At 51.3% G+C, this 117,072-nt stretch overlaps 6 protein-coding genes across 9 annotated transcripts; 4 read left to right on the top strand and 2 right to left on the bottom strand.

The window, feature by feature from the left end:
- Positions 1-2,206: 2,206 nt before the first annotated feature.
- Positions 2,207-18,501, top strand: EFHD2 (EF-hand domain family member D2). Its single transcript, XM_080655933.1, has 4 exons — positions 2,207-2,619; positions 14,516-14,663; positions 15,644-15,778; positions 16,924-18,501. The coding sequence occupies exons 1-4, from the start codon at positions 2,306-2,308 to the stop codon at positions 17,053-17,055; spliced, it is 729 nt and encodes a 242-aa protein (XP_080512059.1). The 5' UTR covers positions 2,207-2,305; the 3' UTR covers positions 17,056-18,501.
- A 3,334-nt stretch (positions 18,502-21,835) lies between these two features.
- CTRC (chymotrypsin C) lies at positions 21,836-28,345 on the top strand. Its single transcript, XM_080654285.1, has 8 exons — positions 21,836-21,893; positions 23,318-23,409; positions 23,503-23,600; positions 24,975-25,100; positions 25,869-26,005; positions 26,739-26,884; positions 27,504-27,656; positions 28,270-28,345. Exons 1-8 carry the CDS (start codon positions 21,854-21,856, stop codon positions 28,282-28,284), a joined length of 807 nt encoding a protein of 268 aa, XP_080510411.1. The 5' UTR covers positions 21,836-21,853; the 3' UTR covers positions 28,285-28,345.
- Positions 28,346-35,334: 6,989 nt separating this feature from the next.
- Positions 35,335-43,956, top strand: CELA2A (chymotrypsin like elastase 2A; the record flags this gene model as incomplete). Its single annotated transcript, XM_080657085.1, has 8 exons — positions 35,335-35,377; positions 35,879-35,967; positions 36,972-37,069; positions 38,366-38,494; positions 40,432-40,568; positions 42,496-42,641; positions 43,636-43,788; positions 43,849-43,956. Exons 1-8 carry the CDS (start codon positions 35,338-35,340, stop codon positions 43,954-43,956), a joined length of 900 nt encoding a protein of 299 aa, XP_080513211.1. The 5' UTR covers positions 35,335-35,337.
- A 2,253-nt stretch (positions 43,957-46,209) lies between these two features.
- On the bottom strand, positions 46,210-58,947 carry CASP9 (caspase 9). The gene is made up of 9 exons (XM_080654756.1): positions 58,750-58,947; positions 56,241-56,607; positions 55,841-55,875; positions 54,797-54,973; positions 54,059-54,148; positions 53,829-53,976; positions 49,971-50,150; positions 49,259-49,368; positions 46,210-48,382 (listed from the first exon to the last, which is right to left on the bottom strand). The coding sequence occupies exons 1-9, from the start codon at positions 58,879-58,881 to the stop codon at positions 48,290-48,292; spliced, it is 1,332 nt and encodes a 443-aa protein (XP_080510882.1). The 5' UTR covers positions 58,882-58,947; the 3' UTR covers positions 46,210-48,289.
- Positions 58,948-61,511: 2,564 nt separating this feature from the next.
- On the top strand, positions 61,512-92,046 carry DNAJC16 (DnaJ heat shock protein family (Hsp40) member C16). Of its 3 annotated transcripts, none has more exons than XM_080657897.1 (15): positions 61,512-61,641; positions 63,441-63,634; positions 69,472-69,538; positions 70,763-71,093; positions 72,992-73,176; positions 75,944-76,048; positions 76,731-76,889; positions 83,029-83,159; positions 84,000-84,183; positions 84,960-85,142; positions 85,294-85,370; positions 86,231-86,311; positions 86,415-86,513; positions 88,074-88,244; positions 88,706-92,046. In XM_080657897.1, the coding sequence occupies exons 2-15, from the start codon at positions 63,468-63,470 to the stop codon at positions 89,097-89,099; spliced, it is 2,334 nt and encodes a 777-aa protein (XP_080514023.1). In that variant the 5' UTR covers positions 61,512-61,641; positions 63,441-63,467; the 3' UTR covers positions 89,100-92,046. The 3 variants fall into 3 exon arrangements, with proteins under 3 accessions (XP_080514023.1, XP_080514022.1, XP_080514024.1); XM_080657896.1 differs by having other exon boundaries at positions 61,535-61,641; positions 63,396-63,634; XM_080657898.1 differs by having other exon boundaries at positions 61,535-61,641; positions 63,396-63,634; positions 88,077-88,244.
- On the bottom strand, positions 91,710-101,282 carry AGMAT (agmatinase (putative)). 2 transcript variants are annotated; one of them, XR_013960033.1, is made up of 8 exons: positions 100,863-101,282; positions 99,344-99,546; positions 97,442-97,490; positions 95,987-96,182; positions 95,106-95,285; positions 93,724-93,808; positions 92,843-92,986; positions 91,710-92,185 (listed from the first exon to the last, which is right to left on the bottom strand). XR_013960033.1 is itself a non-coding variant. In XM_080657899.1 (7 exons), the coding sequence occupies exons 1-7, from the start codon at positions 101,132-101,134 to the stop codon at positions 92,913-92,915; spliced, it is 1,059 nt and encodes a 352-aa protein (XP_080514025.1). In that variant the 5' UTR covers positions 101,135-101,282; the 3' UTR covers positions 92,581-92,912. The 2 variants fall into 2 exon arrangements, 1 of the variants encoding a protein (XP_080514025.1); XM_080657899.1 differs by lacking the exon at positions 91,710-92,185 and having other exon boundaries at positions 92,581-92,986.
- Positions 101,283-117,072: the final 15,790 nt, after the last annotated feature.

Here is a 117,072-nt window from a genome sequence, read left to right on the forward strand (position 1 = left end):
TTTAATTGGTTGATTGATGGGTTGATTGATTGATTAAAATAAAATGCAGCCTCCAACAGGCATCTCTGGCTTTAGAGCAGATCAACAGTTGTCTTTTATGGGCAGAGCCCAGCCCAAGGCCTGCAAATGGGGCCAAGCACTGGCAGCGCGAGCTCTCATCCTACAGCCACAGAGCCTCGGAACTCGAAAACCAGGGAACCTGTGTAGAAATCAATCCCAGGTGTTCCAAGGGCTCGCCCTTCCAGGCAGCTTTTCCTGAGCCCTGCCTGTGTATAACGGCAAGTCTGCGAGTACCACTCCCCCTGTTACAAGATGAAATAGGTAATGGTCGGAACTCCCCACCTGTGCATCATGGAGGCTGCCCTGCCTCCCGAGAGTGGTGTCCACACAAGCCAAATAGGTAATTGATCGGGGTGTTTAAGACATACAGCCCGTGGGAATAATTCAAACTAAACAGGTTTTTCACACACGTAAGTTGTTTTTTAAGAACTCAAACCCTCTTCCCTGTGAAAAGTGTGCTCCCACATCAAGCAGATGCAGAGCATTTCATAATAAAGACAGCCCTGCCTCATGCAGACCCATTACAAACCATAGGTTAAGGCAAGTCGAGGTTCATCTGATTTTTTAAAGCTATTAGCCGCTTTGTGAGGAAGGCTAAGAATTTGGCAAACCCCAGCCTCTGTAGACACACTTTTTGAAGTTTCCATCTACACCCTGTCCCTAGTCTTGTGCATTCAATATCAAGCAATCTATTGTACTTCTGTTAGGTCCTTCAAGGTCATGTGGGAGATACAGAAACCTGTCTCCTGCAAGTAGCTGGGTCAAACTGCCCAAGACCAACAGGAACTTCATGCCAAGCCTTAAAAAAACAAAATCATGTCATTTAACCTGAGCTTCTTTATTGAATCCAGAAACAATCTCAAAAATAAGTTAATGAAAATTTCATGTTTTCTCAACGCCAAAGTTTTTTCTTAATTTCGTTCTTTTTAAACTGCCTTTTAAATTAATTCAGCAATATTTTTAAACTCTGGCAAATCGACAAATATCAATCGAGAGTCTGTTTGTTCAAATCACTTTGGAACAGCTGCCCTCCAGGGTGCTGCTGTGCCTCCAGACACGGGTTTCCTAAACCCTGTCCATCTTTTCTCTGCACCTAGGCTGGTGGGCGGGGTTTCTGCATAGGGGTCTTCAGCACCACCCCCCCTAACATTTTAGAGAATAAGCACACCCCTCCTTCTAGATTAATGATTCTCTAACGTCAGAGAGCAGAACCCCCTGGGGTGCTGGTTGACATACAGAGTTCCAGGCTGTACGCCAGAGATCGTGGTTTGTCTGTCTGGATCGGAGGCGGGGACTCTGATTATTAAACATCACCCGCCTCCTACCCGCTCTGCCCCCCGTCGGTTTCTTTGGCTGGAGGTCCACAGCTTTGCAGTTTGAAGGTGACAGGCCAGACCACAGAGAGAAACCGCATCCTGCGAGCCTTTGGAGAGGACGCGTCTCCTCGGAGGCCCTCAGCGAAACAGCGGCATTAAGATCGCTGAAGCAGACAGCGTGGCCCAGCACCTGTTCTGCCAAGTCATCCCTGTGATGAGCTGGGCCAGGGGGAGAGGCCCAGCCCCTTCCCCTTTCGCTCTCCCCCGTGTCTCCGACACCTTTCAGGGCTGAGGCCCAGCCCCATCTCCCTCGCGGCCGCTGGTTCATCCTTTTCTAAAAGATGCAGCAGCTTAAATCTAAACCGGAGGAGGGGGGTCGGGGAGGGGGGGAGACCCTGCTCACCGGGCCCACCTTCTTCATACCCATGCAACCCTCCGTGACAACGCCAGTGTGTAACAACGAGTCGTCTCCATGACAACCGACAGGGTGTCACGGACACAGGATTACGACTCCACCGCGTGGAGATTCCAGAGCAGGGGTTGGGGGCGGCGACCCCCGCAGCCCTGACCCACACCCTCTTCCTTCCCGCGGGGCTCCGGGCCCCAGCCCGACCTCTCCCGCTCAGGGGGCGCAGTGAGAATGGAGACGGGGCTGGATCTTTACGGAGATCCCCATCTCACGGGGTGGATGCTGGCAGGCTCGGCGCCGCCGGCTCACTTCAACCCCAGCGCCTGACTCCAAGCCCGCGCCCGCTGCGCAGGGCCGGGGGCGGGGGCGGGGAGCGGGCGGGCCCCGAGGGGAGCAAGTCCCACCTCCGGGGCGGCGCCAGGCGCGGGGAGTGTCAGGAAGAGGAAGAGCGCGCCAGAGGCGGTGCGGGCGCGCGGCGAGCGAGCAGGGGCCGGCCGAGGCGATCGCCGCGCGGGCCACCATGGCCACGGACGAGCTGGCCAGCAAGCTGAGCCGGCGGCTGCAGATGGAGGACGAGGGCGAGGGCGGCAGCGAGGCCCCCGAGCAGCCCGGCCTGAACGGGGCGGCGGCGGCGGCGGCCGGGGCGCAGGACGAGGCGGCCGAGGCGCTGGGCAGCGCGGACGACGAGCTGAGCGCCAAGCTGCTGCGGCGCGCCGACCTCAACCAGGGCATCGGCGAGCCCCAGTCGCCCAGCCGCCGCGTCTTCAATCCCTACACCGAGTTCAAGGAGTTCTCCAGGAAGCAGATCAAGGACATGGAGAAGATGTTCAAGCAGTGAGTGTCCCCACCACCACCCCGTCAGCCGCCTCGGGCCCCAACCCCGATCACGCGCCGTTGCGGGACCCCTACTGCCAGCCTAGCTCCCCGAATCCCCGCACACCAGGGATGGGGACCCTGCTGCCAGCCTGGCTCCCCGAATCCTGGCACATCAGGGATGGGGACCTGGCGGCCCCTTCCAGATAAACACGAGCTGCAGAACCCTCCACCCCACCAGGCGAATGGGTCTGGGCATCCCCAGGCCCTGGCTCGCGACCCCTCCGCTGCGTGTCGCCGCCCCCAGTGCACCAGACACATGCACAGGAGTGGGGGACCCGGCGGCTCCTTCTAGATCATCACGAGCCCGGGGAGCCCCCACTACCCCTGCTTACATGGCTCTGAACACTCCGGGTCGCTGGCCTAGGACCTGCCCTGTTAGTGATGTTCCCTCCACCATCTGACACTGAGACTGAGGACTCCCTAGGCGTCCCTTTCGCCCCCCACAAGCTACTCGAATTCCCACCCCCACCCCAACACACCCCCCAGCGCCTCAGCAAAGGTAACCATACCCTGCACCCCATGCCACCCACGTTCCTCACCTTGGGGGTCTCTTCATTCCCTCTGCCTGTCTCAGATCCCATCCCCCTCCCCCTGTAGTTATTCAGCACCTGGTAGCCAACTATGATCAAAACCCTTCAGCCCCTCCCACCCCTACCCCCTCCACTCTGTTAGCCAGGACCCTGAACCTTGACCCTCAGGTGGTCTCCCTAGGGAGGAACCCCTCAGTCCCTGCCCCTCCCCATTTTGCAGGTATGTGCAACTTCTCCCTCCCCCCCCCCCACAAATACCTCCTAAGGGCTCAGTCCCCTCCTCTCCCCACACACTGCCCCTCCCTCCTCTTGCCCTCACCCCAACCCCCACCCAGCACCTTTGCCGGCACTGCCCCCCTGCTTCCTATCAGAAAGTCCCATCTCTCCTCACCCCCTCCCCTGTGCCCTCCTTGCTACTATGTGTCCCCTTCCCGCCCCACACAGGGTCCCAGATGCCCACACCTTCCCCACTTCCCAGTTGCTCTCAGCCTTACCCTTCACTCCACATAGTACCCCACCTGTGTTCTCAGCAGGTTGGACAGGCACCCTGGTGGTGGACTTAGCCCTTCCCCCTCAAAAAAACACCCTTACGATCTCTGTTGAAGGAGAGAAAGGGTTCCAGGTCCCCTCTGGTCATCCCTGATTCAACCTAGTTAGGATTGAGATGGTCAGCCACACTCCCCTCTAGCCCCCCTTCCTTTGGCACCCTTCCCACTTCCTGTCCTGCCCTTGGCTTCTAGAGGGGACCCAGCCCAGGAGTCCTGATCTGGAGTGGATTTGGGAGGAAGTGGAGACCAGGTCTAGGGTGGAGGAGTCAGGAGGTCTCTGACCAGGGACAAACAGCCCAAGGCCAGGGAGGGGTGCTGGGCCACCTTGCCCCAGGCAGGAGGTAGAGCCGGCTGGGACTGTGTCTCAGCCACAGACAGCTGGCTGTCCAGCCGGCAAGCAGGAAGCCCAAGAAGGTGGGGTTTTGCAACCTCAGAGCTGGATAAAAACTCTTCCCACTTCTCGCACTTGCTGCAGCTGCTGCTTCTGCATTTGGTCCCAACAACACAGGGGAAGAGGTTTCTGGTTCGCAGGCCTGGAGGGCTGGGTGCCCCATACTTTTCTAGGGGCCATCCTGGGGGAAAACCGTCCTTGACTCCCCTCTGGTCCTCTGCATGCCGGTCCCAGGCCGCCCCCCCCGCCCCCCCCCCCCCCCGGGCGGCTGCCTCTTTGACTCGACTTGTTGGGAGTTCTAAAGTTTCTTCCCAGCCAAAGATTGGCACCGTCAGGAAAGCAAGGAAATCTCCCAACAAGGAAATTTCCAGGATTTCCAGGAGGTGAAGATTTCCAAAATTCTGGCAGGAATAGATTGAAAGTTCCTTGAGCCCAGGATGGGTGTCGCTTCCCTGTCGAGAACTTCCTTGTAGAGGCTGCCCCGGAGTGCAGGCGAGGTTACTCAGCGCAGCCAAGATCCCTGCATCGGTAGCACCAAGGCGCTAAGGAGCTCACTGATTCTCCGAGCCACGGGTTCCGTCATTCCCAGGGCTCAGTTGGGGAGTTTGGGCACAGACGTAACTTGTCAGGATCTGAACCCACCGGGTCTCTGACTCCAACACCCGTGTTCTTCCTTTCCGTGTTTCCCATCACAGCCGTCGGCTTCCACGTGGAAAAACACACTCCTCCAACACCCCTTCCATGTTCATGGGTGATTTCCCGCCTTGTGAACCCACTCAGCACCAGCCCCCTCCTTTGCCCTGGAGCCCTCCTTCTCTTGGGGTTCCACAGCATCCCTCCCCGCTGTCAGGAAAAACATGAGCCGTTTGGGAGAGCCAGCTGCCCCCCAGAGCAGGGCCTTGGGGCCGCGGCTGGGGGGAGTGGTCTCGGTTTGCAGAACAAGCTGGCTTTTTGCAGAGGCTGTTTTTGGTGTTAGTTTGACGAGAACTTTGATGAAGACTTGGGGGAGTGGAACCCTTGCAGGCCGCCTCTTGGCACCACTGCTGCTTGCTGCTGGGGGCGTAGGGAGGGGGGAGGGGCAGGAAGGGGCCAGGGAGCTGGACTTCTAGGGAAGGAAGTGCTGCCCGCCGCCGGGGGCCCTGGCCTGAATGGAAAGCTGCAGATTCTGTATTCAAGGAAACAAGGCTTCACTGTGCCAGCCGAGCCCAGCCCGCCCAGTCCGGTGGTGAGCAGCCAACAGCCAGGCTCTCGTGGAGGACAAAACCCCGTTCTGCTTCTGCTGCCTAAGAGGGGCTGCCACCCGCTGGGTCCCAGCAGGGCCTCAGGACCACAGCCAGGGCTCTGCTGAGCGACTTCCACCCTGGTCCCCAGCTCCCGGGCAGGGAGGGGGGTCCGGCCCTCCTGGGAAGCCGTCCATCAGAGCCCCGTGCAGGAGACAGGAGGTCAGAGGGAGCTGGGAGCCGGCCTTTCCTTGGAGGCCAGGAGCCTGGGTTCTTGTGCCTCTACCCCTGAGTTACCTAGTGTGCCTGCCCTCCCTGGGCCTCAGTCTCCCCACCTGTAAGGGAGCGTGCTCTCTCTGATTATTCGCAAGGGGATTCGTCAGTGACCTTATTACCGAGGGGTCCCGAACCCTTGTAGGTGGCAGAACTGCCTCCCAGGGTCTTCCAGTCCATCCATTCCATGTTCGTCAGCAGATACTTCCTGAGGAGGGAGGTGGGGGAGTGAAGGGGATGGGGAACGTGGGCTCTCCACCCCCATCACTGACCTCATGCCACGGCCATGCGGGTTCCAGCAGGGACAGACCTCGAGGGTAGACTCCAGCCCTTCTCCCCATTTTACAGAAGAGGAAACTGAGACCCAGAAAGGTGTAGTGATTTGCTTGGGGTCACAGGGAGGTTTTCAGTGGCTGAAGCAGAGCATGCTTGTCTGGACAGTGGGGATAATGGTGCCCACTTCTGGGGCTGAAGCTCCGAGGAGGTGACGCATGTAGAGCTCTGGCACAGTGCCGGCACGTGGGTGCACCACGTCAGTGGAGCCTGGACAATCAGTCCTCCCTCCCTGTGCGGGCTCAGGCTGCGTCCACTGTCTCTAATCCACCCTCTCCCCACCCCCCGACCCCAGGGCTGTCTCTGGAACCTCCAGGCAAGGGGGGAAGGCGTGGCCCCAGAGAACGTCAAGGGGGCCCCTCTGGGCTGGCAACAGCCTGCGTGGGACTCTGCAGGGTTTTGTAAACCGAGACCTGCCAGAGACGTAGGCAGCCGTGTAATTCTGAACCGGCTGTGGAATCTGAGGAAGATGCCCTAGTTCCCTGCCTTGCCCAGCCCTGTCCCCAGCCACCTTATCTCATGACCCCTTGCGTCAGAGGCAGGCTTCCCTCTCCTGGACTCCTTTTTCCTCCCACCCCACCCTCCCTCCTCTTCACCTGCTCAGATCCTCGCAGCTCACAGCTCCTCCCCACTCCTTCCTGGAAGGCAGTGTGGTGCAGTGGTTAGGGGAAGGGCCTTTGGACTCTGCAGCTCTGGGTCCTGGGACGGAACACTGAACCCTTTCTGAGCCTCAGTTCCTTACCCCAGAACAGGGAGAGTCACGGCACCCCCCTCACAGGGGTGGCATGTAGTACTTAACGCAGTGCTTGGCACGAAGTAAGTCCATAGTAAGTTCCTGTCACCATCAGCCCCAGCCCTAGCGGTGGTTGTCTGAGCTGTCACCAAGCTGCCTCCGCCTACCCCCAGGGAGCTCCTGGGCTGGCAGCAAGCCTCCTGCTTTGGGCCAGAGTGACAGGGACCCAGCAAGGCAGACGCCCCTGCTGACAGACACTCTGATTGACAGCTCCACGTGGCTTTGATAAATAGCAAAAATGGGGACAGGAATTCATTATCACGTAGTTACGCGGAAGGCAGGGGGCAGAAAAAGGGGAAGAGCAGACAGCGGCTCCGGAGTGGTACAAAAGCGGAACTCCCACGCCCGATCGCTGCTGCCGGCTGGGCGACGGGGCCGGATGCCCAGCTTCTCCGAGCCTCAGTTTCCCTCGGGGCTGCAGAACGTGCCAGGTGAAGTTCTGAGGATTAAGTTCTAAGAGTCCTAAGCCTTTGTAGAGTCCACCATCGGGTCTGGTCTGTGGGTCTTGGGGAACATAGGTGGTGATTCTGAAAAACCTCGAGTCCACTCTTTGGATCACTCATCTAACAGACGTTCCATTAAGAATGTGTGCAAGTCCCACCCAGAAACTGCGGGAAGAACCCCGTTCCTGCCCTTGAGGATCCTGAAGGCCCAGAGAGCAGCGTGCAGAGTGGCCTTTGGGGAGAGAGGATGGACCCACTGGGCTCGAGATGGGAGGTTCCATTTCTTGGTTTCTCCCGCGAGCACTGGCAGTTCTAAGGGAAGGCCATGGCGCTGGGCTCTCCACAGCCAGCCGCTGCCTCCACACCCTCTCCCTGTTCAAGGGAGCCACCAAGGTCACTTACTCCCAAAGGAGCCTATGTGTGTTACTTCAGAAACTGGATTTCATCCTCACACCCACAGTGAGGTGAGTCCTGTCCTTATTATCCCCATTTGCCAGGTGAAGACACTGAGGCTCAAGGAGGTGGCAGGATTAGAACCAGGTCCGGGGAGCTCCAGAGGCCGCGTGAGGGCTGTGTTTATGGTTGGGGGACACGGGGGCTTTCAGAGCCTCAGGGGGAGACCCTCTGGGGCCGTGGTCGGCAAACTCCTTAGTCAACGAGAGCCAAATATCAACAGCACAACGATTGAAATTTCTTTGGAGAGCCACATTTTTTAAACTTAAACTTCTTCTAACGCCACTTCTTCAAAATAGACTCGCCCAGGCCGTGGTATTTTGTGGAAGAGCCACACTCAAGGGGCCAAAGAGCCACATGTGGCTCTTGAGCCACAGTTTGCCGACCACGGCTCTGGGGGATGCAGAGGTGGGACCTCCCACCAGCAGCAGCCCGAAGCTTGACTCTCTGGGGAGAGAGGATTTCCAGCCGCAGTGTTCACCCTCTGCTCGCCCTGCTTCCCTTCTGGTTCTGAGTCACCTTTCTCCTCCCCCAGGGACTTCTAGTTCCCATTTGGTTTGCACCTTCCCGGCAGCCTTCTCTCCTCCCTGTCCTCTGGGCCCAAGGCCGGCTTCAGCTGTCCAGGCTCAGGGGAGGTTAAAGGCCTTTCCTGTAAGGGGAGCCCAACCCAGCCAGAGGAGGGAGTCGCTGCCACCTCAGCAGGGACAGTCCCCACACCCTCCAGCAGCTGAGTTCCCGCTGGCTTCCAGGCAGCCTTCTGCTGCACTGACTTCTGCTTTTCAAGGCCTGCAGAGAAGTCGGGGTTCCGTGTCAGGAAGGAGCCCCCTGCGCTCCCCCTCCCCCCCCCCTCCCCCCGCCAGGTTCCTGGTCTGTGTGGAGACCCAGCGCCCGCCCTCCCCAGCACTCCGCCTTCCTCTGATTGAAAGGGCCACTCCTTTCCAGGCGCCGTATCTCTTTAATCCTCCTTTAACACCCTGTGAGGTTATCATCACCCATTTCACCGATAGGTAGACTGAGCCTCAAGGAGCTTCACAGGACTTGTCCAAAGCGTGAGACAGGGCTTGAAATCCGGTCTGCCTCCACTCCAAGTCCCTTGCTCCCATGGGACCCAGATAGAGCAGCACCCGCATCGCTCGGGAGCTGGTAGAAACGCAGATGCCCAGGTGCCGCCCCAGATCTACTGGATCAGAATCTGCATTTTAACCAGATCCACCGGGTGTGCATGTTGTTAAGAGCAGGCAGGGAGGGAGGTGGTTTAGGGTGCGCTGGCAGGAAACCCACCGCTGACACTAGGGGTGGAGGGTGTTGCCCCTCCCGGGCCAGTGTGAAGTGGTTGAGCCCCGACTTAGGATGTTCCCCAGCCCCGACAGCCCCCAGCAGGTTGCCATCAGCCTCGGGTCTCCCACTTGATCCTCAGAGCAGCCCGTGCCCACGCACACACACCCTTGGCTGACGCAGGGCAACAGGTTACCTTTCAGATTCTGCAGATCAGACAAGAGGAAGTGGTGAGCAGCTGGGTTTTCCCTGCATGAGTCAGGCAGTCTCTGGGGGCGTGCGCGACGGATGGGCACTGCCAGGCCGTCATCACCCAGCATGTGCGCGTCCACCCTCGTGGGGGGAGGCCGCAGGGCCAGGCTGGCTACATGTAACAGCAAAGCCAGGATTGTTCTCTCTGGCAGAACTTTCCTGCCCCAAGGGACCTAGTTCCCATTTTGTAGGGCAAAGAGTAAAGGCCTAGGAGCAAGTGGGGCCGCCCCAGACAAGATGGGGGAGGACCAGGTCTGTGAATGCTGAGACAAAGCCAGGTGGGCCTGGGGGGTGAGGGAGGGAGACGGGTTCTTGGTCCTGGACTCCTGTGGGCAGAGGGGCCATCAGCAAAGGCCTAGGACGGGAATCAGAAGAGACAGATTGGGGTCCCCTGTGTGCAGGAGCTGCCATAGCTCCTCACCTGCCATCGGGCTGTGCAGCTCAGCTGATGGATGGGGAGGGTCGTGTGTGAGGGTCAGCTTTCTACTGCAGTTCCTAAGCCAAAGGGCTGCCTGAAGGAGGCAGGGAGCCTCCCGTCCTCCGTATATTTAAGACCCCAAGCGGGAAAACCGCATTTAGAATCTGACCCTCACAAATGGCTACATGAGGTGGCCTCCAGTATCCCTGCCCCAACCTGGGCTTCTCTGCTACAGAGTCTGTAGGCATCAGAATGCAGCCTAGCAGTTAAAAGTGCGTGTTTTCCAATAGGCCTGGGTTCGGACCCCAGCTATGTTCTTGTGAACTGTGGCTTCAGCCAAGTCACTTCCACCCTGAGCCTCAGTCTCTTCATCTGTATTATGGGGATATTTATGCCTGCTTCACAGTTCTTGTGAGGATCTGATTCAGGACACTTGCACAGTGCCTGGCACATAGTAAGTGCTCAGTAAAGAGTAGACACTAATAATATTCTTATGAAATGGGGGCGATACTGCCCACCCCCATGACTCCTAGTTATCAGAACGACGGGGGGGGGGGCGGGGGGGGCGGGGTAGGGCAGGAGGAAGGGGAGGGGGAGGGGAGCAGTAGCCAGCCAGTGGGACCTGCTCTTCCCAAAGGGCAAAGTCGCCTGGGTGGTGCTGGCTGTGCCGCTTTCAAGGACAGATGGGAGGGGATTTTGTCACCAGCATCCGGGGCAGCAGCTGCCGCCCTCCCTGTTGAGAACTATTCAGGGGGAGGCGGGGAGGAATGTGGGCGCGGTGCCAGGTGCAGCCACCTCCCTCCAGTGCTGGAGAAAAGTGCTGAGCTCCCAGCCCCGGAGCTTTGTTGCCAGTCTTGCCAATGGATTTGGGCTTCCCAGGCAGGCCCCATGCCAGGCTCTCAGCCCAGCCTCCCCTAGCCCTGCAAACTTGAGAATTCAGGACCCTCCATGGGACCAGGAAGAAGAGGGAGGCAGGCAGGCAGGAAGGGAGGACAGATTTTGGAATCTTGCGATCTGCCAACTGTGTGACCCTGGGCTGGTTGCTGCCCGCTCTGGGCCCCAGTGTCCCCCATAACATGAAGGGGGTAGACCAGGCTATTCAGATGGCTCTCCTGTGCCAACTCTTTCCCTGGATCCTCTGAGCCACCTGCAGCCTCCGTTCCAGCTCAGGGAGAGGGCTGATGGATGAGAGGCCCTCCCCAGCCAGGGGGATGCCTGTTGCCCTCCTGCCTAGAACATGGTTCTCTCCTGTGTGGCCAGTCGCCCACCTGCTGTGGCACAGTGACAGTCTCTGCCTTTGTCGCTTCCCTCCCTGTAGGAGGAGGGACAGGGGAATAATCTAGGGCCGGGACTCCTACCTCCCCCAGGGGCGGGGTCTTTGAGTCAGGCCTAGTGGGGGAAGTGGTGGGACCTTCAGAGGAGGGGGAGATGCTGGAGGGACCTCGGGGACATCTTGCCCACCCCCTGCCTCCCGGCCAGTCTACGACAGGCATGTCCGCCCAGCCATGCACCATCAGGCCTGGTACCAGGGGAGAAGCCGCTGTAATTTTTATTATCATTAATGTTATTGTCACCATTATGTGCAAAGTACTTAACATAGTGTCTGGCTCTCAAAAGGTTCTCCATGGCCACTGTTATTATAATGACGTTAGCAGCTTTTAACCACTTACTGTGTATGAGGCATTTTATATCTATAATCTCATTTAATCTTTGATCCTAAAGGTAGATATTAACAATAATAGATTTATTTTATTTTTTAATTATTTATTTGTATTAATTAAGTGCTTACCATAGGCCAGGATCTGTGCTAAGGGTCTCTTTTAACCCTTTCCTCAATCCTGAGACGGGTCCTCTGATACCCAGGATGGGAAAATTGAGGTTTTCAGGGACAGGTGATTTGACCAGGGTCACCCAGCCAGCAGGTGGCAGGTCAGAGGTTCAGACCCAGGTCAGTCTCAGCAGAGTAGATGTGAGTGCAACCCTTCAAGGTCATCTTCAGGTTAACCCTGGTACCTGGCTGAGCCCACCACGTCAGAGCCCAGGGCACATGTGGGTGCCTGCTCCCCGGGGATCTCATGGGAACAGCCTTCTCCAATGTCACCTCTGGGGGCCCAGCTCCCACCCCAGCACCTGGCCTCTCCCTGACCTCCATCACTCCCCCCCACCCCCACCACCCCCGCCTGGCTATCAATCCACTGGCACTTTGGCCAGTCCCTGCATTGCCCCCTGGGGGCTGGAGCCTGCCCAGGATGAGGCCCAGGCTCAGTAATTGATCGGCCTTTGATTGATGCAGGCGGCGGTTCAAGCTGTGGTTTAGGCTGCAGCCCAGCCAGGCCCAGGAGCTGCCAGAGACCAAGAAATCCAGAGCCCAAGTTTCCGTCCAAGTGTGGACACTTTATCTGCACTTCCTCTGAAACTGAGCCACCACTGGCTGCGGGAGAAACCCGGCCGTGTGAGCAGTAAATAAAACTGGGCCCAGGAGAGGGTGGGGTGGCAGAGAGTGGAGTGTGGGAATCGGAGGGGGGCGGTTCAAATCCCCGGCCTGCTGGTTCTCGGGCCAGTGCCTTCACCTCTGCAGCCCTGGTTCCCTCCTCAGTCCCATGGGGACATACTGCTGACCTCCCAGGATGGCTGAGCGCAGGGGGTGTAAAGAGAACGTGCCTGCTACATAGTAGGAGCTTGCTAAAGGTAACTACATCTTGTTATAGGGGTGGTGGCTGCCATTTCTGGAGCCAGCTCTATATGCAGGTGCTGAGTGCTGGCGTGTCGGAACCCAGCCCTCACAGTGACCCTGTGAGAGTCGCCAGGATGGCAGAAGGTCTCAGCCTTGGCTGGAGGCTTACATGGCACCGGCTGCCGGAACCCAGGCAGCCTGCACTGGCCCTGACATGCCCCTGACCTTCACTGGAGCCCAAGTTCAGGAAGCAGTAGGAGCCTTGTTTTCCTAGGAGGGGTGTCTCTAGGAAAGCTGATGTCCTTGCCAGGCTGTTTCCAACCTATCACTAAGGGCCATGCCAGCCGCCACCCGGCCCCTTCCCAACTGGCAAACAGGCTCCAAAGATGGAAGGAGGGGCCGCTGCATGACCCTTGCCCCCCAAAAGGTTCCTCCAGCTCTAAGTAGAGCCTGGACCATGGGATCATGGACCTGCCCAACCCTCCAGACTCCCACAACCCTCTACACACTCGCATCTGCTTCCAGCCCAGCTATGGCCACTACCCTAGGGACCGCTGGCCCGTCTGTCCCCATTCCACCCGCTCGCATGGTGGGGAGGAGGCCTCAGGATCCTGTGTTCCCTGTGCCGCACCATTTCCAACCACTGACTCACTTGCTCGGGAACTATTTATACCCCTTGCACAAATGCTCCGCTCAGCGCTCCAGGCAGGCGTCTCTGTTCTGCTGGCAGCCCCAGGACATGTGGAGGGGGGCTGGGCCCAGAGCAAACGTGCAGGTTTATGAGCCTGATGCGTTGTGGGGGGAGGGGATAGCCCAGCTCTTTTTTTTTTTACTGCTGTGTGACCTTGGGCAGGACACTGAGCCTCTCTGAGCCTCCATTATAAAATACTTGTTTTTAACATTTTTTATTGATTTCAGAGAGGAAAGGAGAGAGAGAGAGAGGCAGAAACCTCAATGATGAGACAGAATTATCCATCGGCTGCCTCCCGCACGCCCCCGGGGATGGAGCCCGCAACCCGGGCATGTGCCCTGACTGGGAATCGAACCGTGACCTCCTGGTTCAGAGGTGGATGCTCAGCCACTGAGCCATGCCGGCCGGGCCAAAATAAGGTTATTTTGAGAATTAAGTAAAACAGAGTATGTCAAGTTCCTGGCACAAGGACAGATTTCTAAGAGTGGTTGCTATTAGATATCCGAAGTCGTGTGAAGTTCATGTGTAACCAGAGAAGGGAAGGGGGCTGGGGAGCCCTGAGGACGGCAGAGGATTGAGGTGTGTGTTTAGGTAGCAATGTCCAGTCTTCAGCACATCGGTTTCTGGAACTCGGCCCTCTGTCTCCCAGCCAGCTTGAGGCCTTGGGGACTGCACCAGGTTTCTTTAGGCTCAGAAGGCCCATTCTCCCAGCCCAGCAGGAGACAGGCAGGCTGCGTCTGCTCAGCCTGCTAGAGGGCCCGGCTGGTCTGTGCAAACAACACCCACGTCTGCCGAGCTGCGCGCTCCACCGCAGCGCCTCCCCTGCAGGGGGCCGGGGCCAGGTCTGGAGGCCAGCTCCCACCCGGGCTCTTACACAGGAGGCCAGTTGAGAGGGACGCTTAGACTCCACTCCCCACCCCATCCTGTCTGTGCCGGGCCCTGGGTGGTAGAAAGAGACCTGAACCGTCATCTAATCACGGCTCGCTGCAGGCGCTCTGCACAGCTCGGTCCCTGAGCACACCCAGCCGCCCTCCGGGAAAATGACTAGTGGCCCTCCCTCCTGTGACCTCTGGGCCTGCCCTGTGACACGTGGCACCTTCTGCCTCCCTCCTGGAAGGGGGCATGGATAGGAGAGAGATGGGGCAAGATGCCCCTCAGATAACCCTGGAAATGGTCAGTGAGTGCTAACCTGAGAGCCCACCCCCACCCACAATCCGTACCCCCATGGTATTGTGAACTTCTTCTCCCTGCTTGTTCATATCTCAGGCAGGACAGAGGGGCTATGGTTTCAGCTTCCTCGTACAGCAGGCTTGCCCAAAACAGTACTGTTTAACATGCAGGAGGCCACCAGGCCATGTAGTGAGTTCCCCATCATCAGACGTAACCAAGCACTAGTTGGGCCATAGATCAGGACTCCGCCTGGGCTGAGGTCCCCTTCAGCTGTGATGGGATGACATGTTGGTGGGAGGTGCCCTCTGAGCCCTGACTCTGGCTTGTGACCGCTCTGCCTGGTCCAGTATGCGGTGTCAGGATGTTAGACCTGTCTCCTTGTGCTCACAGATATGACGCCGGCCGGGATGGCTTCATCGACCTGATGGAGCTAAAACTCATGATGGAGAAACTTGGAGCCCCCCAGACCCATCTGGGCCTGAAAAACATGATCAAGGAGGTGGACGAGGACTTTGACAGCAAGCTCAGCTTCCGGGAGGTGAGACCCCTCTTTGCCATTGAGTGGCATTGTCCTTGAACACAGGGCATTTGTCTTAAGTGAGGAGGGACGTCCATTTCTTCATGTCGTGAGCACTTCACGGGGTGACTTCTGTATACCCGACCCTGTGTGGGCTCTGGAGGTGCAGCGAAGGCCCTGTGCCCCACCAGTCCTAGAGTGTAGAGTGGGAGAAGCCAGCGTGAAATGACACGATGCTGTGACTCAGGAGGAGAGGGGGCAGGCGGAGGGAGTGACAGGTGCTGCGGGTCCGAGAGGAGCGGAGGACTGGGGCACTTCGCACTCCAGATCTCGCTCAGGCCTCACTCTGAGACAGGACCCACGGGCAGGCCTGTCCTGTGGAGGGGGAAACGGGCCCCACCAGTGGCAGTGGATCGCAGGCAGCATAGGGTTAAATGCCAGCAGGGAAGGGGGCCTCCAAAGAGCAGGGGCCAGGCCTTGGAGAACTCGCAGGAAGCAAAGAGGAGGCGGGGCAAGAGAAAGGGGCGGGCAGTACAGGGTGAGGGTTTGGACTCAGGACGTGTGTTCAGATCCTTCGTCCATTTCTGGGGCTGAGATTTGGGGCAGCTTTCTTCTTGTCCCTGAACCTTCCTCATTCTGTAAAGCGGACACCGTCATGTCCTGTTAAGACTCAGTGAATGGGATGTAGAGTGAATTAGTCTGGGGAACGTTGGAGACTACGTTAAGAGGTAACCCCAGGCTGAGTCATCAAGACTCTTGATAGCAACTGAGTGTGGACAAGCAGGCCTGCCGTAGCCCCGCATCCTGGGAGGGCAGGAGCTGGGTCCCCTAGTCGCCCATTGTACAGATGGGCAGACCGAGGCCCAGAGCGGAAAGGGAGAACCCAGACCTCCGGCTCCCAGTCCCGTGAGCACACCTCCTTTCTCCCAGGGAGGCCGGGCCGGGGCTGGGGGGCTCCTTTTCCTCTCGCCCTGATGCCCCTGCTTTTCTCCCCGCCGCAGTTCCTCCTGATTTTCCGCAAGGCGGCCGCTGGGGAGCTGCAGGAGGACAGCGGGCTGCACGTGCTGGCCCGCCTCTCCGAGATCGACGTCTCCACCGAGGGCGTCAAGGGGGCCAAGAGCTTCTTTGAGGCCAAGGTGAGGAATAGGAGGAAGTCCCGAGCCCAGGGTGCTGCCCTGACCCTGGCTCAAGGCCGGGGGTGGCCGGGGTGTAATAGGCCCTGGGTTAGCTCGAGGGTTAGCAATCCTTCCTGCCCTGAGAGGCTGCAGGCGGGAGATGGGGAGCTGACGCCCGGGCTATGATCCTTTCCCGCTGCCCCTGAGGTGGATGAGGGGTGTGTACTTTTTTTGTTTGTTTTTTTAAATATATTTTGTTGAGTTTTTACAGAGAGGAAGGGAGAGGGATAGAGAGTTAGAAACATCGATGAGAGAGAAACATTGATCAGCTGCCTCCTGCACACCCCCCACTGGGGATGTGCCCGCAACCAAGGTACATGCCCTTGACCAGAATCGAACCTGGGACCCTTCAGTCCACAGGCTGACGCTCTATCCACTGAGCCAAACCGGTTTCGGCAAGGGGGTGTGTACTTTTGAAGAGGGGACAGTGGCCCTTGACCACTGACTCAGGACTGGGCCTTAAACGGTAGGCCCAGAGACAGCAGAGCAGGCCCAGAAACACACCCTGGCTCCTGGGGCCTCTGGGAGACTTTGGCCCCGCCTGGAGGAAGTATGGCGCACCCCAGAGGCCACTTACATGCACAGCACCCTTCCAGCACACGCTCAGATGGAGGGGAGCTCAGACGGAGGGGACCGGGGTTCCTGGATCCTGCCCTCCTAGGGCCGGGATACCCGCCTTCCCTTGTTTCTCCCTCTTCCCATGTTAGCCAAGGACATTCATTCAAAGGTCGCCTTCCGCCTCCTTCTGGGCTTCTGGGGTTGAGGGGGTGTTCAGGTCCATTGGTGGGACCCTGTGCAGCTGTCTCCCCGGGACAGGAAACAGGTTAACGATGCAGCATCAGAAGCTCCCACGTATAGGACCGTGCTGTGCAGCAGCCGCTGAACCTGTGTTATCTCTTTCAGCGAATCCACCAGGTCAGCGTTACTGAGCATCAGGCTCTAAATGGAGAAACTGAGGCTCCAGAAGTGACTGTAGAGCCCAGCCCAGGGTAGTGAGAGTGAGAGGGGGAGCTGTGTGGGCATTGCTGGGCGGACCCCAGAGAAAGCCCACGTGGAGCCTTGGAGACCCCTGCAGCCCTCAGCCGTCTCCTCCTCCCTCCACCCAGGTCCAGGCCATCAACGTGTCCAGCCGCTTCGAGGAGGAGATCAAGGCGGAGCAGGAGGAGCGGAAGAAGCAGGCGGAGGAGATGAAGCAGCGGAAGGCGGCCTTCAAGGAGCTGCAGTCCACCTTCAAATAGCCGGGGCTGGGCCCCTTCTGGCTGGCAAGGGAGGTTGAGGGGGGCGGGCAGAGTGGAGGCTGAGCTGGGATCCTCCCTGTGTCTGAAGGGACCATACTGAAACCTACAAACGTCTGTGAACACAGCCCGTCGAGGGTCTTGCAGGGGTAGCCTGGACTCTCCCGCGCTCTGCCATGTTCCTGAGGCCGTGCCCCCAGCGCTGGCTCCCTGCCTGGCCCAGCCCCCCCTGCGTCCCTGCCTCTCTTGCACCCCTGGCTGTCCCCTGCTTGCTCCAGCGCTGCTCTCTGCCCGTGAGCCTGCCCGCCACCCACGCCTCTCCCTGCCACCTCCTCTCCTGCCCAGAGGCCACCTGCCCTTAACCGGCAGGCTGCACCGCCCCTTCCTAGACTGGGGGAGCGACAGATGGCAAGAATTTCGGCTGGCTCATAGAGAGGGACCTCAGGGTGCTCCACGCCCTGCACCTGTTCCTCCAGCCCCGCCTCCTCCCTACTGGCATTGGGGGGGGGGGGGGCGGGCGGGGAAAGGCTTCTATTTTTGTGAAGGGACCCAGGCCCTGGCACCCCACGCAACCCCAGTGCTGGGCCCAGCCAGGCAGGGTGAGGGGACAGCTGTGTCAATCTACCTCACTCTCACAGCCATGGCAGGGAAGGCTCTGGGGGCAGAACACCACCCTAGTCCCCCGGGGACAACCTGAGGGCCCCAGGGGGCTCTGGAGAGAGCAGTGGGGGTCAGGGGCGCCCCTCACAGGAAGGAAACCAGTGGCGTCTCCCTCTCCAGGAGGCGCCCAGAAGTGCTTTAAGAGGTTTGCACGGACCAGGCAGTGGGGAGCAGGGGACCACCCTGGGCCTTTCACACCCTCCTTCCCCAGAGTGACTTTCACCGCCTTGTCACCAGCGACGGGACTATCCTGTCACCCCCACCCCGAGGAAGCATGGGGATCCCAGCCCCCCTGTGCCGCCGGCCCGGTCCCGCGCAGCCCCCATGTGCTTGCTCACGTGTGTGCGTGTCTGTGTGTGTCTGTTGCTGTGTCGTGAAGCTGTGCCCGTCACTCAGTCCCAACCAGTGAATGGCCACCGAGGCCACAGTTATGCAACTTTCGGTGTGTGTCACGACAGCGTCCCTGCTGTTCGGGCCCGATAACTTTATTTTAGTAAAAATGCCCCAAGAGTCTAAGAAGCTCCCGTCGGACATGCAGAGGTTTTATTTTTTTGGCCTTAGAATCTACAGAAACTGGGGGCACTGACCCCCGGAGGCAGCCCTGGCCCTGGATTGCGTTTGCCTTAGCGGATCTGTTTACACAGATGAATATAAGAAGTTCTTTTTCTTTGGCTTATTGCTTCTTTTTTTCTCCCTTCTCACTCCTTCCCACCCCCCCCCCCCAAAGAGCTACTTCTTCATTCGGTGGTACAATTATTTTTTTTTAACTAAAATAAGATAAAAATTCTATATTCTTATGTGCGTGTGGTTCTTGTCGGTTGGTGGGGAGGGAGGGAGGGAGAAGGGGGAGCGGGCTGAGGTCACCTGGGTGCCAGGGGGCTCCTGTGTCATGTCAGAAGCCAGGGATAAGGGACCCTTTCTAATGGGAGAGGTGGAGTCTGATGTCCACCTGCTATCACTTGATACAGATGAACTCATTTAATCCTCACAACCAGCCCATGGCGGGGATGCTATTTCTTTCCCAGACAAGAGCAGGGCAACCCAGAAAATGTCCCAGAGGCACACAGGCAAGCAGGGTGCAGGCCAGGGCCACTGAGCCCCCAGCCCGTGTCCCCAGCCAGTTCAGGGGGGCATACATGTCCATGGGGCCATGGTGCACATCAGTGTAGCTGGAAGTGGCATCAAAGCCATTGAGATTCTAGATTGATGTACTCTCAAGCCCCACCCCCTCCACCCCGCCACACACACACACACAGATACCCCAAGCTCCCCAACCTCGCACACAGGCGGGGGTAGTGGGGTGATGAGGACAGAGCCAGGGTACTCCCTGTATGACTTTGGACAGATCAGTATCACACTGGGTCTCAGCCTCCCCATCTGTGCGATGCAAGGGTGGGCTAAGGTCCCAAGGCCTTCCCAGCCCTCTGGTTTCCAAGTAGAGCAGCCCCTCTCCCAGGTCCAACCTAGGGTCCCTGGACTTTGGGTTTAGGCTGGGCATTACTGCCCCTGGGTGGACATCGGTGGTACTACAGAAGCCAGGATGCCCTGAGCCTGCACTGTCCCATGCCAGGGCCTTCCCCAATGGGTCTCAGCTGGGAGGGGGCCCTGCACAAGACCCCCCTGACTCCCAGCCTGGGCAGAGGGCACAGGCTGAGGAATGAAGAAGCCCGAGGTGATTTGGGGATCAAGAGTGAGAAGGGAGCCCTAGCCGGTTGTGCTCAGGGGATAGAGCGTCGGCTTGTGGACTGAAGGGTCCCAGGTTCGATTCTGGTCAAGGGCACATGCCCGGGTTGCCGGCTCGGTCCCCAGTAGGAGGTAGCCAATCAATCAATGATTCTCTCTCATCATTGATCATTGATGTTTCTATCTCTCCCTCTCCCTTTCTGAAATCAATATATATATATTTAGAAAGTGAGAAGGGAGACAGCTCCTTAAAACCCTCCCCTGATCCCATTTCTCAGTAAGCCTTCCCCCCACTGAGTCCTGGCCACAAACCCCTCACAGCCCCCAGACCCTCTCTGAACTCCCAGTATTCCATCCTGGGTTTGCAGGGAGTGGGGGTTGTTTTTTTAAATCCTTACCCAGACAGAGAGAAATACCGATGTGAGAGAAACACATCAATTGGTTGCCTCCTGCATGAGCCCTGATCAGGGGCCGGGCCAGGAATGATCCCGCAGCCGAGGTACGTGCCCTTGACCGGAATCGAACCCGGGACCCTTCAGTCCGCAGGCCTACACTCTATCCACTGAGCCCAAACGGCTAGGGCCATCCTGTTTTAAGGAGAAACCCTGCCAGCCCCAAGGCCCGCCCCCTTAGGGACCTCACCTGAGATGTAACAGCTGCCACCAGCACGCCCTGTCCCAGCAGCGAGGAGATATGGTCCCCAATCAATGGCACCTGCTGTTTTTCAGACTCACCACTGCCTCCCTGACCTTGGCCTGCTTCTCCTGAGGTCCCCCCTCTTTGGAGCCCAGCCTCCACTGAGTCATCCTGGGTATTTTTCCATCGCAGTCTGACCCTGAGTGGCTGGGGGTCATTGAGGTCCCAGATCCTCCGAGGCCCCGCTCCACCCCGGAAAACAAGGCTCAGCGGGATGGGGCCTGGCCTGGGACAGCATCCTCACACTCTCAAGTCCTCAAGTGCATTTTGGAATCTGAAGAGAAGGAATCCTTTCCAACCCGCACCCCATCACGCTCCCACCCAGAACTAACTTCGGGTTCAGGGACACTCCAAGGAACACTTACCACCCTGCCCAGCAGGGGGCTCCAGCGATGCTGAACTGGGTCTTAGTATCCCTGAGGTCCCAGCCCTAGCACAGGGCCTCCACATAGAGGTGCTCAGCGAGTGTGGGACAAATGAATGAATGAATGAATGAATGAATGGCCTCTGTGTGCATAGTATATCAGTGCCTCACCGTCTGGGCGTACAAGAGCAGAAGCTGAGGTCGTGCCTTTGGAAAAATGGATTAAACCAGATGCTCTAAGGCAGTGGTCGTCCAACTGCGGCTCGCGAGCCACGTGCAGCTCTTTGGCCCCTTGAGTGTGGCTCTTCCACAAAATACCACGGCCTGGGCGAGTCTATTTTGAAGAAATGGCGTTAGAAGAAGTTTAAGTTTAAAAAATGTGGCTCTCCAAAGAAATTTCAATCGTTGTACTGTTGATATTTGGCTCTGTTGACTAATGAGTTTGCCGACCACTGCAAGGGATAAACTAACCCCAAACTACTGGGGCTCCAGATGGAACGGCTGGGCCATCCATTATGAGACCCACCATAATGAGACCCACCATAATGAGACCCACACCAAGGGCCATAGACCCAGATCTGCCACTCAACCTTGACGTTCCAGTCATGGAAGCTTAGGACCGATAGGAACCTAAGAGTGTGTCTGGTTCTAATTGCCCATTTTAGAGATGGGGAGACGGGGGGCCTTGCAGGGAGACAACCGAGCTGGCTCCAGGTGGGAATTTGGCCAGGAGACGCCCACGCCTCAGCCTCTGTGCTCAGCCCTGGAGCAGGTGCTGGAGAGCAGGAATGCCCCAAACCCAGACAATACTAGTTGAACGAGGGGGGAAGAAAAAGAGAAACAGCAGGAAGAGAAGAAAGAAAACGAGAGGAAGCTATGAAGACAGAAGGGATGGGTGTGTTGGCAGTGTGAAGCCCTGGACCGGTTCTGTTGTTGCCCAGCTGTGTGACCATGGATGGCCCCAGACCCTCAAGTCTCAGCTGCCTCATCTTTAATGAGCGGGTTAGAGTGTCTATTTCGTGTTGTTGGGAGAATTACGTGCGTGCAAGAAGCATGGAGCACGATGCCTGGCACCTAGTGGGTGCTCAGTAAATAATAGCTAAAAGAATGAGTTCAGGAGAGAGAAGAACACACTCCCAGCAGAGTGGTGGGGGGGCCCCCAAAACCTGCACACCTCAGAATTTGCTCTCCCCGGTTATTTGGGAAAATCCATGCCTTGAGCCAGCCCTGTCTCCTGCCCAAATTAAACAGTAACCACCCAAGGTCAGGGAAAGGGCCTTGCAGGAGCAGGTTTCTTTCCAAGAGGTGGCTCAGCCTTGACCAGGGGGCTCTCCCCGCTGCTGCCTATAAATGTGCCCTTCCCGCCTGGACCGGCCACTCACTCCTGAGCACGCAAACATGCTGGGCTTCACCGTCCTCGCCGCCCTCCTGGCCTGCGGTAAGCTGTGGGTCGGGGACCAGCTGCAGCCCACGGGCTGTGAGCTCCGGCCTCCCAGGAACAAGGACCGGAGCAGGGGGCCTTCTGCTCTCAGTGGGGGGGTCCAGGAAAGGAGCTCTGGGGTCCTATGAGTGTTCAGATACTGCTGACCCGCTGTGTGTCAGATGAGCCACTTGCCCGCTTGGCAACTTGGCTTCCATATCTGCAAAATAGAGCTGATGATCTGACCTCCCAGCGCGAGGATAGAGCTGAGGCGTGGAGAGCTCCAGGCCTGCGCTCACCCTGGGCTCTCCAGCGACCACTGGGACTTGCCCTTCCCAGGGTGGGCATCTCTCCCTTGGGGATTCTTTCCTTCCCCGTGTTGGTGGCCTTCTGCCCAGTTAGGAATCAACAAACGTGGCTTGTATGTCACTCACTCGCGGCAGGACCTAGACAAGCCACTTAACCTCTTTAAGTCTCACTGGCTCTTTTGGCAAATGAGAGCACTTGATTAAGAGTCCTGCCCTGGCTGGGGTGGTTCTCCTGCACCTAAAAGCGGCTGGTTCTATTCCTGGTCAGGGCACATGCCGGGCTTTCGGGCTCAGTCCCCGGCGAGGGTCATGCAGGACAAAGCTGATCAATGTTTCTCTGCTCTCACATCAGTGTTTCTCTCGCTCTCGCTCTCGCTCTCTCTCTCTCTCAAAATCAATTTTTTAAAAATCTTTTAAAAACTATTTGTAAAAGAGTCCTCCCAGCTAACAACCAGGGCAGAAGTAATAATACCAGCTCCTGTTACTGCGTGTTTACCATGGGCCAGGCCTGCGCTAAGCCCTTCGTGTGCAGGAGCTACCTTGACCGTGGGAGGCAGGGCCTATTAGTACGTCCACTTTACAGATGAGACACTGAGGCTCAGTGAGGCTCCATATCTCGCCCAAGATCACGTGGCTGCTCGGTGGTAGAGCCAGAATTGGAGTCTGGGTCTGTCTCCCTGTTTAGCACATGCTCTTGACCACTCCACACAGCTCCCAGCTCTGACAGTCTGGGACTCTATGGACTCACTGCACACACACAGACACACACACACACACACACACACACCCATTACACTGTGGCCTAAAAATGAACAGCAGGGTAAGGATGAAGGACCCTGGCGGTCCCGGGCACTCGCACGCATGCCAGCCACCTTTTGGTCCCTCTGTACCAGGCCTTTCACTGAACTCTTTGCAGGCATTGTCTAATTTGTTCTCAGGACAAGCACACCAGGTTGGTGCTATTCTTCCCATTTCACAGACAGGGAAGCTGAGGTCCCGAGAACTAGATGGCTCCCCCAAAGTCATCAGTAAAATCTGAGTCCGTGTCTGCCCAGCCCCAAAGTCCCACCTGCCCCTTCCTCAGCGGGGATGCCAGCCCCCTCACCTGTGTTCTTCCTCTCCTGTCTCCCCCAGCCTCCAGCTGCGGGGTCCCCACCTTCCAGCCCAACCTAGCAACCCGGGTGGTGGGCGGAGACAATGCCGTGCCCCACAGCTGGCCCTGGCAGGTAAGTACTGTTGCAGGGGTGGGAGGTGGAAGGTGGGAGGAGAGGGGCGTGGGGTGGGGGTCCCTGTGGACTGACACGTGGCCCCTCCTCCAGATCTCCCTCCAGTACCTGAAGGACAACACGTGGAGGCACACATGCGGTGGCACCTTGATCGCCAGCAACTTCGTCCTCACGGCTGCCCACTGCATCAGGTGAGTGGGGATGACGCCCAGAGCGGGGGGCCTGAGGAGCTGCTTTTAGTGAGCACCTATTACACACTCAGGCACTGCACTAAATAAGCCGCTTATCTCCAGTAACCGCGTTTCATTTCTCCATCCAACAGTATTTATTGTGCACCTACTATGTGCCAGGGGACACAGCAGACAGGATGAAATCTGTGCTCTCAATGAGCTTATATTCTAGCAGAAGACAAAGCAACAGACCATTAAACAAGTGAATATATAACATATCAAATGTCAGTGAAGAGAAAAGGCTGGAAGAGACTAGAAAGAATAAGGGGTTCTATTTTAAAGGAGGTGGTCAGGGAAGCTCTTTCTGCAAAGGGGACATGTGAGCAAAGACCTGAAGGAAGTGAGGCAAGGACTCATGGTCTAGAGCAGGGGTCCTCAAACTACGGCCCGCGGGCCACATGCGGCCCGCCGAGGACATTTATCCGGCCCGCCGGGTGCCGCTGCCTGTCCTGCTTAGCAGCCGACTCGTCCCGGGCCCACAGTGCGCATAGGAATTTGTTCATAGCTTTTTTTTTAAACTACAGTCCGGCCCTCCAATGGTCTGAGGGACAGTGAACTGGCCCCCTGTTTAAAAAGTTTGAGGACCCCTGGTCTGGAGGAAGCGTGCTGCAAGTGGAGGGAACAGCCAGTGCAAAGGCCTAGAGGAGGGAACGTAGTATGTCTGAGGAATGATGAGGAAGCTGGGGCTGCAGAAGCAGTGGGGGGTGGAGGGGGCGAATGAGGGGAGTTAGAGAGAAATGCAGGTGAGATGATGTAGGCAAGAAGCAACCGATTCTCACAGCAGTCCTGCAAGGGAGTTCCACTGTTACCTCCACTTTACAGATGAGAAAACTGAGGCCCGGGGCTACACACCTAGGAGCCAAAGTGGACTTGGCCAGGGCCCTTCTCTACACCCTGGGAAGGGTCAACAGGGATGGACACGCCCATCCCCCAAATGATTGCCATGTGGCCACAGAGCTGAGTCACCGAAGCTCCGAGTTCCCTCTCCCTTTTTTGTTTTAGTTTTAGTTTATTTATATTTATATTTTTTTGTTAATCCTCAACCGAGGATATTTTCCCATTGATTTTAGAGAGTGTAAGGCAGGGGAGAGACAGAGAGAGAAACATCGATGTGAGACAGACACCTGTATTGGTTGCCTCCCACACAAGCTTGACCAGGGCTGGGGATCAAGCCTGCAACTGAGGCACGTGCCCTTTTGATCAAACGCGGGACCCTTCAGTCCGAGGGCCATTGCTCTATCCACTGAGCCAATCCAGCTGGAGGAGGTTCCCTCTCTACCCCACCAGCTAGCGGGGACGGGAGGCCACCCTGACCAGTCCCCTTCCTCTGTTTAGCAAATCCAAGACCTACCGTGTGGGCCTGGGGAAGAACAACCTGGCGGTGGACGACGAGGCGGGCTCCCTGTTCGTGGATGTGGACGCCATCTTTGTCCACGAGAAGTGGAACTCCTTCCTGGTGCGGTGAGTGCCCAGCTGACATCTCACGCCCCTGGGGGCAGCGCAGGAGGAGGAGGGGATCCCAAGACAGAGCCGCAGAGCCTGCCCCCACCCTGACCCTGGGCCCCATCCTCACCCTGCACAGCCAGCAGATGGCTCCTTCTCGCAAAATGGCAAAATACTAAATGGAGACAGACACCCTTCCCATCTCCGTCATGGGCCGGGGTGCCCCAGAGGTACGCAGGGAATCACCCCACGCCCCCCATAGGTCTTGCCTGAAGCCCCTCAGCCAGGGCTGAGCTAGCACTCGCCTTAATTGAGTGCCTACGCATTGTAATCCTCACAACAGCCCTGCACGAGGAACTCAGAGAGGTTAAGGAATATGTCCCAGGTCACACAGCCCGGACCTGTCAGAACCAGAAATCAAACCAGGTCTGCGAAGGTTGCCAGCTCTCATCCTGGTGACAGGAAAACCTTTTAAAAATTGCATCCACAAGCGTCTCTGTTTTATCATTGTAATTCCCTACTCACCTTTGCTTAATTGCTGGTGGGTACTTAACCTGCTGGTCCCAAAGGCTTCATCTACATCTAAAGGGGCGGGCGATGACCGTGGTAGAAGGCAGATCATCTGTCCTCTGACATCTCTGTCAGCCGAGAAGAAGCTGGCAGTCAGGATGTTCAGGGAGGACCCCAGTCACCCTGGGCCTGACTCTCAGCTCACAGCTGGGCCTCTTAGCCTTGGCGGGGCAGCCAAGACCTCCTTCTCAGTCAGTCCTCCGCTCTGAATTCCAGCAATGACATCGCCCTCATCAAGCTGGCGGAACCCGTGGAGCTGAGTGACACCATCCAGGTGGCCTGCCTGCCCGAGAAGGGCGCCATGCTGTCTCGGGACTATCCCTGCTACGTCACCGGCTGGGGCCGCCTCTGGAGTGAGTACCGCCCCTGGCAAATCACGGGAGCCTTCCTGGAGGAATTGCTCTCCCAACAAGCATCAGCCACTTTGCCCATCACTTTTCCCCTTCAGATTCTCTTAATGTTGTAATAACAACAGCTGATATTTATTTATTAAGTGCCTACCATGTAGCAGACACTAACAACTGCGTAAGAAGGGGTGCTACAAGGATTGAATAGATTAGAATTGGTCAAGTGCTTATACAAGGCTTGGCACATACTAAGTGCCATATAAGTGACTATTAAATAAACTCAACAACCTTTTGGGGGTGGAGGGTTAGATCTTAGGGTACCATATGCCCAATAAGTTCCAGCCACATTAAAAGGTTAAATGCAAATAGATGAAACTGTGGAAGGCTTAGAGGAAAATGCAGATTAATACTTGGAAAATCTTGGGGTGAGAAAGACCGTTTACTGTGCGACATTAAGGCAGAATCTTTCAAGGAAACGAGTGACAATGGAACCCCAGAATCACCTCCAAGGGCTTTCTGTGATTAGTCCTGCCTCCAGCCTGCTCTCCCTTCCCCCTCCTCGGGGTGGGGTGGGGGGCCTCCAGCCACACAGTCTGAGGCCATTGGCTCAGAGCCTCTCCTCTCCACTAAGGGCCTATGTGTGGTGCCCACAAACTCCCTGGGGACCTATCCCGGCCCCACTCACCGGAAGGCCTGGGCTGCCTGGGCGGATGCCCGCTCACCACTGTTCTCTCCGCAGCCAATGGCCCCATCGCCGAGGAGCTGCAGCAGGGTCTGCAGCCCGTGGTGGATCACGCCACCTGCACCCAGAGCGACTGGTGGGGCGCCATGGTGAAGGACACCATGGTGTGCGCCGGGGGTGACGGCGTCACCTCAGCCTGCAACGTGAGTGTCCGGGCCCACACCCCGTCCCTATCCAGGTGGCCAAGTAAAAATATGGACATAGAGTGAGCGCTTCACGGGGTTGCCGTGACGACTCAATGAGACTAGCAAGTGGAGAAGGAACTTCATGGAAGTCTCTGTACATGTTCCGTCATGCCATCAGCTCCATTGTCCAGGGAGACAGGGGACTCGGGGAGCCTGACACAGACCCAGGAAACATCTAGGACAATCAGGGACTGTCCCGTTTTCAAACACACGACCCCTCTCCCCACTCCCCCTGCCTCACGTTCCCAGCTCTCCAACATAGCTCCCCGCATCCTCATCCCTCTGGGCATCTCTCTCTGGACATGGTGACCTGAACAGCTAGGGAAACTGAGGCACAGAGAGGGTTACCGTCATCCCAAGGTCACACAGCACATCAAGAGCTCATTTGACACCCCAGGGCCTCCTAGAATGAGGCCAAGATAGCCCCACGCCATCTCTTCTCTGCCCCCGTCACCGTGGACAGGCTGAGGCCAAAAGAGGGGGTACAAGACTGTGAGGAGCCCACACCCCGACTCGCCCTGGCTTCCCAAGCCTGCCTGGGGGGAGGCCTGGGACTGATGCTGCCTGTCTGGTGCAGGGGGACTCCGGCGGCCCACTGAACTGCCAGGCTGAGAACGGCTCCTGGGAGGTGCGGGGCATCGTGAGCTTCGGCTCCGGCCTGGGCTGCAACACCCACAAGAAGCCCGCAGTCTACACCCGCGTGTCCGCCTACATCGACTGGATCAACGAGGTGCGTGCCTGCCTCCCAGCCTCCTTCTGGCATGCGCCAGCCCCTCGCCCTCACTCGCCCTCACACCCCTGTTCCTTACCAACTCATTCATTCATTCACTCATTCATTGGCTGGTTCCATCATTCATTCATTCGCATACTTGTTCCCATAGTCATCCATTCATGTACTCACTCACTCAATCAAGAAGTACTGAGTGCTTGCTGGACACAGCCTTGAGTCAGGTGAAGGACACGGTCATTACCATTCGCCCCTTTGCTTCAGCAAATACTCATGTCCTGATCCCGGGCACCACACCAGTCCCCCAAAAGCGAAACGTGGCCCCAGGAGAGCGGGGCTCAGCCGAGGAGAGGGGCAGCGTGGCCGGCCATGCAGACCTTGAGGACAGGGGAGCAGAGGGTCACTCGGACTGCAGCTTTCACGTGGGGGTTGGGGGGCAGATGTGCTCTGAGTCCCATTTGCACTGCGGCCTGAAGTCCTGCGGGAAGGGGTGTGGAGCCCTTGGGCAGAGGCGAGGCTGGCTTGTGAAGTCCGGGGCCGCCCCACTCCCCGGCAGCAGGGGACACGGACGTGGGCGCAGGCGCACACACACTCACCCTGTTCTCGGCTCTTGCAGAAAATGCAGCAGTGATTCATCCTCGGGAGCCACGGCCACAAATCCCCGCAACCACAATAAACCTCCTCTGCCCTTGAGCCTGCGCCTGCACTCTTGATTTGCGTCTCCGCAGCAGTTCCCGGGGCCCTCTGTGTGTGTGCGGAGGGTGGGGGGGGGGGTCATTCCACATTGGGAATGCAAAGAGAGCCCCCCCAGCCCCCAGCCAGGCTGGTCAGGCCTTGGAGTTTGCTCCTGGTCCTGGAGGTGCTCGTGGAGGGGACCCCAGGAGGCCCCCTGGTGCCTGAGGGGATATGAGTTAGGGACACACCAGACACTTGCTCTCAACTTCTCACAGCTGTGACCCTGATCAAATCACCATCTTCCTGATCCTGCCTCTCCCCCACCCTCCGCAGAGGAGCCTGGTGGGTCAGCTGTAGGTGGAGGATGGGGTCTCCCCAAGGACAGCCTCGCTGGCTCAGACAGGCAGGCCCCAGGAGGGTGCCCACTGCTCAGGGACAGCTACCCCAGAGTGGCGGGCACGGGGAGGGTGCAGGCGGAGGGGGAGAGCCTGGCCCAGCCCTCAGGGGTACAGGTTTGAGGAAAGCAATGGTTGCCACACATGGTCACAGCAGTCAGAGCTGGGAAAACTTTCACTGTATTAGACAGGCCGGGAATCTGAGGCCCAGAGCGAGGAAGGAGCTGGGCCAGGTCACAGGGACAGAGACCCAGTGGTGTGCCTGCCACAGCGGCCTAGGGGAGGGAGAGCCCTCCTGAGGACCATTGGGGGGCAAGTGTGGCCAAGAAAGAGAGGGACCCAGTGTCCAGTGAGGGAAAGACCCAGTGGGGACCCTGACCCCTGACCACAGCACTCCTGAGAATGTGCTGATCCAGAAAGGGAGGTGCCCCCCCCGCCCCACCTCTGAACTCCCAGCTCCTCCTGGGCGAGCCCTCGGCTGCACGCCCTGTGGCTGGTCCATGAGCTGTCCTGCTTTCCCACGGACTTTGGCCGCGGGAGGTGGGACGTGGCGGACCTCTCCGGCATCACTATGCCAAGGCCGTTCTCAGGAAAGACGGCTCATTCAACGAGAAAGACAGCTCCAAGCAGCTGGTGCTGCCAGAGCCCGAGGCACGGGGCAGGGAGGGGGTACCGACAGTCCCGGTGCTGAGTCCTTTCCTAGGATGTGAGGCTCACGAGCCGCAGTTTGCCGCTCTGTTGACTAATGAGTTTGCCGACCACTGACCTAGACTCTCGATTCCAATAATTACAGGCTGTTGTTGTTCCTTGTGATTAAGCCCCTAGGCAGGGGTGGGCAAACTTTTTGACTCGAGGGCCACAATGGGTTCTTAAACTGGACCGGAGGGCTGGAACAAAAGCATGGATGGAGTGTTTGTGTGAACTAATATAAATTCAAAGTAAAGGAGCGGAGGGGAGAGCAAGAGAACCCTCCGCTCTTTCGGCTCCACGGGCCGAATAGAACAGCCGAACGGGCCGGATCCGGCCCACGGGCCGTAGTTTGCCCACGGCTGCCCTAGGGCCTAGGCTAACATCACTGTGGCCCTGACCAAGGCTGTGGTAAAAAGGAGAGAGGGGCCTCAGGAATTCAGTAATAAGGCCAGACTTATTTAAGAGGCACATGTGCCGTGTTAAACAGCAGCCCCCAGTCCCCAATCTATATAGCTTTTGGGAATGTGGTTGGATTAGCACACCTAGTTGTATTAGCTAATAAATGTTGAAACATAAGCCACGGTTCTGTTTGTTCGACGAGAACACAAATCTGAGATTCAGGGACAGGACCCACTGTTGTGTCCAAGAGTCAGTGTCTATGTGAGGTGGACAGAGTAACAGCCTCCGAAGACGTCCAGGTCCCAGTCCCAGAACCTGTGAGGGTTACCTGATATGGCCAAAGGAATTAGCAGGTGCGAATAATTTAAGGATCGTGGGACGGGGAGTGTCCTGAACTAGCCAGGTGGGCCCGATGCAATCACAAGGGCCCTTATAACAGGGAGGCAGGCGGGTCAGAGTCAGGAGATCTAGGAACGGAAGCAGGGGGTCCAGGTCCAGGTCCAGGTCCAGGTCCAGGTCCGGGTCCGGGTCCGGGTCCGGGTCCGGGTCCGGGTCCGGGTCCGGGTCCGGGTCCGGGTCCATTTCTGGGACATACGAAGATGTTGGCTTTGTGGACGTAGGAGGAGTCACAAGCCGAGCAAGGCAGGTGGCCTCTAGCTAGAAACTGGGAAAGTCGGGGACAGGGGCTCCCCGCTAGGCCTCCAGGAGGGTCCAGCCTGGTGTAGCCCAGTGACACTGGCTGTGGCCCTCTGGCTTCCAGAACTGTGAGAGGACACGGGTCTGCGTTTTGAGCCACTGCAGTCATGGTAAGTTGTTGAGGCAGCAACAGGACATACATACACCATCTCTCCTCTCTTCTGGCGAAACCTAGAGTCCGCGGTGGGAGTCAGGGGGGCAGGAAGGGCAGGGCAGGAAGGACTCCCTGGGCTCTGGCTGCGGTGACGGCAAGGATTTGTGCACTTTGCCCAAGAAGTCACAAACCGGTGGTTGGAAGCGAGGGAAAGGGGGCACTGAGGCACTGACCCGCCGCCTCCGCTTTCTGAGAGCCCCGTGCCAGCAGCCACTAGAATGCCATCGTGTGTACATCTGACACAGTCGCCATGGCTGGCACGCAGTGAGCCCCAGGGAATCTGTGTGCCAGGCACCATCCAAGGACTTCCCATACACTGTCTCAGTTAATCATCATGACAGCCCTGATTATTATCCCCCTTTACAGATGAGGAAACTGAGGCTCGGAGAGGTTTAGAAACTTGCCCACGATCACACTGCTAGTGATGGGCACCAGGTCTCGAACCCAGGTAGTCTGGCTCCAGAGCCTGTGTGGCTAGCAACCATATTTTTCTGCCATTAATCCCCAAATCTTAAGGCGCCCCTCTACACTGAAGCGCTCTACTGGCCCTGTCAGAGGGGAGGGGGTGTAGGCTGTGGGTGTGCTGACAAGCCTGAGCAAAGCTGGCAACGAGCCCAGACAGAAACCTGCGAGGAGAATTATGGCTCACAGATGTTCACAAAGGGCTCGCACCCACTGTGCCAGCTACTGCTGGCACAATTAATAATGCTGCGTAACAACCAACCTCAAGCCCTCCGTGGCATCCAAGGCAGGAGTTATTGCTCACACGTGTGGGGGCAGCTGGGGGCCAGCTACATGGCCCTGCGGATTGTGGCTGGAATCCCTCCTATGTCTAAGGGCCTGGGGGTTGGCTGGTCAAGTCTGGGCACTCATGGGGTTGGAGCACTGAACTCTGCCACTGACAGGCAGCGACAGTGACTGAGTCACTTAACCTCTCAGAACCTCAGTTTCCTCATCCGTCAAATGGGCACCTGCCTCCCTCTCCGTTTCCCAATGAAATCACAGCAGCTTGTGATTGGAGTCATTACATCTACAGGCCCCACACCTGGGCTCCTATTAGCAAATCTTCCCTCTCCCTTTGTTCCTTAGGAGAGAGAGCCTCTTTCCCAGCAGGTCTTGGGGGCCGGTTCCCCCACGCTCCCTCTTCTGAGGTTGGGGCATGTGTCTGCAAAACTTCTCGTAGTGGTGGACCCAGGGGGGCATATAAAGACAGAGAATAAACACGGAGCATCTATCCAAAGCATCGATTTTCCGTGAAGATTGGGTGGGAAGAAAGGAAGTTGACATTGAGCCAGCAATGCTTTGAAGTAAGCTACAAAATTCAGACGAGGTTTTCCAGATGAAGACTGAGACTTCAGAGACATCTTGCTGCTGTGGAGACCGCTTCGTGCTAGACCTCAGCTCTGGAGCCCGCGAACCAAATCTGTTTTGTAAATAAAGTTTTATTGGAACCCGGCTATGCCCAGATGGCGGCTTTTGCAAAGTTGACTAGTTGCAACTGAGACCATATGGCCCACAAGCTAAAATATTTACTGTCTGGGCCTTTACAGGAAAAGTTTGCCAAGCTCCGGTCTACTAGGATTCTTTGATGGAAACGTCTGAAGAGTTCTGTGCTATTCATATCCGAGGCCCAGTCTCAGGATTTAAGAGTGAACATTGTATTCCACATTTACTACGGTTTTAAGTGAATACGCTGTTGTTTCATTTTACCCACAAACCTACGAGATAGGTGGGATGCTTGCTTTTCCTATTGGATAGGTGAAGAAAGTGAGAAAATGGCTGAAACTTGCCCTAGCCCAGTTCTTCCCAACTCGCCACGTGTGGAAGAACCACCAGGGTATCTCGCTAACCTGCAGATGCTGAGCTGGCCGTCTGGGGTGGACAGTGTGCACTTCTCACCGGCTCCTAAGCTGTGCGGATGCTGCAGGTCCACACCACTCTGAGCAGCAAGGACCCAAACCACAGAGTCAGCACACGGAAGCCCCGGGTGTGAACCCAGCCCCTAACCACTGAGCCACACGGCTTCCCAGAAGAATATGTTTGCACGAATGAGTCATAAACCCCATGAGAAGTTCACATCTACGTCTCCCTGCCCCCGAGACCTCCAGGACCCAGCCCCATTCAGAACTTGACAAACTCCCTCGTTGTCCAACAACAGACAAATGGGGAACCGAGCACCGAGGGGGAAGTGGGCTGAAGTGGCTGTTTTCTCTCTTCCTCCCTGGCCCCCATTCCCTCTCTAGAACCCTGGGGTTTTTTTTAATATATTTTATTGATTTTTTTTACAGAGAGGAAGGGAGAGGGATAGAGAGTTAGAAACATCGATTAGAGAGAAACATCAACCAGCTGCCTCCTGCACACCCCCTACTGGGGATGTGCCCACAACCAAGGTACATGCCCTTGACTGGAATCGAACCTGGGACCCTTCAGTCCGCAGGCCGACGCTCTATCCACTGAGCCAAACCGGTTAGGGCTAGAACCCTGGATTTTTGTGTCTGTGCCACCCTTTCCCCACTCCTCCTACAAGTGATCTGGGTAGAGCCTCATGCCTAGATTTGGGGGTGGGACATATGAGGCCTGGCCAATCATTGTGTTGCATCCCCACCACCACAACAACAATTGGCTCAGGGATGGGCATGTGACCTAAGGCAGGTCCAATCAGAGAGAGTTGTGGGTATTCCTGAACCCTAGAACCATGGTCTGCAAACTGCAGCTCGCGAGCCACATGCGGCTCTTTGGCCCCTTGAATGTGGCTCTTCCATAAAATACTACGGCCTGGGCGAGTCTATTTTGAAGAAGCAGCGTTAGAAGAAGTTTAAGTTTAAAAAATTTGGCTCTCAAAAGAAATTTCAATCGTTGTACTGTTGATATTTGGCTCTGTTGACGAATGAGTTTGCCGACCACTGCCCTAGAAGAAGGCTGTCACTCCCTGCTGCAGGATGAGGAGGTGTGAGGGTACAACAGCAAGAGGGAGGGAACGGGAAGAAGGGGCGATTTTGTTTCCCTGGGGAGTGATTTTGGCCATGTATGGAGACATTTCTGGTTGTCGTGAGTTGGGGCTGGAGAGGAGGGTGGGAGCCAGGGATGCTGCCACGCCTCCTACAATGCAGAGGACAGCCCTCCTAACGAAGGATCTTCACCCAAAATGTCAGCAGTGCTGCAGTTGGGAAACCCGGGGTCCAAGATCCTATAGCCGTCCTGTTCCCTCGGATGGGAGAACCTGCTGCTCCAGGCCACTCCGTGGAGCCAAGCAGGGACCCTCAGAGCAGATGAGCCCTGGGGACACCCTGGGGACACCCTGGGAGCCCTGGACCCAGCTGGGCCTCAAGCCAGCACTGCTCCGTGCTTCTCCATTTTGTGGCCCCATCAATGGCTCTGTGGCTTATGCCTGATTAAGTTTTGTCACTTTCAACTCCTCAAAGCAAGGTGGTGGGCACATGCCCTTCTCTGTTTTATAGATGGGCAGTCCCAGCCTAGAGAGCCTCTCTGACTGGCCCAAGGTCACACAGAACCTCATGCATGTGCCAACTGGTATTTGCTCAGTGACCTCATACAGGACAAACTGTATTTTTATATTAAAATCAACACAGCTTCACGAAGCAGAATGCCAAATTCACATTGACTTTCAAGATAGAAGAGGAGACTCCAGAAATAGTTTGTCGTTGTAGTGACTGCTACAGACTAAACTGAGTGGCCAGACTATTATGATCTCTGAACGCAGAGATCCTATATAATAAAAGCTAATATGCAAATTGTCCCCTCGACCAGGAGTTCGACCAGCAGGCAAGCCGGCCAACTGCCCATGTCCCCTCCCCCTGGCCAGGCTGGCCGGACCCCACCCATACACGAATTCATGCACCGGGCCTCTAATACACACACACACACACAGAGAGAGGCCAGATTATTATGCGTTCAGAGATCATAATAATCTGGCCACTCAGTGTATAAACAAGAGTCCAAACACTCTTGGGGAGTTGGGGGATCTGTCTGGTGCTTCTCCCCTGTAGGCATGTCCCCCGTGTTTTTCAAATCCTCTCCACAATGTTGCAAAACGGTGGGCACATCTTCCTCTCCCTGTGTCACAGATGGGCAGGCCCCAGGCCCAGGGGTGTACATGACTCATCCAAGGTCACACAGCAAGCCACGGCCTGGAACGGCATTCCTCAACCTTGGCACCATCGACATTGGCAAGGAGATCATGCCTGTGTGCGGTAGGATGTTAAGCAGCATCTCTAGTCTCTACCCACCGGATGCCAATAGTACCCCTCCCAAGCCATGACAACCAAAAATGTCTCTAATGTCCCCTGGGGGGGCAGTACCAGCCCCAGGGAGGACCACTGCCCAGAATGCTTTTCGTTCGGCATGCCAGCTTTGTCTTTGAGAACTCAACTCCAAGGACCAACAACCCATCTTTTTCTTCTTCCCCAGCACATAACACAATCTCTTGAAGGCAGGTTGAACCCATATTTCCATATCCACCTCTGGCATCTTTTTTCAAAGTATTTTCAGGGTGACCGACAGGAGAAAATGGAAAAACAATATTTGAACACAGGCCCTGTTTTCCACTGGGCTTTGAGAAAATCCCCACCTTGTGCACCCTTCATCTATCTCTGGCCGATAAGACCGCTCATAAAGCCAGGGCCCCAGCCACGTCCAGGATTCCTACGGACACACCATGATCAGGGCCCTGCTGCTGTCTGCACTGGTGGCTGGAGGTAAGCCCTGTCACCCAGAGGCACTTTTCCTGGTGGGATTGGAGCCGGGACTCCCTGCCCACACTGGGCTCGGTCCTCTGGTTGTAAGAAAGCTGGACTGAGCCCTAACTGGTTTGGCTCAGTGGATAGAGCGTCGGCCTGCGGACTCAAGGGTCCCAGGTTCGATTCCGGTCAAGGGCATGTACCTTGGGTGCGGGCACATCCCCAGTGGGAGGTGTGCAGGAGGCAGCTGATCGATGTTTCTCTCTCATCGATGTTTCTAACTCTCTATCCCTCTCCCTTCCTCTCTGTAAAAAAAAATCAATAAAAAATATATGTATATTTAAAAAAAAAAAAAGAGCTGGACTGACATTCCAAAGACATGCAGCCAAGGGCAGGACTCGATGCCCTCTCGGGATCCCTCTAGAACAGGATTTTCTCTTTGGAGTTGGGGAAAGCAAGTGTAGGTGAGATTATTTGGGTCACTGCTTCCTGGACTCACAATCCTTTCTCTTTTCACAGCTCTCAGTTGTGGGCTCCCCACTTACCTGCCCCATCTGCCCAGGGTGGTTGGCGGTGAAGATGTGAGGCCCAACAGCTGGCCCTGGCAGGTGAGTCGCCCGCACTCCACTCTTCCCTCCCTACCCCCACCACCTCACACCACCCCTGTGCCCTCCACCATGGGGTCTGTTGCACTGGCAACAATGAGAAAATTCACCAATAGAATACATTTCTGTGGCCTTGGTCAACCTTGGAGGGTAGAGGAAGGGGTACCTTCTCCAGCGGCAATAAGGAGCCGCCCCATCCAACTACCCGTACATATGTGTGTCCATAAGTGCATGTAGTGTGGGGACATGAGTGTGCACATATGCGTGTGCAGGGTGGTCATAGAGGTTTCCTGGAGAGGATAACCTTTTTTTAAAATATATTTTTATTGATTTCAGAAATGAAGGGAGAGGGAGAGAGAGATAGAAACATCAATGATGAAAGAGAATCACTGATCGGCTGCCTTCTGCATGTCCCCCACTGGGGATCGAGCCCACAACCCGAGCATGTGACCTTGACTGGAATTGAACCCAGGACCCTCCAGTCTGGAGGCCAGTGGTTCTATCCATGGAGCCAAACCAGCTAGGACTGAAGAGGATAACCTTGACCACACACCTGTAGGAAGTGAAGGAGAAAACTATGCTAATACTGGGGAGAAGAATATTCCAGGCAGGAGGAACAGCAAGTGCAAAGGCCCTGGGGCAGAGTGGGCTCGGTGTATTTCTCCATGCCCCGGAGGTCGGTGTGGCTGGAGCAGAGGGGAGTGGGAGCCGATGAGGTGAGGGCGGTCATGTAGAGCTTTGTAGGCCTTTGTACAGATCTGGATTTTACACTGGAGGGTCTGGGCAAAGAAGAAACATGGATCTTTTATGTTAATTTTATTTTTTAATGTTGCATTAAAATGTGATGATCCTGATTCCTGAGTTTCTTGGTGCCCCTTACACTTCGCACCTGAGATGAGTGCCTGGCTCACCTGGCCCTAGCCCTGCTCTCAGGGGTGGGTGGTGGGACGCTGACAAGCAGGAGGCCCAGTTCTTTCGTCTACCAGAACGCCCATGCTTCTCCCCAGGTCTCCCTGCAGTTCAGCTACAATGGCCAGTGGCGCCACACCTGCGGAGGGACCCTGGTGGCCCAAAACTGGGTCCTGACAGCTGCCCACTGCATCAGGTAAGTGCTGTTCCCAGACACCCAGCGGCTCACCCCGCCAGCCAGCATTCATCTCCGAGAGTTCAGCCCCAATGCCCGGAACCTCCCTATATAAAGGAGCCTTGCAAATATCCACTTGCCTGGCCAAGAAACTAGAGGCCTGGTGCACGAAATTTGTGCACGGGAGAGGGGGTGTCCCTCAGCCCAGCCTGCACCCTCTCCAATCTGGGACCCCTCGAGGGATGTCCGACTGCCCGTTTAGGCCTGATCCCAGTAGGATCGGGCCTAAACGGGCAGTCGGACATCCCTCTTCACAATCCAGGACTGCTAGCTCCCAACTGCTCGCCTGCCTGCCTTCCTGATTACCCCTAACCGCTTCTGCCTGCCAGCCTGATCACTCCCTAACCACTCCCCTGCCAGCCTGATTGATGCCTAACTGCTCCCCTGCCAGCCTGTTTGCCCCTAACTGCCCTCCCCTGCAGGCCTGGTCACCCCTAACTGCCCTCCCCTGCAGGCTTGATCACCCTCAACTGCCCTCCCTTGCAGGCCTGGTCCCTCCCAACTGCCCTCCCCTGCTGGCCATCTTGTGGCAGCCATCTTGTGTCCACATGGGGGCAGGATCTTTGACCACATGGGGCAGCCAACTTGTGTGTTGGAGTGATGGTCAATTTGCATATTATTCTTTTATTAGATAGGATAGAGGCCTAGTGCATGGGTGGGGGCCAGCTCGTTTACCCTGAAGGGTGTCCCAGATCAGGGTGGGGATTCCCTTGGGGCTTGGAGCAGCCTGGGCAAGGGGCCTGTGGTGGTTTGCAGGCTGGCCACGCCCCCCAGCCACCCAAATGGAGGCCCTGGTATCTGGGATTTATTTACCTTCTATAATTGAAACTTTGTAGCCTTGAGTGGAGGCCAAGGCAGGCTAGAGCGGGCAGAAATCTTGGCTTCCTCCATCGCCGGGGGCAACTCAAGCCTCCTGCTCTCTCCATGGCCGCAGCCATCTTGGTTGGGTTAATTTGCATACTTGCTCCTGATTGGCTGGTGGCCGTGGCTTGTGGGTGTGGCAGAGGTATGGTCAATTTGCATATTGCTCTTTTATTAGATAGGATAGTCATTATGTTATACTATAACTAACCAATTGCCCCAGGGAAGAAAAATTCCCAAGTGCCAACTAGTGGCATCCTTTGGCCCATCCCAGCGTTATCCAAAGCCAGGCTTCTGGAGACCGTGCACTGGGGTGTCCCTGCCCATGGGGGGAGGGGGTGGGGGAGGACCAGACAGCCAGGAGCTAACCCTCTTTGCTCACCTCCCTTCTCCCAGCTCCTCCAGGACCTACCGCGTGGTGGTGGGCCGCCACAACCTCTCCGTGGACGAGCGTGGCTCTCTGGCTGTCAAGGTCTCCAAGATCGTGGTGCACAAGGACTGGAACTCCAGCCAGCTCTCCAAAGGGTACCTCCTGTCTGGGCACACTTGGGGGCGGGGGCAGCAGGGGTACAGACAGGAGGGTGTCTCCCAGAAGGCACCCCCTCCTTTGCTCCTTCTGTAGGGAGGGGGGGAAAGCTCTGACCTTTATATGACCTTTAGAAGTAGAGCCAGCCCCAAAGATGACTGGGATGAGGGTGTGAACTGGGGGGAGGGAGAGGCCAAGACTGTCAGGGCCCCCTGGGTCTCCTGCCAGTGAAGCCGGCCGATACCCTGTCCACCCCGGCACTCACTGACAAGGTATTGATTCCATGCCAATCCCTGGGGACACAGGGATGGGTCTACAGACTCCATGACTGTTCAGTGGAGTAGGACACAGTGTCTCCTGCCTTCCCCCACCCTATACCCCTTCTTACTAGGCCTTTTACGTTTTCAAAGAGACCCTGAGAGCCTGCAGGGACAGCCTGGGGGTAACGGAGACAGGCAGGTGACAAGTGTCTCTGAGCTCTCCAAGGCCCACAGTCATCATCCCCCCTTTCCTCTCAGGTGATCAGATGCCGTCCTATGCCCACCCCAAGCCTTTACTGACACCCCCCCCCCATGTACCACGCCGTGCTGGACACTGGACTCTGGGTGCAGACGCACAGAGGCACAGGCCGCCGTGCCAGGTCACAGGGAGCTCAGGGCGTGCGTGTGGCCGTGGGCCAGTGCAGGCTGGTGGTTAGGAATTGAGCTTCTGGAGCCCGGTGGCTCAGTAGGAATGATGACTGCGTGACCCCTCCTGGGTTCCTCAGCTTTTCTGTGCCTCGGTTTCCTCTTCGCTAAAAGGCGGAGAGTAACAGGGCCTGCCTCTAGGGTTGTTGTGAGGATTAAATGAGATGCTGTATGTAAAGCACTTAGAAAGCGGCCTGGGAGGAGGGTGGCCCAGACATCCTGGGGAAGGTGAGGAGGAGGAAGTGAGGAAGGAAAAGGTCCCCTGCAGAATCAACCACTCGCTCCCGCCCGTTCCTGCTCTCAAGGGGCAGGCCCAGCGGAGGCGCATACTTTGCTGCTTTAGGGATTAGCTGCATCATGTACAAAGCTTCCTCCCTCGCCCTTGGGGGTCGGTGCCCCTGCTGGCTGGGACTGGTGTCCAGATCCTCCACACGTGGCCTCTCCGTGTGGCCTGGCTTCTTCGTGGTGGAGGCCGGGTTCCAAGCACACGGTCCCGGAGGACCAGATGGAAGTTGTATCTCTTCTCACGTCCTAGTCTCAGATGTCACCTGGTGTCACTTCCTCCACATGACAGGCCCCGGGCCCACTCTCAATCCAGGGGGCAGAAGCCCAGACCCCACCTCCTGAGGGCCAGAGTGTCTACATCACCTCGTAGCAAGTGCCTATGGGATGGCAGAGCCCATTGCAGCCATCGTGGAAAAGGCACCTGCTCATCACTAACGGTTTCCTAGACAAGCGCGTGAGAATAGGGACGAACCTGGGGCAGACGCCAGGTGGGAGGGAGAGCGCAGAGTAAGGGCAGAAGGCCTTTGCATCGGAGCATCTCCTGCCGTTTGCTCACTGAGCACAGGAAGTAGAAGGGCAGGACAGATATCACCAAGCAATTGGGACATGTGTCCTCGCTGATGCTGGGCAGAAGCTCGGGATCCTTGTCAACACAGCCCAGCAGGCAGCCATGACTAAGCCAACCGAGTGGACATTGCAAGACAAAACCTCCTGCCCTCCCTGTTCTAGAGAATCCCCGAAAGGCTCTCAGGGGTACAGGGCTCCAAGCTCCACCAGAGACAAAATACCACCTGGGGTTTAAAGGCAGCTGCTCCCCAGTCCCTCGCAGCCCTGGCAGAAGGAAGGCGCACCATCAGGCTGGCCAGGGAGGGGGCTCAATGGTTCCAGCGGGGGCCAGACCAGAAATGAAAGTAGGACAGGCACAGTCAGCCCTCTCTTTACGCTCTCTCTCTTCTCCGACCCAGGAACGACATCGCCCTGCTCAAACTGGCCAGCTCTGTCCCCCTGAGTGACAAGATCCAGTTGGGCTGCCTCCCTCCTGCCGGCAAAGTTCTTCCCAACAACTACACCTGCTACGTCACAGGCTGGGGAAGGCTACAGAGTAAGTGGGGGGCTGGGAGGCCCAAGCGTTGGGAGGGAGGGAAGGAGGCAGTGTCACCCTTGTCCAACCAGGGGCTCTCTCTACACTCTCATCCCAGGGTCTCTGGGAGAAATGCTGGCTGCCTTGGAGGGGCAGGATAGCACAGACTGATAAGCAGTCAGGCTGCCTGGGTTCGAATCCCAGCTCCTCCACTTGCTAGCTCTGTGACCTTGGGTACATGACTTAGCCTCTCCATACCACGGTTTCCTCATCTGTAAAATGGGAATAATAACAGCACCCACATCACAGGGACTTGGGAACACAGGGACTGAAGGAGGGAATCCATGGGAAGCAGAGGACAGTGCTTGGCACATAGTAGGTGCTGTGTGATAGTTGTCACTGTCACTATGACAGAATGAGGGTACTAGTGACCACATGACGTCTGGCTAAGAAGTTTCTGTGTGGCCCAAGGCCGGAGTCCAGAACAGCATCCACTCTGTGACCTCAGGCTTCACAAATGTCCCTGGACCCTCATTACACCCTCCTCTCCACACATCAGACTTACCCGTCCACGTGCCACCTGACTTCACTGCTCAGACCTGGCTTCGTGTGAGTCTCCTTTTGACATGAACTCCAAGGTCAGGACCCCAATGATGGTAGGCCCCAAGACACAGAGGGCCTGCCTGTGTCTCGTCATGTTACCAGAGGGCTGGAAAGCTCGTGCAGGTGTGGTCCCTTTCATAATGACGTAAACCCATTAGTATAAGTGAGGTGTTTTTCCAGAGGTACATCAACACACATGCACTCAAATAGATTACTGCCGCCCTCTGGACGGGCGTATGTGCAAAATCAAGGACACGTGGAAACTCAGCAGAAGTGAGAAGCAGGGGAGGCGTCACAAGCACGGCCTCTTGTTCATTTACCCAGAAAGCACCGGGGCAGAATGCAAGAGCCAAGGTCCACATGCTTGGCTCTCAGTCCCAGCTCGGTGGGTGAGTTCTGTAACCCTGGGCAAGTCACTTGGCAGCCTCAGTTTCCCCATCTGGCAAAACGGAAATACAATTGGCAAGATTAAAAGAGATGACAAAAGAGAGATGACAGTGCTTTATACATTGTAAAACATTATACATGTTAATGATTTATTCAAGTGGTCTTGGGCAAGCTGCTTAACTTCTCCCAGCTTCAAGATCTCGTCTGTCATACAGGAAAATACATTTACTGTGAGGGTTAGCATGTTTTGAAAAGCCTAATAAAGCACAGGTGTAGAATTATAATACTACTAATCCTTGCCATAAGTAGCACTGATAATAGTAATGGAGGTGATGGTGACAGTATCATTAGGGGCCATTAGGAAAGTTCTACCTTAACCACATTAGAATATTTTTCCCAACTGGGGCTCGAAATGCCAGGAGGTTCACTGTTATATTTAAAGTAAGTGATAGAAGCCCATGAAAATAGCCAGTCTCAACCAAGGGCAGAGACACAGCCAGGCTTCAGGAACAAGATAGAATCAGGGGCTGGAAGACTAAAAAACTCCAGAAACCCTCTCTCAGAATGTCTTTCTTGGTAGATCCACTTCATTCTTCTCTCCCTAGAAGAAAATGGCAGCCACTGCCAACAGCTCCCAGGTTTACAACCTCTCTGCCTGGGATTGCTGAGTTCTAATCCCAAATTCCCAGGGAAGGAGCTCATTGGCTGAGGTTGAGTCAGCTGTTCACCCCTGAACCAATCATCAGTGGCCAGAACACTAACCAATCAACTGTGAGGACACAGGATAAACAAACATGGCCGCCCCCCTTGCAACCATGGATAGATGGGAAGTCAAAGTGACCAGAAAAAAGGGCTGGGCAGAAACCCAGCAGGCGCCTACTACTTCCTTAATTCTCTGGAGTCCCTTTGTCCCTCTAACGCCTTCTCTCTCGCCTTCTCTCTTCTCTTGTCTCATCAGCCAATGGGGCTACTCCTGACATCCTGCAGCAGGGAAAGCTGCTGGTTGTGGACTATGCCACATGCTCCCGCCCTGACTGGTGGGGCAGCTCCGTGAAGACCAACATGATCTGTGCTGGGGGTGACGGCATAATCTCCAGCTGCAACGTGAGTCCAGAAAATTGGGTGCTGCTCCTCCACAATGAAATGGGGCCGGGGGTGGGGAGAGGCTCTCGGGGGTCCTAAAATCTGTCCCCTGCCTGCTAGCAGAAGCACTGGAAACAGCTCCAGACACTTCAGTCCCTGACCTTTGTCCTTGTCATCTCCAGAAAAGATGTTTGAAATGTTCCTTGTCGTATCTGCCCCCTCCCTGCCTCCCACTGCTGGGAAGTCCTTCCTTGGGTCTCACTGGGGTCTCTCATCACCATCATCTCTTTTATTCTCTCCTCTGTGTCGGAAGGGAGCCAAGGGGTGTATGCTCTGGGTTAGGGCCTTTCTAAGGTGACTTCGGGTTTATCTGTTGAATTAATTGCACTCATGGCCCAGTGTGTCCCCTTATGGTAGCTGCCCCCGAGCCTTCCCGAAGACAGTGTCCTAACCGAAAGGAATTGCTATGGGGTGGCCCTTGTATCAGAGTGAGGGCAGAGCAAGGAGCCTCACACATCCTGACAATCACACCGTGTTCTGCACGCTGCCCCCACGCAGACCAGCCCCCGGCCAGGTCCCTCATCCTGGGTGGAGATGGCCGGTGGTGGCTGAGCGCCCGCCGTTCTAACTGTGGGTGGCAGTCTCTGCTCCTTCACTTACTGCCTGTACGGCCTCAGGCAAGTCACAACCTCCGGGGGCCTCAGCATTTCCTGACAGTGAAATGGGAATACTAACACTTACCACACAGGTTTCGGTGAGGATCCGTGAGATAAGGAAGTAGGAAGCGCTTGGCTCAGGTCCAGGCACCCAGAAAGGATAAAAGTTTGTTCTTGTTGGTATTGTGGGGCCACCTTGAGCTGTGACCACAGGGGCTGGCCGGGGACCACGGCGACTTGTGGCGGAACAATATCAACATACTGCAAGCATGGGACCCGGGTCTCCAGGGGCAGCCCCTCCCGCTCCCAGCACCCGCCCAGGCGGCCAGGCCCTCCTGACAGAGCCCCACCTTCCCCAGGGAGACTCCGGAGGACCCCTGAACTGCCAGAAGGCCAACGGCCAGTGGGAGGTGCACGGCGTGGTCAGCTTCGGGTCCTCCCTCGGCTGCAACTACTACCACAAGCCCTCCGTCTTCACCCGCGTCTCCAACTACATTGACTGGATCCATTCGGTAAGAACCGGCTGCACCTCGGGCCCCATGAGCCTGCCCTTCTGACCTGGCTCCATCTAGGGTTTGAGAACCCCCTCCTTCCTCCTGAGAGCCAGGCCGGAGCCCCTAGAGGAGGCTGCAGACCTGGGTAACCCCTGTGCGGCCCCCTATGGGCCCCACAATTTCTGAGTGCATGAAGTGAAGTGAAAATGCACATAGAGATGGAAAATGAAGGACAGTCCTCGGGTACTCAGAGTGGGTTCCTTGGGATTAGTGGGGTGTTCTGTGTTTGCTTATCTGCGTGTAAGCCCAGACCCCACCTTCCAATGCTATCAGCGTGTTTATCTGCAAAGGCTAAAGCCTGATAGGCTGAGACCCGCCACAGTCGTCATCATTGGGAACTACTCCCCCAAAGGGTCCCCTAGCTACATGCATCGGCAAGTGCAGACGGTAGGTGCCTACCATCTCGCTCTGCTGGGACTGGAGGCTTCCTGGGACACGGGACTTTACATTTTAGAGGGGAACAGGCCAGACAAATGGGACTCTGTCTCCTGGCAGCTCAAAACCAGTGCCTCATAAGCTTCCACACCAGCTCAATCCCTATTTTAACGAAGAACATGCATCTGTAATAATAAAAGCGTAATATGCTAATTAGACCGGACGTCTTTCCCGATGGCCTTCTGGACAAAGCAGGGGCTGCGAGGGAAGCCCGGGTCCCGGTTGCCAGAGGGAAGCCAGTGCCGGCAGCTGGGGGAAGGAAGGCCTACTCTTGCACGAATGTCGTGCTTCGGGCCTCTAGTCTATCATAATGACCATAAAAATTAGTCTTTAAAAGACTGGCACCAGTCTTGGGAGAAGCGGGGGTTACACTCAGCAGCAGGTCTAAGCAGCCCCAAAGGGAAGAGTCATCACAAGAAAGGCGGACCTGCCTGGTTTGCTCAGTGCTTAAAGCGTCAGCCCTCGGACTGAAGGGTCTGGAGTTGGATTCTGGTCAAGGGCACATTCCTCCGTTTCAGGTTCAATCCCCGGCGCTGGTCGGGGCGCGTGCAGGAAGCAACCAATCGATGTGTTTCTCTCACATCTACGTTTCTCTTTCTCTCTCTTCCCCCTCCCCTCAATTCTCTCTAAAATCAATGGGGGGAAAATCCTTGGGTGAGGATTACAAAACAAAAAAAGAAAGGTGGGCCTGGGGAATGTCGGGGCATGGGAGGAGGGGGCATTGTGCCTAGTGATGGCTGCTGGGGAGGAAGAGGACACTCTATGTTGACTAGGGGCACTTTACCCACCTTCGGGCATCCCCCCCGCCCCGCCTCAGTTTGCTCTTCCGTGAAATGGGACTTGAACGAGGCCAGGACTCCTCCATGGGTTGAGAAGCCAGAGCAAGTGGGAGCCGGGTGTTTGTGGCCAAGCCCCACAGAAGGGGAAACTGGCATCTGATTTCATTATTTTAATTTTCAAAAACTATCCCACTGACTCCAAGTGACACTGTTATAAAACCAAATGCGAAACCGCAGCCATGAGCATGTGGTCACAGGGGGAAACTACGCCGTCAGACGGGCCCTGTCAAAATAAGCAGGTGGCTGCCTCCACGTTTCCCATCCACACTCGCCGGCTCCTTGCTCAGCCGGCTGCCGCTGGCACCGCTTTGCCAACGAGTGTCACCGACACCAGAGATTCCAGGCAAGTTTGTTGGAGAAAAGTGTAAAATCAAGAACAGAGTGGCTATTCACGGGTAGGGTTTGTTGTTGTGTTGTGTTGTGTTGTGTTGTGTTGTGTTGGGTAAATCGAGGGAAAGCTCGATTCCGTTTTGGCAGAGGGAAATAGGAGTCTGGCTTTTAAAGCGTCACCAGCATTTCAAAGGAGCCTGGCCCACGACCGGCTGGACAGAGGATGCTTAGAGGACTTTTCCCAGACACATGCCAGGATCTTTTCCCAGCCCGGCTGCTGCGTGAGTCACCGGGCAGCTGGTCCTGGCGGCACCCTGAGGGCCCAAAGCAGAGGCCAAGGGCAGCTGTCCTGAGTTTTTGTCCCAGCATCAGCTGTTCCCAGGGACAGACACAAGCACCACAGAGGAGGCCACAGCCGAAGGCATGGCCAGATGTCAGAGGGGATCAACGGGAAAGGAAAGCCTTTCGAGGCGGCGAGGCAGAGGTCCTGGGTTCACATACGCCTGTCACGGGTTCCAGGAGTGGCAGAACCAAGCAACCAGCTGTCCCCTGGTGGAGGCAGAGGCTGGTGAAACCTTGCAGCAGTCACAGCCCAGCGGCATGCCAGGTGTCACCCACAGGCGCTTGGGAGCACCAGCCCAGACAACCCAGACAGGTGTCAAGGTCAGGAGGTTGCCATGGAAAGGCAAGAGCCGGAACGTGACAGGAGGCAGGTGGCTGAGGGCAGTCACCTTTTCAACTAATGTTCACTGAACGACAGCAACACATGAGTCTTCAGCATTCACCACTTTATTTTTATTTTTACTTTAGAAGGTAATACATCCTCTTTACAAAAACATTAAAAGAATATACGAGTATATCAAGTAAAAAAATACGCCAAAAAAGGGGGAGGGGGGGAGTACGTCCCCCTTGTCTCGCATCTCCAATTCCATCCCCACCCCAGAGGTCATCATTGCTAACAGTGCCGTCTTCTGGACTTTGTTATGGCCACCTATACACATTGTCTTCTAACCAAAAACGGGATTTTACTCTTCATACTGCTCTGCAGCTTAGTTTTTTCACTTAACACAATACCACATTTACACGTGAGCACATATATTTATGGCATCCTTTTGAACAGCTACATAATATCCCATAGTGAGAATACAGTGAACGAAGCTTCCCCCTGCTTCCTGGTTCCCACCCCCACACGGCCGCCAGGGACATCCGGGACATGCATTCTTGCACACGGGTTGAGCATCTGCTACAGCCATCCAGCAGCATCTCTGGGTCATGGATGGCGTGTGAACATGTTTTCAGAGAAAGCTGCTAAACCGCCTCACAAAACAGGCTACAGCAGCGCTATGCACACAGCGGTGCCTGTTACCAAGTTCAGGGCTCTCGAACCCTTTACAAAACACATGGAGTCAAAAGCGTATCATTTGTAGGAGTTCTCACGCAGGCCGGTGGACAGCTGTGATAACTAGAACTCCTCGGGCGGGCCGAGCGCTGCTCCACCCCGGCCGCCTCTGGCTGACGGAGCAGCGCAGAGCCTGGAGGAGAAAGCCGGCCGGCGCACTGCCACGCGCGGCTCTTTGCTCTGCTGGGTTAACCTGCTTGTTCTCTTGCGTGTGCCCCCCAGGTGATGGAAAATAACTAACCACCAGAAGTTCCCAGCACATGGATAGGTCACAGAGGAAAAGAATAAAGTGACGACAACATGAATCACACCTGGGTGAGAGTCTTATTTGCAAACCATCCTCACATCCAAGGCTCTAAAAGCAAGAAAGAGGCCAGATCAGGATCATTAAAAAAAAAAACCTCAGGGTTGGGGCCTTCTCTGGGGTGGCCGATCCTGTCCCTGTCCCCAGCACGGCCGCCCTGCAGTGCAGGGTCCTCCGGCCAGGAAGGCACCTGGAGGCACAGGCTGGACTCGGAGGACCCGGGTGCGGCCAGGCCTCTCCGCTGGTTAACGGGGTTCCCCTGGACAAGCCACTTGACCTCCCTGAGCACGTGGTTCCCACCCCAGTCACCTCCTGGGATGGGGTGGGGGTGGGGTTCAAATGAAATGTTTTGAAAAAAACAAGTCTCCTTTAAAAGGAAGGACAAACGGTTGAAGCAAAACGAGGGGGCAAATAGGCACAAGAGAGTCCATATTCACCTGAGGTTTATTTTGTTAAGAATATTGCAATGCAGGAAAAATTAATAATTTTTAAGACTTCATTTAAGATTCACAGATGGCAGCTGTTCAGACCCCAGTAGTCCCAAACTCGCTGATCTAAGAGATGCTGGTTTGTTTGTAGCTAAAACATCCCCACAGTTCAGTGGTTCTCAAGTGGGGGCCCACCGGGGGACATCTGGCGGTGTCTGGAGGCATTTTTGGTTTCATTGTTCAGAGAGAGATGCGATTGGCAGTCGGGGCAAATGTCACCGCAGGCATCTCGTGGGTAGACGCCAGGGATGCTGCTAAACACCCTACAATGCACAGGACGGCACCCCACCCTCAGCAAAGGAGTACTGGCCCAAATGTCAGGGTGCTGAGGCTGAGAAGCCTGCTCTAGAGGAAATACAAGGATCAGACCCGGTCGCTAGCCAGGCAGCCAGCCCCGGGGTGGGGGGTCGGGGGTGGGGGGAGCCTCACGCCGTCCACGGTGTTCTTCTGCTCCTCTCCCTCCATCGTCGGTCACTTGTTTCCAACGTGGAAGCTGCTAAGAGCCTGTCTGCCACCAGCTGAGTAAGAGCAGACCCCCAACGGCCACAAAATCCTTCCACAGGGGACAGCCGTAGTTGAAGGAAAGCCCAGGCCTCAGTAGACACCGGGCGGGGAGCAGGAAGGTGAGGGGGTGAAAGGTCAGGCAGGGTCGGGGGCCCTGGCGTCATGAAGTTTTAAAGAAGAGTTTTTTCCGGAGGAAATTGAAACACCCAGGAATCTGTTTGTAAATCCCTTTCTCCGAAACAGCATTAGCGACCTGTGAGAACACGAGGGAGCTCTGTGAGTTCTCTCCACCCACCCAAGAATTCCTTCCGTGTCTGGAATCCCAGAGGGGTGGGGGAATGTCTCCTAAGGAAGCACTTTTAAATGGCTCAACTGCAGCCTCCTTGGGCGGCGGGGGGTGGTTAAAGAACAAGCACCTCAACCACAAATTCAAAAAAACTCAGAATTCAAAATTTCCAAATTCAAAACTTACCAAGTTCACCGGCCCATGGCACATGGGGCCCTGCACCTGGCTTTTCTTCTCCACTCTGCTCAGCAAAGCAGAGCCAGAGGCTACGCAGAAGACAGGAGGTCCCTGCCCAGACACCCCCTCTCACGGCACAGACGCCTGAGCAGAGCGGGCCACGTGCTCTGGGACCCTCAGAGGGAGCCACTGCTCTGAGTGGGACCTCACTCAGCGAGGCTGGGCCTATCAGGACATCCTCCCTGCTCTCTCGCTGGGGCCTCATCCTAAAGAGGAGTCATGATTCTGGGGGGTCAAGAGTATAGGACCAGGCAGTGGGGCAAAGGGTGCAGGGACGGCCCCGCGACCTGCCTTTGGGATGCCATGCTCTGTCCACTGAGCCAGCCAACCCCGGTGCTGAGGACCGGCTCCGTCGGGGGAGAGGGGAGCGGAAGGTGTCAGCCTGGGGACCTCAGAGAAGCCGAGGAGGATGTGGCCCTTGGCCTCAGGGGCCAATGTCACCACAGGTAGTAACATCTCGAGTTAGAGAAGTGAAAGCACTGTCGCGTGGCAAGCCAAGGTGTGGCCGCGGACGGGGTTTCGCATCTTTTACCTTTGGTCTGCGCGCTCCCCCACCACCCAGCCCTCCCAGCAGCCTCCCCCTTCTTCCCAGGAAGCGGGGCTCACCCGGAGCAGGAGGCTCTGCAGGTCTTCCAAGTGAGCCCACTGCTCCAAAATGCCATCCAGGGTCTCGATGTACCAGGAGCCGCTCTTGGTATCCCTCCAGGAGACAAAACCTTGGGAAGGAGAAAGGCCGGGCGTTGTTGGAGCCCCCCCACCCCCTGCATGCAGGCAGGGCCGCCCCCCGACTCTGACCCATTCACGCATGCAGCAGAGGCGGCCCACCTCTCGGCGCCCGGTCCCACTCCCGTCCCACTGCGATCTTATTTCATCCTCGCCACCGCCTCGTGATGCTGGCTCTGATTCCAGCTTTCCAACAAGGACACCAAGGCTCAGAGAAGTCAAGTGACTCCTCCGAGGGACCAGAAAGGAAGGACACTAACGCCTGCCCCACCTGCACGTGCCGGGCACTGCACTCAGCGACGTGCCAGTCACCTCAGGAATCCCCGTGACAAGTAGGATCATTATTCCCACTTTAAAGATGAGAAAACTGAGGCAAGGCCCGGATGCGGTGAGGCACACAAGCCCCAGGGCGCATTCCTCCATACATTTTATATCCTAGGCACCTCGCCTGCCTGGACCCGAGGCTCAGAGAGGTGAAGTAACTTGCTCAGGGGCCACACAGGTGGCAGGAGGGGAACCGAGACTCAGGCCCAGGTGTTTTCTTTCACAGCTGCTCCTGGGACAGATAGGGGGACCCCCTGGCGGATGCACTCACCTGGGAAGGTGGAGTAAGACACAAAGATGTCACTTGGTGTGGGCAAACTAGACACGGCATCCGGCTGGTCGTAGCTGCTGGGGTGGTCCTGGAACGGGAAGGCGTCTGGCTCGGGGTTCCCGCCAGGGGCCCTGTCCTCAGGGGAAGTGGAGACCACCTCAAACCCATGGTCTTTCTGCCCTGCAGGGAGCGAAACCAGACAGCACTCGTCCCTGAAACACACAGACCACAGCTCGGGCTCCATGCCACCTGTCCCAGCCCAAGGCCCGTTCCCTCTAGTGCGGGGTTCTCAAGCTGGGCTAACACGCATCGGAAACCGAAACAGACGCTTTACTTTGGTCTACGACAAGAGTTTTACACATTCATTAAGTAAAATTGGGGGCAGAGGGTGGAAAGATACAGAACTTTAAAAAACAGCTATAGAAAGTGACAAGGTAGGCACCCAAAGGGATTCAAAACAGGTGTCCAGAGGAAAACGTGTACCAAAGGGTCACAGCCAGACTGTTCACAACAGGCAAAGATGGAAACAGCGCACGTGTCCACCCACAGATGACGAGATGAAACGGGCAGAGACGGCGAATGGAAGAGTGCTCGGGCTCAGAAAGGAACGGAGCGCCGGTCCACAGCACAAGTGAATGAACCTGGGAGTGTGCTGAGTGAAGAAGCCAGACACGAGAGGCCTCGGGACACGACTCCATGTCCAGAGTAGGCCAATCCACAGAGAGGAAGGCAGGTCCGCTGTCGCCAGGGGCGGGGAGGAGGCGGGGAAGGGTACGGAGCTTCCTTTTGGGGTGATGAGAAAGTTCTGGAATTAGATGGTGGTGATGTGAATGTACTCCATGCCACTGGATTGTATACTTAATGGTTAAAATAGCCAATTGTATGTCATTAAAAAAACAAGTCACATTATTTCAGCCTTAAAAATGGGAAGGAGCCCTAGTTGGTTTGGCTCAGTGGGTAGAGCATCGGACTATGGACTGAAGGGTCCCAGGTTCAACTCCAGCCAAGGGCACATGCCTGGGTTGCGGGCTCAATCCCCAGTAGGGGGCGTGCAGGAGGCAGCCGGTCAGTGATTCCCTCTCATCATTGATGTTTCTATCTCTCTTTCCCTCTCCCTTCCTCTCTGAAATCAATAAAAATATATTTTTTTAAAAAATGGGAAGGAACTTCTGATACATGTTACAGCTTGGACGGGCCTTTGGGACATGCTGCAAGGGAAAACAAGCTGGTCACTGCAAGAAGGCAGCTGAAAGGGCTTCAGGAAAGGGAGGCAAAGGCGGAGTGGCCAGAGGGTCCCTGAGGGCGGGGTGTCTGGAGGAGGGGACTGGGACCCAGCCTCCGATGTGAGACGGGAGGACAGTCCTGGTGGGAAAAACGGCAGGCGGTTTGGGTGGCTCGACCTATGATGGGAAATAGCAAGGAGGGAGGGAGGTCACAGCTCACCCAGGAAGCTGGGGTCCCGTCTGCAGGAACAAAGATGAGACAGAGATGATTCTGGTAACCCCATAACAACAACTCCAACGTCTGCTGACCCCTCACCCCACACGGTAAAGCTCAGAAACTTGGTAATTTGCGTTCTCACAGCTCGTGGGCAGGGGCCGGGATTCTGCCTTCTATCCTCCTGCCTCTCAGCCCCCCTGCTGTCCTCCAGGGAGGCCCCCACGCCTGCAAAGGGGGCTTGAGGGGGTGGAAGCTGGACTGCAGCTTACTCAGGTCGCTGCACCTGGTTATTTTCTTGTTTGAGATTCTAGAATCTGAGACTGACCTGAGTGGACCAGGAGAGGGGACCTGAGATGTGAAGGCGGGACTGCGGCTGGGGCCACCGGGGCCGCCGGGTGCGGGGGTGGGGGGGCACTTCAGTGGACAGTGGGGGATGACTAAGAATGGCCTAAGGAGACAGAGGTGGGCAGAGGGACTGACTGTGACAAGAGGATCGAGAGGGGACTCTGGGGGGAAACGAGTGGGTCGGACAGGGGACGCTAGCCGTGTGTATTCACGTGTCATCCTCATTCTACAAATCTGATGCGAAAGCCTAGCTCCCGGGTTATGCACTGTATGCACAGCTCTGTTCTGAAGGAGCCTCGACCAAATTTCACTCACAGGTACTTGTATATGGTTCTATTTCAAATTCAGAACTCCCCGGGAGGCGGGACTAACGCCTTCCCCCTAAGCAAGGACATACAGTGGTGAGAGGAGCTGTCGGCTGTGCACCTGAAATCACAAGCACTGCAGCATCCTGCGCCTCCTCCAGCCTTCTCGGCAGGAGCTCTAACCGTACAGGCCGCTCAGCGTCCCCCACGGGCATCGCCACGCGGTGTCACCGGCACCATGCTACTTACTAACCCTCCACACCAAAGTTACCCACTTGGACACGGCTTCCGCCCTGGTGCCCGCACTGCCTCTCCGTGAAGAGTGTTAGAGGATTTTAAATGGTTTTACATTGCAACAACAGTGAACTCTAAAATAGCAACCAGAATCCAGGACAGACTTCCTGCTGCATGTCAACAGGACACCCTGCCAGACACGCTGAGAGATGGGAGACAAGTCTGTTTCCGTTCTCAGCTGACAGGCCGCCCCCATGAGGCCACAGCGGTAATCACAAGCTCTTGTGGGGACTCCACAGGGACCAGAACTCCAAAGGCAGCTAGCTGCATTCCAGCGAGTTGTTTTGGTTTGTTTTTTCATGGCGGGAGTCTACATTATTTCAGATTTCACTCGCAAATATTTTTATTCTATTTCAAGTTCAAATAATTAGAATCTACATGAGATGCAACCGAACTGTGAGCTTTGTGCCAGGCAAGGACCCAGCTGCAGGGCAGACAGGCCTGCCCCTGCCCTGGGAGAGCTGACCAGGGCATGAGGCTGTCTCAACACCTCAAGAAGGTGCTGTGACAGGGAAGGACAGGAGCGGCCGAGCACAAGAGCCAGCTAACCCTGAGGTTGGAGGAAGCAGGTGTTTAGGGGAGACTTCCTGGAGGCGGTGACAGTGAGTTTTAACCAGAAAGATGGATGGTCAAGAGTTGGCCAGGAGACCAGGCAGAGGATGGCACAAGGGAAGGCAGAGGAGCAAGCCAGAGCCTGTGGCATCCCGGGAAGGTTGAGCGGCGCTGGGCAGGCACAGCATGCCGGGCTTGGGGAGGCAAAGTGGCCGGGGCCGGATCACCAAGGGCCTTGTAGGCCCCACAGAGGACTCCAAAGATCCTCCGTGCTACTGAGAATGGGTGTTGGGGCGGGCACAGAGCTGGAAGACAGGCTAACTCTCCCAGAAGGCTGGCCTCCCTTTCTCGGGAGTAGCGGGAAGGAGATCTGGTTGAGGGAGCTCAGAATGACAACAAGGAAAATGAAGGAGTTTTTTCTTTTTGTTTTTAATCCTCACTCGAGGACATGTTTAGAAAAAGGAGAAGGGAGAGATAGACAGAGAGAGAAACATCAATGTGAGAGAGAAACATCGATCGGTTGCCTCCCGTGCATGCCCCGACCAGGGATTGAATCCGAAACCTACATACATGCCCTGACCGGGAATCAAACCCACAACCTTCCAATGTACAGGGTGACACTCCAACCCACTGAGCCACACCGGCCAGGGCTGAAGGAGTTTTTCTTTCTCCTCCACTTTGTTTATTTTTGTCAAGTCTCAGGCTGCAGGAACCTCTGCGTTGAGACCTCGAAAGGCTGGACAGAGCTGACACCTACTCTAGGCAGATGCAGGTGCTGCCACTCAAACAGCGACCATGTCTGGGGCCCTCTGCCCGCCTGGAGAGACCCCCTGGATATGGTGAGGGGCTGGGCGGAGCAGGAGGCAGGCGGCGGCTCCTTCCCCACCAGCTCCTTCCGCGGGGAGGCTGAGGGCCCGCTTACCTCCCCCGCAGGCCTGGATGAAGAACAGCTTGGGCTTCCCTCCCAGGCTGGGGCAGCCAGTCCCGTTGAAGATGTTCACGATTCTCTCCACGGACACCGAAGCTCCATCTGTGCCATAAACAGCCCCCGGGAACTGGAGGTGGCTGGCCTAGAAGACCAAGAACGCTGGTCACAAAGCCAAGAAGCCGGGGAGGACTCCCACAGCCGGCCCGGGAAGCTGAGGCCCCTACCTGGCAGCCGTGAGAGAGGATGACCACCACACAGCAGTCCAGGGCCCCGTGGTCCCGCCGCGCCAGCTCCACCAGAGCCTGGACCATTTGCTGCAGAGAGAAGGGTGCAGGTGAGTCAGACACCATCCGGGCCCCTGGGCAGAGCACCGTCCCTGCTCCCAGGGCCAACACGGAGTAATGACGTTCGTAGCCGTCACAGCAGCCACCATTCTTGGGGCAAAGGTGCTGTGCTGGGCACTGTTCTCTTCACCCTCACAGCGACCCTAGGACAGTGATCGGCAAACTGCGGCTCGCGAGCCACATGCGGCTCTTTGGCCCCTTGAGTGTGGCTCTTCCACAAAATACCACGGCCTGGGCGAGTCTATTTTGAAGAAGTGGCGTTAGAAGAAGTTGAAGTTTAAAAAATGTGGCTCTCCAAAGAAATTTCAATCGTTGTACTGTTGATATTTGGCTCTGTTGACCAATGAGTTTGCCGACCACTGCCCTAGGAGGTGAATCCTGTTCTTGCTGTCCAGACAATGAAACTGGGGCTTGGGAGTCACCCACAGGGACCGGGAGGACCAGTCCTCCACCCAGGGCTCTCTGAGTCTGAAGCTTAAACTGGAAACCACTGGGCAACATTGCCTCTCATGGTCCTACAGACCTAAGGGCTAGTCTTGGGGAGTCCCCTGCATTCAGGGTCCCTCGCAGGGAGTCCGCCCCGCCTCGCCCGCCTTTCTGCAAGGACAGGGGCCGTACCTTCGCAGTCAGATCGCTCTCCACCTCCACCGCGAAGTGCAGCAGGCGGAAGCGTCTCTGCAGCTTCTCGCAGTCCACGTGGGAGCCGGTGCGGGTGCTGAGGCCCGACTTAAGGCAGAAGTTCACGTTGTTGATAATGAGGCAGTGGCCACAGGGGTCTGCATTCAGGACGTACGCCTGCCAAGCACAGGGACCAACATAAACCGGGGTCTCACTGCACTCACCAGGCAGGAAGGCGGGAAGGCGGCCCCTGGGCTTCACTCGGGTGGTGGGCAGTCGGGAGCAGTGAGACAGAAAAGGGGTCTGTCCTGCCTCTGAAGGAGCAGCGGGGTCTACGCCCAGCATCGCAGGGCTCAGCAAACAGACTGCAAAGCAGACTTAGGGGAGCACTGGGTGTGATGTTCAAATAGCTCAAAGTGGGGGTGATCAGTTCTCACTACCGTGCTCAGGGGTGGGAGCTGCTAGCTTAGAAATCCAACACCACAGACACGCACCCCCAAAGGACCTTACAAACCATCCAGTGCAGGGGAGCACTGAGAATCTTGTGGGTGACTCTGTGGGCAGGCTCGTGCCCAGGCCCACCTCGGAGCATTGACACCACTTCCTCCCCAGGCTCAGCATTTCCCGTGTAATCCTCTCTCTCATCAGCCTGTTCATTGTGTTTATGGTACGTAACACTCTTTATTCTTATATATTTCTTCCTAGAAACATATACGGTATCCCAGCACAGAGGCCAGAGCTGGCATCCAGGAGTCACACAATAAATGCTGTGAATAAGCAAGTGAGTGACTCGGTCTGGGGTGGGTGCCACAGCCGATTCTGACCCCCTGATTTCACAGATGAGGAAACGGCAGTGTGGGCCAACCTGCTCCAGAAAGAGCTGAGCCAGAGTCAGGAAGCTGTAGGGACCTGGGACTGGGACCCTCTCTCCAGCTGGGCTGGGTTCCCTGAGCTCCCAACACAGCTGCAGGGAAGGGCCTGGGGAGTAAGGAGCAAGAGGGCCCAAAACCAATGCAACTGGCCCCAAATCATATGAATGCTCACCAAATCAGCGTTTCCCCTCCGTCTCCCATGAGCACCTGGAGAGAGAGACAAAGAGGGAAAACATGAATGTCAGGGTCCAACAGGGGAAGGGCAAGGGACTCTGGAGCTGAAGAATACAATGAATAAAATAAAATAAATGCAACAGAGAACATCAATCTCAGACTTGATCAAATAGAAGAAAGAATCTGTGAAGCAGAAGACGAGTCATTTGAAAGTACCCATTTAGAAAAGAACACATGCTTTTCAGAGGAGGGGCTCCCAAAATTAAATCTTCTGTAGACTTACCAGAATATTCCACCCATCCCCTATGAGTATTCAGAAAGGCAAAACCAAAATTAAATTCTGAATTTCAGCCTGCCCGGCTGTACCAGTGGTCACGCCCACCTCTCTCAGTACTCACGGATATCACTGAATCCTCCAGCACCAATGTCCACCGGCCTGGGCACGCCTGGTCTGAGAACCTGTGGATAGAGCTCCTCTGGCCCCAACACCACTGGAGTGAGTCTGCCTGGGGTCAGCTTCGACGGATCCTGCTTCACTACTCTTAGCTCCTCTGGTCTGACCACCACAGGCCTGAGGTCCGGGGGTCTGATGGCTTCCGGATCCCGCCTTGCTGTTTGGCTACTCGTTCTCAGCAATGAAGCCAGGCTATGCTGGCCTGTGTCCTCTAAGCAGGAGATGAACAGAGGAAGCGCCTGACTCCCTCGAGTCTCCAGATCTATGACCAGCTGCCTGGCCTGATCGCGCCGAGACCCAGAGCCTGCCCTCTGTTTGGAAAGAAACACATGGCACTATTTATTACTCACACACTTTCCTGTGACTCTCACCTTGTCCCCCTATTTCCCAGATAGCATAAATCTATAAACAATCAGCCATATGGGCAAAAAGTGAGCCTGCCTTTGCTTATCTATTCATTCAGTATTTTGGAGGCATCTACTATGTGCCCAGTGCTGTGCTAAGTGCTGAAAATACAGCAGGGAACAATCTCAGTCCTCAAGGAGCAAACATCGTGTGGGGACTGCACACAGATAAATCAATAATGACACAGCAAAGAGAGATGTGCCCCCAGACTGGGAGAGTACAGGGGCATCCAACTCAGTCCTCAATGGTCAGAGAGACTTCCAGCAGGGGATCTTAGCTGAGGCCCTAGAGCAGCGGTCACCAACCTTTCGGACCTCACGGACCACTGGTTGGCGACCACTGCCCTAGAGAATATTAGGATGTGAATAGCAGGATGTAATGATGGTAGCAGAGGCTGGAGTGATGTAGCCACAAGCCAAGGAATGCTGGCAGCCTCTCGAAGGAATGGATTCTCCCCTGAACCTCCAGAAGGAGGCAGCCCTGCTGACACCTTTATTTTAACCACTTAGGACTCACTTTGGATCCTTGACCGCCAGGAAGGTAAGAAAATAAATTATGTGTTGCCTTAAAAAAAGAGAAAAAAAGTTGGTTTGGGGAACAGTAGTGAGGGATGAGGCATTTGTGTGGTCATGCCAAGGAAGCTGTGAGAAGCCACTGAAACGTTTTAAGAAGGGAGTGACAGAATCAGATCTGCCTTTTAAAAAATTCATCCTGGAGGCAGGGAGGACAACGAAGGGAGTGAGCCACAGCCAGGTCTGGCCCCAACACCACTGGAGTGAGTCTGCCTGGGGTCGGGTGGTGGCAAAGATGGTGCAGCTGGAAGAGAGAAATGAGAGGACAGACCACAGAAATAAGGAAGGAGAATGGACAGGACCTGGCCATTGATTGGGTGGACGGTGAAGATTGAGAAATGGTTAAGGTTGACAGGTGTGGGGATGGAGAGGCAGGTCACTGGGACAGGGAGTGGGGTGGGAGCAAGAAGATACTGGTTATCTGCTGGTTGTCCTTTGAGACCCAGCACTGGGCAAGTTCCGCAGGATCCACAGGAATAAGACACCACCCTGTCCTCAAGTTCCTTCAGCAGCACTGTCCAAGGGAACATTTTGAGATGATGGAAATGTTCTTTGTCTGCGCTGTCCAATATGGCAGCTAAGAAAGTGCTTTTAAAGAGAACCTCCAATGTCTGTCATTATTCCCTCCATTACCTGCATAAGGCCGTTCATCTCCAAAACCCCTCACAAAACATAAACTTCATGCATGAGGGGCTGGCCAAGGAGGACAGGGCACAGCCAACTACAACTCGTGAGCCCCTATTCTGTGGCTGACACGCTACTGTTTCACACCCGTTATCTCATTTAGCCCTCAGGGCAGTACTAATGTCCCCATTTCACAGCCCAGGAAACTGGCTCAAAGAGGGTGACTTGCCACCAAAACTGGTTTGGCTCAGTGGATAGAGCGTCAGCCTGCGGACTGAAGGGTCCCAGGTTTGATTCCAGTCAAGGGCACCTAACTTGGTTGCGGGGGCACATCCCCAGTAGGAGGTGTGCAGGAGGCAGCTGATAGATGTTTCTCTCTCATTGATGTTTCTAGCTCTTTATCCCTCTTCCTTCCTCTCTGTAAAAAGTCAATAAAATATTTAAAAAAAAAAAAAAGAGGGTGACTTGCCCAAGGACAGGGTGCCAGGCAATCTGTCCCCCAAGTGGATGCTGTGGACCTCCATGCTAGAGGAGGGAAACAAACATGCCTCCTGCTGGCAAAAGCGCTGCAGCAGCAACAGTGCAGCTGATGTGCAGGCGCGCCCTCAAAGTGTCTGGGACTGTTCGATTCGGCTGGGCAATGCTCGCTGCCGTGAAGAAAAACCAGGTTCCCCACAACGGTTTCCTAAAGGGGGTAGGGTACTGGTTGGCACGGAGGGGGGATCTCGGCCATTAAGTTACGTTGTGGCTCCAGCAACCCTCTCCGCGCGGCCTCGCAGTCCCCTTCAGTGACTGAAGTCCGCGCCCGGCAAGGGAAGTGGGGGTCGCGGGCTGGGAAGGGGCGGGACGCACCTGGATGTCCTCGATCATGTCGGGCTTGAAGAGCTCGCAGGTCAGCAGAGCGTCCCAAAGGTTGGCCACCTGCAGCTCCCGGACCAGCTGCACCCGGCACCGCCGCAGAACCTGCCGGTCAGCTTCGTCCATGGCGAGCCGACAGCTAGGACCCCAGCCGCCTCCGTCAGCTTCCGGCCTCGGCCACCGCGCCCCGCCCCCTCCCCAGGACCCGCCCCCGAGTCTCCCTCACCCCCAAGGTCCCGCCCCCAGGCCCGGCCCCCTCCAGGCTCCGCCTCCGATCCCTGCCCCGCCCCGGGATACACCCCCGCGCCAACGCCCCGCCCCAAGCACGCACGCGCGGCGCTTCAGCTGGCCCCTGGCCAACATTCAAGACCCCTCGCTTTTACAGAGGCCGGGTGGGTCACGCTGCTAGTCACTGCTGTGCCTGGAGCCACGGTCTGTCCTTAGAGGCCCCTCCTCTGCCCCCCTTAAAACCATAAATCTGCCGCCCCCCTGCCCGTTTCTCATCGTTCACTGCTCCAAACTCGCGTCTCATCCAACCAGGCCCACCTTACATGGTCTCCCCTTCCCTTCTCTTCCCTTCCCATCTTTCCACCCTCCCACAAAGGAAAAACACGGATCGAAATCTACTCTTTTGAACTCCCAGTTTGCACCGCTCATTTCCACATTTGAAAAGCAATTGCTCCAGTTTATTGAGTCCCAGCCACTTTACATTACATTACCTCATCTATCCCTGACTACGGTACTACCAGGGAAGTACTTGCTCCCACTTTACCTATGTGGACGCTGGGGCTCGAGGAAGTGACGTCACCGGTCACAATCACAGAGGTAGTGAGTGGCAGAGGCGGGAAAGATTTACACTGGAACCTGACTCCAAGTCCACACTCTTAGAATGTATACTCTTTTTTTTTTTTTTTAATATATTTTATTGATTTTTAACAGAGAGGAAGAGAGAGGGATAGAGAGCTAGAAACATCGATGAGAGAGAGACATCGATCAGCTGCCTCCTGCACGCCCCCCACTGGGGATGTGCCCGCAACCCAGGTACATGCCCTTGACCGGAATCGAACCCGGGACCCTTGAGTCCGCAGGCCGACGCTCTATCCACTGAGCCAAACCGGTTTCGGTAGAATGTATACTCTTGAGCAGCAAAACCTCAGCCCCATTCATTCATTTATTCCACAAATATTTATTGCAATCCTGTCTGTGTCAAGGTTTATGCAAGCTCCAAGAAAAAAAACACCCACATACAAACAAAAGCCCTGACATTAGGAGCTTATATTCCAGTGAGAGAAAACAAATCCTATATAATAAAAGGCTAATATGCAAATAGACCAAATGGCTGAACAATAGAACAACTGGTCGCTATGATGTACGCTGACCACCAGGGGGCGCATGCAGAACATGGCGGGCATTGGCCATGGTGGGGGGGTGGGAGGGAGATGGTGGAGCAAGTGAGTAGGGGCGCCAGACCAAGGCAGGGCACTGGTCGCTGTCATCAGGGCAAGCCTCTGGTGGTTACTGAAAATTCTTTGCTGCCTTGCGTGCCACAGTCCCACCCTGCACTCGCACCTGCTGCCAGTGCCAGCCCCGTTCGCAATTGCTCCGTGACGTCAGCGCGTGGGAGCAGCAGCGGGAGCAGGGCTGCCAGCAGACGAGGGGGGGGGGGTGGGGGGGGTTACAGCGGGAGGGGCCAGCCAGGGTGCAGAGGATGAGCCGAGGCCCGCCCCTGTGCCCCCTGCAGCCTCTTGGCCCACAGTTCTTTTCAAGGTGCATGAATTCGTGCACTGAGCCCCTAGTGATAAAATAAAAGATGTAGTATGTTAGATGGTGATAAATGCAAAGGACATAAAAATAAATAAAAACAGTGAAGGGGGGGGGTCCTAGCTGGTTTGGCTCAGTGGATAGAGCATCTGGCTGCAGATTGAAGGGTCCCAGGTTCGATTCCGGTCAAGGGCACATGCCTGGGTTGCGGGCTCAACCCCCAGTAGGGGGTATGCAGGAGGCAGCCAATTGATGATTCTCATCATTGATGTTTCTATCTCTCCTTCCTTCTTCTCTGAAATCAATAAAAATATATTTAAAAAAACAGTGCAGTGGGGATATGAAATCTCTTTATATCTCTAAAGAACCTATCTCATTGGCTCAATGAAAGTTTCCCCTCTTCACCTGTGCCTCTCCCTCTCCCCAACACCACCATACATCCCTTTCCCGTGCTAAGGGTAGGGGCTGGCACTAAGGTGGAGCTGGCTTTGGGGTAAATGGGTTTAATAGTCCTGGGTTCCAGGCCTTGGGAAGGTCCCTGCCCCTCTCTGGACCTCAGTCTTCCCATCAGCATATGGAGGAGTTAGACTAGAGAGAATCCCTAAGGTCCTTCCAACTCTGACGCTCTAGGATTCTATGAATAGGCTTAAAGAGAAGCGGGACCAGCGATTGCTTCCCCACCCTAGCAACTGTTGCTAGAGCAGGCCATCTCCTGGTAGCACTGGAAACTCCTCCCTGGATCGGGGAGGTCTCCTTGGCATCCCATCTTGCACCGCGACTTAGCCTAGCTAGCAGGCACGTTTTGACCTCTTTGGTTACGATCATCCCTTTTGATCCAGCCAAAGAGCGCTCCTCGTCCCCATGGTAACCGCGTTAGGTCCACGCGCGGACGGCGTGTGGCCAGGGTCAAAATACACTTGCGAACAAGAAGCCTTCCACATATTCAGTCCTTGCCTTGGATGCGCTGGGCCTTTAAGTACCACGTGACTCCCTTCAGACTTGTCCCTCTCCCTCTTCCCCTCCCCAGGCCCTGGCGAGCGCAGGCTGCTGTGGACCAGAGCCACCCGGCCAGAGGACTAACTGGACCTGGGACTCTGCAGCCCTTGAGGCCGGTGCCCTTTCCCGGTAACTCCTTCCCGGCGTGACGCGGCGGGGCCGGGCAGGCTCGGCTATTTCCCTTCGGTTCCTCTTCGTTCCGGGTCCCTGCTGGGCCTGGGGGGCATCGGGAGCCGACAGGGCCCAGCCCACGGCTCTCGGCGGGCAGCGGAGGAGGCGACCGTCTCCTGGAGGGTTGCGATCTCCGGCGAGAGCCCGAGGCGTTGCTCAGACTCCGAGCGTGTCTGCGGAGCGGCTGCCTGGTTTAGGGGATATGGCCCAAGGGCGGTTGCCTGCCTACCTGTTGGGCAGGTGGTTTCCTGCCCTGAGGCCGGCACCGGCCAGCTGCCTGCAAAAGAACTTCACAGCCCCCGCCACTTGGGCCCGCCACTTGGGCCCTCTTAATGGAGGCGACTGACACAGTTGAATAAGGCGTGATTGCACAGCCCGATAGAAAAAGAATGATAACAAGTGCCACTGATTGACTTGACCCTGTGCCCAGTAAATACTTTACATACATTTAACTCCCAGGTTGATCCTTTCAAGACGGTATTCTTCGCCCCCATTTTTTGGATAAGGACACTGAGGCTTCACAGATTTAAGTAACTTGCCCAAGGTCATAACGTGGTGGGGGATGGATCCCAGTCTTATGCTGATCCCAGAGCCCCTGTGCTTAACCAGTAGCTTACATCCCCATCCGGATTCTTAGCGGGCTGTGCGTGTCTTGGAGGACAGAGTAGGTTATAGGTTGCCTGAACGAGGAAGACACTGGTTTTCCTTTTTTATTCAGCATGCATGCAGTCCCAAACGTTGGCCATCGGGTTAGTCAATTTTGTGAGGACTCTCAAGCAGCACTTAGACTTCTACCTGTCAGAATCCACCGCTGTTAGAGGTACCACAATAAGACACTTGAACCTTAAAACTTAATTTATGAGAAGTCAAGGTAAATTTGGCCCTTGGAAAAATTTTGTAGGTTATATACAGCACTACCGTGTTCATTAACCAGCCAGGATCATCCCCAAAACCCACGATGAATTCAGTCACTGCACTCACCAGAGATGGAGCTTTAATATTTGAGAACCATGTCTGGTCTGCAGTCTTTGTTATTAATTTCCCTTCACATGGAAAACTAATTTTTTTCTCACAACTTTTTCTCAAATGGAAGTGAAAGTTGAGCGTTTCCTGAGGTTTCCATTTATCGCTAATGATCAAATTAAAGAGCAGCTTCATTTTTTGGTTCTAATGGGCTTGGTGAGAAAGAACAGAATTGGAGCATATTAAATCATAATTGCACCATTTTTTTAAGAGTATTTCCTTTTGTATTTATACTTATTTAACTCCCAAGGAAGCCACAACTATCTCATTTTGTGATTTGCACATGGTATATCTGATGATTTCATGAATTTATTTAGCATATACTAAGTGGGGTATTCTTAAGCCTCGTAATTTAAGTTTACACTGTTATTGTCAGAATAAGTGAAACTGTATTTGAGATGTAGTCGCCTTGATTTTCATATATGTCTTCCCACATTTGCTTATTCTTCATCTTATTCATTTTTAGTCATTTCTAAAGCTTTTTTAATCCAAGGATTCTGGAGAGTTGCTACTCTTATTGCTCATCTTTTCATCTATAGTCGTTGTATAAAGTTCTTATTTGTGATGTAAATAGTAGTGAGGTTGTTCACTTTTTTTAAATACAGTCAAACTGCCTGCCACTTTTCCTGCAAAATACCTTTCCTTTGTTTTGTTTTTCATCTGTGTATCTTACACCTTTACCAAAAAAGGAAGACTGTCCAGGTTTCTACCGCTGAAACTTGTTGCCTCTTCAGTTACTTCAGCTCTGGAAAGGAAGAGAAATGGAAGTGAAAAAGTTGAGCATTTCCTGGCAGTTCTTGATAGTTCTGGTTCTGATCCTGCAAATTCTGTCTGCGTTGGATTTTGACCCATACAGAGTCCTAGGGGTCAGCCGAAGAGCCACTCAGGCTGATATTAAAAAGGCTTATAAGAAGCTCGTCCGGAAATGGTAGGTGAAACAAAGAAATAGTTTAATGTAAGCTTAGCAGTTTTAGCAGGAAAATGAAGCCTCAGTTCTGATTAGCTTTTATTTGTCTCTATGTTCAATAAATATATAATATATATCTGTCCAGAATATTTTATTTGGGAGATCTAATGTTCATGTTTTTCTATAATTTTAGTGATGTGACCCAAAGCCTGTGTTACTGTGAAACCCCTTAATTGCCCTAGATACCATTAGCATATTTAATATTAAAGTAGGAGGGAACTTTAATGTTTAAAATACATATGTACTCAACAATGGATAAGCTACCCTTCCCATGATGTTATTCATAAAGTAACGCCTCATGAGTGTCATTGTTAAAGGCAACACCATTCAATCCTGTTTTCTAGATTATTACTTTTTAAGCTTTCAAACTATTTTAGAATAAGAGCTTTTGCCCTCAATTTTTTAAATGAATATTCGGGGTTTGAGTTTGTTATTTTATAGAAAAATCAGAATTTTACCTGTAGAAATTATATATGCTAGAGAATATACACATGTTTGTGAATTAGCAGGATAGCAAGAAATGTAAAACTTATTTTGGACAGACGGCATCAGTTTCTTCCACTAATACTATGGACTTGCCTAAGTAGAAATGGTGGATTATATCGCTGGAAGGGAACAGCAGGAGGGAAAGAACCCAGGAGACTACAAGCTGGGTGAACCAGGCATAAACAGGAAGAAGGTTTGGGACGGGAACCATTGCTGAGCACCTACATGCTAGGCTCCAAGTTCTATGTTTATCTCATTTAAACCTTATAATTACACTTTGAGGGAGGGTTTTGCTGTCCCAATTTTATGCGTTAATTCTGTATTACCTCTGGCTTCCATAGTTTGACCTTCTGCACCGACAGGTAGTTTATTGCTCTTTTTTTTTTTTTTTATCACTTACCGATCTGGGCAGAAGTAAGAGTGAGTAGGTCAGTGTTTGGGTGGGAAGGAAGTCAGGCAGGAGCAAAATTGCAACATGCAGGTGGCATTGCAGGCTGTGTGTGACTGCTGACACCATTATTCTTCAATGAAACATGTATCAGTTTTAAACTGGTTGCAATACAGGCAAAAGATAGTTTTAAAATATAATGTTTTGAATGGATATTTTAGACCTTATTCATATGAAGAATCCAGAATTGGTTACTAAAAAACACATTCTCTGTTTTTTAGTAACCGATTCTGGATTCTTCATATGAATGGGCTCTTTTCAGGGACTCTTCACAGTAAAGTTGCTTTTGACATCACTTCATACTCTTGCCTCTATATTTAAAGCAAAATTTATAAATCTGCAATGAACTCATAAGGTACTCACATTCTTTTGGACAGGACATGGCCTTTGGCAGCATTTTAGAAGCAGAAATGATCGCTTGAGTATGTAGGACCTTTTAAAACATACAGTTTTGACTCCGCTGTCTTCAAAGCTAAAAAGGGTATTATATTAATTAAATGAGTCATGATTCTCTTCCTTAATTAGATTCTCTCTAGGAGTAATTCATCACCGTAGAAATATATAGAGTATCGTCCCGTGAAATACTAAAATTTTACTTTACCTTGGATTTTCACTGTACTATCATTTTCTGCTAAATTTTGGCTGTGGCAGTGTTTTATTGCTGAAGTAATCTGTCTCCTTTGTAACGGTTTCATATGCACTGAGAAATAGCAGTGTTTTCTCAGTTTGGCTTTTCAAGATGACTGTGCAGGGGGATGTGATTAATTGCCAAATTGGATTTGCAGCCTACCTCTCCTGTGCTTTGGAATAGTGTTGCTTAGACTTCTCAAGAGTTTGCCCCTTGCTTCGTGAAACCATTTGAAATTACTTTTTTTTCTCAGGAAAACTGTTTGTCATCCAATAAAGAAGTTTTATCATAGGTACTTTTCTTTTGTCATCTACATTGGCAAAATAAACAATTCCTCCACTCCAAAGAAAAGATGTCATAAAATTGTATTTGAAGCAAATGGGTATAACAATGGTCAGTCACCTGAACAGTAAATAGATTTCTCTAATACTTTACTATATTACTTTTAATGTTTATTTTTACTATTTTTTGTATTTTTTAATTTTTAATTACAGTTGACATTCAAACTATATTACTTTTCCTACCTTTGTTTTTATTCCCTTAGAGGTAGCTAGACCACCTGTAGATGCCAAGTACAGAATATTCTTCCCTTTGAAATTTAAAGGATGTGTACATATTGCAGTGTGTGAAATGTTTCATACACTGAAAATAGCATTGGACAGTACTTTCCTAGAGCTGAAGTTATCTTTTTCTACCTGTTGTCAACTTTGTGCTGTCTCCCTGTGATTAGAAAAATATTCCTTACTAGAGGCCTGGTGCATGGATTCGTGCACTGGTGGGGTCCCTTGGCCTGGCCTGTGCCCTCTTGCAATCCGGGATCCCTGGGGGGATGTCAGAGAGCCAGTTTTGGCCCAATCCATGCAGGCCAGGCTGAGGGACCCCACTGAAACCATGCACCGGGCTTCTAGTATGCATATAAGATCTTTGGTTAACCTCTTCCTGCCCTCCCCCCTCCCCTCTGAGATTCCTATCAGTCTGTTCCGTGTTTCCATGCCTGTGGTTTCCGCTCCTGTGTTGAGTGTCTGCCCCCTGGTGGTCAGTGTATATCATAGCTACTGGCCAGTCGCTTAGGCTTTTATCCTATCTAATAAAAGAATAATACGCAAATTGACCATCACTCCAACACACAAGATGGCCAGCAGGGGAGGGCAGTTGGGAGGGACCAGGTCTACAAGGGAGGGCAGTTGTGGGTGATCAGGCCAGCAGGGGAGGGCAGTTGGGAGGGACCAGGCCTGCAAGGGAGGGCAGTTGGGGGCGATCAAGCCAGCAGGGGAGGGCAGTTAGGGGTGACCAGGCCAGCAGAGGAGGGAAGTTGGGGGCGACCAGGCCTGCAGGGAAGGGCAGTGGGGGGGACCCAGGCCTGCAGGGGATAGCTATTGGGGGGGACCCAGGCCTGCAGGGGAGGGCAGTTAGGGGTGACCAGGCCTGCAGGGGAGGATGGTTAGGGGCAAACAGGCTGGCAGGGGAGCAGTTAGGCATCCATCAGGCTGGCAGGGGTGTGGTTAGGGGGTGATCAGGCTGGCAGGCAGAAGCGGTTAGGGGCAATCAAGGAAGGCAGGCAGGCCCTACTGGGATTGGGCCTAAACGGGCAGTCGGACATCCCTCAAGGGGTCCCAGATTGGAGAGGGTACAGGCTGGGCTGAGGAACATACCCCCCCCCCCCCCCGTGCACGAATTTCATGCACCGGGCCTCTAGTATATAGATACGCTGAAACTGTCCTGTAGTTTCCTCTGTTGCAGGATCTGTGCTTTTAACCCAGCTGCCCTCACAACTCTCTCTGGTTCAGCCTCTTTAAAAGTCCCTTCCTACCCTTCCCTCCTACAGAGTTTTGTCTGTTAAATCTTTATTTGTGTGATCGCATAAATTTATCTTGTCAGCCTCTAGCCTGAGTTTGAATATTTAAAGCCCTTTTTTTTTGTCATCCAGAAACATGCTTCAAAGCCACCATCTTGTTTCCTTAAGTCATACTATTTTCTTTTTCTTTTTTAATCCTTTATTGTTTAAAGTATTACATGTCTCATTTTTCATACTATTTTCATTATACCAGCTGAGATTTTCCCCGTTAATATTCATGACAAGTATTAGTTAAGGAGTGATGTCCAAATTCAACAACCAGCCGAAACCGGTTTGGCTCAGTGGATAGAGCGTCGGCCTGCGGACTGAAAGGTCCCAGGTTCGATTCCGGTCAAGGGCATGTACCTTGGTTGCGGGCACATCCCCAGGCGGGGGTGTGCAGGAGGCAGCTGATCGATGTTTCTCTCTCATCGATGTTTCTAATTCTCTATTCCTCTCCCTTCCTCTCTGTAAAAAATAAATAAAATATATAAAAAAAAAAAAAACAAAAAAAAAAAAAAAAACAAATTCAACAACCAACCATTTGAAGTTTATTTATTTTTAGTGAAATCAGAATATGTGGTACAATTTCATTAAAAATATGTTCCTAAAAAAAAAACAAAACATGTATATATATATATATATATATATATATATATATATACACACACACACATATATACATACACACACATATATATATATTCCTGCTAGAATAAGTTGGTCAAGTTGTAAGCTGTTTTTATTCTGATACTAGAGGCCTCGTGCACAAATTCGTGCAACAGTGGGGTCCCTCGGCCTGGCCAGTGGGATTGGGCTGAAACCGGCTCTCCAACATCCCCTGAGGGGTCCTAGATTGCGAGAAGGCACAGGCCAGGCTGAATGACCCCACCGGTGCACAATCAGGGCCGGGTAGGGACGCGGAAGGTTGGCCAGCCGGAAAGGGACCGCAGGAGGCTCCAGGACATGTCCAGCCCATCTCGCTCAGTCCCAATCAGCCAGACCTCAGCAGCAAGCTAACCTACTGGTTGGAGCGTCTTCCCCCTGGTGGTCAGTGTACGTCATAGCGAGCGGTTGAGTGTCATTAGCATGTTACGTTTTGATTGATTGAACTGATGACCAGGCGACTGGACACTTACCATATTAAGCTTTTATTATATAGGATACTTGGTGCTGTTTTTAGTAGTCATTTGCTTCCCATTGGATGTTCCCTTTCCAGAACCTTGACTAGAGGAAATTTACTAGAAGTTAGCTGAAGTGATTACATAAAGAATAAGGTCTGTAATAGAGTTTCAATGAAATGAACATTGAAAAATTAAACACTGATTTAGATCTTAGCGGGTTCTAAGGACATTAAAACTGGCCCCTACTTTCCAGAACTTTAAAATCCCCAAAGCTGAAATTGGTATAAACCCAAGCAGATTACATAATAAGATATGACCACAAGATGGATAATTGGCTGTGTATAATAGCAAACAAATAGTTGTTCCAATATTAGTTGAAAGCATTTTGCTGCTTAAACTGTAGACTTTGCTCACATCTTAAAACATGTGGCCTTGAAAACATTATCTATTTGCAGGTAAAAGGCATTCCTAGGTAGAATGGGATAACCAGAGTAATAGTGAAAACTAAAATGAGCTAATTTGAACATAGCAGCAAGATGCTATTTGAAACATGGTTGCTACTAAACAAATTCATGTTGCATCCTTAAAGCTATTTCCTATGTCTAACTGAGAAGAAATTGATATCATTGATACCGTTCTAGCATTGGGATGAAATGCCACCATCCCGGGAAAAGAAGTTGGTTCTTACGGATAAGTGACTTTAGCTGTGAGCCAGCGTTAGCAGTGTTGGGGAGCAGTGTAAAGGCACCCACGTTTCCCACCTTTCCTAGGAAAATGCTGCAGGACTGTCTCCTGTTGCACTTTGAAACGGTGCCCGGCTGAAATACTTCTGGAAGAAATTGCCTGTTTTAAAGTTGCATTTTTTTAATAGTTATGTGAGGCAACCGATTGCTTCTCCCATTCATTTTTAAGAAACTGTCCTCGCCCTGACCAGTTTGGCTCAGTGGATAGAGCGACGGCCTGTGGAATCAAGGGTCCCAGGTTCGATTCCGGTCGAGGGCATGTACCTTGGTTGCAGGCACATCCCCAGTGGGGAGTGTGCAGGAGGCGGCTGATCGATGTTTCTCTTTCATCGATGTTTCTAGCTCTCTCTCCCTGTCCCTTGCTCTCTGTAAAAAATCAATAAAATACTTTTTAAAAAAAAAAAAAAAAAAAGAAACTGTCCTAACAAAATAGCCTTCCACTTGCCTCTGATGTAGTAAACCTTGTGGACAAGGATGCTAATTGACCGTATGTGAAATTAAGTCCATTCTCACTGCCTGCCCTTTTGTGTTTCAGGCATCCTGACAAAAACAAACATCCTCAAGCAGAAGACAAGTTCATTGAAATCAGCAAAGCTTACGAGGTATTGTGTCAAACTTTGGGATGCATCCATTAGCTCTTATAAAGCATGTCTAAATGTTTAATAAAGTCCTCTCAGGCAGAGCATATCCCCTATGCCCTTGACCCAGTTTCTGGATGATGGTAGAGAGACCATATTTGGCCACATCCAGTATGTCAAAATTAGTACCTGAGAAGCCCTTTTTTAAAAAATGGCCTAACCTGGCCGGTGTGACTCAGTGGTTGAGCATCAACCTATGAACCAGGAAGGTCATGGTTTGATTCCCGGTCATGGCACATGCCCAGGTTGCGGACTCGATCCCCAATGTGGGGTGTGCAGGAGGCAGCCAATCAGTGATTCTCTCTCATCATTGATTTTCTATCTCTCTCCCTCTCCCTTCCTCTCTGAAATCAATAAAAATATGTTTTTAAAAATTAATAGTAAATGGCCTATTTTAAAGGCTTTACTTAGAATTGTAGAATAACCGTGAAGGGTATATCTGTATTTCCTCTTTAGAAACTTACATTATGTACTCCTTTGGCAGCACATATACTAGAAACTTAAAGAACTACAGACCACTTTGCCCGTAGTTATTGATGTGACACAAGGTTGCAGATACATTTAAACACAAGATTTTCAGCGGTTTTCTAACCTGTCAGCTTAGGTAGTGTGTCCGGAAGACACAGAAGATAAGCTTCCCGCTTTGGGCCGGGTAATGCTCTTCACCGCACAGCTCCGCTCCTGCAATGACATCATCCTAAAGCAAGGTCTCAAATTTCAGGCGTCAAAATTACTTCTAAGTAAAACAAAGTCGGCCAACACACAAGACACTGAACTCAGTCTGGGGTTACTTTTTGGTGTCCAGCTTTTCATATTTTGGTTTGAATCCTTCCAACGTAAATGGCATGCCCTAGTCAATTTTCTTGTGGTTGAGCCCTGGTGGTGAACATTATGTAAAGTTTTATTTGTTTTACTGATGTGCTTAGTATTACGATAGTTCAAAAGTCTTTAAATCCAAAATGAACATGAGTAAGGGACTGGAGTAATTTGGTCTTGAAATACTTAATGTTTCTATTGAGAGAATGTTCTGGATGTAGAGTGGCTGATTTAGAATATCTAATCATGTCATATCTACATTTATTTCCTTCTCATATCTTCTAAGCTGCTTACAGGAACATTCTTTGGGTAAACCTTTTTTCGTTCCATAGATTTCTTTTTTTCTTTCTTTCTTTCTTCCTTTCTTTATAGATTCTTTCCCATGAAGAAAAGAGATCTGAGTATGACATCTATGGACATGGGAGAGAGAACCAGGACCACCCGAGGCGCCATGAGCATCGCTTCCGCCAGTACCCAGGCAACTTTTATTTTGAGGAATCTTTTATGCACTTCCCCTTTGGTTCTGAGCATCAGGAGTCCATTGATGAAAGACATTTATTGCACTTTTCATATTATGTGAATAAAGTGGTTCCCGATAGCTTCAAGAAACCCTACCTCATTAAGATCACCTCAGATTGGTGCTTTACCTGTATCCACATAGAGCCTGTTTGGAAAGAAGTAGTTGAAGAACTGGAAGGATTGGGTAAGATCATTTTATTCACTGGAAGATGTTTATATGGGAGAACGTAATTTTCTAAATCTTGAATTTCATGGGATATTGGGGAGAATGAATGGTATGATTTCTCTTCACAAGTTCATGGTGACTAGTATTTTCCAAGGACACATTTTCAGGGGGAAATGAGTCAGCCACTTTCACTTTGCATTACTAATTTGAAGCTTTATCTATACAGTCTTCTAACATCTGGTTGGGGGCCTAATACATAGGAGAAGCTTAAAAATGATTGGTGAACAATGCAGCCCTCAAGCATCACTGTTAAGGCTGGTAGGATTTTCAGATTATTCGTATGGTATTTGTGATTTCGTTCTGTATATTAATTCGCTAGGGCTGCCATAACAAAATGCCACATAAACAACGGAAACTTACTTTCTCGCAGTTCTCGAGATTAGAAAGTCCAGGATCAAGGTGTTGGCAGGGCTGGTTTTTTCTGCGGTCTCACTCCTTGGCTTGCAGATGGTTGCCTTCTCCTTGTGTGTTCACATGGTCATCTCTGTATGTGTGCGTGGGGTCTGGTGTGTCTCTTTTTCTGTGTACTAAACTTTTTATAAGGACACCTGTCATATTGGATTAGGGCCCACCCTTATAAGGCCCCATTTTAACTTCAGTTATTTCTTTAAAGGCCCACTCTCCAAATACAGTCACATTCAGAAGTCCTGGGGGTTAGGGTCTTACAAGGGCGGTGGGGGGACACAATTCAGCCCATAACATTAATGGTCATGCGTTACCATTCTTGATCGAAGGTTAGTCTTTCCTTTGTTTATCGTTACCACTTAGTGCCAGGAAGACTTTAGTGATCCAGAGAGGGTATTTAATAACGCCATAAAGTTAGAATTACTGAACTAAATGTGTGTGTGTGTGTGTGTGTGTGTGTGTGTGTGTGTGTGTGTGTGTAAGAGAGAGAGGGAGAGGGAGAGAGAGAAAGAGAGAGAGAGAGGCATTAGCAAACCTATTTTGAGTAATTAAAAAGGGACAGATGCAGCCATAGGGCCCGAGGGGTGTGTCTCTCTGGAGAGGGCCTGCCCTGTGACACCATTGGTTCATTTCTTCTAAAACAGACCTTTCAGCCTGTCGCTCAGAAGTACTCAGATACTCAGATTTGCCAAAAGGCTTTCCTGAGATTGAATATTAAATGACAGTTTTTTTGTTAAGTGCCTGATATATAGGAAGCACTTAATAAATTAACCTTAGGAATTTTCTGATTAACTAGGTTTTCTAGTTTACCAAAGTTAAATTTTTGAAAGCACCCATTTTATAAGCGTCTTTTAAAAACCTTTCTGAAATGTATTAGGCTACTTTCTTCAACTCACTGACCATCAAGCACCAACTTTTTACTTATTCTTTTGAAAGGTGATTAGGAGTTGGTTGGGCAGGAAGCGGGGGAGTAACATTAGGGCAGAAGGAACAGTGCCAGCAGAGCAACAGTCTCAGAAGAGCCAGCAGCAGCAGGGCGTGACTGGGTGTAGGTACGGGGCGGGGGCGGGGCGGGGGGGGGCGGGGAGAGGAACATCTGGGAGCCAGGTAGGAAGGAGCCTTACATTCCAGGCTAAGGAAGCTGGACTTTATTTTTTAATGTGTAATAAAGCCAAGAAAAGTTTTTATATAGAGGAGTGACCTAATCAGACCTACTCTATAAAAAGCTAACCGCTGTTAAAGCTACGTGAAGGACAGGTTACAGAACGTGAGAGGAGAGGAAAGGTTACCAGCCCTGGCGACCACTTCCTAAGGCAGAAGGAGTAGAGAGAGGTGGACAAGTGTCAGATACCCCCTTCTGCTAGGTCATAATTTCACACCAAAAAATTACTTAGCATTTCTTCAACTGCCAGGGTCAAAAAGGCTTCATGTAGGTCTTCCATACTTTTCAGGTGTAGGGATCGGCGTGGTCCATGCTGGGTACGAGAGGCGCCTGGCCCGTCACCTGGGAGCACACAGCACACCCTCTATCATCGGAATCATAAATGGAAAAATCTCCTTCTTCCATAACGCGGTTGTCCCAGAGAACCTACGACAGTTTATAGAGAGTCTTCTTCCAGGGAACTTGGTGGAGAAAGTAAGTACCTGGCTGAGAAGTAGTTGGCGAAGTGCCTGGGACTGACTGCTGGCTGCCGGGACTCTACCTGTTGGTCACTTGAGCAGGGCAAGCGACGTGTTAATTGATGCATCATTCACACGAAGTATTTTCCATGAAGTCTGTCAGAGACGGAAATTGAACAGATGAATTAGAGAGACCCAGAGTTCCTCCCTGTGATAACCACTGGGCAGTTTTACGGTCCTAGGACTCAGAGCCTAAAATGACAGTGACTCTTACTCCCTAAGCAAAAAGTTGGACCGCAACATATAAGATAAAGGATTTCTTTGCGACTCCTGGCCTTGTTCCTCTGAAGATACTTTTCTTATGAGGCTATTCAAATTAAGCTGCGTCTAACTATAGATTTAATGACCATATCTATAGAAAATACCAGATTCCATGAAAACAAGTATTATTTTTGGAACTTCCAGAACGTATAGTGATGCAACAGTATGATGAAATTTCACATACAAGGGGTTGAGCTAAAGAAGCCAGGCACAGAGAGTTCATACTAGTTAATGGTTTTTATATTTAAGAAGCATTTCCCCCTGTCTCTTAAGTTAGGGATCAGAGGAACTAAAACAGGATTCTTGTTTTACTTTAAATGATTCGTTCCTGTAACAATACCAAGGAAAGTGAACATGCAGACATTTCCATCCAATTTCTACCTGCACTGTTCATAGTCTGTCCTGCAGGATCATTACCTGCAGGAGAAATACTTGGTGGAATTATCTGGAAAGGAAATTGTCAGAGAGCACAATAGGCTCCTGAAACCATGATAGGTTGTCCTGCTAGTTCCTCAAGCCTTTACATAACATCTGTTCTATGCCTGGCACTGGATAAGTGTTGAGGATAATTTTCAAGGAGTTCACAGTCTAGTGAGTGCTTATTTTTCTCCGGTATGTTGGAGCTCGGAAAGGCTTCCTGGCAGAAATGACCCTGTTCTGAGTTTACCAGGTGAGGAGAGGGAAAGAGGGAATGCGTTCCCGGCAGGCAGCAGTCCAGGACAGGAACAGCCTGCTTGGTATGAAGTAAGCATCAGTGAGTGGGAGAGGACTCCATTAGAGCATGCAGAGGAATCTTTAAGGAACCTGGGCCTTGGCCTGCAGATGATGGAGCCATTGAGCAATGGGGAGAAATGATCAGATTGAGGTTTTATAGAGATCATTCTAGAAGCAGAGTGGAAAGATACTTTTTTGAATTATTAACATATTTCTAGATAGGAATTTAATTATTCATGCTTTTAATTTGTTCTCTCAGTAAGATTATTTTAAGGCATAAACAGGGAAACACAAAAGTAGCAATTCAGATGGCAATAAATGAAATCATGTAATGTATAGATGAGGTGGGCCCACTTATTTTTATCATCTGTTATGTTTTTGGATTCGTTTCAGTTGATAGGCCTGACCCCCTTCCTTTACACGCCTTCTCCTTTTTGTTTTGTTTCAAATATGTGTGTGTGTTTTTATTTGAGAGAGAGGAGAGAAAAGGAGAAACACCAATTGGTGCCTCCTGCACTCCTCCTACTGGGGATCAAGCCTGCAACCCAGGCATGTGCCCTGACCGGGAATCAAGCCAATCAAGCCGGCGACCTTTTGGTGCATGGGACAATGCTCATCCAACTGAGCCACACTGGCCAGGGCCTTCTGCTTTTGGATACTAGACAGTGTGCATTTTACCTGTTGGGTACTGCTATTGGGATGTCTTTATTTTCCTATGAATATCCCTGCGCTTTGTTCTGGGATGTGGTTACGTTCCTTGGGACCAGTGGTATTTTCAGGTCTTGTTTGAAATTTCTCGAATTGAGGACAGAGCAACATTTAGTCCAGGGCCAATTTTGTGTCACCAAAAAGGCAAAACCCCATGCTCTGTGAGTGATGAGAGTTTTGACGCTGGCTCAGGCCCACTTGTTTTTATTTAAGCTCTTTTAAAAGAGCAATCATTGCGTTATCTTCTGCATTCGATTAAGGTTAATAGATTAAGGTTAATTGAGAATTACAGTCTGTAATTAAGCAAGAACCAAATTTGAAAGCTCATTTTTTAAAATATATCCTATGATTTTTTACAGAGAGCAAGGGAGAGGGAGAGAGAATCAGAAACATCGATGAGAGAGAAACATCCATCAGCTGCCTCCTGCACACCCCCTACTGGGGATGTGCCTGCAACCAAGGTACATGCTCCTGACCGGAATCGAACCTGGGACCCTTGAGTCCGCAGGCCGACACTCTATCCACTGGGCCAAACTGGCCAAGGCGAAAGCTCGTTTTTAAATAATATGGTCAGTAATTATTTTAGAAAAGATTATGCTTTCAGAGTTGGAACCACATAAAAATATGAAACCAACATTTCTTTCTTTTTAATAGTTTTAGTCAAATAAAGACAAAAGCTTAGTTGTCTGCATTTCTTTTTTTTTTTAATATATTTTATTGATTTTTTACAAAGAAGAAGGGAGAGGGATAGAGAGTTAGAAACATCGATGAGAGAGAAACATCGATCAGCCGCCTCCCGCACACCTCCCACTGGGGATGTGCCCGCAACCAAGGTACATGCCCTTGACCGGAATCGAACCTGGGACCCCTCAGTCCGCAGGCTGACACTCTATCCACTGAGCCAAACCGGTTTCGGCTGCATTTCTTATTTTTTACAAAATATTTTACACATTTGATTTTATGTAATTATCTGTTGATTGAATGGTAATACAGTGGTTAAAAATTCAATATTGAAATTAACATCCTCTTTTCAATTGAAGGTTACAAACAAAAATTATGTCCAGTTCCTCTCTGGCTGGCAGCAAGAGAATAAACCACATGTCCTTCTGTTCGACAAAATCCCGGTTATACCACTGCCATTCAAGGTACTGTGTGCGCTGGGGTAATGTTTTCTCTTATTTCCGTGGGAAGAACTTGTAGCCTGAGTGTCCTTTCGTAGGTAAAAGCTTATCCCATGAGAAATGTTCAAAGACCAGAAATTTGCCTTAAACCCTGAGCAGCTCCTGATGCTCTTGCAATGCTGTGCTTTCCACACACATGACGCATTGAATCTTCAGAAGAACCCAAGGACCTAGACATCACCCCTGCTTTATAGACCAAGATCCTGAAACTTCGCGTGGTTTGTAACAACCCAGGTCTCCCGGCAGTATGGGGAGTATTGAGTCCCTGGCAGCCTGTCTGACTCCACACCTGCCCTCTGAGTGATACCCTGGTCTGCACTTCCAGCACACCTGGTTGTCACTGTGGCATGAGATGGTCACTGCCATCTTACATAGTTGGGGTACAGGTAATTCCTCAAACACTCCCTGCCTCTCACCCAGTGTACATCTCAGTAAGATGATGATTTTCTCTATCTGAATGAGAAAATTTGTGTGGAGCTTTGTTTGTGCGGGTTTCATACATGAACACCAGTGTACAAGGGTGTAACAGCCCACGTGGGGCTATACAATAAGCTAGTGTTCATCTGATGGAAGAAGTCACACTCGATTTGTAATTTACATGCTGTGCTATCGATGTCATTTCTTCCTCTCTGTTATGCCCTAACAGCTGACTGCTTTTGCACACAAAGACTGTTTTTTATTTGGATATGTATATGTCGGTTTGAGAGGCGTGGAAGAGATGACGAGGCAGTACAACGTCAACGTCCATGTTCCCACCATCTTGGTCTTTAAAGAGTACCTAAACAAGCCTGCGGACGTTATCCAGGTACGTGAGAGCCAGCTCGTTTCACGATTGCCCTCGCATTTTATCTCGGGCCTTCATGTAAACAGAACAGCAAAACTGAGCAAAGCAGGTGAGAAGAAACTAGCTTTTCATTTCTTCCTTCAGAGGCACAGAATTTAAAAACAAGTTTGTTTTCCATCTGATTGGTACTCTTTTGCTCTATAACTAATCTTTTTTTTTTAATATGTTTTTATTGATTTTTAGAGAGAGGAAAGGAAAGGGATAGAGAGATAGAAACTTCAGTGAGAGAAACATCATGAATCAGCTGCCTCCCACACGCCCCCTACTGGGGATAGAGCCCGCAGATCATGCTGTGCCCTGACCCAAAATCTAACAGTGACTTCTTGGTTCATGGGATGAGGCTCAACCATTGAGCCACACTGGCCAGGCATCTAAAGATAATCTTTTGACAGAAAGTAGAATGCCAATTGCCAGAAGCTGGGGGAGTAAGGAAAGGGGAGTTAGTGTGTGATGGGAACAGTTTCCATTTGGGAAGATGAAAAGGTTTGGGAGGTGGGCAGCGGTGATGGTTGCAGAACAATGTGAAGATACGTAATGCCACAGAATTACACACTTGAAAATGGTTAAAATGGTAGGTTTTATGTTGTGAATATTTTACCACAAAAAATCAAATAATAAACTTTTTCCCAAAAAATGGGCTAAGAATATGAACAAAATTCTGAGAAGAGATTCAAGTGACTAATAAACTCCTTTAAAAATTAAATCTCATTGCCCTGCCAGTGTGGCTCAGTGGTTGAGCATCAACCTATGAACCAGAAGATCACAGTTCGATTCCCAATCAGGGTATATTCCCGGGTTGCGGGATTGATCCCCAGTGTGGAAGCAAGAGGCAGCCGGTCAGTGATTCTCTCTCATTGATGTTTCCTTCTCTCTCTCTGCCTTCCTTTCTGAAATCAATAAAAATCCATTTTTTTTAATTAAATCTCACTAGTAATGAGAGAAAGGCAAATTTAACATTTTCTTCTCCCATCAAATTGTTAAAGATTTTCAAAATAAAAATACTCAGAAGTGTTGAGGGTAGAAAGAAACAGACACTCTTCAAAATTTTCAGAGAAGCAATTGGGTGGTAATCAATCAGCTACCTCAATTCACTCATCAAGAGTACTCCTGAGTCCCTGTCATGTGCCAAACATTGCGCTGTGTATGGGGATCCAGCCCCAAACAAAATCAACAGAATTCCTCATCCTGTATTCTAGTGGGGACCACAGACAGCATAACGTACTCTGTTATGGTATGTTAGTGGTAAGTGCTGAGGAGAAAAATAACGCAGGCAAGAGGAATGTGGAGTGTTGGGGAAGAAGGTTTGCATTTTAAGGTAAGGTCATGCTTGAGTAAAGACCTAAGGGAGACGAGTTTACCTTTTAGGAATCTCTCCTAGGGGAATAGGAACTCAGACAGAATTACATACAGAGATGTTAAGTATCACTCATAATAGCAAAAGTGAGGGGAAAATATAAATAACCAACAGCAGGATAATTATTGGTACACTAGAGGCCCGGTGCACGAAATTCGTGCACGGGGAGGGGGTGTCCCTCAGCCAAGCCTGCACCCTCTCCAATCTGGGACCCCTTGAGGGATGTCCGACTGCCCGTTTAGGCCCGATCCCAGTAGGATCACTGGCTCCCAACTGCTCGCCTGCCTGCCTTCCTGATTGCCCCTAACCGCTTCTGCCTGCCAGCCTGATCACCCCCTAACCACTCCCCTGCCAGCCTGATTGATGCCTAACTGCTCCCCTGCCAGCCTATTTGCCCCTAACTGCCCTCCCCTGCAGGCCTGGTTCCCCCCAACTGCCCTTCCCTGCAGGCCCGGTTGCTCCCAACTTCCCTCTTCTGCCAGCCTGGTCACCCCTAACTGCCCTCCCCTGCAGGCTTGATTGCCCCCAACTGCCCTCCCTTGCAGGCCTGGTCCCTCCCAACTGCCCTCCCCTGCTGGCCATCTTGTAGCGGCCATCTTGTGTCCACATGGGGGCAGCCATCTTTGACCACATGGGGGCAGCCATCTTGTTTGTTGGAGTGATGGTCAGTTTGCATATTACTCTTTTATTAGATAGGATTTCAAGCAGGGACCTTATATAGCCATTTAAAATGGCAATTCAAGAGTACTTAATGGCCCTAGCTGATTTGGCTCAGTGGATAGAGCGTTGGCCTACGGACCAAAGGGCCCCAGGTTTGATTCCAGTCAAGGGCACGTGCCTGGGTTGTGGGCTCTATCCCCAGAAGGGGATGTGCGGGAGGCAGCCAGTCAATGATTCTCTCATCATTGATGTTTCTCTCTCTCCATCCCCCTTCTTCTCTGAAATCAATAAAAATATTTTTTTAAAAGAATACTTAATTATGGGGATTATCTTCATAATAGAACATTAAAGAGCAAAGAGGATGCAAAATTGTATATTCAGTTTAAACACTGATCTCAAGTTTATAACACCAATGTGTGTGTGTGTGTGCGCACATGCACGCATACAAACAGGAAAGCGAAATAAATAGGTGAAAACATTAGTAGTAGTTATCTCTTGATTATATGTTAATATTTGGATTTTCAAAAATCCCTATAATGCCCTAGCCAGTTTTGCTCAGTGGATAGAGCCTGCAGACTGAAGGGTCCCGGGTTCAATTCTGGTCAAGGGCACATGCCCAGGATGTAGGCCCGGTGTGGGGTGTGCAGGAGGCAGCCAATCAGTGATTCTCTCTCATCATTGATGTTTCTCTCTCCCTCTCCCTTCCTCTCTGAAATCAATAAAAATATGTATATTAAAAATATGTATATCCTCGGGTGAGGATTTTTTTAAAATTGTTTAAGAAAAAAAAGAAGGAAACAAAATGACATCAAATACATACCTACCAACAAGTGAATCTAAAAATCAAGTGAATAAAAAATCTGATGAACAGAATAAACTGGTGAATATAATAGAATCAGGGATATAGAAAGGGAGTGGACTGACAATTCTCAGGGGGAAGGAGGTGTGAGGGGTGCAGAAAGAGACTGGACAAAAATCTTACACCTATGGATGAAGACAGTGGCGGGGGGTAAGGGCATGGGGTGGGGTGGGGAATCAGGTGGAGGGGAGCTATGGGGGGAAAAAAAAGAGGAACACCTGTAATAATCTGAACAATAAAGATTTATTAAAAAATAAAAAAATAAAAAATAAAGTTATTATTGATAGGTAAAAAAAAGAAAAAACAGGAAATCCCTATAATGAACATGTATTCTTTTATATTTTTTAATGTTATTTTTAAAAAATCAATAAGGACCCTTTGGCCTTCTCTTAAGGCTAGAATGAAAAGAATGAGAAATTCTATTTACTGATTTGAGAGAGAGAGATACATTGATTTGTTGAATCTTAAATGTGCCCTGACCAGGGATTGAACCTGCAACCTTGGCTTATTGGGATGCTCTAACCACTGAGATACCCAGCCAGGGCCAAGAAATTTTATACAATTTTTTATTTCACTCAGTAATGAATGTAGTACTGCTGTGTAATAAATTCAGAGCCAGCTCTGACATCCAGAGTTAGTCTTTGTCCTTGAGCAGCTCACAGTTGGGGAGGAGAGAGACCTAATGGCAATTCCTGTCCACTGTAGTAGACGTCTCACTTAGATGGGTGCCATGTGAACATGGAAGACAAGCACCTGAGACTAGGGGGGTAAGGGAAGGTGCATCGGAAGGAAAGAAGAACAGGTATAGGAGGAAGGTAATGAATTCAGCTGTGGACATAGTGAACTGGGACTGCCTACGGAAGTCTGAGGAGAGATCCATCAGGCAATTGGATACAGGGATCTAGATCTTAGGATGAGCTGGGGATAGAGGTTTGTGGGTCATCAGTGAATGGTTAGAAGTTGGAGTCTGAGTATGGGGAGATCTCCCAGACATCGTATGTGAAGTAAGAGAAGGGGCCAAGGACAAAATCTGGACAACCACCAGCAAATGAAAACAGGGGTGCCTGCCGGTGCCTGAGAAGAAGCTGAGAGAGAGTAGCAAGAAAACAAATGCCGTTGAAGGAAGAGGCAGAAGGTCCCGTCAATCGAGGTTAATCTGTGAAGATGGCCTAAAGTGCTTTTTAGTATTAGCTTCTACTCTGGAGACTTGTCATTCACTCCTTCCCCAGGGAAACTTGTAAATGAAATGCAGTTGCAAACTTGCTGATACGGTGGATGCTTCACCAGTTTGCTCTTTAAGGACGTAAAAGTGCGTGCTTACCATAAACCAAGTTCTGCCAACGACGAGTGGCTTAGTGTGATGCTAGAAGCAGCAGTTATTTCGCGGGGCCCAGTTAATGTGTGTTCAGTGGGTACACAGTATTCACAGCCACGTCGTCATTTACTCATGCTCCTGTTCATGGACACTCCGTGCCTTCGGAGCAGCGGTGCCATGACCAGGACGTGTGTCCAGTGTCCGGCGCTCAAGTTTCTCTAGCACCACAGTTTTCAGAATGTGGTTCACAGACTCCAGGGTGGCGAGTCCCAGAGGCCCTTGAAGAGAGTCTGTGAGATCAAAACTGTCTTCATAACCTCAGACATCATTTCTCGTCCTTTGGGTTGATGCTGGCACTGTTGGTGCAAAAGCAGTGGTGGGTGAAACGACCAGTGGGTAACAGCGTGCGTACACCCCGCCACCAGTGACCGTGTTTTTCTTCCTCAGCCCTGTCCATGAAAACAGCAAACACTCATTTACTTTATAGCCTCGACAAGCAGTAAGAAGTCTTAACTTTACTGATAAATAAATCGGCCCTTGAGTACACGTCTTTTGGTGTTTTTAGTATTCTGTGTGACAAAATGGGAAGTTTGCGTAAAACAGTCTGCTTGACGTCGAAGTGCAAAGGTTGTCTTGAGGACAAGTGCCAGTGTGATTGTGAGATTTGAACTAGAGGGGATTTTTCTATTTCATCCAAATTTTCCAATTTAATGAACTTCTTTTTTTAACTTTGCGACATAGGTAGTGATTCCCCCTTGACACACTGATAATGGTTATTTGAGTCTTCTCTTGTTTCCATGATCTACCGGTGATTTGTCCATTTTATTAGCTCTCCCAATGAACCAATTTTGGCTTTGTTAATTCTGTGTTTCTTCTTATTCTGTATTTCTTGTGTCATTGATATCCATTTTTATCTTTATATACCCTTTTTCTGTGTTTATCTTTTTGCTGTTCTTTTAAACTTCTTGAAACAAATACCTAATTCATTAATTTCTGTTATATTCATTTTAATATTACCCTCTAAGTACTACTTTTATCTGCATCTCAAAGTTTTGATAAATAGTATTTTCATTAATCATTCAAGTTCAAAATATTTCCTAGTATCTGATATATTTTCTTAGGTCAATAGGTTATTCAGAGTGTGCTTCTTAACATATGGGGATGTTCTGGTTCACATTTTATATTGATTTCTAGATTGTGGTTAGAGAACCTGCAATATATGGGGTGGGCAAAAGTAGGTTTACAGTAGTTTGTATGGAAAAAATATACAACACAAGAGTAAATAATATAAGAATAAACTCTCTGTTTCGTGTACACACAACTATAAAACTAATTCCCCCCACACACCTGTATAATTTCAGTCCTTCAAAATGTATGAAAGCTACTAATAACAAAGTGGTCATACAGTTTTGTAGTCTGTCTTATATACTTAACTAAAGGCCCAGTGTACGAAATTTCATGCACTAGTGGGGGAGTCCCTCAGCTGGGCCTGCACCCTCTCGTAGTCTGGGACCCCTTGGAGGATGTCCCGGGAGCGGGCCTAAGCTGGCAGGTGGACATCCCTCTCGCAGTGCAGGACCCCTCGTTCCTTACCACCTGCCTGCAGCGGAGGTGGGAGAGGCTCCCACAACCACCACTGCACTCGCCAGCCGTAAGCCCAGCTTCTAGCTGAGCAGTGCTCCCCCTGTGGGAGCGCACTGACCACCAGGGGCCAGCTCCTGCATTGAGTGTCTGCCCCCTGGTGGTCAGTGCATGTCACAGCGACCCGTCTTTCTGCCGTTCGGTCAATTTGCATATTAGCCTTTTGTTATATGGGATAGCCAGGGTGAGCCTCGTTTTTATTGAGTTGTACATAAAGCTCATTTGCAGTGAGAAAACGAATAAAGTCAACTATTTCTTGGTTTTCTTCCAGGCCCCACATATGAAGAAAGAGGTCATTGATGACTTCATCACCCAAAACAAATATCTATTAGCAACCAGGCTCACCAACCAGAAGTTGTTCCAGGAACTCTGCCCCGTGAAGCGGTCTCACCGACAGAGGAAGTAAGGCCAGGCTCTGTTGTCGTGGCAGTGGCGGGGCCACGGCGCCCTTTCCTACAGGCCATTCACACCTTCCCTATGGCAGTCGGAGTTTATTCTTATGTAGTAAACATTGACTGACAACTGTTACAGTAGTGGGGTGTATTAACTCAGGGTCCCTTAGGACTAAGTTTTGGATGTGCCAGCCCGCCCTCGGGGTCAGAGAAGATCTCCCTGCAGTGTAACACTTCAGCTGAGACCTGAAGGATGAGTAGACTTCAGCCAGGTGTCGGGGAGAGATGTTTCTTTAAAGAAGCATGGAGTACGAGAGAGTAACTCTTCCCACAATAGTGGGGTGAGTCTTTGCGGGTCTCGAATGGAGGCGCCACAAGGGCACGATCATAGGAAGTGCTCAGGAAATCTTGGGAGAGTGGATGGATGAGTGATAAGCTAAACTTCCCAGTGGAACCATTGCAAAGGAAGCCCTTCAGAATGAGGCTCGGCGGCCTGTGAGCTGAGAGGTCAGTGGCCCGGCCCGCAGTGGAAGAACCAGAGCAGATGGCTTCTGAAAGGCCCATCTGCATCCAGGACTCAGTGCCCATTGCCTCAGAAGACAGTCCGGAGTGTGGTAGAGGGTGGTCTGGGAAAACACCACCAGTCTGGGAAAGAAGTATGGCGGGAATGACTTGGAAATCTTCGCCCATTAGACTTGGACCACGGAGTTTCTTTAGTAAATGTATCCACGTCTTTAGTAAATGTAAACGGGGTTCCTTCATGAGCGCGTCCTCTCCTTCACCCTCACTTGCCATCACAGGTTCTAGTCGTGGCCTCGGGAGTGCTTACAGTGTCTTCTGTTGTGTGCAGGTACTGTGTGATTTTACTGACTCCTGAGGCCGCCAAGTCGAGTCAACCCTTTGAGGCCTTCCTGTCCTTCGCGCAGGCCAACGCACAAGACACATTGCGATTCATGCACGCCTACAGCAATCGGCAGCCGGAGTTTGCCAACGCCTTCCTGCCAGACAGCGAGACGTTCCGAGGGAAGTCGGCGGTGAGTCGTGGTCCCTGTCCTGGTCCTGGTCCCTGTCCTGGCCCTGATCCCTGTCCTGGTCCTGATCCCAGCTCTTCACGAGCACTGGCACCCGATATTGTGTCCTATTTCCTCAGGAGTTTTGAACACAAAGTCCAGGAAACCCAGAAATCTCTGAGCCTGTTTTGAAAGCCTACTCTTAAAAGTCGTTCACCCTGGTGACCACCTCCTAGATTTTCGGCCTTTGACCTTCACAGGAAGCACCTTTCCTATGAGTAGAGATTGAAGAGCATCAGTCCTTTTCACCAGTTTTGCCTATGGCAGGTCTAGTTTTGAGAAGTTTGCAGAATCTTCCTTAGGCTACCAATAATGCGCTGTCGAAATATCCCCTCCTGCACTCCCAGCATCCTGATTGATCTCTCCTTCCTTTCTCCCCTTTGTCATCACTCTCTCAGATGCATGACATTCTCTTCATCCTTCTGGTAGTCATGGAGAATCTCTCTAAAAACAAAGGGTTCCTGTGTTATAAAAATTAGTAAGAGGTTGTCGAACAAAGCTTATTAAAAGGAAGAGCTTTAACTTTAACAGAAGCTTCAGAAAGTCACCATAAAAAACCACCATAATTTCTTTTGTCAGAAAAATTTCAATCTCTCGTAAATGTTTTATACTCATCCACATCTGTTTGAGTTTATTGCTGACTTCCCTAGACCCTTTTCCCCATCCTCTCTGAAAAGAAACCAAACAACAGTGACGTACCATTCTTTGAGAATTCTGATGGTTTTTCTCTTTTCTCCCAGGTGTCTATCTTAGAAAGGCGCAACATGGGAGGCAGGGTGGTCTATAAGACCCTGGAGGACCCCTGGACAGGGAGCGAGAGTGATAAATTCATCCTTCTGAGTTACCTCGAGCAGCTGCGGAAAGACTCCACTCTTCTGTCCTCGGAAGCTGTGCTCCCTGACTTGATCGATGAACTTGCCCCTGTAAGCGTGTGGCCCAGGAGAGTGGGTGCCGGGCAGGGCTGGGGGCTCCCAGGGCCACGCAGAGGCTCAGCAGCAGCGCTGAGTTGGGGTGAGGACTTCCCGCGCTGGGGCTCAGGAGCTCGGTCCTGACCATCATTCCTTCTCTCTTTAGATTTTCCTCATTCGGTGGCTTTTCTCTGCTTCTGCCTACATCGCAGACTGGTTGGAAGACCTTTATTACAACAACTGGTAGGAATGTTGTGAGATTGCGTTTCTTTTGCTCTATTAATGGCAGGACTGCTGCTTTTCTGTAGAAAAAAGTCTCTTCTTCTTTGACTTGGGTGTATATTCAACATAGGCGGGTGGAAGAATGCTTACACATTTTCAACACCGTTCCCCTTTTCCTTTCTTTCCACAACTTCACTTTTTTACATTTGCTGATGGACTCATTCCCACCGTCTGCCCTTCCAGACACAGAGCCTGGGACTGTTCTCATCAGGGCCCAGCCCAGAGCCTGACACACATGTAGTCCAATGTGTAGGTGTACAGACCAGTCGGGAATTGATCGTTCCCTGCCTGATACATCGTAACTCCCCTTGACATTGGAATGTTCTTCCCGGCTCACGACGTGTATTTTTCCTTTTTACTGAATTTATTGGGGTGACACTGGTTAACAAAATTTTACAGGTGTCAGGGGCACAGTTCTTCAACACAGCATCTGTACCCTGTATTGTGTTCACCCCAAGTCAAGTCTCCATGCATCACCATTTACCGCCCCTGTTCATGCTCACAACCTAAATCCTCTATTGCCCCTTACTGTTTCCTTCCGCAGGATATATGAGGCACAGCCTGTAATACTGAGACACAAAATTAAACTTCAAATAAGCAATCTGTGAATCCTAACAGTCCGCGGGGACTGTCTGCTTTCCCCACCCCCAGGCACCTCTCTTCCTGTGGAAATAGAAGTGTTTATTGATATGAAAGCTTTTTGGTTTGTGGTGGTTTGGGGTTTGTTCTTTTGAGCCAGAGAGAGGAAACCTAAAAGCATTCATTGATGTCACAGCAGCCCGTGTAGAGTGAGAGGGGTAAGCTTGTTGTCTTCCTTTTAGGCGGGAAATGATCCCCCTCCTGTCCCTGGCCTTCTCCGCCATCTTCGTCCTCTTCGGCACCTTCATCATCCAGGCCTTCTGGTGAGTCCTCCATGGCTTCTCAGCGTGGCTTTCTGCAGGGAGGGCCCAAGCCTCATGGTGGTTTGTCCTCTTTTTTTGTAAAACTCCTTTTTTCTCACTTTAGTGATTCAAACTATGATCGAGAGTCAAAACATCCAGACAAAAGGAAAGCGCAGGAGAAGAGCGGGAAGACGATGCCCAGCTTCACCAAAGAGAGCACCAGGTTTGTCTCACCTTTCTCCCGCCAAGGGCCATTCGGATATTTATAAGATCACTCACGGGCCATACAAAATTATCAGCTTAAACATTAGCCTGCTATATTTGGTCAAACATTTAATTAACTCCTAATGCCTTGGCAGGGCCAGGCCATATGATTTTGAGGGCCTTATACGGTCCTCGGACTGGACATTCCCCACTCCTGGTCTAACAAAACACCACGCCCACCTCCCTGGCTGCTGACCCACAGCCCGTGTGGTCTCATAAAGCAGAGTTTGACTACATGTGTATATAGAACTCTGGTTCCCCTCCAGCTGTGGGAGGTGGGAACAGGGAAAGTCGCCGCTGAATCCTGTTCACTGAGACCCTCTCCACATGCAGACACTCGACCTCCTTCTGCTCAGTGTCATCAGTTTCTCAGTCTCAGGTTTAACAGTGAGGGCAGGAGACAAAGAAGCACATCAGAGAGATGCTAGATGAGCTGGAAGCAGAGAATGGTGCGTCTTGTCCTAAAGTTGCTCTGCTCCGACTGAGAATCTCTTTGTAGGCCCAGGACTGCCAAGCAGGGACCACCCAATTCTTCTAGTGCGTCGGGCTCTCTAATCTATATGCAAATTGACTGGATGGCAGAATGACCGGTCAGCTATTACGTGCGCACTGACCAACGGGGCAGACGCTCAACGCAGGAGCTGCTACCAGCCCACAGGCCCCCATCGATTGCCGATCAGGACCTGTTGGCCAACCTCTCGGTCCCTCCCCCCGGCCAGCCGGCTCCAATTGCCCCAGGAAGGTGGCAGCACCAGGGCCCCGATTGCCCTGCCAGTCACCCCACACACAGAGGGCCAGGCCTAGGGACCCTACCCATGCATAAATTTCGTGCACCAGGCCTCTAGTATTAAATAACATCTACTCTGGATAGAACATAGTGGGTGTTTGGTTTTTTAATATATTTTTTAATTCAGAGATGAAGGGAGAGGGAGAGAGAGATAAAAACATCAATGATGAGAGAGAATCACTCATCAGCTGCCTCCTGCAAGCCCCACACTGGGGATTGAGCCTGCAACCTGAGCATGTACCCTGACCAGGAATCAAACTCTGACCTCCTGGTTCATAGGTCAACACTCAACCACTGAGCCGTGCCAGCTGGGCCCTTTTTTTTTGTAGAGAATTTTTATGCGTTTATTTGAGCCAAACTGATGACATATCCTGGGGAGCAAGATCTCAGATGTTCCGAACATAGCATTTTCTTCCACTTGTTTCTTTTAAATGTAATGGCATTCCACTACCCTGATAATTTTTTTTTAATATATTTTTATTGATTTCAGAGTGGGAGGGTGGGAGGGCTAAAGGGAGGGAGGGAGAGAGAGAAAGAGAGAGAGAAACGATGAAAGAGAATCATTGATTGGCTGCCTCCTGCACACCCCCCAGTGGGGATTGAGCCTGCAACCCAGGCATGTGCCCTGACCGGGAATCGAATTGTGACCTGGTTCATAGGTCAACACTCAATCACTGAGCCACACTGTCTGGGCCCCTGATAACATCTTAACTCCTCCATATTCCTTTACAGCAGGATGCCTAAAAAAGGCTTTGTGGAGGTGACCGAACTCACGGATGTAACGTACATCAGTAACTTGGTGCGCCTGAGGCCAGGCCACATGAACGTGGTCCTCATCCTGTCCAACTCCACCAAGACCAGCCTCCTGCAGAAATTCGCTCTGGAGGTGTACACATTCACTGGGTAAGTGCATGTGAGAGAGGGAGGGACGGGGAGACAGCAGGCACATCTGGGAAGGAGGGGACTGGAGGGGAGTTACATCCTCTCCTCTTGGGCCAGAGGAGCTTGATCCGTGCAGCGCTGTGTTGGCTGTGACCTTTCTAAGCCAGAAGTCGGAGCCATCCTGAGGGCGCCTTCTTTCCCCCTTGACTTCATGCCCCCTCGGTCCTTCCCGGGGCCCTTTCAGGAAACTGACTATTCTCCAGCTCTTGTGTCTTTTCCTGGAGCCAGACACTGAGAGTGACGTAAGTGACACCCAGCAAGGGGTCGGGGGGTGGCGTGTCGCTGTTGGGGCACCCTCAGCTCCCACAGGATCCTGCGTGGTGTCTGCACCTGGCCCCACCTGGCGTGAAGCCTGTGCTTATTTGAACTGACAGGTATTTGTGTCAGGAAGCCCCTGAGTGCTCACTCTCTTCCCTCCACAGGAGCAGCTGCCTACACTTCTCCTTCCTGAGTCTCGATAAACACAGAGAGTGGCTCGAATACCTGTTAGAATTTGCTCAGGACGCAGCCCCGATCCCAAACCAGTATGACAAGCACTTCTTGGAACGTGACTACACGGGCTATGTGCTGGCTCTGAACGGCCACAAGAAATACTTCTGCCTCTTCAAGCCCCAAAAAATAGTGGAAGAGGAGGAAGCCTTGGGGGCATGTGATCTGGACTCCTCCCTGCCCCTGGGGGAGTCTCGGGGGAAACCCGGCAGCCTGGGGCCCAAGCCCATCAAAGGGAAACTGAGCAAGCTGTCCTTGTGGATGGAGCGCCTGTTGGAAGGCTCCTTGCAGAGGTTTTACATCCCGTCCTGGCCTGAGCTAGACTGAGGGGCAGCAGGGAGCGACGGGAACTCCCAGACCCTTTGCAGGCCCTGTGCACAGGTACTTGCAGGACTCAAACTATCACAACAGACAGACTCTAGATTTTAGATGATTCTTCTAGAGCAGTGCGAGAAGAACCTCTCCTTTGTCCTGCTTTGTCCTGTTCTAACCTAGGAGTGAAAATATTTTCCTTTGGGGTATTCTTTCCTGTCTGAATGCCGCACTATTTAAAATAGACCGCTCATTCCTCTTCCCTACCGTCCTGTCCCGCGCTCACAGCCCCTCCCCCATCCTGTGTCTGTGCCCGGAGAAGCACAGATGCTCGCCCTGCAGCAGTACCAGGACGGAACCTCAGGAGCCTGGTGTGCTGGTCGCTGGCCGGGTGTTCACCCGCCTCCCCGGTGTCCCCCCCACCCACCCCCCAGCCGCTGTGCTTCTGCTGCGGTGCATGCTGTAACAGTGGGACAGCCCACAGCAGCTTCTGGACCCACGGCCTGAAAGAAGCCTGGATCCACGCAATCTTATGTTTAGCAGTCTTTCTGGCAGTAAGTGGCTAAAGGGTATTTTGGGGGTATCCCCCTACTGCAGTTTGTCAGCCATGGTTTTAAAAGTATAGGGATGAGTGGGGGTTCTGCATGTGAGTTTGGGTTTCTTCCCAAGGCAAAAGAAGGGAGGGCTGGGCAGTGACTGAAGTGACCCCTTCCTGAGCGTCCCATCAGCCGCCTCCCCAACACGAGAAGTAGACGAGAGGGATCCGCACGGCAAGAAGTACTGTAACGACTTGAGCTATTTATGCGTATGTTTTAGATGCCTTTCTGCCTCTGTCAGTCTTAGGGTATGGATATTAGGAGCCATAACTTGAACCTTGTTCTCTGAACGTAGAGATAAGCTGCTATAAGCCAGTAGATGTTAAACTGAAGACACATTATTCCCACCTGCCACGAGTGGTGTCTCTTTAGTAAAATACCAGACACGTCTGTGTATCAAGGAACCTAACATTTCTCAGCAATCGTATTTTGAGCAGTTACCCCCAAAGTGCTGTATCTTCAAGTCCTCCTTTGTGACAAGTGAACCAAGACTTGTTCTAGACTCCTGTTTTGCAAAAGGCTTACTTTGAGCTCCTGGCCTGTATTTTGATGTCTCATCTTAATCATCTCACTCTTAACTTACAGCTGCTCCACCAGTAACAGGGTCGGTGCTGGCACCAGCTTGCTGAGCTCAGGGTGAGATGGACGCCAGGCTGGATCACTCCAGAGCTAGAGAGCTTACCTTTTCTCTTTAGGGCAGAACTACCCAGTGGGGTGTGGACAACCTCACAGTGTGGTCTGTTCCATTGTCAAAGTAGATGGCCCTTTAAGGGCAATTTGTAAAGTGCAAGGTCAAAATCAGTGATGGGACAAAATAAGTTAGTATTTTCTTTAATCATAACTGCTTTAAACTAAGCCATTTGGATCCCAAATGACTGAAATACCGAGCTACAGTGACAAGTAGTAAATTATTTGAGCCCAGGAATTTCTGTAGTTTTCATGGAATCTACAGCTTTATGGGAAAGGGGAAGAATCACTGCCAGGCTTCCTTCTCCACGTGGTCCTCTACAAGTGGGTGCTTACTCTGAGGGCCGCCTCTGAGGGCACCTGACCAGGCAGAAATGATCACGGGATTCATTTGGCTCCTTGATGCATCTGTCCTCAAAGTTATTTTCTGGGTCTTTTATGGCCAGGTTACTTAAATGAGTATGTTTTGCTTTTGTGGTAGATTTTAATTTCTGGTACTAATGGGATTCCTGACCATAATTTCTGAAAACCAAAACCTCCCCAGATTGGATTTTTATAAAATTTTATCATTAAAATAAAAAGCACCTTCATACAGCTGCACCTTCCATTGGCACTAAGAAAGGAAAGATAATAGGATTGAAAACATTCCTGGCAAATACTTCAGTCCACCAATTCTACAGATCTCTCTGGGGCAGGCATGTCTGCCAAGAGGACACTGGGAGCTCTTATTTTAAAACGAACTTTACCCTTGGCCACCAAGCCTTTCCTCCTGACTGTTGTTCCCATTAATTTGTTTGCTTTTGTGTCAAATGTATGAGCCATTGTCTGCTCAGCCAATGCCACCATTTCTCTTCCTAATGTATGTAACCACACAGACCCAGTTTTGGTTTCCACTTCCTACTTTTCGAATACCTATCTTCAAAAGACAACGTGGATGATTTTAGAGGTAGCTTTTTCTGGTTGATAGAGTCTACACATCATGTTTAGCAGATGGGGATGAAAACTGGTCTTAAAAGTCTTTGTAGAATACACACCCATTTACCAAATATTTTTTTCTTGCCAAGGTGTCAGGGCACGATTTGTCTAACACAGAGTTGGGCAGCCCCAGCTAAGCGGGTTCGGTGAGCAAGGCTGCCCTAATTCCCACTGGGCACCATGGTCTCGCTGCCATCACTCACTCACCATGAAACTTGACTGTGGTTTTCAAATAATAGGTTGATTGCCTCCTCATTCAGTACATAAATGTTTTCCTGATATAAAGAGAAATGGGATCTGAATGTGTTTGGATGATTTGCTTTGTTTGGGAAATGGGATTAGAAGCAAACACTCAAGAGAAAATTTTAAGGAAAACTCTTTAAAAGCTGACGCAAAACATTTTACCAAATGAAATGTTGCTCACATCCAAATACCTGCCACTGTCCCTTGTAAACAACACAGTGCAGCACCTGCTGACTCTTATCTGTTCCGTTTGTAATTATACTTTTGAGACAGATCTGAAAAGAAAGTGAATATTTTGCACTTTTGATACTCTTAGGAACAAATAACTTATTTGGCAAATGGTGTCCTTTCTATGTTGTTTTTGTTTTGTATTGTGAACATAACTAAAGCTGATGTTATTTTTGTTTTAAGAATATTACCGACTGGAAACAGAAATAAACTATTTTAATGTGTGATGATTACGGGTAGCTCCTGCAGCGAGATGATTTATCGTGGACACATTCCCAGCGAAACTGAATGTGCATGTGTCTCAGCACATGCTTACGATCAGCACTTGGCGAGTGCAGATTTCAGGAACTCCTGTCCCGGAGGCTGTGGCTGCTGGAAGAGCAGATAATGCAAAACAGATTGAGGAAGGGTCTCAGAGGGTTCTTGGGAGGCCAGCTGGTGTCGGCTGGTTTAGAAGGCATTTCGTGTACCCTCCTGGGCTTTTGAGTGGGAAGTTTATTAGGATCTTCGCGTGACTTCTTTCAAAGCCGGGATGGGGAACATCCGGCCCCAGGACTGTATAAAGCCAGAGAAATAATCTGGTCTGGCCCTGCCGAGGCAACCGCAGACAGGACTCGAGATTCAATAAATCTGAGTTTTTTTCATAGCAACGTAAATTGATACTAAGTGAATTATATTAAGCGGATGATGTTATAAATATCCATATGGCCCTTGGCAGAAAAGAGGTTCCCCACCCCTGCTTTAAAGGAAGATAGGGTAGAAATATGGAAGGTTTATACAGTATTATTTCATAGTCTTTTTATTTCATTCCTCCAATTTTTAGATAACTTTGAACTGACTTCTCCATCCCTTCCCCCTTTATCCTCCATCATCTTTCATTAAAGGAAGAAATCAGCACAGCACAAGCGCTACTGTGTTGTTAATTCAAACTCCTTAGAAATGTTAGCTGTCTGGATTCGAGTTCTGCTTTGTGCCCTGGTTTTACAGCCACCGGTGACACTTGGAGCAGGAAGTTTTATTGGCACATACTCTTTAGTACTGGCAGATACTTGAGAATTTGTCCTCGATGCAATCCGTTTTATGTTGACGAGCACGAGGTTCAGACGACTCTCACTTTGGGGAGAACACACAGCATCTCAAACAGCAGGTTGGCTGCCAGCAGGGCGGTGTTGCCTACAGAGAAGTAAACCCGCGTGAAGACCACCTCCCAGGCCACGCCTCTCAAGACCGCCCAGCCCTCTGCCCTTCATCTTCCTTTTCGGGGTCCCGCCTTCCGTATCTTTTCAGGGCTGGCCAGCCACCCCACAGACATGCTTTCTCTGGCATTCTGCTCCGTCAATCACTTGGAAATAGTATTTTTATTTTATTTTTTTTATTTTTTTTGGAAATAGTATTTTTAAATACACAAGGTTCTTTGTTTACTCTCAGAAAGGAAACCTATAATAATGGCATGTGGTGTATTTATTATCTATCCTCTGAGGCTAGTAGGCCTAACTGTAAGGTTTTCTAAATTAACATTATGAGGCTGGCATCTTCTTTGAGCCTCTCTCCTAAGCCAACTAACTCCGCACTTTATTAATTAGTAACTATTATTTATCCTTTGGGAATTCACTTTTCCTGAACTATCAGTAGGATGGCCGTGTGCCACCCTGTCACTAAACTGCAGGCTTGTTCCTGCCTTTTGCTGACGAGTGGGCACGCTAATAATACTTAGCAACCTCCAGGCGTTTTGTTAGGGCTCATTAGCTGTGTCTGTAAGGTGCGCAATAACAGGTTTATTTTCTTCACTGTAGGACGTACTCAGCAGGTTCCTGAGTTACACACAAGGACCCGTCCATCTGCTACCTACTAACTAGATTAATAAAATTGGAACTAGCAGCCTGTGGATCACAGGTTTCTTGTTTACTCACCAAAAGGGTCGTATGGCGGTGCGACTTCCACAAGGTCACAGCCCACCACGTTCAGGCCTTGACAGCCGCGGATGATCTCCAGAGCCTGTCCACAATCAAGCCACGTGGAAATCATTGACCACGAAAGAAAAACAGTGGAGGCCTCAGTGGCTTTCTCCCAACACGTGCCCACCTTCTGACTCGGAACCATTGCTTTCCCTCAGTAAGCATTTACCGACTGCCAGGCACCCTGGTGGGCATCCCAGCTGACCGATGCCCAGTCCCTGCTCCAGAGGGCTCCACAGTATGGTGATGGGGACAAGCAAGCCAATCATTTCAATGGCATGCACTAAGGACTTCAAGAAAAACAAGGGGAGCATAGGATAGGGACACGTAACAGCCGGAAGAGGTGGGGAAGGCCTTCCCAAGGTAGAAACAGTGCAATAAATTGACCAAGCAGCTGGGCAGGGACAGGGCAGCGCAGGCAGAGGGAAAAGGCACCAAGACGAAGAAGTACCCCGGCTCAGACACGGCCGGGAGACAGGGTCGGGAGGGGATGGTAGGAAGAATCGCTTTGTCTCGAGGAGTTTCCATTGTGCAGGTGCAAAGCCCAGAAGGACAAGACGCTGAGGAATGAGGTCTGTGTTTTAGAAATCTCTGGTGGGAACGGAAAAGGGCTTCGAAGAGGCAGTTGTCAGCATCCTTTCTTAGAGGGTATGAGACAATGGGTTAGGTTTAAGCCATCTTCATTTCCTCACAAGAGAAATGCGAGTACCTACCATTTATATATACCAGGCACTACGCTAGGCTCCAAGGACAGGGTAGTGAACCAACGGCCTTTAACCTCCTGGAGTTTGCCGTCTCGCTATAACCACGCTCCAGTCCTGGCTCCCTGCCTTTATGCTCAGCACATCCTCTGGGGAATTACTTGGGTAGTTCTAAAACTCTTGAACTACCTTGGTGGCTGGTTAATCCCACTGTGCATACTTTTTTAAACTCTAACCCCAAAATGATAGGCTTAATGTCCTTGAGAGGGGTACTACAATATTGTTCCCTGGACCAACTACAGCAGGACCAGCAGCAGGAAAATCAAATGAAGGACTGTAATATCCCGATGAGAAATGAGGGCCTTGGCTAAAACTCAGGCCTCAGGGAGTCAGTATTCAAACCTAGGGTGGCCCCAAGAACAGTAAAGGCAGACGTGCCCTGCTTTTAAAACCCTATCCTGGGAGGGGAAAGGGGATGCATGTAATACTTTCAACAATAATTATTTTTTTTAATCACTATTGTAAGAAAAGGGAAAAAATCCTATCCTGATTCCCGAAGACTCACCACAAGGCCCAGGAAAGCAGGACATTAAAAATCCTCACCCCCAGGAATGGTCACCGGTGGAGCCTCCGTACCTGACTAGGGGTGAGACCAGCAATTTCCGGGGTCCCTGTCCCTGGGGCATAGGCAGGATCCAAGCCGTCAATATCAAAGCTGATATACATGGGTTTGCCTCCCATCTGCTGCCTCACTTCTGCCATCAGAGGAACCAGCGACTTCATCCAGCAGTCTTCAGCCAGGACCACCCGGAAGCCCTGGGGACGGAGGCATGGAAGAGTGGCAGGTCAAGGCTTCTGCAGGGCACACTGCCTGGGCAGTTCCCTGTGCCAACCCCACGCTAAGTGCTACGCGCCCATCACATCGGACCCTGAACCTTCACGAGGAGGGAACTATCACCCCATGTTACAGGTGAGGAAAGAGGGGACGATGACGGGGGAGGCAGGGAGAAAGTCAAAGCTGACCTATGGAGACGGGATCAGAGAGAAGCTTGGCGAAAGCAAGAGCGAGGAACTCGGGACAGCTCCCCCGAGCGCTTCCTCAACAGCTCTGTCCAGAAGACCGGCCTTCGCATGGGGACTTGGGCTTTTCCTGTTGGGTCTTGTCCTATGTGTTCACCTGGGAGCCACTCTGCCCGGCGGGTATGAAGAGGAGAACTAAGGTGTCCCCTCGCCTCGGTGGGGACCTCCCCAGCTCTTTTCCAAGCCAGCAACACCCCAGGGGTTGGTTCGTCCCTGCTAGTCTCCGCACCCCAGCAATAGGCCTCCTCTGCCTTGTGAACTAACACCCTCGCTCCTCTCTGCTGTACATGACCCTCTGGGTGTAAACGCAGCCTTCCTCCCCTTTTCTGAACTTGCTTATTAAAGCCCCTGTGGAATCCATGGCTGCCACTGAGTGAGCAGTGGAGAGGAAGGCACTGTGCAGGCGGGGGACAGAGGGCAGGCATGCAGTCTGTCACCTGGTTCCGGCTGTATCTGTAGGGATCCAAGGTCATGGAAGAGCCCCTGATGCCAATCTGTACTACGCGCTTACAGTCCAGAAGTTTCTCCTCCACACACCGGCGGAAGGGCGTCCCGTGATAGATCTTCTCTCCCAGGGCCTTGTCAGCCGTGTCCATGTGAGCATCCACGTGCAGCAGCCCCACAGGGCCATGCCTGGTGACAGCAGGGCAGCTCAGAGGCCAGGCCTCCTCACAGGGACTGAGCACAGCCACCCGCCAGGCCACCAAAACTCGATGAGGGTGCAGAGCCCAGGAGGGGAGACCTGGCAACAGTTACAGGCCTTGCAACTGGTTTTCTGTCTTCAAATGACATAGCATCTCAGAGCAATAAACTCAGACAAGTCAGGCCCAAAATAGACATGTGCTTCAGCTGCCACCCACTACCTATCACCCAGAAGTTCCTCACTTACAGATGGGGAGAGCTGGGCGGTGACAACGAAGGGTGAGCTCAGCTGCCATCCTCCAGCTGTAGCCCCGAGAAGCAACCTGGACCCAGCTCTCTCACCATCGTCTTCATCAACCCTGCTAGCCACCCAGAAGAAATACACAATCCAAAGCAATGCTAGGCAAACACAGCCTTGAGAAATGACTGTACCCACCCACCCCCAAATCAGAATTCTACCCACACGTCTTTCCCCTCTATGAATTCTGGAGCTGCCACCAACGTGGCCCATCTGTCCCTTTCTCGAACTGATTCACTGTTAGTCAATCCCTGGTAGATTTCTGCTCCTGGGAAAGCCAGCTTCTCCCGGCTTTCCTGGGGAAGGGGCCCTTGCAGGAAAAAAACCAGGGCCGCTCCTCCCCAAGCAGCACCGTTGAGCCTGTCAATGTTTAGGGTTGGCCTTTGAGCAAAACAGAAACAAGTTGCCAAAACCGGTTTGGCTCAGTGGATAGAGCGTCGGCCTGTGGACTGAGGGGTCCCAGGTTCGATTCCGGTCAAGGGCACGTAACTTGGTTGCGGGCACATCCCCAGTGGGAGGTGTGAAGGAGGCAGCTGATCGATGTTTCTCTCTCATCGATGTTTCTAGCTCTCTGTCCTTCTCCCTTCCTCTCTGTAAAAAATCAATAAAATATATTTAAAAAAAAAAAAAAACAGAAACAAGTTAACTGGGGTTTGGGGCTCATCTGCCCCAAACAGAGGCAAACACCGAGCGTGCATCCCAGAGCAGACCCAGGCCAAGGGCAGGCGGCCAGAAGTGTTAATAATAGTCTTGACTTCTAGCTGGTGACTGACAGGGACGCCTGGAGCCCGACCTTAATTTTGATCCACAACAGCAACTCAGTCGGGAAGTTCCAATCATCCCCAATCACTTGAGCCAGCAGAGGTCACCTGATGCCATCTAGCAGCAAACAACTGATTTCCCAGCTCCTGAATTTTGAAACCTTGCTTGGGCCCAGGTAATTGGGACTTACTTTTTTGCCATGGCTTGCAATATAGGATATGTGATTGTGTGATCTCCGCCTGCAACAAGAAAAAAGAAAACATCTGAATGTGGATCAGAGGAGAGGACTGTGCATTACGCAGAACAATCCTCAACTTGCCCAATTCTGCCACCCTTTCTATTAGACTGAAGAACTACAACCCCAGCTAAAATAAGATTTTGTTCCGTGAGGAAAGGGACAGTTTGAAATTACATTGTCATTTAAAAGAAGAAGTTAAACAAATTAAGGCTTACAAGTGGAATGCCCAGAACTGCTCTGTCCAATAGAACTTTCTGCAATGAATGGACATGTTCTGTAAATGCACTGGTCAATATGGTGGCCACTAATCACATGTGGCTATTAAAATGGGGCTCAGGCAACTGAGGAACTGAATTTTTATTTTAATGAAAGCAATAATTAATAATTTATTAATTATTTAAATAATAGTGTAAGTTAATTTTAATAGACACATGCAGCTAGTAGCTACCGTATTGGATAGCACAGGCCTAGAAAAGTATTCCTATGCATACCTATTAATCATAATAGGCAACATTTATTTAAAATATATTTTTTATTGATTTTTTACAGAGAGGAAGGGAGAGGGATAGAGAGTTAGAAACATCGATGAGAGAGAAACATCGATCAGTTGCCTCCTGCACACTCCCTACTGGGTATGTGCCCGCAACCAAGGTACATGCCCCTGACTGGAATCGAACCTGGAACCCTTGAGTCCACAGGCCGACGCTCTATCCACTGAGCCAAACCGGTTAGGGCTAGGCAACATTTATTGAAGCTCTAAATATGCCAAGCACAATGCTGGGCTATTTGTATGAATTTTCATTATATGTCTCTCGAATAACAGAAAGTGGTAGGTGTTGTTATTATTATTCCCATTTTACAGATGAGGAAATGAGGCCTAAAAGGCTAGCGGGGGGTAGGGAGTGGGGAGGGGGATCTGAGATTTCAAATCAGGCCATCCAGAAACCACTATGCTCCGCAGGCTCTCTGCTTAGGCAAGCATTAATTTGCTATCCTGAAGGTTTGCGTCATTTTAACTATTTGTGAACCGGAGAGAAGTAAATGCTCCAGCGAGAGTGAACAAGGTAGGGGAGGGGGAGGGACAGCTTCCAGATACGTTGATGTAGACCCTGCCAAGGAGGAAATCACCCTGTTCTCTCAAAGTCATTAGCACAATGTCCTTGAAATAGTTCAAAGGTCACACCGAGCCCCCGTTGGCAGCCTTCCCCAGGCCTGGGATCCAGGGCTGGGACAAAGGTGAAGTGGGTGAGGTAGGTGATGCAAAATGTAAGGGATGCCGAGAAACCCAGTAATCGAGATCAATACTCTTTTAAGGTAACATTAAACAAAACAAATTTTCATGGGAAATAAAACTCTGATCCTGTCTCCCAGGCCCCTTTTCTCTGACTTTCCAGTGAGCCAAAGCAGCCCCCCTGGGCTCTGCTGTTGCTTTTTCTATCATAAGCCCCTCCTGGTTTCACTGTGCCCAGCTTTAACAAACATACTTTTAAAAAAAATAAAATAAAATAATCCATGACGAATTTTAAAGAAAGATCAGACCAGTAACGGTGCTGTTCTAAGCCACAGAGGAGCCTGAGACAAAAAAGGAAAATCAGGAATACTGTTGCCTTTTGGGGCACCCCTTAAATTTTGCACAGAGGCAAATGCCTCACGCTGATCTAATCCTGTCTGTCATCCTAGTCCAACATTTAAATACCCTCTCCCCCGGGATTAAGATACATGCATTAATAATGGGCTCTATGCTACTGTCCCCACATTCCCAGTGGCTTGCCCTGGAGAAGCAGCTGTGTTGGACGACAGGATAAGTTACCCCTGAGCACAGCCAGCTGCCCTTGCCCTTGCAGGTGCCATTACCCAAGGTCAGAGGCACACAGCCAGCAGCCACGATTTTCTGATAGGCCTCTTGAATTAGGCGGCAGCTGTCCTGAAGGTTGTAAAGATTGACATTCACGTCGCCAAGGTCTGCAACCATGAGGGACTGGAAGGGGAGGGCCCCCGTGCTGGGGTTGATTGTCCGAAGCATCACTGATTCTTCCCGGATCCGTCGGGGTCCAAATCTGGAAGAAGATGGAACGTCCTGTGAGTATCCCTAAAGGCTTAGAGGCCCCATCTAGGGAGGGGCTTCTCAGCCTCTGGACTGGTGGCATTTGGGCTGGATGTTATGGGGGCCCATCTTGGGCGTTGTAGGATGTTTAGCAGCATTCCTGGTCTGTTCCCGCTAGATGCCAGTAGCACCCCTTCCCGCTTAGTTCTGACACCCAAAAATGCCTCCAGACTCTGCCCAAAAAATACCTTTAAAAAAAAAAGATTTTTTTTTTTAAAAGAGAGAATAAAGGCACAGATTTAGGAGCCCACCCATTACCAACTTACTAAATGGTATTGGGTAACTTCCTAACCTGTAAAACAATGACAATATTTACCTTACCTCATTGTTGTGAGTGAAATGAAATTACCTATGCAAAGGGCTTGCACTTGGTAGACTTTTAATAAAGTGGCATTTATCATATAGACCGGCAGTCAGATGTATTGCTGCTGAGCTGAATCAGAAATAGCTGAAGCTCAATAATTAGAAAAATGAATTTTCCTATCTCTGACTTGAATTTAGAAAAATTGACTTAATTTGAGCAATTCTTCTTTTATTATTATTGATTGATGAGAGAGAGAGACATCAGTTTGTTGTTCCGCTTACTTATGCATTCACTGGTTGACTCTTTTTTTTTTTTAATATATTTTATTGGTTTTTTACAGAGAGGGAGAGAGAGGGAGAGAGAGTCAGAAACATCGATGAGAGAGAAACATCGATAAGCTGCCTCCTGCACACCTCCCCCACTGGGGATGTGCCCGCAACCAAGGCACATGCCCTTGACTGGAATCGAACCCGGGACCCTTCAGGCCGACGCTCTATCCACTGAGCCAAACCGGTTAGGGCTGGTTGACTCTTGTATGTGCCCTGACCAGGGATGGAGCCTGCAACCGTGGTTTATCAGGCCTCACGCTTTAACCACCTGAGCTACCCGGCCAGGGCCTTAATCTGAGCAATTCTTGCAGCAGGTGACCCCCGAGGTTTAGGAAGGGGCGACCAGCTTCTTCCATGCTCCAATGGACCCTGCCACTGTGCGCTGGCGTTACCCCCCGTCTCCACCCCCACAAGGCTGGGGATCACAGCATGGAGAGGCTCCGGTCAGAGAACCCCTTTTCTTTACCAGTGAAGGCCCGTCATGCTTGATAAAGAAGAAGGGAAATCAACTCTCAACCGGTTAGGGGCCCTTTGGAGCCAGGCGCCAGCTTCCAACCTGAGCAGAGGCACCCGTGCGCCTGCCCGGCTGGCCCTCAGGTTATCCAGCCACGTGTCCCTTAGTCCTGGGGGCCTTACCTCGCCCCGGGCCGGTTGGAAGTCCCCGTGTCCAGGGGCACCCCGACGAAGGCGGCGTCCAGCCCCTCCGGGGAGGCCTGCACCGGCAGCCGCATCATGGAACAGACGCCCACCGGCCGCGCCACGACTTCGGAGCTGGGGGGCAGGTTCCGGGGGGCGTCGGAGGCCTGGCGCCTGGGACCGCGGCAGTGATCGCCGAGCCCCGCGGCGGGACGAGCGACCCCACGGGCCCCCGGGCCCCGGGCGCAGCGGGACGCCAGCAGCCGCAGCATCCCCCCGCCCGCCTGGCCCAGCCTGTCCCCGCGGCGACCAGGGCGCCAGTGCCTGCGCCAGAGCCGGGCTCAAAGGGCAGGGGCGCCGGTGGATCGAGGGCGGGGGAGGGGCCCCAGGACCGGCCGTCTCTCCTGCACCCCTTCCTGGACTTTGGCCTCTGGCTTCTTTGATGAATGAAGTCAGGCCAGGGCTCCCTACTCGCCCCCACCGGCCCCGTCCAGGTGTGTCTGCGCCCCCCGAGGACCTTGGCAGCTTCTTCTACGCAGAGTAAGAGTTTTTAAAACCCGAGGGATTTGAAGGGAAACGACTTGTCTCTAAGCGAGAGCAAGTAAAAATGCCGTTTGGTCCTAGCTGGTTTGGCTCAGTGGATAGAGCGTTGGCCTGCGGACTGAAAGGTCCCAGGTTCGATTCCGGTCAAGGGCATGTACCTTGGTTGCGGGCACATCCCCAGTAGGGAGTGTGCAGGAGGCAACTGATCGGTGTTTCTCATTGATGTTTCTAACTCTCTCTCCCTCTCCCTTCCTCTCTGTAAAAAATCAATAAAATATATTTAAAAAAGAAATGCCTTTTGAAAAATGTCTGGGTGGGATTCTCAGGAAGCAGCGAGCCCGTTTTCAAAAGGCCTCGCAGGCAAAGCCCACTCGTCTGCAGTCCTCTTCCTTTGGGCGGCGCGGGGGGGGGGGGGGGTGCGGGGAGCGTCCTGTGGGGGCAAAGGAAGTGATTTGTATGAAGTGACGTCAGCCACTTGGTGGTATTTATATATTTTTTAATTTCTAGAGGTTGAGATAAAATGGGAAAGGCCCGAGTTCGCATGAAATCATAACCTTTGCGGTGGCGGGGGTGGGGGGGGGGGTGTAGCACATTAAGTCCCACCCACCGGCCTCCTCTCTGCAGGGCGGGGCAGCTTCCTAATGGTCAGTGAGGGATGTTCAGGGTTGGAAGAGGCTGCTAGGAAGGAGGTCCCCACATGTCCTGGAACAAATACAGCGATCTCTTGGTTCTGCCCAGATTCCACCACTGTTTCATATCGCTTGTCCTGCGTTTCCTTACTCCTGGCTTTTCTTTTATTCTTCTCACAAATATTTGAGTGCGTACTATGTGTCAGGCACTAAGGGACAATGACTCCACCCTCTCTCTATCGTTCGATACTGCTGAACACTCCATATATATATATATTTATTTGACTTTTTACAGAGAGGAAGGGAGAGGGATAGAGAGAAACATCGATGAGAGAGAGACATCGATCAGCTGCCTCCTGCACACCCCCTACTGGGGATGTGCCCGCAACCAAGGTACATGCCCTTGACCGGAATTGAACCTGGGACCCTTCAGTCCGCAGGCCGACACTCTATCCACTGAGCCAAACCGGTTAGGGCTGAACACTCCCTTTCGTTAGCTTTCCCTCAGGTGGCCTCTTTGGCCAGGTGAGCCCCTGCTCTCTTTACACCTATCTGACCTCCAGTGACAGTTTTCACCTGTAGGCAGGTCACTCACAGCCCAAATTTTAGTCATTCAGTCACCCATTTGCTAACTCGCCACCTGGGTGCTTTTTCTTTTTTTTTTCTTTCAGAGAGGAAGGGAGAAGGAGAGAAAGATAGAAACATCAATGATGAAAGAGACTCATCAATCCACCTGGGTGCTTTTTGGTTTTGTTTTTTATATTTTTATTGGTTTTAGAAAGGGAGAGGGAAAGAGAGAGAGAGAAATGTCAATGATGAGAGAGAATCATTGATTGGCTGTTTGCAACCGGGGCATGTGCCCTTGACCTGGAATTGAACCGTGACCTCCTGGATTATAGGTCAACACTCAACCACTGAGCCACCACCTGGGTGTGTTGACAGCACCGGAGGTGGGCTGCAAGTTCAGCGGACTTTCCACCTCCTCGTCCTGGACCCTGCTCTCTGCCCCGTCCTCTGGTAAGTCCTGACGGTTTCCTGCAAGCCCTCCACTCCTTCCCTCTGCAGCTGCTCTGGTTCAGGCCTTCCCACCTCTAGCGTCTAACCGGATCTCACCGCTGTTGTTATCACACAGACTTCTCTGCCAGATCACACTGCCTGAAGCCTGAAGCCAGCCCACCTTTCTCATCGTGTTTCCCATGACACATCTTCCTGTACTTGTCCCTCCCGCCATTGTTCACCTTCCACAGCCCCACTCTCTCGCCCCTAACTTTGCTCATGCCTCATCCTCAGCCTGCAATGCTCCCTCCCCGGCTCCCAGCTCCTCACTCCCAGTGTTCAGCTGAAACCCACGCTTAAACCACTCTGAAACTCTCTTAAAACCTTAACCAGCCGAAACCGGTTTGGCTCAGTGGATAGAGAGCGTCAGCCTGCGGACTGAAAGGTCCCCAGGTTCGATTCCGGTCAAGGGCATGTACCGTGGTTGTGGGCACATCCCCAGTAGGAGGTGTGCAGGAGGCAGCTGATCGATGTTTCTCTCTCATCGATCTTTCTAACTCTCTATCTCTCTCCCTTCCTCTCTGTAAAAAATCAATAAAATATATTTTAAAAAAAACAAAAACAAAAACCTTAACCATTTTCTACCTGAGATAAGGATGAGCTCTGGAATCAGAAAAAAAGTTAAATCAGTGTATCTCAGTCATTGATGGCAGAAGAGAGAAGTCATCGCCGTTCCAGCAGGTGGGGTGGCGGAAGGGAGGGGTGTGTGTGTGCATAGCTCCAAGTTGCCCTCATTAAGCACAATGTTTCTCTGGCGTTTCATGTTTGATCTTTTATATTATTTACTAGTTAAATTGTCCCTCAAAACTTTCAAGTGAAGCTGTCACTCCAACAACGTGTTGTTTTCCTCAGCCCACCAATGTGTGCGTCCCTGAAGCACCAGCTGGAGAAGTATGGACTTAACATGTCAACCTGAGCAACTCGCCCTTTTGAACCTATTTCCCGTTCTGTAAAATGGGATGATAGTCCTCACTGGTTGTTCTTATGGGGATTAAATGAGGGTCAGTTACAAGCCACACATTGATAAGTAATAGGTAGTGTGGTCATTGTATGTTTTATCTCCTCCCCCACAGAGTGTCCTGGCCAGGGGTCATTGCACGCAGATTTAATTATTTAAGTAATAGTCCCTGGTGTGTTGCAATTGGGTTACAGGTGGAACACAACATAAAGATCCCACAGCCTTTGGGGCACCAGCTAGGCCAGTCGCTTCTGGGCAATCCAAGAAGAGGCTGGTCCAGTCAGAGTCTGACATCCTGCCCTGCGATCCCCACGAGGAGGCAGCAGGATCAGGGTCATGTGCTGCTTGCCAGGTGTCCCCACCTGGACACTCACCTCGGAGGCCAGCTGCAGAGTGCACCGCAGCACATCGTGGACAAGGGCCCGGGGCCCTGCTAGAGGAGCTGCGTCCCAGGGACCCAAAGAGGAAGAGCAACAACTCAAGGTGCAGGAGGGAAGGGGCTGGGAGACTGGTTGGGGGTCTGTCCAGAGCAGCTCCGGATGGCTGACGCAGATCTGTCTTTACGTCGTATCAGATACCTCCATCCATTTTTGTCTAGTGTCCAAGCTAACTTCAGGGTGGCTGCTCCAATAATGCTTCTGGGCAGGATGAGAGTGAAAATAGTTAACATCTGAGATGGCGCAGACATTCACCAATCAGAACAGAATCCAGCTAGCCATAAACAGTGAATAGCAGTACATACCAAGGGGATATCAACCGTGAAGGAACATGCTTTAAATCAGAGCTCTGTCATTACTTTAAAGTGCTTGACATGAGTTTGATTGAATTTAAAATCCATTAATGTTATCAAAAAAAAATTTCCATTGCATAGTTGTTAATGAAAAACAATTAAGAGATTTCTTTAAATATTTTAGCTTTTGTAAATGTTTTCATTTTTTCTTTAAATATATTTTTATTGATTTCAGAGAGGAAGAGAGAGGGAGAGGGGGATAGAAACATCAGTGATGAGAGAGAATCATTGATTGGCTGCCTCCTGCACGCTCCCTGGGGATCAAGCCCACAACCTGGGCATGTGCCCTGACTTGGGATTGAACCATGACCTCCTAGTTCATAGGTCGATGCTCAACCACTGAGCCACACAGGCCGGGCTAAGCTCAATATTTAATGCTGTCTCCAATGCTTTCATTTTATGTTTCAAATCATAATTAAACAATATGTAGAAAGTGTAATTAATTTTTTTTACCAAAACAAATACAAATGCCCCCAAACCTACTCCCCACTCTTTGTCCACAGATTACCTCAGTGGGACATACAAATTGTATGATTTTCTCTGTGTACTGAGACAGAATAAAGGCTCCAGAGCACCGTTCTAGTAAACTGTTAGTTCCAGTACCTGCTTCATCCTTTAAGCCAGCCTCTAGGTGCAGTGTCTTATAAAAACACAAGTACTAGCCCTAGCTGGTTTGGCTCAGCAGATAGAGCGTCGACCTGTAGACTGAAGGGTCCCAGGTTCGATTCCGGTCAAGGGCACATGCCCAGGTTGCAGGCTCGATCTCCATTTGAGAGCATGCAGGGGGCAGCTGATCAATGGTTCTCTCTCTCTCTCTTTCTCTCTCTCTCTCTCTCTCTCTCTCTCTCTCTCTCTCTCTCTCTCTCTCATTAATGTTTCTATCTCTCCCTCTCCCTTCCTTTCTGAAAACAATAAAAATATTTTTAAAAAATAAAACACAAGTAATAAAATAAATGTTTGATGAGCAAGTGAATGATTGAACGGATCTGCTGGAGGCTGTGGAGAGCAGCTCTGGGGAGATCACGATTTCAGCCAAAACACTGTGACCGCCAGAGTATGAGGAAATCACCACGTACATCTGAGCTGTCTGCCTGGATCCCCTCTGGCCTCGTGCATGATGCAAGGGCTCCACAGGAGTCGACACGTGGCGCGTGTCTGTGCTTGCACAAGCTCAGGAATGATCTTGTTCCACGCCAACCGCCCGAGACCCTGGACATGTACCTTTACCTTCCTTGTTCCCTGGCCCTAAAGAAAAAGACATTATTTAGCGAGTTCACAATACTTTTATCAAAGTTTGTCGAAATCTCCACTCTTCTACTTCTTTTCCCTGTAACTTCCGCCCTCAGCAATGCCTCAGGGGGTACTTTACACACTCACGTGGAGTTATCCCCAATAATAGCATCATTTTTGAATACAGAAAATAAGGACATGTACTGTTTGGACATGAGATCGGTTGTTTAGACTCTCTGTTCAGCCTGTTGAATGGACATCTGGAGCCTGATGAATCTGACCACTTTTATCCAGACACCCAAGTACTTGGCCCTCGTGGGCTCTCTCTAGTCCAAAATGAGAAAAGGAGGGCAGAGCATGAATTTATCTAAGGAAAGACCCGCCCAGTGAAGTTTAAAGAATATCACGTTATGCAGTTTCAAAGTCAAGCCAGGAGAGGGCACAGGAAACTTCTGCTTGATCAGCTAAAGAAGAAAAGAATTCAGGCACTGGGAAGAGCGCTCCTTCCGGCTCCATCAGGTGCCACACAGTTTAGGCTGTTTAGTCAGACTGATTTCATCCTGAGACCTCAACAATCCTATATAATAAAAGGGTAATATGCTAATTAGACTGAGAGACCTTCTGGGAGACCTTCTGGATGTCCTTCCAGACAAAGCCATGGTGGCAGGGCCGAGGTAGAGGTGGTTAGGGGTGATCAGGCCAGCAGGTGAGCAGTTAGGAGCCAGCAATCCCAGATTGCAAGGGGGATGTCCGACTGCCGGTTTAGGCCTGATCCCTGTGGGGGTCCCAGATTGGAAAGGGTGCAGGCCGGGCTGAGGGACACCCCCCCCCCCCGACATGTGCATGAATTTCGTGTGCTGGGCCATTAGTATGCTAATAATATGCTAAGGCAGCTCAACCACTTGCTATGACGTGCACTGATCACCAGGGGGCAGATGCTCCAACTGGTAGGTTAGCTTGCTGCTGGGTCTGGCCAATTGGGACTGAGCGAGGTGGGCCAGACATGCCCTGGAGCCCTCCCCACAGTCCCTCCCTGGCTGGCCAACTTCCTGTGTCCCTCCCCAGCCCCGATGGTACACCAGTGGGGTCCCTGGGCCTGGCCTGCACCCTCTCGTAATCTGGGACCCCTCGGGGGATGACAGAGAGCCGGTTTCGGCCGATCCCACAGGCCAGGCCAAGGGAACCCACTGGTGCACGAATTTGTGCACTGAGTCTCTAGTTTTATAATAAAGCAGGCTATCCTCATGAAATCTCTGCACCGTTTAATTTTTTCTTAAAGAAAATGTTCAGATTTTGCAGGCCCCAGCCAGTTTCCTAAGCATTTCTTTTAGTTGGCATCCTCTTGCCTCGCTAGGGAAGTCAGCTGCCTGTGAGTAACTCCTCTTCATCTGCAGAGTGGAGACTGGAAGAACTAACCTTCCCTGACTTCCTGGAGATGATCTGCAGCTGAAAGTACACGATCAACCTGTCCTTAGAGAGAGAGGCATTAGACAAATGCAAGGGCTGATTATTCATGATAAACTGCACACTCTGAGTAAATAGATCTGACTCAAGTCATTAGTAGAACTGAATATTCAATAATTAATGACTAAAGGGACTGTAGCTTAAAACGGAGGTTCTAAAGTGACAGCAAGCAATGGGACACTTGGGAAAATGCTGTTTAGACAAATCCATCTTTGAGCCAACTCATGCTAGGCAGTTCAACATCATTATACATGTTTGAAAGTTAAGAATGAATGCTTGAAATAGAGACCTCCTGTAAATAAAGCCTGCATGATACAATGTATAAATAAAACCAGTGGTATGATAAAGTATTTGTTGTTTTAATATGACTGGCTTTTACATCGTAATTTCCTTCTGGTTCGACACAATATATATTACATCTCACTTGTCCTTCCAATCGTCCTAGGAAATAAATAATACAGATTATTTAAATCTGAAAAGGACATTGAAGTGCCAGGCCAGTGGTGTCACCGTATATTGCACAGCAACTTCCTGTCCAGTATCCAGAATTCGAGATGGTTTTACCTGTCACAGGTTTTGGTCAGACTGGGTGGGAGGTAGGGAATGTCATCATTTATTGGGTAGCTAAAAGGTTACAGAGAGCCCTAACCAGTTTGGCTCAGTGGATAGAGCATCGGTCTGTGGACTGAAGGGTCTCAGGTTCGATTCCGGTCAAGGGCATGTACCTTGGTTGCGGGTACATCCCCAGTGGGGAGTGTGCAGGAGGCAGCTGAATCAATGTTTCTCTCTCATCGATGTTTCTAGCTCTCTATCCCTCTCCCTTCCTCTCTGTAAAAAAATCAATAAAATATATTAAAAAAAAAAAAAAAAAAGGTTACAGAGAGTCCCCTGAACTGACATCATTCCCATAGCTGCTATCAAAATTGCTTCAGAGCTTCACTTAAGTTTCAGATCCAGGCTCCAAATGTTCACTTGGTTGCTTAAAACTGGTTTCTGGAACCATGGCCAGCAGCTAAATAATTTCTCTCAGCTCAGAGTTCAAACAACAGAATTGGAATTCCTGCTTTCTGACTTCTAATCGAACATCATGTCCACTACCTTGTGGGTGGGGCAAACAGACACTGTTTTTCTCTTGGTATTGCCCTTTACTTTATTTTCTCTCTCTTTCCATTTAAAATGTTTAATCTTCCTTTTAAGATCTTTTTTTTTTTCTGATTACAAAAGCAGTACATGTGTGTTGGACAAAGTGAAAGTCACCATGGTGTACAAAATCAAGGCTGTATTTAATGCATGTAAGGCTTTTGAAGAAAATCAAAGCTGGGTTTAGCCTAAATACAGTGGTTGGCAACTTCCTTTTACACCTTCAAATGTCTTGGAAATCTTTAAGATAAGCTTAAATATTTACCTGTCTTTAAGTGAACAATTCAATGATTTTTATAAACTGACACGACCATCACCACAACCCAGTTTTAGATCATTTTCATCATCCCCCAAAGTTCCCTCCTGCCTGTGAATGAGCTTTTTTAAAGGGTGCATTTTTGGGGATAATTATAACCATGAATAACAAGTCCCAGAAATGTCCATTTTGCCTAGCTCTCATTTCCTGCTGACAGACAAGAAGAAAATTGCAGAAGCCCATCAACAAATGTTGGAAGAAAACACCATAAAGCTCATAGACAGCTGTTTGCTCAAAATAGTTTCTTTACCCACTCCAGCTTCCCTGAGTGTCAGCCAAGGGCCAGCCCATTGGTGAAGCCTGCAGTGGTATAAAGGCAAGATAACAGCTGTCTTCTCCTGGAATAAATCGGACGTCAATGCTGTGTTTGATAGTGTGCAACCTAACTTAAGAGTTCCAATAGCCAATGGTCCTGAGGGGTAAGTGGTCCAGATGGGAATGATATTGGGACGTCCACTTCCAGAAGTCAAGAGAAAGATCCAGGGACCGGATTTACTTTCCCACCTAAAACAGCCAAAAGAGGGATGGAAAAAAAAAAAAATGAAACAATGAATTTTCAATACAGTGGACATCAGGCCACCAATGGCAGCAATCCTCGAGAAAAGGAACACAAATGAGGTGAGCCCTAGCACTGCCCAGCTTTACTGCCTTGCAGGGGTCCTCAAACTTTTTAAACGGGGGGCCAGTTCACTGTCCCTCAGACCATTGGAGGGCCGGACTATAGTTTAAAAAAAAACTATGAGCAAACTCCTATGCGCACTGCGGGCACGGGACGAGTCGGCTGCTAAGCAGGACAGGCAGCGGCACCCGGCGGGCCGGATAAATGTCCTCGGCGGGCCGCATGTGGCCCGTGGGCCGTAGTTTGAGGACCCCTGGGAATTTCCAGGCTGCAGTGCCGGGAAGAAAAACAAGCGGACCTCAGCCGAGTCCCCGATTTGAGGAGACAGTGCTGAGAGTCCAAGGAGACCAAGGCAGGCAGAGAACCAGAGAGGAGAGAGCAGCACAGGGAGAGAGAGAACCCCGGAGACCTGCAGAGGGTCCTCTTCTAGTATTCAGAAAAGTACTGCTTAGCGCGTGTGAGAAAGCTACCTAAGGCTGCAGAAAGAACCACTCGAAAGGATAAGAGGGAAAGGTGCTTGCCCTACCCGGTTTGGCTCAGGGGATAGAGCGCTGGCCTGCGGACTGAAAGGTCCCAGGTTCGATTCCGGTCTAGGGCATGTAACTTGGTTGCGGGCACATCTCCAGTAGGGAGTGTGCAGGAGGCAGCTGATCAATGTTTCTCTCTCATCGATGTTTCTAACTCTCTATCCCTCTCCCTTCCTCTCTGTAAAAAATCAATAAAATATATTTTTTTTTAAAAAAAAGAGGGAAAGGTGCTTGATGCACACACCGGGCTAGAGATAGCACCTGTCCCCACGGCCAGATTAGAACAACTCATAACTTACGGAGCACTGGGAAGAGTACTCATGAGGATCTTGCCTCGGGAACAATAATTGGCCCCAGAGTTGGCACTGCTCTGCTCCTGTCTAACAAATTTTAAAATCAAGACCCAAAGGAATCAAAGCTACTGCACCCCAGAGGAAGGCTCCAGATTTACAGGACTACAAAATATCCAACACGGAACAAGTTCAAGTCCACAACATCTGGCATCCAATCAAACATTACCAGGCATGCAGAGAGACAGGAAAAGGTGGCCTGTGATGAGGAGCGAAATCAATCAGTAAAAGCTGACCCAGATGTGATGCAAACGTTAGAATTAGCAGCAAAGATATTAAAACTGTTATTTTAACTATATTCCATATGTTCCAAATGGTAAGTAGAGTCATGGGGATATAAAAAAGGATTATAATTGAACTTTGAGGGATAAAAATAATAATTTCCATCCTATGACTTCCCCTTCACATGTAACAAAGTTTATAGATGTTAAGAAATTGCTGTTTGTGCATAAAATCAGATACGGAAAGGAGACAGTTGTGCCATTAACTCGGAATAACCATTACGTGGGGCTGTTACTACTCAGTGTATGCATGAGGCCAACAGCATCAGCTGCACCTGGGAGCTTGTTAGACATGCAGAAACTCTCAGGCCCTCAGACCTAAAGACTCATCACACACATTTTAACAAGATCCCCGAGTGGTTGCTGTACACATTCAAGATTGAGAAGCACTGATGTCTGGGAAATAATTTCTCTGATCGTGTTTCCTTATGCATGACAAAAAGGGTAGTGAAACCTGTCCACCTTATTTCACAAGTTCATGATTAGGATGAAATGTGAAATCCAATCCAAATATAAGGTAGGTAAGTACACATGAAATACCAAACTTTTTTTTTTTATTTATTTCAGAGAGAGGGAGAGTGAGAGTGATAGACACATCAATGATGAGACAGAATCATTGATCAGCTGCCTTTTGCATGTTCTCTACTGGGGATTGAGACTGCAATCTGGTCATGTGCCCTGATCAGGAATCGAACCGTGACCTTCTGGGTTCATGGGTCGATGCTTAACCACTGAGCCACACCAGCCTGGCTTAAATAGCGAACTTTCTAATAAACTGTGAGTTACATACAAGTCCCAAGTACAAGTATTTCAGAACTGAAAATACTGAACAGCAAGAAAAGACTGCCACTGTTACTAGAAATTCCAAAAACAAGATCATTTTATTTAAAAAATGTCAAATACGTAAAAATTTGACTTTTTCACTTCTGGGAATAACAGTTTTTGAAAATAGAAATCTGTTATCCTTCAGTCTTCAACTATTCAAGATAATCGTTCCAGGAAAGAAGTATAGTAGACAGAGTCCCTATTGACCATTTCCCTTCTCTGGCCAAAGCCTAAACCTTGACGCAAGCCGCAAGGAAGCTGCAGGCAGCCAGTCTGGGACTTCTACCAGGCACTAGTTTCCTGGCCCAGCGACTGCCTCGGTCACACCTCGGTCCCACTAGACAGTCTGAGCCGGTTCTCTCGAGCTACGCAGGCCAAGGCAGGGAGCTCGTGAGTGGACCGGACCTAACCAAGCGGCCCTGCGGCATCCTTGCCACCAAGTTGGTCCCGGAGGATCAGTAGCCCGCGGATGCCGGGACCCCCGGGTTCAAGCCTGGAAGGCGCAAAGGGGCAGGGGCCGCCACCAGGGCTTCCGCCAGAGAGAAAACCGCAGCGGATAACAGCCCCCGCAGGCGCTAGCGTGACCGAGTGTGTGAGCCGGGTCTGAATAAAGCCAAGCCGCAGAACCCCAGCGGCAGCCGAGGTCGCCTAGCAACCAGGAGCACAGCGCGGACGCCAGGCATTGGCCAGCTTGCGTCACGTGAGCAGGCGCCACTGCCCTCTGGGAGATCGCGCTGCTGGCACGTGAGGCTGCGCAGGCGCGTTTCCACAAGGTTCTGGGCGGTGGAGGGGACGGTCTCTGGACCGCTTTCTGGAGAATCCGCCGCGGCGTCGCTGGAAGTCCCGACACGGGCTGGGGAGACCTTTCTGCGCCAGCGGTAGTGAAGCGACACAACGGCGGTAGACTGCGCTCGTGAGGCCAGTCTGGTCGTGCAGGGGCGTTTCCTGAGAGTAAGACTCGTCAGACGCTGAAATCTGCCTCCTGGTTCAACACCAGCACACGTTAGGATGGCAAGAAGAGTCCTGACAAATACGGGGTGGAAACTGGGGAATTAAGGGTATTGAGTCGGGCAGTGTATCCCAGAGCTGGCTTGGAGAGAGAGACTGCATCTAGGGCAACAGCAATTGTGCGGGGGCCGGCAGGGGGCTGTCCTGCTGAAGCAGTTGAGTCAAACTTCCATTGTGAACATAGAGGACTACTTCAGCTTCTCATGAGCGAGGGGCAGAGCCTAGTCATCCACATGTCAGTTCAGGCCTGCAAGGCGTGACCCCGCCACAGGCCTGCGAGGCCTGGCCAAGAAAACGTCGAGTATGATTGGGGTGTTTTGGTTTTTTTTTGTGTGTGTTTTTTTAAAATATATTTTATTGATTTTTTTTACAGAGAGGAAGGGAGAGGGATAGAGTTAGAAACATGGATGAGAGAGAAGCATCCACCAGCTGCCTCCTGCACGCCCCCCACTGGGGATGTGCCCGCAACCAAGGTACATGCCCTTGACCGGAATCGAACCTGGGACCCTTCAGTCCCCAGGCCGACGCTCTATCCACTGAACCATACGGGCCAGGGCTGGGGTGTTTTTTTTTAAGAGTATTCTTTTTTCATATATCAGAGGGGAAGGGAGAGGGAGAGAGAGAGATAAACATCAGTGATGAGAGAGAATCATTGGTTGGCTGCCTCCTGCATGCTCCACACTAGGGATCAAGCCCACAACCTGGGCATGTGCCCCGACTGGGGATCGAACCGTGCCCTCCTGGTTCATAGGTTCACGCTCAACCACCCCGTTTTCCTTTTTAGTACTTCCCAGGGGGTTGTTGGCAATACCATCCTTTCATTCTAATCAATTTCCTCCCAGCAAGCAGAGGAGTTGGAGTACCCTGTCTGCTCTGGAATACTGTCCCATACCCTTGTAGCCATCCTTGATTTCTTTCTTCCACGCCCCATAGTCAATGCATCAGCAAGTCCTCTTGGCTCTACCTTCAGAATGAGTTCAGAATCTGATCACTTCTCACTAATGCACAACTACCACCCTGGGCACAACCCCCATGATCTCCCACCTGGGTTATTGCAATCACCTTCTAAGTCAGCAAAGTGATCTTTTAACACGCATGTCATATCACGTCCCTTCTCTGCTCAACACCTTCCTGTGGCTTCCTTTTTTAGTTAGTAAAAGCCAATGTCCTTATGCATAATCTAGTCCCATGAGCTCCTATCCACTCTCATTCATTGATCCCCAGAAGTGCTATTCTTCATGCTGTTTCTTGAGCAGGGTAAGTATGCTTCCTATTTAGGTCTTTGCACGCATTTGCTGGTCCCTGTGCTGAGTGTTCTTATGTCCACGTGACTTACACCTTCACTTACTTCATTCTGCTTAGACGTCACCTTATAAAGCAGACTTTCCCTGACCGCCCTGTGTAAAGTAACAGCCACTGCATGCACCAATTTCCCACTCCCCTCCCCAGCACTCCCTAGCGATGATACTTGCTTCCCCACCCTCTCTTAACACTTATCAACACCTGACACATTTTATATGTTTGTTGTCTATCGCCCGACTAGAATGTAAGAAGCTCCATGTGGATAGGCACTTTGTCTTGTTCCCTGCTGCACCACTAGTACCTGGAACAATGTCTGGTATGCAGTAGGCGTTAACTATTGAAGAAATGAATAAATGGTGTATGCCCAATATGTTCTATTCTTCATTATGGTGAGTACCAAAGTTTTTCCAAGTGGCTAATATTGAACACCAGAGGCCCGGTGCATGAAATGCATGCACTGGTGTGGCGGGGAGGGTCCCTCAGCCTGGCCTGCGCCCTCTCGCCGTCTGGGACCCCTCGCTACTTACTGCTGCTCCTTACCGCTCGGCTCACTGCTCCTTAGCACTGCTGTGGTGGCGGGAGAGGCTCCCACCACCGCCATTGTGCTTACCAGCCATGAGCCTGGCTTCTGGCTGAGCGGTGCTCCCCCTGTGGGAGTGCACTGACCACTAGGGGGCAGCTCCTGCGTTGAGGATCTGCCCCCTGGTGGTCAGTGCGCATCATAGTGATGGGTTGTTCTGCCATTCGCTCAATTTGCATATTAGGGTTTTACTATATAGGATACTATATCCACAATATTGTCATGATGTTGACATTGGCAGTGCCCACTCCCACAATGCTTTGTATCCACTTTGTATCTTAAAAGTTGACTCTATACTTTTAACCGTGACTGAGATTCCTCCACGTTGTGATGTGGTGTTCCATGAAGAAAGAAATTCCAGTTTTTTTTTAATGAAAAACCAGGAGTTTCTTGAAGAGAAAGAATAGAAACAAACAATTTAACTACTAAGGTGGGTACTGAACTAGGTATTTATCTAGGACAGATCCATAAAGCCCTGCTCAGGTGTCAACAGAGTAGGTGAAATAGGCTTGTGTCAATCCAGAAGGTTCTCAGAAAATTTACCTTCCCCACCAAGTTTCCTTAAGCCTAGAAATCTACAGCTGATGATTAATCCTTTATCCCTTATTAAAATAAAAATACCCTAAGAGGTAATATTGAGGTTCAGCTCCAGATCTTTTCTTGAGAGTAGGTTTTGAAGAGGCAAGGGAAGAAAGTAGGAGCACATGAACTAAGCAGAGAAAGTTCTGGAGCCAAGGAATGAGCATCAAGTTGAGCTTGCCAAGGATAGACTTTGGCCCATTTTGTAGCTTTGCCCAGGGCTGTGTCTGCTAATCTAGGTTCAGCAGGGCCTCAATGTTTTGCTATGACGCTGATCAAACAAATTGAACCACAGTTGGGGCCACTGTGTAGAGTTTGCATGTTCTCCCCATGTCTGCATGGGTTTTCTCTGAATACTCTGGTTTCCTCCCAGATCCCAAATATGTGCACATGAGGTGCATTGATGTGTCTAAATTGTTCCCATCTGAGTGAGTGAGTGTGTGTGTGTGTGTGTGTGTGTGTGTGTGTGTGTATGCTCTGCAGTGGAAAGGCAACTTTGTCCAGCCAGTGTAGCCCAGTGGCTGACTATTGACTTATAAACCAGGAGGGCACGGTTCCATTCCCAGTCAGGGCACATGTCTGGGTTTTGGCTCAATTCCCAGGAGGGGGGTGTGCAGGAGGCAGCCGATCAATGATTCTCTCTCATCACTGATGTTTCTATCTCTCTCTTTCTCCCTCTCGCTTCCTCTCTAAAATCAATAAAAATATATTTAAAATATATATTTAATGAAAGGCGGCCTTGCCAGATAGGATCCAGCCATCCACAACCCTGAACTAAAATAAGTGGCTTGGAAAATAATTACTTTGTTTTTATTCATCTTTCTTAAATATGTGTATAGCTCACATTTATTTCAATGTTTAAATATTAGAAGTGTGTTTTGGGTCTTTATTTAAGATACTTGGTGATGTTTTTGTGACCAGAATCTAACGCTTGTTTATATCAGTAAGCCTATGGTTGTTAAATTGTTGTCATTATACCCTGTTTCACTGACATCACAGTTTCCAAGAACCTATTGCCAATGTTAAATGAGGACTTATTGTACATGTGATCGCTTGCTCCAAATTTCTCAGTATGGCCTTAAAATTTTAGCTATAATTACCTGAAATGTTTTGATAACCTAGTAGGTACACGGTACATTGGAAATGAAGAGGAAGGGTTGACCTAGTGGGACTGAAAGGCTATCAGATGTTTGGAAAGATAAGCAGGAAAGGGAGGAGGCATTGCATTATACATATGCACATGATCTTGGCCTAAGAAATAGGAAACCGAATGAAAAAGAGTTTTTGTGTTAAGGTGAAATGGGTAAAATGGAGCACTATCCGCTCTCAGTTGACATGCCACAAACAGTAAGGTGAGATAGGCTTCTTTGAGCAACCCACAATGGATCATGGGAAAATATTAAAGACCAATATATACATGCTTTTAAAAAAGTAGCAGGTCACAAATATCAAACAAGTACCTCAGTGTTTGTGGAAATTGGTTCTTATTGTAGGAGTTTTTGTAATCAACAGGGGTTTACTGATTTGTTCTTTCTGGTGGAAAAGAATTAGGCAAGAACCTAGAGGTAGGCAAAAATTTTGCTGGTAGTGACCATACAATGATGGAAGTCAGGGTGTTGAAGTACAGCAAGGTGTTCCCACACAAATGTGCAAGCAGGGCATTTCTGCTCTAGAGAAGGGTTGGAAATAGATGTTTTCACTTAAACTTGCTTCCAGTTTGGAGAATCTGCCACTGGCTAAATGTATGAAGTTGGGCAAGTGTAAAACCCCCACATGTCAGTTTCCTTATCCATGAAATGAGAATAAATACAGTTCTTAGCCTGGCTGGCGTGGCTCAGTGGTTGAGCATCGACCTATGAACCAGGAGGTCATGGTTCGATTCCCAGTCAGGGCACATGCCCAGGTTGTAGCTTGGTCCCCAGTAGGGGGTGTGCGGGAAGCAGCCAGTTATTGACTCTCTCTCATCATTGGTGTTTCTCTCTCTTTCTCCCTCTCCCTTCCTCTCTGAAATAA

This window comes from Plecotus auritus (assembly GCF_963455305.1).
Source record: "Plecotus auritus genome assembly, chromosome: 2".
Classification (NCBI taxonomy): domain Eukaryota; kingdom Metazoa; phylum Chordata; class Mammalia; order Chiroptera; family Vespertilionidae; genus Plecotus; species Plecotus auritus.

What these genes read in the sequence shown, in the direction of transcription:
- AGMAT (XM_080657899.1), bottom strand. Translation starts at nt 101,134, where the DNA reads ATGCTGCGGCTGCTGGCGTCCCGCTGCGCCCGGGGCCCGGGGGCCCGT. An exon ending in CTGTGTGCCTCTGACCTTGG is followed by an intron (nt 97,491 to 99,343) that starts GTAATGGCACCT and finishes TTCTTGTTGCAG; the next exon opens with GCGGAGATCACACAATCACA. An exon ending in ACCGCCATACGACCCTTTTG is followed by an intron (nt 92,987 to 93,723) that starts GTGAGTAAACAA and finishes ACTTCTCTGTAG; the next exon opens with GCAACACCGCCCTGCTGGCA.
- DNAJC16 (XM_080657897.1), top strand. Translation starts at nt 63,468, where the DNA reads ATGGAAGTGAAAAAGTTGAGCATTTCCTGGCAGTTCTTGATAGTTCTG. An exon ending in AAGAAGCTCGTCCGGAAATG is followed by an intron (nt 63,635 to 69,471) that starts GTAGGTGAAACA and finishes TTTGTGTTTCAG; the next exon opens with GCATCCTGACAAAAACAAAC. An exon ending in AAATCAGCAAAGCTTACGAG is followed by an intron (nt 69,539 to 70,762) that starts GTATTGTGTCAA and finishes CTTTCTTTATAG; the next exon opens with ATTCTTTCCCATGAAGAAAA.
- CTRC (XM_080654285.1), top strand. Translation starts at nt 21,854, where the DNA reads ATGCTGGGCTTCACCGTCCTCGCCGCCCTCCTGGCCTGCG. An exon ending in TGGAACTCCTTCCTGGTGCG is followed by an intron (nt 25,101 to 25,868) that starts GTGAGTGCCCAG and finishes TCTGAATTCCAG; the next exon opens with CAATGACATCGCCCTCATCA. An exon ending in CGGCTGGGGCCGCCTCTGGA is followed by an intron (nt 26,006 to 26,738) that starts GTGAGTACCGCC and finishes TTCTCTCCGCAG; the next exon opens with CCAATGGCCCCATCGCCGAG.
- CASP9 (XM_080654756.1), bottom strand. Translation starts at nt 58,881, where the DNA reads ATGGACGAAGCTGACCGGCAGGTTCTGCGGCGGTGCCGGGTGCAGCTG. An exon ending in AGAGCGATCTGACTGCGAAG is followed by an intron (nt 54,149 to 54,796) that starts GTACGGCCCCTG and finishes TTCTCTCTGCAG; the next exon opens with CAAATGGTCCAGGCTCTGGT. An exon ending in TGCAGAGCCTCCTGCTCCGG is followed by an intron (nt 48,383 to 49,258) that starts GTGAGCCCCGCT and finishes GTGTTCTCACAG; the next exon opens with GTCGCTAATGCTGTTTCGGA.
- EFHD2 (XM_080655933.1), top strand. Translation starts at nt 2,306, where the DNA reads ATGGCCACGGACGAGCTGGCCAGCAAGCTGAGCCGGCGGCTGCAGATG. An exon ending in GCAAGCTCAGCTTCCGGGAG is followed by an intron (nt 14,664 to 15,643) that starts GTGAGACCCCTC and finishes TCCCCGCCGCAG; the next exon opens with TTCCTCCTGATTTTCCGCAA. An exon ending in AGAGCTTCTTTGAGGCCAAG is followed by an intron (nt 15,779 to 16,923) that starts GTGAGGAATAGG and finishes CCCTCCACCCAG; the next exon opens with GTCCAGGCCATCAACGTGTC.